Source organism: Protopterus annectens, chromosome 6.part1, assembly GCF_019279795.1.
Source record: "Protopterus annectens isolate FY-2018-M chromosome 6.part1, PAN1.0, whole genome shotgun sequence".
NCBI classification, from domain to species: Eukaryota; Metazoa; Chordata; order Ceratodontiformes; family Protopteridae; genus Protopterus; species Protopterus annectens.
The window spans coordinates 396,606,340-396,750,518 of NC_056738.1; positions in this window are offsets into that span (position 1 = coordinate 396,606,340).

Sequence of the window (144,179 nt, forward strand, 5' to 3'; positions counted from 1 at the left end):
TGGCAGCTAGATACTTTAACCATTTACTCTATATAGAGATGGAACTATTGCATGTCATGCAAAACAATGAGGAAATTTATATTTAAACTGAAAGGGTATAAGTGAGACAACAAAGAAAACAGCTGTACTCATAGTACTACATTTACTTGCTTACCTTAGCAGTCAACTAAATGCAGCCGTAGGTATGCAATATTGCATTTTAGCTTTGCACCCAGCATTCATATTTTTGAAAGAAAAAGTCTTAGTATACTGCAGGAATGCAGCAACACATTGTTTGTTTTCTTTCTTTCCCCTATTTGCAAGGACAGGGCAGCAATCTCCAAGGGCTGGCATTATGTATTATTTTAAAAATCGTGTAACATACTTGTCCTTACTTAGGAACAATACTAGGCAGGATCACGAGGACCATAAGATGCCTAACCATATTCACCTGTAAGTAGGCATACTTAACAATAAGTGCCTCCATTTCCAAGCAATTAATGGTGCTTACCCTCCAGAATGAACAGGGCTATACATCTCAATCCTGTTGTAAATGTGTGTCTACCCATCAAAACTGACCTTAAAGTTAGTCAAAGTACTACTTCATGTTTTCTTCTTAATTCCATAAGCTGGTAATATGCTGCATTAGGAACCTCTCTTTGGTATATAAAAAATATGATTTACATGTTTATAGCCGATACTAAATATGTTTATAATCAATACTAAACTGAGGATTCTAGATGTAACTTCTTTTTAACATTTATAAGTATATTATTGTACAGGCACATCGAATCCAGCTCCTGCATGAACCAAACAATACATTTTGATTTACCAAAATATAATATTGCTTTTAACTCTATAAATAAATTTTAAAACTCTTGGCCAATTAATACCTATACCTTCAGAACTACTGGAGCTGAACTCAGAAATGCAAGTTATATTAAGGAAAAGAATCAGTGGATTGGTTGAGACAGCATTTAGGCTAACTTTAAAGATAAAGTAAGTAAGTGCTGTTTCTTCCTTGAAGTTCTGGAGATCCAGATATGCTCTTCCATATACTATAATATGTTGAACTGGTTTAGGATTTGTGAATCTGATCCTTGAAAAACAGCTATGTCATTAGCAGGTTGATAAAAGGTCTCTGTAGCTAAATGGTTAAGGCTACAGATACTTTAGTATTCACAGAAATTAGCATGCTGTATCCTCTCAGAATTTTTTTATTTTTCAAATATAGTTGAATAAATACCATAGTATTTGTATATAACATCTTAAATAACTATGCACACTGTTTACATCAGCCTGACACTGTAACAGAGCTCAATATATACAATTACTTTATAGGTATAACAATCCAGTTATCAGAGTGCATCGGTTCAGTTATTGTTAAGTGTCAATTAATAATAAGAGTTTTTTCCATGAATTGTTAATAAATGGTTTAGGATGAATCCTTAATTCTTTAATTTTAATTTCCAACAATGCTGTGGTCTTCAGTAGGCTGCAGAAGTCTTCCAAAATCGATATCGTGTTTGTATTCCATCTTCTTGTTATACACTTCCTTGAGATTGCAAGTATTGTCCAAACTCGATACATATTTGACTCATTCAAATGAGGACCTTCATACACATTTAATAATATTAGAGCTTTAGATAAGTTAAACGATTCATTAAATAAAGCTTGTAAATATTTTTTAATACCATTCCAAAATGGCTTAATTTTAACACAGTCAAAAAATGTGATTCCAATCTGCATTGTGTATTTGCTCACACCTCCAACATATTTCCTTTGTGGAAGAATTAATTTTAATAATTCTATCTGGAGTTAAGAATGTTCTGTGCAAGCATTTCCAATTAAAAACTTTCCAGTATTGTGTAAAGGATGTATGTTATCAATATTTGATTTAATTTCTTCAGTTAGCTGTAATGAGTGTCCTTTTGTTATATAATTCCAATATGAGGATTCGGATGTTGTTTTATAATTTATCAATATCTTGTAAAATTTCAAAATACTGTTTCTCATGTCATCATTATATATGATTTCATATAGGTATTTCGTAAGTTTAGGTATTTCTTTAAATGAAGAATATCCGCAGTGGTGGTGCTGCCGTAGCGTTGTCGCCTCACAGTAAGACGCTGACCACTAGACCGTCTTCTGCGTGGAGACGTGTGAATGGGCATACCTTTGTTGAAGGTTGTGCATTAGGGCTGGCAACTCAGCACATAAAAATCAACTGCCAATCATTAGTGGGCTGGAGTTCCGCTGTGGCGACCCCTAACCGGGAAAAGCCGAAAGACGCAACAACTAATTATTCTGCATAAATCTTGCAAATACATCAGAATGCTTTGGAAAGTTAGCCAGTCTTGTTGTGGAATTTTGTACATTGTTTCTATTGTTGGCATATCCAGAACTTTTAGTTCTTTGATACATTGAAACCAACAAACAAATCTTTTCTGTTCCCATGAATTAATTATTTCTCTGTATATTTTATGTGGATAGCTCTTTGTAACTATGAATGGTGTTAAAAGATCAAACAAGATTTTTAAATCTGTATTTGCATTAATAATTTTCCTAAATCAGTCAATGTAATAATTAATCATATGAGTTTTAGTCGGTTTAGTTATGTTATATTGCATACTAATACATATGTGCCATGGAAAATTGTTTTTATCTATTTTATTTTTTTTTGTAAATCAAATTCATTTATTGATATTACAGTTAGTAATTCTTTCTAATTTGCAGAATAATTTGGACTTATCCAGTCTAAGATTGTTTTAGATATTGATGCTTTTATATGGAAAGTGTAATCTTCCCTGTTTCCATGGTCTGATATGATGTACTAAAGCTATTCTGTTTCTTTTGGGAAACCATAAAACTTTTATTAGGCATGAGTTTGTTTCTTTGAGTATATTCTTTTCTGGTAACATTTGTATTGCCAAAGCTATATATAGAATCTTGGGTAGTAAAACCATTTTTTTAACTGTAGTCTGTCTTCAAATGTTAATATTATTTTGTTCCACTTTTCCACAGAGATTTTAATTGTATTGATGATATTATTGTAGTTTTTTTGAGACTAATTCATTATTATCCTTGCATAACTCAGTTCCTAGATATTTTATGGTAGAGTCTTGTTTCCCTATAATGTGATTCCCCTTTGTCTGCAATTCTTTTTTGTATTTAAAAATAAAAATTTTGATTTTTATTTATTGAAATGGAGTCCTGAAGTCCTGTAAAATGTGTCAATTAAAAAATCTAATTCTTCTAATGTCTTTTTTGTATTGGATAATGTTAATATGTCATCAACAAAGAGAATTACTTTAGAATTGTATTGTTCATAAACATTTACTCCTTTAATTTTTATATTGTTATGTATTGAATCTGTCAGTATTTCAATAGCCAAAGCAAATAAAATCTGTGACATGGGACATCCTTGTTTGTACCCTTTGTTATATGTATAGATTCAGAGGTGAAAGGACTTAGGTTAACATACGCTAAATTATTTGTATATATATATATATATATATATATATATATATATATATATATTCTTTAGTAGATCGACAAAGGAAAGAGGAAATTCAAATAACATCAGAATTTTGAATAAATAGTCCCAATTTAGGGAATCAAAGGCTTTCTCTATACCTAAGTCAATTATGAGTGTTTATTTTCTTTATTCATATAATCTATAAGAGAAATTATCCTTTTCATTTTGTCATGTGTGTATCTATGATATATAAATCCAGTTTGACCATTATTTATTGTTTTGGATAGTTGTATTTTCATTCTGTTAGTTAATATTGTCATAAATATCTTATAGCCATCATTTAATAATCATATACATCTATATGAGGTACAGAGGTTTGGGATTTGTTTTCCTTTAGGATTGGTGTGATTCTCCAAGAGGTTGATATTAAAACTCGTGACTGAATTTCAAATAGAGTTTTATGGAAGAGGGATAGTATCTTTGAAGGAAAAAGTTAATATATTTCCATAATTATGCCATCTATCCCTGGAGCTTTATTATTTTTATCCTCTTTTATTGTATCTGTAATTTCTTTGTAGGATATGAGTACTTGCAGATATAGTTTTAAATTTTCAGTTTTTTTATACTAGAACATTTTTCATCTAGATTTAATTGATCGATATGTATATTTTCTTTTTGGAAATGTTCCATATAGTGATTTCTATAGGCATCAAGAATGTCACCTATATCCAAAACATTTTTCTGTTCTTTTCATGGAATATACTTTTAATGTTATTAGATTTTGATTGTATTTTGATTCTTGTGGATAAATTATGTAGATATATGGGGGAAGTGGCCAAGGTATTAATTTTTAGTTTTTCTAAAGCTAAACTAACTTTATGTGTTAGAATTTCATTGTATTTATCGTTTAATACTTCTACTTTCTTTTTCATCTCCAAATTATTTTGATTTTTTCAGCTTTTACTGACAAAAGTTTGGATTGTACATCTAATAATTCAGAATCCCATTCTCTGATTTTTTTTTGTATACCAAGTTAGGGTCGTACCATATATGTAAGCTTTCAATGAGTTCCATATCATTATTTTATTTATCTCTGTGGTGTAATTAATATCTAAGAAGAACTGTAATTCAGATAATAACCAGGGTTTGAACTCTTTAATTTTAGTTATATATGCAGGAATTCTGGAGTTAAAGATTAATGGTTTGTACCCATTTTGAAGTTTAGTATCAATGAATTGTGGTCTGAAAAGGGGCAGGGAGTGATTGAGAAATTAATAATTTTAGAGTGCATGTCATGGGCAGCAGATATTTTATCTATTCTAATTTGGGTACCAAATCTGTGATCTTGATGGGAAAACAACAAAGATTTATCTTCTTTAAATTTGAAAGTATCTACAAGATGAAATGATTCTACTCACTTGTTTAAAGCTTTTGATATAGCAGATGTATGAAGTGGTCTTGTATTTGTAGTTTCAGAAATATCAAATATACAGTTAAAATCTCCTCCTAATATTAAGTTGCCTTTATAATTATTGGAAATGAAATCCAAGTGTTTTTTAACAGTTCCTGATCCAATGCCTGGGAATCAGTATAAATTGGCTAGGGTCCATATTCTGTTATTATATTTAACTATTACTAATGCCATAAGGCCTTCTTTATCTTCATACTTGTAATTAACCCAGAAATCATTTATATTTGTTTTCCATAAAATTGTTACCCCTTTTGTCTTTATCTTATAAGTGGATTGAGCCAATATCATATATTCCTTAGGATTCCATTTGTAATTGTCATTTGTTTTGAAATGAGTTTCTTGAAGGAGGACAATTTGTGCTTTGTTCAGTTTTAAATATTTTAGTATATTTGATCTCTTGCTAGGATTGTTTAAGCCATTGGTATTTAAAGATAATGAAGTTAAATCCATCTTAGATTATTTAGACTATGTATTTTTTGTTTTATTGTGACTATTAAACATTTTCCTCTGATAACTATAAAGTATATGTTTAAGCTTTTAAAGGAAATTATCAGTTTTATACTTTGAGTGTTTACCAATAAAGTAATGTTTTGGTCAGGCATACTAAAAATGTTTTTGTGAAATAACACATTTAAGTTAATAAAGGTTAACAAAACTAAGATCCGCACTAGCCACGGAATGAAAATCGTTCCTAAGCTGATGGATAAACCTAAGTCCATCAGATTATCACTCATACCTTGACAATCCAGAACATCTGAGCTACATAAATTGCATTATCATGTGGAGAATATTTGTAATAGGAATAAGCAATATTTATATTATTTTGAACAGATATAGTAGTATTGTAGATTACACAGAATGCTAATACAATAGAAATGTCTGCTTATTGTATAAGCAATTAATATTTGCATGAAAGATAGATGACAAGCAACTCAATCATAGTAGAGTAGGATCTAGCATATATAAAACCTCAGTAAACGATTATAGCACAGAGCATGCTGTATCCAATGATGAGTGCTAGCACATACTGCTGGAGCTACTGCTGCTGCTAGGCATGGTATCACATCTGTCACATACACCATGAATCTGAGTATTCAATATGAGTGTGCGCTATCAAAAAGTGTACCCTTGTTATATGTTTCTGAATTGGCCTGTGATTTCAGAGGTTGTCATTTGCATTCTCCTTTTGGCTCATTTGCATAGGATTACTCAGTTCCATGGCATTATGTATTCAGTGGCATGTACTGCATACTGCACTATTTTGTTCCTTGAATGACCACACAACCTGTGTCTTAGAATCACCCTAACCATAACCATTGCTATTGCTTTTGCTCATTTGTACTGTGCAGTCTGTTAATCATCTATGTATCCTGCCTAATGATGACTTTTATCATTTCTATCATTAAGTATCAGTGGTCACCATAATGACCTGTAAAAAGTGAAATTATTTAAATATCTAAAAATTAATAAATCCTATGTGGTTTAAAAAAGGTGTGATTTTTTTTTTACAGGAAGCCCATTTGTAAAATAAAATATTGATAAGTTAAGTTGTTTTGACAATGAAATGTTACCTTATTCTGTTTTAAAAAGAAGACTAGCAGTTCTCTGGAAATGAGAATCTGTCATGACAAAACTCTTTTTACACATAATGACAACAATGGTGCAATTTCAGTGAATATTATAGAATTCCAGAATATAATATATACTATATGCATATAAATGGCCTTTTCTTTGTGTATATGTAACTTAAAATAATTATTTATTAATGAAACAAATCACTTTCTATTGCATAATGATAACTTTGGAACTAACAAACTATAGCTATTGGAATATTTAAATGTTATTTGTATTGTAGAATTTCTGTTTGGTGTAAGAATAAAAAGTAGAAGTGAAAAAAGAAAGGAACCAGCAGGCCAATATAAAACTTTTAATAAAATAATAAAATAAGCATTTTCGGGTCCAAGCCCTTCATCAGATAAAGTACAGTGCATTCAAACCAACATTTATACAGCATTTAAAAACATCATAGCCAATCCTGTCTTAGTATTTTACCCTCCGCCTCTTGAGGGCTGGTTTCAGAGGTATGACACTATTTAGGCCAGGTGATTTGTCAGCACTAAGCTCTATAATCCATTTTAATTCATTATATTCTGTAAATTTCACAGTGTATCCACTCCTGATGTCATTCTTAACAACTTGCAACATCATAAACGTAAAGTTATGATTCTGATATAGGGCTGTATGCTGATATAAAGCATTGTGGATATTTTTTAATCTGATGGCTATAAGATGTTTCAGTGTTCTGTCCTTTAATTTACAATTGGTTTTACCCACATAGAAGGACATACATAGTCTGTATTGAGCTAAATAAATGAAGTTATGTGTATTACAATCTGCATATTGGTGTAAAGAATAACTTTTATTTGTCAATGGATGTATAAATAAATTATTATTTTTAATATATGGACAGCTTTGCAACTTCTGCAGGCATATGTGATGTAATTCCACTTGCCTTATGTAAGCCATGTCCATGACAAAATAAATCTTTTAAATTCTTATTGCATCTAAAACTGGGTCTATCACCTACTATACCACCTGTTTTCTCATCACTTCATAATACTTTCCAGTTATGTTTTATAATCTCACATATGCCACCAATATTATTACTATATTTGAAAATCAGACGCAGCCTCATATTAGTCTGCCTATTCTTCACGTTAATCTTAGCCGTGTTACTGTTTGAAAACCATGGCTTAGCTTTACTTTGCCTATCTGATCTAATGTTATTAGTGGCCTGTTTTATGACAATATTCGTATATCCTCTCTTTATCAAATTAGATTTCAAGTTTGTAACCTCATATGTAGGTACTAGGCTATCTGCCCAAAGGCATTTAAAAGCCTAGCCAGAATGTGTTGGCTTTCGCTACCCCCTTAGATTAGTTCCCTGTGCCTCAGTCCAGCAGAGCCATTGAAGTGATCCCTGGGTTAAACTTCCTGTTTCCCATCCACTCATCAAGGTTTCTCTTGAAGAGGGTTAGCAAGGAGCTCTGCCTAATGTAGACTGGAATCTTGTTCCAGAGCATGGAAAGTCTCTGGGACAGGAATCTATCCCTCCAGCACATCCTATTTATTGCTGTGGTGAGGTTTAGATCCCTGGACCATGTGGCTCAAGGGGATATGGGTTTCTTTAGTTGGAGCATGTTCATCAATTCTAGGTTGGACATGGCCTTGTTTGTCAGGCAGAGATCATCTCTGAGTAGGCGTTATGCAACCGAGTATAGCTGGAGTTTCTTCAGTCGAGTTGCATAGGGCATCTGCTTGAGGCCAGTGATCCTCTTGGTGAGGTACTTCTGTGGTCTTTCCAGTTGTTGCAGGTGTCTTGTAAGGTACATTGTCATCTGTGCACAATTGAGAGGTCCTCTGTACTTGCCCTTTAATTATATTACTAAATGTATGCCTGGGATGCATACTATCAAAGGCCAATAAGTTATCCTTCCAACAACTCTTTCTATGCAGCGATATATTTGGATATTACTATCTACATCCTTGGAGAGTTTTACATGTAAAAAATCAATATCAGTGAAAGAACTCTTCACCATAAACCTCAGAAAATCTGTTGTAGTCTCCAGATATTTTATAAGCATACTTAGTTCATCACTAAGTACCTCTCCAAAGCAAAAAAAAAGATCATCCACAAATCTCACAAAATATAATAAATGATTTTTCCACATATGACTCATCTTAAAGATTACCATATCCTCCCAGTGGGCCAAGAACTAAATGTGCGTAAGAGTTGGCACATGGTGTGCCCATCTCGATGCCCTTTATCTGTCAATAATATTGACCTTGATATAAGAAAACATTATTTTCTAATACCAGCTTTAACAATTTACATATTAATATGTTCATGTGTGTGTGTATCAAAAATCCTTTTACTCATCATGTGTATATCAAAAATCCTTTTACCCAGGCATATATTTAGTAATATAATTAAATGGCAAGTACAGATGAATCTCAGTTGTGCACAGATGACAATGTATTTGAGTATGAGGTTACAAACTTGAAATCTAATTTGGTAAAGAGAGGATATACGAATATTGTCATAGAACAGGCCACTTAACATTAGATCAGATAAACAAAGTAAAGCTAAGCCATGGTTTTCAAACAGTAACACAGCTGAGCTTAACATGAAGACTAGGCAGGTTAATTTGAGGCAGCATCTGATTTTCAAATATAGTAATAATATTGGTGGCATGTGTGTGATTATAAAAAATAACTGGAAAGTATTATTAAGTGATGAGAAAATAGGTGGTATAGTAGGTGATAGACCTAGTTTTAGTTTTAGATGCAATAAGAATTTAAAGCATTTACTTTGTCATGGATATGGCTTACATAAGGCAACTAGAATTATATCACATATGCCTGCAGAAGTTGCAAAGCCTGTCCATATATTAAAAATAATAATTTATTTATACATCCATTGACAAAAGTTATTCTTTACACCAATATTAAGATTTTAATACACATAACCTCGTTTGTTTAGCTCAATGCAGACTGGGTATGTCCTTCTATGTGGGTAAAACCAATTGTAAATTAAAGGACAGAATACTGAAACATCTTCCAGCCATCAGATTAAAAAATACCCACAATGCTTTATATCAGCATACAGCCCTATATCAGAATCATACTTTTATGTTTATGGTTTTACAAGTTGTTAAGAATGACATCAGGGGTGGAGACATTGTGTATTTTACAGAATATAATGAATTAAAATGGATTATAGAGCCAGGTGCTGATAAAGCACCTGGCCTAAGTGATGTCATACCTCCGAAACCAGCCTTCAAGAGGCGGAGGGTAAAATATTAAGACAGAATTGGCTATGATGTTTTTAAATGTTGTATAAATGTTGGTTTGAATGCATTGTCTTTTATCTGATGAAGGGCTTGGACCTGAAAGCACTCATTTTATTATTTTATTAAAAGTTTTATTAAAAGTTTTATATTGGCCTGTTGGTTGCTTGCTTTTTTCACTTCTACGGTGTTTTGTTTTTGAAGCAGCAACCTTAAGTGAGAAAGTTTCTTTCTTATCTTTTAAGGATAAAAAGTATGGAAAACAATTTGGAGAAATGTAATATATAACAATAACAAAAGCTAAAGTATAGAAAATAAAGAATACTAAGCTTTTATATCATTAGTAATTACATAAAAATCACCAACATTTCTATTACAAAACTGCTGTAGCATTAGAAAAATAAAAACTTTACTTATTAAATAAAATCAACAAATTATTGAACACAAAATTGTTTAATTATTAAAAAAACTAAAACTTGATGTTTTTTTCCTTTATCAAAGTACTAAGAAGATTAGCAAGTAGATTCAAGTTGTTATAAACACAAACATATTTAGCTATAAAAATCTAACCAGTAACAATTTATAATGAGATACTGAAGTCATGTTAAATACCTTCATTTTGATATCTATAAAATGGAATCAAGAGATGCTGATGAAGATAACATTTATATTTTTACTAATAATGTCAATAAACATTTGAGAGAAAACAAAGCTATACAACAGACTACATATATTGAAGTATTTCAAATTAGAAAACAGATCCATCCATCCACAATCCCTTTTTCCTATTTTTGTACATGGGGTCAGGGTGTCACTTCACCAGTGACAATCATCTACAGCCCTGCTTCATGCCACCAGGTGGCTATCTAAAAGTTAATAAGGCACTTAGACTGGATGGGATGGATTACTTCTGGCCATATAAAAAGTATTTTTCACTTAATTGTTAATATTCTTCAAGAAATCATTCAAATTAATAAAATAAAATATTTCTCTTCTTGAAAATATTCTGTTACATTCTTCATCCGAAAACAGGATAAAGACCATGCAGAATGTTGCTTATGTAGTACATTTCATTATTAAAAACAGAACACAACTTTTTCTTATCATTTACAGCTACTAAAATCAAACCTCTAGTCCTGTTATAATTATCAAACAGGGTTTATATTAAAAAGGAGAAACCCAAGACAACGTATTAAAATTATTATGCTTTCATTAAGGAAAAAGGTCACTATTAACTTGACTCACAAAGAAAGTGTTTGATTCTGTTGATTGGACATATGTCTTTAAAGTGTTAGAAAAATATAACTTTCTAGATAAGAAAATATCTTTAAAGAAATATGTTATAATTTCAAAACAAATGTTAAAATTAATTCTGATTTATCTAAAAATATAAATGTTAGAAAAGATATTAAACAGGGTTGTCCTCTGTTCCTATAGCTCGACTGCAGTGATAGAAACATTAGCTAATAATTTGAGACTAAACCATAATATTAAGGACTTTAAATTTGGAAGCAAATTCCCTGCTTACAGATAACTTACTTTTACTATATTTAATAGAAACAATTTTATCAAACATGCAAATTATTTATTAGCAGACTTTAGTAAATTGTCTAATATAAAATTTAGCAGTTGTGAATACAATACTTATAATTAAATCAATATTTAAACCCTGATTTAAAAATAAATGTTATAAATGGAATTTGTAGACAGCTAAGATATTTAGGACTCATTTTCAAGTCAGACACGTAATCCAAAAATCATTGCTAATTATGAGACCTTATTACAAATGTTAACATTTTAATTTATAACTGGAATAAAACTTAATTTACATTTGAAGATTGACTGTTTCTCATTAAGATGATTCTATTGCCCAGATTATTATAGATCTAATAAAGTATCCCCCGGATTCATGAAGCTTGGCACAAGGCCGGTGTAAGGCCTGCGCCGGCCGTGTGGCGTATAAATGGTGTAGTAGCGCCATATGCATATTAATGAAGGCAAGCCGCTACCACATCCACGTGCATAGGACACGTGCGCGAGTGCATGGGACGTTACTAAGCTTCGCCCGGAGGCGTGTCAATGTCGGCTGGTGATGAGCAACCTAAACCGCTGAATATTATAGCCTGCCTGCAATAGTAATTGCACCTATCAGTGTCCGTGGATAATGAAACGTATGCAAAGCATGCAAGAGAGTTCCTGGCCACACAAAATGGAGAACCAAACAGAAATGCACGCAACATAATATGAGTTACCATCCATGGAACAAATGATATTTAAAATCGTGTGTTCGTAATGTACTGCACTGCCAGAAGTTATACCCAGTGGAAGTGAAGCGCATCATGTCAGCGCGCCACCAATACACACGTCTAGCCCCATGGGTATGGTCACCAGCAGTCCCACAGTGGTAGTGATAGTACACAGCTGGGCAGTTGTGGCTATATAACAACCGTAAAGAAACCTGACAGTCCAAATTGTATACCAAACACACACAAACATATGTATATTAAAATGTGCTATACACATGAACGTAACCGTCACATACACATAGGATGCTATATGCGGAACCGGGATATCCAAAAGTAGAACCCATGCATGCAAATGCAATACGCAACAACCAATGTATAGCACATAACCTGCACCCATGTCCGAATGTCCATCAAATCCAGCTACCAGCCTTGCGCATCCGTACACCTACACATAGCGGGTATTCCCCATATGTAGTAGGAAGTATCGTCCTAGGCAGTGTCCGGATTGCAAATATGTATCCCACGTTTGTAAACATCCCATCACAGGTACGTAAATCCAAATGCCCGCGCGTTAATGTTATGGCAAAATGTGTGTACATCCCGCGTGGGATAAGTAACCTGTTGAAACCTCAGAGTTGTTTACATGCCATGGTGTCCATTACTGTACACATTGTATGTGTAGTCACGGTACTGGTCAGTATCTACACAGACATGCAATTCATACTACGCAGGATGGAACAGCTGTCCACCATGCAGTTCACCCCACTAGGGTTGCCACCTGTTCAGATGGCCAAGGTGGGACATCCCTTGTAGAAATGTGAGAATTTGCAGGATAAAACATACCCCCGGCCTGTGCAAAGTACAGAATTACATGTGTATGCCAAGATAAAAGCTAATGCCATAGCATTTGAATAGCTTATGCTATCCCAAATAATAGTTATGTGTACCAGATACAAAATACCTGTATCATGCAACTAGTACAGAAATGAAGAAATATATTATTGTCTTAAAATCACAGGACATTTGCCATGTCTTAGGTGTCGCACAAGGACACAACTGTCCAAAGTGGGACCTTCCCTCGCAAAGAGGAACAAGTGGTAACCCTACTCCCCACTGAATTATCAACAGTATATATTCAACTCAATCACATACCGACACCACCTCTCAACCTATTACAGCAACAAAACCTGGACAAAGCCTAAAAGGATGGGTGGACAAATAGGGACAGATGTAATTACTGCTCTCACAAGCTTCGAAAGTTCAAGGAATAATAGTATGTACATAAGCAGGAAATGCTGTGAAGGATGTGGGGTAGTCCCCAGTATTACAGAGGTCCGTACATATATACTGTAACAAGCCGTCACATATGTTGACTGTACTACTGCATACCCGTAGTTAATTCATAGTTAAGTCATGTGCAAATTAATAACCCTCGTAAGAATGAATACAGGAAATAGTCAAATGTGAATGGGAACACCACACACCGTGGATTATGTATCATAACCGCCCCCACCCATATTATGTATTGCCAACATCATAAGCTGCTGACAGGTGCCCAAACACCTGTGTCTGTAAACACAGATTAAATGTTTAAAATGGACAAACCCTGTCCATGTGCTTTGTCTGACATTTGAACACGGTCAGGGCAGTTCCGTTCACCAGGCGTACAAGCCTAAACCCAGATCACCACATGAACACCCTGACAATTAAAGACCTGTATGTGTCAGGACTATAAGCCTTTGGGTTCTGAATATCCCTGCAGTGATGAAATATGCAGCGTGGGTCCAGAGCAGTAGGGAATAGGGAATGTGTAACATGTAGTACTGCATTTTTCCCAGCAGGAGAATGGATGCCTGTGATGTAAGTGAAGCAGTGAGGCATATGTTAATGTAGCTATGTACTATGGGTATACATATAAATGAGTCAGAACACCAAACGTATAGTGGTTACAGCATCCGGCCACCGTGAATGCAGTCCCGGTTGAACAACGACTACAGCACATATAATGTGAAAGTGTAATGAATGCATCTGTGCTGTACAGACAGTTAAATATGTAAAGGTGAACGTGTGTTTCGCAAACGTCCGTTAACCGTATTACAGATAATTACTGGTACTGTCACAAGTAATAAAGCCCACGTAAGCACAAAGACTTAGTAAACATAGGTAACCCACAATAAGGATATGCATGCGCTGGCGTAACCCACAATAAGGAAATGCAAGTGCGCCTGTGCGTGTGTGATCCGCTGACAGCATAGTAAATGAATGCTGTTACCCCCATGTTAGTTATACATGGCTCAAACCTGTTAACCTCGTAAAGTATGAAACCGGACAAAGCCATGCAAACTACCGGTACAAATAGGGACAAACCCCAGATATGTGCCAGAACAAACATAGAAAGTGGATAGAATAACGGGTGTGTCAGTAGCATGGATTCTCCAAAGGGTATGCAGTCGTAACCTGAACTGCTTGCCAGAAATCCCCACTGTAAGTCTCAAATGAAATGCCACGACATTGCCAGATAGACACAGGTGTATGTAAAACACAGCGAAGATAAAGGGGCAAGCAGCTGTACACTCTGTGACAATCTGTATAGTGGAAAGGAATGGTATGGATATAGATATATGTGTATACACATAATCCACAGACGTAAACCAAAGCAAGTTATGAAATGAGGATTGTACATGTATATATGTATACACAACAGACTTATGTCCCGTAGATATGACATATGTACATAAATAGGCGACGTTATATCTAATATGGGTAGACAAACAGACATGCAGGAAAGGTGAATAAACCGCAGCATTCCAAACCAATGGCCAGAAAGTGACAGTCCAGCAAGTTCTACACTTTAAACATGCAGATAGATGTCCATTGCAGGACTCCAAAAATTGAATCTTACGTAGTGTCAACTGACATTGACGCAAAACAAGTGACCGCAGCAAATACGAAATAGCTGTACATGCAACAGTATCAGGTGCAAGGGTGACGACACATGTGTCGATAGAATGTATGACGTACGAACTGATATCCAGAGAGTGGGGAGTGCATAAAAGTGTCTCCACACTTCAGTACTGCACACATTAAATAAACATGTGTAATGGGCACTGTAGAGGGTCGTCAGGTATGGGAATCATGGGTATGCAGAAATGGGCCTAGGTGTTGTTTGGCAGGGATTTCGTAGGCCCGCCCCGTGGGAGTGATGTGGGTATAGCACATGCCTATATTCTCAATAATGGGGCAAACCATCCACTGGATATTGCGGAAACCATTTTGGCAATATGTAGGGCCCTATATCAGTGTCATGTGGGTGAATATCATGGATGGACATGCATACGACCAAGATGGTCCCCATAACTGGCAAACTGTCAGAATAACACAGCTGCACTAAGGCATAGTACATGAAATACAGATAGGGACTATATTAGATATACCCCAGACAAAGTCAGAACATCGTGAGAATACTGGCGTAGCCATGAATATGGATGTTATGAGTGTTACTAATCATGTAATGGAAATGTCAGTCACTATTATCTACCGCACAGTCCGTAATGCCTTGCCAGCAATTTACCAGAAAGGCACATCACTATGACAAATGTAACAAGGTCAAACGTCAGGGCATTTACCCATAATGTGTACAGGTTAGGGGTATGAAGGTAACCTGTCCAAAATACATGTACAGAACTAGTGATACTAGGTGGACAGGTGAGAAGAAAGACATCAGGACAAATGAGAAAACATGTACAAGACACACGCATGTACTCCGACAAATGTGAATGACAACGTATGCCCTGTGAATGTCACTGTGGAAGGTTAATAGACACAAAAGTAATGTGTCCCTCAGGGTGTCATGCAGTGTCACCGTAACAATGTCCAGTCCCCCAGACACGTACGTGAGCTCTGCCACTGACGGAAAGCGCAAATACCGGCGCACATACGGTACATGATAGACCAATTAGTGTGGATAAGCAGCTGTTGGCCTGTGTGAGGAATACAACTGTCTGGGTGGGTGTGTCCTGCAATATAAATGTAATGGCATGTGGCCTGTGATGCCACCATACAGTGTGTGTATTGGTGTCAGAAAGTTGATATTTTGTTACAGACACATACTCCACAACTGTACAGATTTACACAGACTGTGCAGAGTTCTGCCTCATATGTTTGGTGTGTTCCACGTAACAACAGTAACATTCTGGCACTTTCATGATAACTGAAGACATGAAATAATGACAAACATGTGAGTAAGACACCAAATCCGACAGAAAAGCCATACTAATGCAAAACCTATTATTGTGTCAACTATCTACGTTTGTAAGAGCAACATGTCAATACTGCCCCTATGTGTCCCACTATCAGATAAGGCCTTGTCCAGCAACTTGCTCTACGAGGTGGAGTGGTATGAACAGAAACAGATCCATGTGTGAGGAAACAGCAATATCGACTGCAAGATAATGCAGAAGGTATGAAATGCGCTGCAGTAGGACGTGCAGTACTTTCCGCAGGTATGTGCTGACATGTCAAATGACACAGCAGTCTACATGAAGAACCTATAGGGCTGTCACCTTTACAAATGATGATAGTGGGACATACCCAGAGCCATGCACACAGCACAAATAGACATACACACATCAAAACTAGGCCATGATACATGAAGCCTCCAGCATGTACGAGTACAGTGAGAGTACAGCAAGGATAGATGTCTGCCAAAATATACAGCAAACGCCTGTAAGGCCGTGTAACACCGCCCGTAACACGGACGTTGCATGGACAATGTTGGGAGTTGCAACATACCTCATTGGTATGTGAAAGCTATGCAAATATGTGATACATGAAACAGTCAGTTGTCCATGCAAGAGCAGAGGTATGGGCAGAAAATAGATTTTATATATATATATATATATATATATATATATATACACACACACACACACACACACACACACACACACACACACACACACACGTGGCAGGGCTGGTAATCGAACCTACACATGACTACCCTATCACACAACAGCATGACGCATTTACAGAACACGCTACCGAGATTACTAAACACAGTAGACACACAGGCATTCTACTAGGTGCGTGTCAACATCCGCAAAGACAAAGACGTCAGCAGGATACATCTGTGTTGCGAAGCGTCTAAAAGCATAACCTGAGTCCCCAGGCGGACGAGAGCACACACACACACACACACACACACACACACACACCTGGCAGACCTGGGAATCGAACTTACACCTAACTATCCTATCACACTACAGCATGACGCATTTACAGAACAAGCTACCGAGAGTACTGAACACAGCACCAGAGGCATACTTCTAGGTGGGTGACATCATCCGCAAAGGCAAACACACCGATAGGGAATGTATGTGTTGTGAGGCATCTAAAAGCATTACTGTGTCCCCAGGCAGCTGGAAACACACACACACACACACACACTTGGAAGGGCCTGGAGTTGAACACACACCTACCTACTCTAACACACTACAGCATTACGCATTTACAGAACGCGCTACCGAGATTACTGAACACAGCACTCCCAGAGGCATACTTCTAGGTGGGTGACATCATCCGCAAAGGCAAAGTCGCCGATAGGGAATGTATGTCTTGTAAGGCATCTAAAAGCATTACTGTGTCCCCAGGCAGCTGGAAACACACACACACACACACACACACACACACACACAGACACACAGACACACACACACACTTGGAAAGGCCGGGAGTTGAACACACACCTACCTACTCTAACACACTACAGCATTACGCATTTACAGAACGCGCTACTGAGACTACTGAACACAGCACTCCCAGAGGCATACTTCTAGGTGGGTGACATCATCCGCAAAGGCAAAGACGCCGATAGGGAATGTATGTGTTGTGAGGCATCTAAAAGCTTTACTGTGTCCCCAGGCAGCTGGAAACACACACACACACAGACACACAGACACACACACACACACTTGGAAGGGCCGGGAGTTGAACACACACCTACCTACTCTAACACACTACAGCATTACGCATTTACAGAATGCGCTACCGAGATTACTGAACACAGCACTCCCAGAGGCATACTTCTAGGTGGGTGACATCATCCGCAAAGGCAAAGACGCCGATAGGGAATGTATGTGTTGTGAGGCATCTAAAAGCTTTACTGTGTCCCCAGGCAGCTGAAAACACACACACACACACACACACACACTTGGAAGGGCCGGGAGTTGAACACACACCTACCTACTCTAACACACTACAGCATTACGCATTTACAGAATGCGCTACTGATATTACTGAACAGAGCACTCCAAGAGGCATACTTCTAGGTGGGTGACATCATCCGCAAAGGCAAAGATGCCGATAGGGAATGTTTAGAGAGTGAGCGGTCTGAAAGCATATTACCGTCCCAAGGTAGACGTACACAAACACGCCAGTGCTGTCAACGGGCCAACTAAATATCTATGGAGCACAACAACACTGAATAGATACAGGATGCGCCACAGACAGTACACCCTTCAAGAGAGCAACAAGTGTGTTCAATGTAGGCATCCATCGTGACATTGAAATTGGACATCAGGTGCCTGGATGACCACCATGGCTATACAGAATGTCAATGGCCATGCCCACACGCTTAGTATCACATGTCTGTTTGGAATGTACTGTGTGTCCATCTACACAATGGTGTACTGGGCATGCTCACACACTTAGCTGTTGCAAAGGGCCAACTTGCATGCACACACAGTCTAATCACGGAAGGGTGCAGTGTGGAATGTACTGTGTGTCCATCTACACAACGGTATACTGGGCATGCTCACACACTTAGCAGTTGCAAAGGGCCATCTTGCATGCACACGGAGTCTAATCACGGAAGGGCGCAGTGTGGAATGTACTGTGTGTCCATCTACACAACGGCGTACTGGGCATGCTCACACACTTAGCAGTTGCAAAGGGCCATCTTGCATGCACATGTAGTCTAATCACGGAAGGGTGCAGTGTGGAATGTACTGTGTGTCCATCTACACAATGGCGTACTGGGCATGCTCACACACTTAGCAGTTGCAAAGGGCCATCTTGCATGCACACGGAGTCTAATCACTGAAGGGCACAGTGTGGAATGTACTGTGTGTCCATCTACACAACGGCGTACTGGGCATGCTCACACACTTAGCAGTTGCAAAGGGCCATCTTGCATGCACATGGAGTCTAATCACGGAAGGGCGCAGTGTGGAATGTACTGTGTGTCCATCTACACAACGGCGTACTGGGCATGCTCACACACTTAGCAGTTGCAAAGGGCCATCTTGCATGCACACAGAGTCTAATCACTGAAGGGCACAGTGTGGAATGTACTGTGTGTCCATCTACACAATGGCATACTGGGCATGCTCACACACTTAGCTGTTGCAAAGGGCAATCTTGCATGCAGATGGAGTGTACACACAGAAGGGCACAGTAAGGTATAACTGCCCTCACGCACAGGGCGGTCACACATGCAGTGATCTGTACACACACAGCTGCCATCACAGCTGTCACAGGTGCAGGTCACACACATACACACTGCAGTGTACACTGTAGCTGTCAAGTCAGCACCATGTAGTTGGTGCAGCACTACACAGCCATACGGTCCAACAACACCATGTGACACATGACCACTGGGCTGTACAGCGGTGTACACCAGCTGTGCAGAGTACACACGTACCAACAGGGATCCAACAGGTGTTATGCATTGCAATGATACCAATATACATGAACAGGTCGGCTCAAGACATACCATGACCCTTACACAGCTGTGACACCTGACTGTTGCTGTACACCAATGAACACACATCTGGGTATGTCATACATGTGATTGTGTGGATGTGTGCATGGACTGCACACACAACACATACATACATGGCCTTTGATGTACCTCATGCATAACACTGGCCTAATCAATGCTACACACACGAATTGAATGTGGGCCCATGTCTGTTGAATGCTCACACTACAGGGGGTAGCAGTGTTGACCGGGACACATACCCTTGTACTGGTCACCTGTGACACCCATGATATCATACCGCAGTCCATGTGTTATGTATGTCAACACACATGTCCAACAATAGCAATGCATACAAACATGGCAACAGGAGACACATGTGACATCTGTACTGTGCATGCAGCAAACATGCATGTGCAGTGGCCGATGTCCGTAACATAGTTGCACCTACCTACGACATGCAGACGCAATGCAGACCCATCATTGACATCTGTATACGGTGACATACAAACAGCACGTATGGAGGGATGTGTGTACATAACGTGGTGAACCACCTGTCTAGATGTATGTGTGCAGGGGTGGCTCACAGTTGTGTCACACACCATCCTATCATGCCATGTGCTAACTGTACGCTATGTCGCTGTTATGTGACGGTGCTGACATAATGCATACACAGCGGTCAGGTGTTAACAACTATATGTCATATGGCACCTGTAACACCTACAACCTCTCGTGTATATAGCAGCACATTTGCCAGATATAGCGTTGGTACACATAATGCAATCAATACCGCTGCATGTCCATCAAACGTGTCATCATATGGCTGGTGTATCATTCCCAGCACTGCCATGTGTGTCCGAATGTGTGACCAGGGATGCCACATATCACAGGGAATATGTCCCAGTTGCTACACATCCCTGTACACCATTGTAGAGAAGTGTACATACGTCAGTGTGGGAAGCATGACGTTCGCCGGTGAGGTGCATCACACACATCGGCTGTCTGTATACACATGTGTGGTCACCACAGTGTGTGTGTGTCTGTATGTATGTCTTGTGCTTGGTGTGAGTGTGTATGCTAATATACGGTGGGAAATTATCACTGGCCCCACATGTTGACTAACCCATAATGGTGATGCATTGCACAACCCTGTTGATGCCATAAGTCCCAGCCATACTGGCTACCTGTGCATGTCCCTTCTCTGTGACACGTCATGTGGATGCATAGTACTATGAGGGTGATGACCACAAAGGCAAGGGTCCCCAGCTGCACACTATGGGGCGTGTGTTATAGTGGTGTACACCCCATGACTGCGGCCATGTTCACGTACTGTTACACGGTCCTACTGCTGCACAGTGTGGCCTCCAGCTACCAAGTGACACCTCACATCATCATTGGCCAGGTCGCTGTGTACAACCCCTGCACCATGTCACCATACCTGTAATGTGTCCTGCTATGTATGTCACGTCTCTGTCCAGTGTAGCCTGTGGCACCGACCACATGCGTCAGGTGCAGTATACGTGCGGACATCTGTGTCATGTTTGTGTGTCCAACTGTCAGGATGAAGGTACATGTAGCATGCTGATATTGCCAGACGTGCCTGTGTGTACTCCACAGTTACACGTGGGGGACTGCAAACACTGCTACCTGTAGGCACATGCAAGTACGCCATAGGAGGGAACCAGGGTATCACAACCAACATGGTGCTACAGATGTAACCGAGACACATACCGTGAACACATCACAATGCATGCTGCACCTGCACTACATGGTGTGACCGGTGCATGTCGACAGTACACAACCTATGCCACATACACAACTCAGTATTCACACACAACCACTGCAACATACACATCCCTCACTATGCATACACAGGTATTACATACACCTCTCACTATGCTGTTCACCCTGTGCATCAGAATATTTGTGCATAACCCTGCACCGATGGTGTGGATGACAGTGATGCGGCACAGGCTTCATCATATGCACAGGGTGATATGTTTGCCAGGGGCATAGGCTGCACACAACCACTGCAACATACACATCCCTCACTATGCATACACAGGTATTACATACACCTCCCACTATGCTGTTCACCCTGTGCATCAGAATATATGTGCATAACCCTGCACCGATGGTGTGGATGACAGGGATGCAGCACAGGCTTCATCATATGCACAGGGTGATATGTTTGCCAGGGGCATAGGCTGCACCAATGGATAACATCATGTGTGTGTGTGTAAGGGACAGTGAGTTGACTGGACATGTCTATGCAGAATGCATGTGGATGTTGTGGAGTCCTACAGTTGTGTTTGCTGTGTGTGTGTATGTGTGTACACAGTTCTGCCATTTGTGATGCCTACACGGGGTATAATTGACAGCCCCAGATGGTACAGTGCAGGTTGTACAGCTCACTGTGTCCGTCCACGGCCATGTGACTTGTGCCTGCCTGGGGTTGCATGGGCACTACCAGGTGGAGGTACAGAGTAGCTACTGTCCGATGACACATGTTCGCTGGAAACGTGTCCCCGCTGACACCGTCCAGGGCCACGTCCACGTGGCCTGCTGTGTCCTGGTGTTGACAGCGCAGCAGCAGCTGCACTGCTACTGCTACCGGCACTATGGGAGTGGGCATGTGAGGTGGCATGCTCACGTCGACCTACACTAGGTGTTGTTGCTGGCCTACGTCCACGTGGCCTACGCCTCACTCATACCAGGTGTTCCAGCACAGACAGCTCCCGCTCGCGGATTGCCATGCCTCGGTCAAGGATTCCGGCCATTTCACCTAGTCGCCTATCCAGAACATTAGCAATCTGCTGTTGAGCATTTGCCAATGCCTGGATGTTGTCATTTAGGGTATGGATAGCAGCCCTCTGCAGCCTCTTCCCTTCTCTGTTCTGCCGTTCAGCACATGCCTGTGCCACCATTACAGTCTGGAACATGCGTCTGGTGATACCAGCTGCTGCGCTCTGTCCTGCAGGTGCATGTCTGCCAGAGGTCCTCCTACGAGCAGCACCGGCCACATACCTGTGTGGCACATCTGCAGTCATTACACTGACACTATGGTGTGTAGACACACCTTCTGTAGCCACCACACGTTCCTGTTCCATGCCAACAGATGCTGACTGTCCTTCCACTATGGCCACCGGTGATGCGGTATGTGTTGGCAGCAGAACTGTGCGGGGAAGAGGGGGACATAGCTGGGATGGTAACCATTGGCACAGATTCAGCCCCTGACAACCCTGCCTGTACCTCATGCATATGTTCATCACCACTAGTATCTGTGGGGACACTAACATCAGATGGACCGCAGGAGGGTAACGCACATACATCACCTGTGAATGCAAAGAAATACTGTAAAGTACAATAGACACAGACACACACACACACACACACACACACACACACACACACACACACACAGACACACACACAGACACACACAGACACACCATGCATGTGATTTGTCAGATGGCATGCAGCATGCCTGTGATAGAGCAGAGGGCATGCAGCTCAGACATTAGTAGTGTTAGTAAGCATACCTCCCTGGGGTGCACACTACAGCAAGCAGGTGTCATATCAGTAGGCATGCAGTTCACACAATCATGGTAGTATGCATGCATCCCCGTGATACACCATGTGGCCCAGAACAGGATAACAGAACACATGGCTGACGTGACCTTGACATGTAATTTGCTGACATGTGCATTAACATGCATACATGTTTGACACAATGGTGTCCTGACACATGTACAGCATCATAATGGGCTTCACATTGCAGTGTTGTGTGTATGCCCTACAGATAGAATGCATGTTTAGCAAATGTGCATGAGCACGGGAGGGTAGTGTGAGCCGTCTACATTGCTATACAGTGTGAAGTACAGACACTGTGCCATTGCATGGCAACATGAGGCATGTATGTTGCTGTAGAATGCATAATATGTACACATTGCATAGCCATAACTGCAACACAGTCGTGATGTTCAACAGATCGTATATGGTAGACTTCAGTGACACCTCCAGTAGCTGTGCACAGGCTTTTAGATTGTCCACTGTACCACATCAACTGTATACTCGGTCAACTAAGGCTATAATTGGACCATGTGTGGACAGTGTGCAACAGGGTGTATACACATCCCATGTACTGTGTGGCTACATGTCTCTGGCCATCCCCCGTGGCCATGTGTGCACATGTGGTGGCCAATTGTGTGTAATGGGCATCTTCTCCACATGTCTGTGTGGTCCCATATGACATACACCCATACATGTCAGATATGTCACATTCCACAGGTCTATGCAGACAACGGGTTGTATGTTTGGTATGTGGGGTATAGGTCATGTGATAGTGTGGCAATATTGCAGACAGAACACTACATGTCTGGGACATGTCAGGTGGCACATCACAATGTGTGCACCCGATGCAGGGGCATATGACACAATGGTGACACTTGTGGGCTGCCCATATCACAGCTCACTGTGTGGTACTGTGTGCGTACTACACATGTTGTTCCAATGCATACTACATATGCCTCCATTGTAGAACACCTCCACCGTTGTATGCACAGCTGACCACACATGTCACAGTGACAAGTACTGTGGTTTCAAGTCTGTGTATCATTACGTGTGAATATATTGCACATGGGTGATGTGTGTGAATGCACAGTGGTGCGACCTGCATATTGTGACTGGAACAAACTTCAGGTGTGCAAGTGTTAACTGGCCACATGGCAAATAGATCTACACTGTAACATGCCTGATACTGATGACAGTCTCACCTGCAATGGACCCATGTCTGTGCGGCACACCAGAGGTACCTGTATAGGGGTGACACACCAGTATGAACATTATCCATGACTGTATGACAGCCACAGGTTGCACTGTGCATGTGCACACATTCACCTGTGTAATAGCTTATAGTATGCACATGTGTGCATACACAATGTAGCATACTGTAGTATGCGGCATGTGTGTCCACATACCTGGCATATGTTGTTACTTTACATTATGTACAGTGACACATGCAACTACATGGGATATAATAGCCATATGTGCATTACTGACTTACCAGGCAACTCCAGGCTCATTGGTTAGGAGACACCCACCTCCACGATGGCAGCTAGTGTTTCTGGATGCTGTTCTCTTGGTGTCCGCAGACTGGCCAGTAGCTCCTCGGTGTGTGTGAGTGGGGGCTGGGTTGGTGGTCCACCACCTGCTCCACCTTGTTCCCTGGCGATTGCAGTGGCACGCTGTTTTGCATGTCATATCAGGTCCATGCAGTGTCTGCGCACCTGCTGGTAGGTGCGGTTATGGCCACCCACATCGTTCACTCTCCTGCGTAGATCCTGCCACAGGTCATCCCACTGCTGGGCATGCTGTGGCACATGGCTGAACAACAAGTCATAGTTGTCATGGAGCTGTTGGATGAGGACATCATCCTCCTGGCGGGTGTATGCTGGGAGGCGTGTACGGGGCATTATCTGTAAAACATAATGATGGTGACAGGTCACAGTTTCAGAGATGTACAGAGATACTGCTGCACATACATTTCTATGACATCTACTGCATCTGCACAGTTATCTTTGCAAAGCACCATGACACTGACACGACTGATATGTTTGTGTCACACATGTCACACCCATTATGCATTGGATATCATCACCATATATGTGTGCCACCTCATTACAGTGTTCATACTCCATGCAAATGCTGTCTTGCTGTGGGCATGTCTATTTGCCTGCACTTGTGTTCTTACCTATCTGCACATGCCTCGATGTGTCCACAGTACTACTGTTGACCTGGATGCTGTGTATATGTCACATAACACAGACACAGCCGGAATGGACTTGAGCAGTGACAATGCACACATACGCATGGACACCTGTACATGCATGTGTTTTGCCATATACATCTACACAGCACTGTACAACTGTTCAACATCCTGACACGGATCACCTGTATTACACATGTGATAGACATGGGACAATGGATAGTCAGACGACATTCGCAGGGATGGTCATCAACCATAGCATGTGCGGGCACGGTTTCCACACTGTTACAGACAGCCATTGTGCCACCGCAAGCTGCATCAGTGCCACATTACTGATCCAGTCAGTTGATAGTACATCTACCATGTGGCCATCACACCATGTATGACTGGGATGACATCTGCAGCTTTGATGGACAGGGTTGCATGGTATGGTGGGAGTATGTCACATATATGGCACAGGGATCTGTCCAGCCTGTGGCAATCCTAGTATTAGGACGGTGGCTGTCCATGACATATGTCATATAGATCAGGATATGGACATGTAGCATGTCCATCATCATGGTGTAGCAAATGTCCTTCTGCAAGGTAGACGGCATGCTGCATAGTGGAGGTGTGGATTGTGAAGGCTGTTATCGCACATCCATGCATAGCCATTACCCCTTACAGGTGGTATGTGATCCAATATTGGTCACCACAGTGCTGTATATGCCTGGCCACTGATCTCTGTGCTCATGGATGGCACCCTGACATGACGTGTACCTCAGATGACTACCTAAGGGGCCTGGAGACGTCACCATGTCGGGGGTGCACTGCACAGCACCATCCCTTACACAGTGTCCATAATGTTGACCACAGCCTAGGTAGCAGTTTATGGGTACAGGGATATTTACCTAGTGGTGACACTGCTGGTATCATCCATCAGACTGTGCACATATGTCACACACCTCACACACACAGCCCATTCTGTATGTTGTTCACAACACTGACACAGCTAAACTGATAGGTCATGGCCATTCACAGCCTTACATACACAGATGCCTAACATTTGTGTGTGTGGTATGGGCTACAATGAGGGTGGGGTACAACACATTAACCCTGTTCTACTGTATCTGGCATAGATGTGCTGTGCACATGTCACTCTTGCACCTTTTGTAGTTGTGGGTCTGTCAACAGGCCACTGGTGGAACACACCTGTGACATGCAAAGGTATTTGTAATCAAATATCCGTGCTATCTTGTACATCTGTACTGCTAACATCTACAGTGCTAATGGTTCATGGACATGCACACCATACTCAGCAGGGTTATAGTGCGGTGCCACCCTAAATGACTGTCATCACCACTTGTGGGTTGATATTATCCAGCACCCTATCTGTATTGTATGGTCATGCTAGGCACTTGTTCAGAACATGTGAGCATGTCATGAGCTAATGATTACTATAGTGCCCATTCCACACCATTTCCCACAGGTACACTGGCTGTCCTACACTTCTCAGCTTGCTTAAGGTACAACAGCTGTTGTACACACGTAACGCACATATCCTGTGGGACATGGTTGTATATGCAGGCATGTCCAACTGTCACGTACCAGTGCTACTGCCTGTCTATATGAGGGATATATCGTACATGTGGCAATAGAGCAATTGTCTCATGTACACATTCAATGCTCACTTCCCAACATGCGGCACTACAGCCTGTGGGGGATGCACGTCTGCAGCCGTGCTGGGCCCATAGCTCTCAGGTGTACCTCATTACGGGGAACGTACCTCATTTGGGGTTCTAAAAGGTGCATGTTCCTCAAGGTTCCACATTAGAAGGGTCTGTCACACATTCATTGTTGTACATAGTTTACCTGCTAGCCATGGCTAGATAGATGAGAATCATAGTAATTCATTGGAATATCTGTTTTATACATAAGACCAGCCTATTTTAGCCATCATATGCCCTTCCTAGTTGACGCTGTTAGTAAGCCAGTTGTAAGTGTTCCACGTTTCGCCCATTTGTCACACTGTATGAGGGCTAATGTTTTTCATTTTGGGGACAGGAGGCTGACAGCTATGGTTGGGGGTAATGCTGTCACCAACCCTGACTGCACCTGACAGTCATTTGGGGATGTGTAACATTTGCAACACACCCCACCCATCACATAGTCTCACATAATCTACACCACTGGCCACACCTACGGGGACAACCTGTACAGTACGTCTCCATACTCACTGTAGGCACCAGAGGTAGCCCCCATCATGGAAGACAACATCACCAGCTTATAGCCCACAGACTCATGTGTGCCCACCACATACAGCCAATAGTATGTTATAACATTCACAACACACCAGTCATAGCTGACTCTGTAGGGTGTCACACTGCAGTTCCGCACAGCAGGCTACACAAGGCATTAGTCGCTTACATCTTGCTGTCGGGTAACTGCTTCTGCAACATAACCTATGCACCCATGCCACACCTCACCAGGTACGATATGTCTGTCATTCGCCATGTTAGTGTGACTGCCCTGTGATGCCACTTCACAGACTAGGTGTGCAGGGACATGCAATAGCTCACCAGTCTTATAGCCCTGAGGGTGTGGGCCTAGCCCTGGGGAGCATTTTGCATTCATCCAGACACAATACCACTGTACAATGACCGACTGTGTCACTTCAACAGTTGCCTATGCTCCTATTGTCATTCCACAGGCATGTGGTATCTGTCCGCTATGACTGTCCTGGTCAAACACAATGCTGTGGCACAGATGACTTGCACCTGTCAGCCCTGGGAGTACAGCTCACATGCTAGGCTCTTGCTGCTGCTATACTGCCTGTCCTGCACAGTTTCCAATAACTGTCACCGGCAGGGCGGTAACTGGCATGCGCGACATGGGGTCATGTGACACATTGCTTGCATCTTCCCCTGTGATGCACGCAGGCAAGGCACACCTTATAATGCACCACTCCAACATCTCTGCAGTGACTGGGACCTGCCTGTAGGCTCTACAGAGCACACCTGCAATGACAGGTTATAGACGGACCATACTTTCCAGGCACATACCTGGACCGGCACACTCATAGCTGAGGGGTTTCCATATCCCACTATGATTTGCACACATCCTGGCAAGTTGCTTAGCACAATGCATCAAAGGTGCTCCACGTGCAACTAACTGTGTCCGGGACCACTATACACATTGTAACAAGCGACAGAGTCAACATCATACCCCACGGGTAACATACCTTCTATGGTGGTATAGTGGACAGTGGGCCTCAGCTACTACTGATGTGTGACTGACACTACCCCACACTTCACTGGGATAGCCACTCATGTACCAACACATCCATGAGTCATACCCTCCACTCTGCTGGATCAACACATACACACCACCTCCAAGACCTACATTACCCTTGTCATGAACACTACCACCATGTGACTGGTGTTACACACCTGGGGTTATCCCCTCATTGGTGGATTCCAAACATATGCTAATCTACCTTGTTAGCCACATCCCGGAAACACACCCATCACAGCATACACAGTACATGTGTACTACTACACCTACTACAGACGTCTGCTGACAGCGGTTGTTAACATCATGACACCCGTGCAGATGGACAATGCACATACAAATGCTGACACATATCCCAGTGCACTTAATTAGCATGTACACAACTGCATGGATCATGCTATTCCAAACAGAGCCATGATGGTACACACCAAATAACAGACGCCACTCTGGTGGTCATGTTCCACGGACATATGATGTACAACAACAGGTGTAGGCTGTTGCACAGTGGTGTACATTCCCATGTGTGGGGTGGCTCACTGGTCAGCCGTGGTGGGGCCACAGGGTCCCTCATCACATACTCCAAGACTAGCTACGTAAACATGACTGCCACACATTCCGGGGTGTACCACCAGGCATTATGGTGGTATGTCAGTATTCGATGGCAACACCCACATCTGCTGTCACATACAACAGTCACTCAGGAACATTGCAGACCCAGGTATTGTTGGCAACATGCTGGAGGATGGATTCAATGCTGACAGTACACCCTCTCACTCACTACAGGGCCGCAATCCATACATGAACATTGTGGTGTCCCTGTGGTCACACCTACACAGTACTGACCTACACTCTATGTGTCCTGGGACACTGGCCCCATGTCACCTTCCAACGTCCCAGGCTGTGATGTCCACCAACCTCTGAATTACTTGTCTCCCCACTAGGCCACCATATTCAGTAATAGCCTTGTTTCAGACATTGTAGACCCTGAATGGCACACAGCAGCATTTAACACACTACACACAGGTGGCACCACATTGCACAAGTGGGACTATAGTCCTACACACCTGACTGGACTGTTATGCGTGGCTATGGGGCACATCGTCAAGGACATCATTCTCAGAGACATTGTTGGTCTCCCGTCCTCTGCTGCCATCCGGGTTGGGCTTGTTAAGGCCAGAGCATGGCCCCTACACATGGTGGACTCCTTTCATACAGTTACCAGGGCAGTTGCTGATGGTACGGGAGTCCACACATCCTACATTGTCCTCTCATTGCCTTTCAGCACCATTCCCTATTCTGGTATTGACAACATACACATCCACCTGCACATCGTACCCTGTGTCTCAGGATGTTATGCTGTGTGGCTCATGGACAGGACACACAGTGAGGCCAGCATAACATAGTACCTACTACATGTCAGGTACTTTGGCATACCACAGTCCTCAGTCATAGGGCCCCTCATGTTAAGTATATGCTTCCCTGCGGAACAGGCTGGCACAGGGAACTTTCCCTGCCTAGCTTTAGAACCCCTACATACCAAGCACCATGATTGCTCCACCAGCTGATACTGACTCAAACCATACGGGTGTCGCTGTGACAGATACATAATATGATTATCATGGCATCAAGCTGCATGACACAAGGTGCATGCACATCACCTTTGCATTACACCATTCACCCACTAACTATCACATGGATGGTAGTCCCCTACATACATATCACATTGTACATGTTTGCAGTACACACATATGTCGCACCCACTCCTGTGGTTACCGTATTGCCACTGTCACGTGGATATCCTCCTACGTGGCCACACCTATCTGTACTGGGTGTGTAACTGGTACATAGGCACCCATTGTACCTCTGAACTCAAGACATCTACACACATTCAAGGGTACACCACCCCATTTAGGGTGTACCTTACACAACAGCTACAGCTTTACATGCCACAACATTAACACGCCATGATGTTTACTGAGCTCCGACAGTTTAAATATGCGGCTGCACTACGAACACCACATCTGTGCACATTTGCATACTACATACTCAGGAGTGACCTCTGCTGATCAGACAGGGCCCATGTCCACAACATTATTGATGGATATACTCCTCATACACAAGATAAGCAGAGGCCACTGTGAGCAACATGCTCATGGATATGTGCACACACGCCACAATGAGTGGGATGTGCTTCTGGGTTACATTCCCAAACAGGACACTCACCATGCTGTGGAACATAAGTCCTCTGTACATCATGCAGGGACACTCAGTAGCGCAGTTCATGTGATACCTCCCTTGGTGGTTGGGAGACACATGTAGGCCTGGGATCACTGCAGTGGCTGTACTGTGCAGTGGTGCAGGTGACACCTGGCTCTGCTCTTCACAGGACACTACCCTGGAGAGGTGCCACTAGTGTGAACACTGTAGTTGTGCTTACACATGGACTTGACAGACTGCATAGTACCCCACTATGCACCTGTGCAGCTATTACATGTCCTTTGTGCATGGTTACTTGGTAGCCCTTCCATTTAGATTAGCTATCATGCTATTACTATGTCCCATACCTACAGGCCATATGTATCCTGTTATTGTACATACCAATAGACGATACCTGTGGTATGCATGATATGCCTGTTATGCTGTGTAGAATATCTGTCATATCTACCTATAATATTATACATTACACATATTTCACATAGTATCCCATAATGCAAAGCATACTTGCTCAGCGGGACCACCTTACATATGTCATTAACGTTATTTACCCATACACATGTGTGCTGTGACAGTATATCAACATATACTATCCCCTGCTATGGCACGTCCTTGTTGGACATACCCTACCACTGACGGCAGGTTGTATGGCATTGTTCTGTTTAATGGCCTCATGTAGCATCCCTTCTGGTGTCTGTGCTGTGTACCTTGTGTCCCACTGCTGGACGCACAGATTCTACAAGCATTAGTATGCTCAGCAAGACATCACTACATCAATACCTTTCCCCACTTTATGCATTGTGGACACGTTTAATTAATGCAAACCAGGCTATACATACAGTAACACTAATTAATACAGATCATGCTATACATAACCTTACATATCGGGCGTTCTACATACCTTGTTGTCCTTACGGCATTTCGTTTCTATCTCTCTCACAGTGTTTCAACTGTTTTTCGGTATGAGCATACGGTTTGAATGTCTGGCAAGTCATCCTTATATACGTCGATACCTGAAACATGTGGATTCTTCCTGCCAATTGGTGTTCCTGAGTGACTAATTACTTGCATATCAGCTGTGCAGCTACTCCATTCACCAATTATGCGGCGACAGTGGGGTATAATTGGATTCTCCACTTGGGCGTTGCCTATTTGCCCTACCTTCGGGGAGACGGTCTCTATTGTGTTTTGTTATGAGTAACTGCAACTGCTATGCATGGAGACAAGTATAGTTTGGATTCATGCCCCCCGTGGATTGTGTGTGACAGGTAGAGTATTTGGTTCAACATGTGGGTGTACCTGTCATCCCGACGTCTGTTAACAGAGTATTGCAATCAATACCTGTAACATGGCTGTTTGTTCCATTATACAACGCCTGCAATTTTGCATGTCGCCTTTAATTGTGTCTCTCACACGGTATGTTGAGGGTTCTGCAGATGTAATTGACTGACTGGATGTTTGTGCTGCTATTACAGTTTGCATTGCTTCAGTTTCTAGTGTGGGGGATGTCGGTGGTTGTACGTAACATATACGGTTTGTGGGCCTTGCATTTCTACACAATCCGTATATATGTGTGTGGGCTCCGTCCCTGATTAGAGAGCTAACAGTTAGTAGACTTATGTTACGGGATTGTACATTGGGCCGTTGTTAATTGGTTTCTATATCGTCTGCAGGTGAGCTTGCTACTTGTATACCTCCGTAATTGCAGCGATATATCAGGGGATATGTGTAGGTGACAGCTATCCCTTGTATTTCTGTCCCAGATATTTGCAGTCATTGTGGTTGTGTTGTTAGAAGAGCCTGTTTGCCATGGGTTGCCACCTTATCATATGGTCATTGTTGGACACTTGCGGGACACAAAGCAGTGTTTACAGGCCAACATGTAGCCACGGTCAGTACACAGGTAGCACATACTTTTATCCTCACTACATACCTATTGTTGTGATTTTGGATACTTATCATATTGCATGTAACATTTAAGTTTCTTACATACAGGCATAACTATTAAATATGACTGTTACATTATATACGGGACATATTTATGTCCTACCTTCTCGGACATTTGCCCTTTGTACTGTTTTATGTCAGGACACGCCTGCCCAGGGTGGGGATGTCCCTCCTACTGTGGTACAGGCAGTAACCGTATGCCTACGGCTAGCTATACCCACACCTACCATACTGGTCTGCCTCTGACTTGGCACTAACATACACATGCTGCGGACACACACACATTAGTCACACAGAAATGCACACGGCACCCTCAACGCACACTTAAACAGACTACGGCACTCACAGACACAGTTGAACACTGTACCTACGTGGACCGCAACACCGTCAGCGGTGACTACTGTCCCTTCATATCATCATACTATTACTCGCGGATGTACTGTTCCGGTACTGTGTTCTATCGGTCTTTCAGCATCGTGGTTACGCATGTCGGTATGTTACACATTCCATGGTTGGCGGTATCCTATTTATTTGTACCTCCAAGATGTTATGAATGTCGTTGAACTATCTATCATATTTGCAGATATCGCTGAATCCATCTATATCACCATATATCCATCTATTGCCCTTTCTATCTGTCTTATATATATGCATATGTGTACATATATCTATATCTATATCTATATATATATATATATATATATATATATATATATATATATATATATCTATATATATATATCCATATCTGGCGAGGAACGTGACAGGCACACAGCACCACCATATGCTGTAAGACTCATGTACTGTTCAGGTGTTGGCATTCCGTGTTGCACTGGCTGTTGTGTTTACAATGTTTGAGGGCTGCCTATGTAGGAGTCACACATTGGGCCACCTATACATTACAATTTACAGGTGGTCATGTTTGTGTGCCATACATTTTACTGTGTGTGCAGGTGGAGAGGTGTCAGTCCGTAGGGGCCTACACGGTCAGTGTATGTGCTATACGTTCCCTCTTTGCCAAGGCGTAGGCATATTGGGCACGCCTCCGTCTGCCTACTGGGGCTGGCACAGTGTATTCATGGTCTGAATCCCTCTGTGCCTGTACTGGCCTTGGCAATTGCGGTGGGCTATGAGGGTCTTCACCATTTTGTCCCTGCTGCAGCTGCTTCTGCAGGATCATATTATGTAGCATGGCACATACTATGACGATGTGGGCACACATGCCTGGAGAGTACTGCAAGGCTCCACCAGATGTATCCAAGCACCGGAACTGTGATTTCAGCATCCTGAACACACGCTCTATGATGATTCTGGTTTGTGCGTGTGCCTCATTATGGCGTTCTTGCATGGGTGTGTGTGCATTTCTGATGGGAGTCATCATCCACGGCTCCAGTGCATAGCCAGCATCCCCCATGAGATGGCCATGTGGGATGTCCCCCCTGACAAATACCTGATACAGCTGTGAGGCATGCCAGATATGGGAGTCATGGTAGCTTCCAGGGCTGCCAGCACACACATCCATGATAATGCCCTGGGCATTGCACATGACTTGGCAGTTGATGGAGTGGAATCCCTTGTAGTTTATGTAGTGCATACCCTGCTCACCGGGTGGTGACTTGATTTGTATGTGCGTGCAGTCTATCGCACCCAGTACCTCCGGGTATTGTGCCACACGGTGGAAGTGATGCATATTGCTGGCCAACTCCTCCTGAGTTCTGGGGAAGTATATCTGCTCATTGGCATGTGGTAACAGGACATCCAGGAACTGGTGTAGTACCCTGGATGCTGATGCCTGTGAGATCCCCATTATATCTCCAGTTGGCCTTTGAAAGGTACCTGTGGCCAGTATTCGCAGGCTTACACATACCTTCGTGTCCACTGGTATGGATTCCCGTCTGTTGTTTCTGGTTCTCAGGCGTGGCCGGCACAGCTCCACTATTTGCTGTAAGATGTCCTTGTCCACCCTGTAACGCTCTACTATCTCCAGGTCATGTAGCCCCTGATAGGTTACCCTTGGTCTGAACACTGTCCTTCTCCTCCGAGGCCTGCGGTGGTTGTTGGCATCATCCTCCACAACACCGTCAGTCTCTAACACATGCTGATGAATCACAGCTATGGCAGCTCCCAACATGTACATTTTAAGAGTTCCCCATGTATTTACACCTATGGTGCGGTGTTTGGAAATACACAGGTGTGTGTTGGGTGCTTACACACTTTATACTATTGTGCTGTGAACACCGATGATGTCATGGGGTGTGTATGTGCATTTGTAGCTACAGGTTATGTTATGTGTTTTACTGCCGGAACTACTATTGTGGTGCCTTTGGTGTTGAATTACATTTGCCTGCCGTGGATTACCTCTTGACCTTCCCTTTACATTTCTGCGCATTGCACCTACCATTTTCTGGCGTGCATCCAGCAGCCTACTTTCATTTGTGCTTTCCTGGACCTGGCGTATCTTGCGTTATGTGTGCTACTGCCGGTCTGCTGATGGTTTGCTTTGCTCTGCTGTGTCAGGTCTCCTATCTTTGCAATCCAATACCTCCCCTCCTTTCTTTGCATTCACATGCCTCCCCTATCCTGTTTTGCAGGTTTCTGCAAGCGGACTTGTCAGCTGCCGTCGATTGGCCTTCGTGGGTTGATTGGTGTTGATTGCTCATTAGTACTCCAATTATCTTACTTCAACATTTTCTTTCCTTCCCCTGACCTTCCTGTTTCTGCTATTGTTTGCGGCACGTGCATCCGATTACTGGGTTTCGGGCACGCTTTCATCCTCGTACACATGCGCTTTTGGCCACCATGTGTGCTCTCAGCTAAACGATTCCTCCCCACCTCTATCCTGCAGCTTTGCTTAGCAACGGACAGGCCAGATTTGCAAAGCTCTAATGTGCTTAGTGCTACAGTGGCACACCCCTCTGCTGATGTCATGTATCTCCTCTGAGCCACTCCTCGGTGTTATACCGCTGCACCGTATGGTACAACCTTCCTCCGGTGGGACATTTGCAATTCAGTATTATCTGCCTCATTTGCATGGCATTGACTACTAATTCATAGTTACCGCACCAAACACTATCGCAAGCCCTTAGCAACTGTTGCACCTTGGTTGTGGTGTTCCATGCCTACCATTGTGTGTTATGCTGTAAACCTGATTTCTATTATGTTGCGATTTTATGACATTTTTATATTATTTCTTTATGTTACAGCTTCCGCACACATGCCCTGCGGTTCTGCTGTGCGTTACTGTGGACATGACATTAAATGTTGTTATTTACGTGTTGTGCATCTTTTCTTATGCCATTGGCTGTGTATTTCGCCATTGGCATATGTTCACATTGTGATACCTGGGTCTGGCCCTCTTCCATAGCTCCGATGTTATGTTTGGGAAAATGTAAACCGTGATTTTGGTTTACATTTCCGTGGGCTTATGCTATGCCTGCACCACTTCATGAATCACTATATGCCTTCATTTGCATGGTGCAACACTGCACATGGGGTGAATTGCATACCTACACCGGGGGCTGCGCAGATCTGGTGTACGCCGGTAGTGCACATGGAATTGGATTGTACCTGAATCGCTCGGCGGCCATATTTGGCGTTATAATGCCTACGCTATGCGTGCGCCTGGCGCAAGCTTCATGAATCCCGGGGTATATCTTTACTTTCCCCAAAGATTATAACAAAAACAAATTAATACAAATTTATTAACATTTAATGGTGTCCTTCTACACATACAATAGCTTTAGAAATCATATTGGGTCTTAGGATAATGGAGATATTAACTTCCCAGACAAGGCACATATATTAGCCTCTTCTTTTAAAGAAATTCTTTGCTGGTTAGACTTCTGTTATGAAGTAGTCTAGAAAGATATTCACTAAACATATTTAATGGCAAGAAGTTTAACATTCCACAGTCTTTGAATATTCAAAAATAATACTATAATAATATATATTAACACATGATACCCAATAATATATATTAACAAACTATACCCAATATTTCATTTATTCTTCCATGGAATCTAAATACATTAATGCAGTTGTTATTTTTAAAATAATGTTTACAAAGACATTTATTGTGGAAGTTTACAAAAACAGTTAAGGCTATGAACTGTGAATGAGCTGTTTCCTGTAGTCCAGGGTGTGAGTCTCTCAGCCTCCACATGTCCATTGTTTAAATCTGAACAAGGCAGAACATGTATCCAGGCTGAGTCTGAAAAAAGTCCTTGTGGACCAGTGCTGCACCTCAATGAACAAGTGAAAATAAAGTAAAACAGTAAAATAAAATATAATTTTTTCTATTTTCATGTTAATATTAAACATGGTTCTGTTCTAACCAAAAACAAGAAAGCTGGAATCAGATGAGCCTCCACTGTCCATATTGTCTGACAAAACTAGATGGCATGAATTTGGAAAATATTTATAAACATTTGATATAGTCAGTGAAGATTGGCTGAGTGAGCTACATCTGAGGCACATTTTAAGTCCATGATTCCATACTAATCCCTTATCAGGAAAAAAAATCATGAACTGATATTTATTTTATTAAATTCTGTTCTAAATAATAGCAATATAAATGAGCTCTAGCCTTTTATACTTTATATACATTTTTCAGATTAAAAAAAGGGTTATCATTGCACCTTGACTGTTATACTCAAATCATCTTTCCTTGATTTAACTCATAAATGCCTACCATCTGTTAATTAAGGTGGCTTACCTGACAGCTGCCAGAGTGGATTGCAACTGCCTAGAGCTGAAATTTTTTAGGAAAGTTAAATGTGAGAAGATCTTTTCAACTGAAGAAGAAAAACAGCTTTCTGCATTTCTTGTTCAACTAAAGTATTTTTCTCACATTTAATGTGCTTAATAGTGGCACTAAATGTGACAAATTCAGTACAACAATTAAGTTGCAGGAAAAACGTGCTTTGTGTAATCTGCCTTTCATGCATTATAAGCTTGAATGAGAAAAGGCAGACCAGACAGATAGCACTATTAGCATAATTAACACCACAGTATGATCAATGCTCTCATCTTTAAAGAGGTAAATCAAATTCAAAAACAGTGTGCTGAAGTCTCCTGCTAATATACTGAATTTCATATTTTGGAGCATCTTTTCATGGAAAATTTTGCACATATATTATCTTACCCACGTGGAATTGACAAAATAATTAAAATTGTAATAAGTCATGCTGGATATATGATACTCAAATGAAAGCAGATCAGGAACACATATTTTCTGTTATCTGGTAGTTGCCAAATTTTGGCATGATATCTAGAGTTTTCTACAGCACTTTGGCCCGATAACTTTGCTATACAACACTCATATTTCAAGTTGAAAGGATAGTAAGTTTCTGTAATTCCAGAGAAGCAATGACACAGAGTCACAATTCAGGTGTACAAAAGACTTTAACAACAGAAACCACAGATTTTCTTATAATAAAGCAGTAAATTTGTACATCAAATCCCATATTAGTTTTCCAAATACACAAGTTCATGTCCTTCATCAGGATGTGATGCACACAGATAACTGTGAACCTTAGTGAACAAACCAGCTATGTTATTTTATAAGTGCCCGAGAGTACATTTTGAAACCCAAAAGTGAAGGGTTCTTTCGGGTACTAGTAGTAATAATAATTAAGACAGACTGACTGACTCCTTAAGGCTATAAAATGAATTTAAGGAAGATGCCATTTGACAGTCATTTGTACACACTGACACCGGATGAAGGGTCTGCACTAATGTATTCTGGAAGCTAGAATGTTGTTTTATGTGCTTTTATGTTTCTATTGTAAGGAAATTTGTGGCATCTGTTATTAAAGTATTTTTTGTATATGAATTACAACTCTTTCTCTTTGATTTTTGGGATTAAAGCAACTTACTGCCCTTACTTTATGTTTGGTCATGTTTAATCCATTTTCAGAAAGGAACAGGATGTTGGTGTTTTACTATTCCAAGTTGCATAAATATATCCTAGGGGCCTCATCTGTGGTGTTTACTAACAATCACAAGAAAAAGTTATCACAAAGAATTGGAAAAAAGCAGTCTGCCCTTTTTCAATAATTTCTCAATCCCTTTTCAACAATGTATGACAAAGAACTTACTATCTGTTATAAGATTATTTGCTAACATGTTAGAATACAAATGATGGTTTAGTGTAAAATATGGATATTAGTCTAAATTAGGTCATCTTCCAAAAAAACATAATAACAGCATTCTGATAATACACGTATTTTGCACCTTTTGATATGTTGACATTACACATTTCTAGACACAATCATTAAATAAATATTCAAACATGTATATACATAATATGATTATAATAAGTTTAGATCAAACTGTAGCATTTCTTTTACATTTTTCTAATTATATATATTTATATTTTCTTTCTTTTCTACATTATTATATTGAGTATTCAGTTATTTTATTTGTAAGGCAACTGAAATTACATGAAATTGTTAATTGATACACAATATTTTGTTCAGCAAAAGTATTCATTTAAAGTCTGATAAAATGTTTAGGAAAAGATTATAACTTAGAATAAACTGTTCATTGTCTAATAAAGGGTAATGCAACACTTAATATTATAATAACACGTGTTGCTTCTTCTTCTCCTTCAGCAGCACACTTTGTTACTAAATAAGAGGCACGATACTGTTACATTTACTTTAATAACCGGCATTCACAAACTGAGGATACCTCTTCCTTTTTTGCTGCTGCTGCTAGTGGGAATAAACATACTCTTTACTGCTATAGACTAGGACACAATGCTGAATGATTACACAGTTACACTACAACAAGATTATAATAATTTTGATTATGTCATTAAATACTTCACCAAATATATACATCAGTGAGGCCTAAATTTACTGATTGTCTACACAATAAATCCTTATGATAGAACTACCAAATCAGTATATTATGCAGAAAAAATATCTATGTTTTTATTACTTTTGTTTACCAGGAAAGTCTGACTGTACTCATGACCTATTTTCAGCAGTGACTTGGGGAGAAAAGCTGTAGTACAGTACAATACGACCGAACATCGATAGTGACATCAAACATAGGTACTCTATACTTAAGCATGGTAAGTGATAGTTTTATACAGTATGTATATATATAGATATATATATATATATATATATCTATATATATATTACAGTATTCAGGCATATTGTCATTTGTAATTTTATGCAGTTACCCTGTTTTAGAAGGGATAAGGAGTTCGGCAAGGAGAGCAGTTAAAGGACAGACAAATGGTTTAACAGGTGCAGAGCATTTGCAGGGCTATGAGTTGAGTCGGTGTGTTTTTAGTTGAAGCTTAAAAGACTTTAGTGATGGTTCTTGTCTTGACTGTTGGGGGGGGGGGTTTCCAGGTTTTGGCCACTATTTGAGAGTAAATGGAGCAGCCAGCTGAGCTGTTAGGTTTGGATATAAGTAGTAGGGCTTTGTTGGAAGAGTCCTACTTGGGTGTTAATACTGTATTAGGTTTGCTAGGGATGGACAGTCATTTGGTTTATCTAGTTGCTTATGGACAGTGGACAGTTGAGAGTATATGAACTGGTGGGGCAGTTCAAGTCACTGAAGGTATCTGAGTGCTAGACAGTGATGTGTTCTATTGGGGAGATTGGCTGCCATTTTGCCAGCTTTGTTGTAGCACTGCTCGAGTTTGTTTAGATAAGTTTGTTGGATGTTGGTAAATACTGGTGAGCATAACAGAAGGGTGGGTGGGAGCTTGCAGTGATATGAGATCTAGCTGTGCTAGATAGATATGGTTTGGCTCGACAAAGAGCTTTTGGTGATTTTTTTATCTATGTGATCTATGTGGATATCCAGTTTTAGGGGCTCATTTATATAAACTCCTAAAAGTTTGGTATGGGTGATGAGTTGTATTTTGGTGTTGTTAGAGGAGGTAACAGAGAAGAATGACTTTTTTATTGCAAGGTGGTTTGGAGTGAAAGGAAGTAATTTTGATTTGTTGGAGTTGTGTGATAGCTGGTTGGTGGTTAGAGTTTTCTACTGAGGAGAAAGATTTTCAAGTCAGCTGTTGTAGGCAATCAAGGTATTTTGACGAGCAGATGATGGTTGAATCATCTGCATACTGTACTAGTGTGGCATTCTTGTTTGTCAGGTCAAGGTCATAATAAATAGGATAAGACCAAGTAAGGACCCTGTAGAACTCCAGCCAGTATAGGGAGAAACAGAGAAATGTCAGTCAGCCATTTCACTGCCTAGTGGTGATTAGCAAGGGGTTGAAAAAACAGGAGAGAGAGGAGTTATTGAGGCCTAGGTTAGAGAGTTTTTGTAAGGAGAATAGTGTAAGAGACAGTGTTGAAAGCTTTAAAGAGACCAAGAAAGAGGACTGATACTTGTTTGCCTTCATCTCTGTTTCTGTTGAGTATATTAATGAAGCTAAGGAGAACCATGGATGTGCTATATGGTGGGGATGGAAACTATGCTATGAAGGAGAGAGAGAACTGTTTTTTGGGTGATGTATTTAAATAAATGGGACTGAATGCATTTTCAAGAACTTGAATAAAGGAGAGAGAGTGGTGATGTGCCTGTAATTACTGAGCTCAGCTGTTTGATCACCTTTATGGATGTTGAGGACGTAGTATTTTTCCATAGGAGAGATATACAGGATTCATTGACCAGAGCAGCTAATCAATGTAGAGACAGGGTAGGCTATGGCTTCTGCTGCAAGTTTTAGATATTCAGCTGGGAGGCTGTCTGGTGCTAGGGAGGAAGGTTTTAGTTTGAGCAGAAGCTTTGTAATAGTGGAAGTATGGACTGATTGGAGGGATAGGAAGTGTAGAGATTTTAGCAGATGGAATTTGCTTTGGGTTTGTTTTGGTTGTCACTATTGAGTAAGGATAAAACTGAACTAATAAAGTTGGAGTTAAATGCATTGGTGATGTTTGTGGGGTTGTTTGAATTGATTGTTGGTGAGGATTGTGTTGAGAGGCCTGGGTTTAGGAGCTGATTTATGGAAGACCAGAATAATGTGAGGTTATCATGATTATTACTTTGGAGATTCATGTAGTAGTTTTTTGTCAGATTTAATTTGATATTTAATTCTGTTTCTGAGTTCTTTAAATGTTTGATCAGCTTGAGTTTTATTTGTTGCCCAGGATTTCCAGGGATCCCCTTGAAATTTCATCAGATGTTTGGTACTTCTGGTCAGCCAAGCAGGATTTGACTTAACTGTTTATTTCCTGAGTGGAGCTAGCTCATTTAGTATGCATATGAATATGTTATTAAAGTAGGATATAGCATCATCAAAAGGTAAATATTTTAGCATTGTACAGTTGTACTGATTGAAGTATGAAACGAATTTGAGAGGTTACGTGGCATTGTAATGATGATGTTTTTGGATGTTTGTTTTTCTTAAAGCAAATATGGGGAGATGGTCACTTAGAGTCTGGGAGAGTTTCTGAAGTCGAGGTTTTACGTGGTCTAGAGGAGAGTATCCAGTCTATGGAGGTTCCTCTGTTGATTTTATTATTATAGCAAATGGGAGAGGTGATCAGTTGAGTAAGTCCATACCGATTTGTGTTTTGAGATGAGTTGGTAGAAGGGAGTGAGAGACCGTCAATATTAAAATCACCTAGTATTAATTTTTCTTGAGGAATGTTAGATGTGAACCAGCAGAGGATGTTTTCTGTAGTGGAATGATTGTTACCATGAGGGATACAGACTCCTATAATGTGCATAGATTTGTGATGATTTAGTTATAGAGAGAGTTGTACCCTAGATTTCTGCTTTGTCAAATTGGGGAGGCCTAGAGATGGTAGAGAGAGAGAGAGCTGAAGGGTGTTTTTACAGAATATTGCAACTCCCCCAGCTCTCTTATGGTTTGTGTCAGCTCTATAGATATTATAGTCTGGATGAAGTATCATTAGTTTAATTTTTCAACCAGGTCTCAGTACCACAATGTCAGGTGAGTGTTGGACAAGTCATGCATGAAATTCATGTATCTTGTTATAGATACTTCTTATGGTCATGTGGACTGTGAGTAGAAAAGAGGGTCTTGAGGAGTATTGTGTAATAAAGGTGGGGTTTGTAGAGGGGGTGGGGGTGGGGAGGATATATGGGGGAAGTTGGGCCTAGGTTAGGATGGATAGTCCCCCAAAATTTTAAGGGTTAGAGATTACAGAGTATAGATCAAACATTTTCATTTAGATCATAGGCTCATAGGTAAATACTAGGCTGTTAGTCTTTAGACTATTACAAGCCTAACCATTACCCAGTGGTCGGAATCAAACCCTATACCTTGTATCTGTGAGGCTAAGACCTTAACCATTATGCCAACCCTCACCTTTATAAGTTAGTGCTAGGCTAACAATCCTTGTGAGTCATTTTAAGCCTAGCCAATTACCTTGTTTGAGAATCAAATCCTGCACTTTGTGTTTATAAGTCTTAACCATTATGCCTAACCCCCAACTCAGTCCTATTTAAACAGATATGTAGATCTGAGAGTCAAAAAGGTTGGAGTTGTGTCAGTGAACTTCTGGCGAGAGTTGGAAGATAAAGTTTGTGAGGTAGAAGATGAAGGGATTGAGAGATAAGACAGGGGCAGGAGTGATAGGAGGTTAGATGGGAGAGGAGCAAGAGAGAGAGTAAGTGCTAGTGAGCAGAAAGTGTTAGTAGAGTGAGTGAGTGGGTTGGTTGGGAGTAAAAGTTTAGGAGTTGATATTTGTGAGCTGGGATGTTTTATGGTGGTGTATGGAGTTTAGCAGGCTGTACACATGTTTCTCTGATGTATTTGCATCTGAGTGAATTGTAGTGGTGTGAGTGATATTAGGGTTAGGGGAAATGTTTAGCTGTATGAATGATTGTGGCTTTCTGTAGGTAGAGGAAGATTTGTTAGTTTGAGTGGAAAGGGAGAATAGTGTGTGAGATATGATGTATGAGCTGTGGGTTGTGGGTGAATAAAGACTGAGGAAAAAGGGGGAAATGAGAAAGATGATATTTAGGTGTAGATGGAGTTGGGAGGAGTGTGGATGGGTATAAAGATAATTGTAGTTATTTTAGGTGTGAATTGGGGGTAGGGTTAGGGGAGGAAATTAAGCTTGAGTGTAGTAAGGGAGAACAGAGAGGGGTCACCCAGGAGGAAAGAAATAAGAATTAATAACAAAAACAATCAGCAGGTTAGCATCAAGTTTGGTTACTGAAAGACCAGCCAGGTAAACAGTATGCAAGCAGACGTGAACTAAAGTAGTGCTGCTCAGTCTGGTAGTACATTTGTCTGCACCCATAGCTAGTAGCTAGTATATCCCCAGCAGTAACAAATTATACATGAGGTAGTCAGGCTCTCCAGGACAAATTCTTTGACCAGCTAGAGGGCTGCAAAACATAGTTTGTATTTCACTGTTTTTCTAGAGTAAGTTACTTGCTAATGTATGGGGGGATGCTGTCTGAAATAAGCTAGCCTTTTTAGTTAAGGTCATTTTTTTTATTTTTATATGTTTTATTCTTTAGTCTAAGACTGGGTTGAATTACATGAGACTATGCCCTAAGCTTTTCAGTGTGCATGCCTTTACAAGAAGATGGTTACTTTTTTTTTTTACTGGGTCTTGTCTAGTAAACAGGTAAAGACATTCAGTATTGTCATTGCTACTGGCTAGCCATCACTTTTAGTTGAGAAATAACATACTCAAGCAAAAGGGTACTCTGTTCTATAAGGTTTCTTTTTGGATCACTGATGTACTACTGAAGCTGCTTGTTGCTGATTAGATCACAAGGATGTTTGGGAAGATCGATTTGATGACTAGGGCTGGCTCCTGCTTCAGGGGAAAGTGTCAGAACAGGATGTAAGAGGTAAGGGTTGAGAGAGTGACTGAGCGAGTGATAGAAGAGGTACAGCAGGAGCTAGAACAGTTAGATTACAAGTACTATACAATGCAGGCAGAAGAAACAGAGATTTACTTGGAGCATGTTATCTTAGTCCCACTGAATCAGCTTTGGTGAGGTATCCTTGTTACACCAGAATCTGAGCTCCAATGTGAGATAGTGGGGAGGGGGTAGTGTGCCACGTGCAGTATAATACAGTCTATATGCAGAAGTTGACCTTGTGTGAATTTATAGAACTGTTTCTAATCTGTACTAGCTATGGTTTTCTAAATGGCAAATGTTAATGTAAAAACATTTCTTGCTGCATCATGCTAAACTAAACAGCTCGGTACAGATTATGGCTTACAGATAGGGCAGTACCAACTGACAAAGGCAATGTGTCATGCACATGAATGGCTAAACAAAAACGTCTAAAATAATCAAGTAAGAACACTTATAACCACACAGGGGTGACTAGGAAGTTACTATATATTTTGTATCCAGCCTTGAACTGTTTTACAAAATAACATAATTTCACTCAAAAGCTCATGTATAGAAATGATAATTTTCCACCTAAGCTTACAGACTGTTACCTATATTGCACCACTTTGAGAAACTAAGCCATCTTAATTCAGTAAATAATTCCTGCGTAAATTACAGGACAATATAAGTAAACTGATACAAAAATATTGTTAAATTGATCAAATTGGCAAGATCAGACTATCATTTAGTTCAGAAAACTGAAGGAATAAATTAGTAAATGTAATAGCTTTTAAATAACTGTCAAAACAGTAACATTTAAATAAATAATGTAGCTAATGATCTGACAGACAAAGTTTGAACCAAATTCAAAAAAACTGCAGCCAATATTATCCTCTTGCCCACTAAAGATGATTCCAGAATAGAACAGATGAAGTGACAGCAACGGCATCACAAAAGAAAAAAAAAATGTCATCAGCTTTAAAGGACAGGAAAATATATCCATCACATGAATATGTACTATATCAATTAACGTATTAAACCCCCTGGATTGTTGTTAAATTTATTACAACTGGATGTGTTCTAGAAGTCTGGAATCAAGCTGTACTGGTCCACATACATAAGGAAAGTATTATATCAGGCCCAAAGAAGTGCAGACCAAGACCAATTAGCCTCACTTGTATTTTCTATAAACTCAAAGAGTAGGTAATAACTGTGGTCATCCTCAAAAACACTGGTGACATTATATTAATAGACATAGGACAGTACTTTTTGAAGTAAAAACCCTCCCTACTTAATCTGGTGGCATTTATTATCACCCTGAGGCTATCCCCAGGGTAGGAAAGAGGTTTTTGACTAATTTGTTGCTGTCTAGGAAGTCCTATTCACCAATATATCCCCCCAACTGTGACAGTTATGTAGTATGGAGCAGGGCAGATAGTTGACCTCTTTGAGTGGCCTACTCTGAGGCTGCCTACTGACTTGCAATGGCTGACTGGTCAGGGAAGGCAGTGCACATGCTCAGACAAACACCTCCTATTTAGTGACTTAGCAGGGAAATCTTTAACTCTTGCAGAACAAGCCAACAAGGCCACAGCTAGCAGGTAATACACATAGCCACCACTTGGTGTCACCAATGCCTTGGGACTAGCTGCCCTGTGAGGTTAAGTGAGCTTGTATGGCTACTCAAGTTCATCCTCTCCTACCTGGTCTCTCAGACACCAGTGCCAGTAGTCAAGCATGAGTCATCTGGGCTGTATTCAGGGCTCCCATTGTATTATAGGGCTGGGTAATCAAATGGTATTTTTTGAAAAACAATAACCTCAACAGTGAGGGAAGAACTAGCCTCACATAAAACCCACTCAAATCTTGTAAAAACCTTGGAAACAATCCCCTTAAAAATATTATAGATCAGTTCATTCAACTTAACATTAACAGTTATGTAGATTAGTGGGTAAATAATTAGCTGAAGGGGAAAACTCAGAAAATAAGTATAACAGTTTTCCCATCTACAAATACTGAAGTGTACTGTGGTTCTGGCCACAGTGATTTGTGTGGCCATTGTAGATCCAGAATTACTCACAATAAGCTCAACACAGGCATATGTATCTATAGAGAACAAAACTTATAGCCACCATTTTCTTCCATCTGCTAAGTGGAGAAACAGAACTATGAGCAGGGTGAAAGACAAACACACACACACACACACACACACACACACACACACACACACACACACACACACACACACACACACACACACACACACACACACACAACCCAAAATTGCCAATTGGATGTCAGGAGCTCAAGGCTTCCTCCAGTAAACAGAAGGATGTATGCACACTGAGTTCTTAAAAAAAATAATACAGAAACTGCATTTACCATAGTGCACTGCACAAGTGTCAGCATATACATTTCTCATATATGCACAGTGCATTAGGAAGCTGCCCCCTGATATGGAAGATGATGACTAAACACTATAAGACCAAGAAGTTCATGGATATAATGCTGTTATTTGGAAAGGTAGACATTTTCTTTTTTAAATAACGGCATTGTATAATAGTGGTAATCAACTCCTGTATGTAGGTGATCCTGATTACAAATGGGTAGTATACTAGGATGATCAGTCAGGCTTCACCCTCTTGATTAAATCTTACCAGTCATGGCTAAATCCAGCATTACCCGTGTCCACTCACTGATTATTGCTAAGTATGATATGTTTAGGATATGCCTAACAAATGTTATTCTTCAACAAATATGTGTACAAATATGCCAATCATATGGGCAAGTCATGAGAGGCATAGAGAAAAGAACATCACAGAATGGACAGCAAGCATGCCACATCTGTAACCAACAAACAAAAACAAAAAAAACAAAACATTGAAATGTACCAAACACAGAACAGAATCAATATCCATACAGATATTGCTAAACATTGACAGACAATGATGCAGTGGCAAGGGATCCACCTGCAACATTAACAACAGAGTCTCAGAAGAAAGCCAAAGAATAAACAAAAGACCTAACTGTCAATACTGCAATTTGGGCAAGCACTTTTCACTGCATGTGTTACAGTGCAGCAGAGTGAGTGTATGTGTGTGTGTGTGTGTCTGTGCAGTTTAAACCAAATAAAAAGTGATACTTTTTCATGTTTGGAGCTGGTGTGTCATGCAGAGTGACTGAGGTAGTGTGTGGCTGTGTGTATGCATGTGGTGTGTGTGTGTGTGTGTGTGTGTGTGTGTGTGTGTGTGTGTGTGTGTGTGTGTGTGTGTGTGTGTGTGTGTAAATAAAAAGTCATATATTTTCATGCTTGGAGCTGGTGTGTCATTGTCATGCAGAGTGATTGAGGTAGCATGTGGCTTTGTGTAACACTGGCCAATACTGATTCATAAGGGAAGGTGCTTGGTTAATGTGTGAAATGTTTGCCATCATTGACTTTCTGATGATGGTCCTGAGTACATACAAAAAAGATATATAATGCTAGAGAACCCAGGCCTGCAGGAAAAAAGGTCTTCATGCGGGGCTAATGTAAGTGCAAAGGTACTGCCACTAACTGGGAAGATTCATAGGTTCATAGGTTGGTACTAGGCTATCAGCCCTAGGGCCTATACAAGCCTAGCCATAACAATTCCCTGGCTATTTCTTCCCACATTATTTACTTTCCTGGACCCCTGTCTAGCAGGGCGACTGACGTGATCCCTGGGGTGAATTTCCTTTCTCCCATCCAATCGTCAAGGTTCCTCTTGAAGAGGTCCAAAGAGACACTCTGCTTGACATGTATGGGCAATCTATTCCAGAGTCTGGGGAGTCACTGGGTCAGGAACCTATCCCTCCAGCATGTTTTGTTTATTGTGATGACAAGGTTTAGATCCCTGGAGCGTGTAGCTCTGAGGGATTAGGATTTCTTTAAGTGTAGCATGTCCAGCAGCTCTGGGTTTGACATGGCCTTGTATGTTAAGCAGAGATCGCCTCTGAGTAGACGATATGTGACAGAGTATAGCTGGAGTTTTTTAAGGCGGTCAGCGTAGGGCATCTGCTTTAGGCCTGTGATTCTTTTAGTGAGGTATTTCTGAGGCCTTTCCAGTTGTTGCAGATGTCTTGAGAGGTACATACCAAATGGGGCGTTGTATTCTATAATGGGTCTAATGAGGGATGAGTACAGTGGGACAATGACCTCCTTTTTTCTGGATGAAAAGTCCTTCATGATGAGGTGTGCCACATAGAAGGATTTCCTGACTGTTGTGGCGATGTGGTTATCAAAGGTGAGACCACTGTCCACCTGTGTCCCTAAGTCTCTTATCACACTTTTGGTGTTTAGTGTACTGCCACCTATATGGTAATTCATGGATACATGTTTTTTCCCAAAGGGGATAACAATACATTTCTTGGCATTGAGCTTGAGCCCATGGCTCTGGCACCAAGCATCTGTTTCTGTAAGGCCCTTTTGTAGAGTATCCACATCATTTGGGGATTCAATAATGGCTTCCAGTTTGCAGTCATCTGCAAACTTTGTTAGCCAGAGTCCCTTAGTGTTGACCTGTACTTCAGAGAAGTAGATGCCAAACAAGAGCGGCCCCAGGACTGAACCCTGAGGTACTCCACTTGTTACTTGTCTGGAGCTGGATTTGGAGTCGGCTACTTTTACAGTGTGGGTTCTATCAGTAAGCCATTTAGCAACCCATTGGGTGACATAGGGATTAATGCCCAACTTAGTAAGTTTATCTATGATTCCAGAGTGGGGGATGGTGTCAAAGGCCTTGGCAAGGTCTAGATAGGCTGTGTGGACCACCTTACCCTTGTCCATGGCTCTGGAGACTGATTCAAAGAAGTCAGTCAGGTTCAGGAGACATGTTCGGCCCTTCACAAACCCAAACTGGGTGGGGTCCAGTGTTTGAAGGTTGCCAATGTCTTTGTTTATAAGTTCCATGATAATACGCTCCATGGCCTTGCAGATAAGGCTTGTCAGACTGATGGGACGGTAGTTTCCGGGATCCAAGGTGGATCCCCCCTTGTGGATTGGGATAACTGTAGCTCTGCGCCACTCAGTGGGCACGAAACCTGAGGTGAGGCTATGATTAAACATGACACTTAGGTGAGGTGCCAGTTCATATTGTAGTTCATGTAGTACACAGCCCGGGATGTCATCTGGTCCCATGGATGCTGTATTCTTGGCTTTAGAGAGTGCGTTTTGTACCTGTGTGGCTCTGACATCTGAAAATTGAAAGACTTCACTGGCTTTTAGTGGAAGGCCAGACCTTGTGTGACTCTATATTGTATACCAGATGTCTGCAACTTGTGGCTCAGGGACCACAAGCTGCTCTTTGGCTTCGCTTTGTTGAGTTAAAATATGTCTGTCTAGCAGCAACATCATTAAAACACATCAGCATTGTTAACATGTTTATATGTAAATTGTTGACATCAGTAAACCTAATTTTTGTAATTAGAAATCAGCATATGTATTGCTCTTCCATTATTTAGTTTCTTAACCAGGAATCCACATCCATAGACAAGTCTTGCAATATTTGGTTACTAAATACATTTTCTAAAGTGCCTCTTGTCTCTTAGGTTATGGATCTCTGCAGACCGTTAAGGAAGGAAGTTAAATATCTCCATTATCAATAGTAGAGCATTTATGTACTTATCCTACTAATTATTAATCTAGGAATTTTATGGTTTAGAAATGTGGTTGTTTTATGTTTTATTTTATTTAGTTTTCTTGCTTTATTTATGCATTACTTATCTTGGTACCCAGATGGGCAAGAATATTTTCTGATGAAGTATAGGAAGAAATGTTTCATGTTTAATCACAAAACATGCTATGCATACAAAATATGTGTTATACAAGCAAGTTTATGAGTGGAATTAAACATAGACTGTATAAGCAGCAATATTATTTTATAATACAAGCGGTGCAGTAAATAAGAGATTTCACAGGTCCATACATAAGTACTGCCATATTTAGCTTAAATATGATAGCATTATATGATTAATAAAATTCATCTTAAAAAATATTCACTTTGCCAAAGACCAATTATTCAATGCTAGTGTGGTGTAAGATACTGAGTGTGATTATTTTTAATTAAACCCACTTTCACATATTTTACTAATTGGAAACCATGACCTAATGTTCAAGATAAAGGTAACTTTTCCTGCTCTCTACTTCTGGACACTTGGAGTGAGTTCCAGAGTGTAGCAAGGTAACTGTTTAACTTGCCCATCCCAGACTTGTCACTGTGATGAGACAACAGTACACAAAAGGCCACCAAATAATGAAAATTGCTTCATTAAACAGGTGCAAAAAAATATAGTAATTTTCATCTCTACTCAGTAAACAAGAAAGCCTTAGTTTTATCCTATTGACAATGGCTCCTTGGTGCAAGATGCTTAGAGTAAGGCTAAACCAAACCATGTTAAGATTATTAGAGCAATCATGCTAGCCCACACACTAGTTCATGGAATCATTGATAGCAGACGTTTAAGCAGATTGTATTTTATGGACTTAATGACGAACTTGACTACATGATGGCAGGTTATTTCTAGAGTACTGGTAATGGTGGTGGAGAATTTAATAATGACCGAGTCATATAACAACTTAGAAATGAGGAAACTACTAGTGACTACTGCTTTCAGCAGAGAGAAAGTAGCTTGCATGATAAACACAACCAAGCATTTACATCTGCAACAAAATTAACTTTTGTCATTGCTAATTATTTTCCTTGTGAATACTTGCCTTCAGGGAAGGAGCTGAGGCTCTTAATAATATCTTCACTTAAAGACAGAGCTTCTGTTTTGTTTCTGTAAGTAGTACATGCAGTCTCCTGCAGGGCAAGAAACCCGGAGTACTCACAGCTTGCCAAATCCAGTGGCAATGCTGGATGTAATATTGACACTGTGGTTACATTTTGTTCCAGCAGCTAAGGATTTATGGTCAGTGCAGTGAAGTCAAATACTAAACCTTGTTGAAGGTGTGGTAGGCCTACCAGAGTTCAGCCATTCCTTTACTTGTACAAGGTGAGATATTTTAGGCAGGTGAACTCAAGGAAGTGTTTTATATGCCTGAAGCTGCCATGTAGAGTTAACTCTATGTGCTGTTAAGTATGCACAGCCTATTTGCACCACATCTGTAATTTGTACAACAAAATGGGAAAATAATAATGCTAGTGCCAACACAAGTTGTAGAGTTTTTTCTAGCGTAGTGGTAAAAGAGTCATATGGATGATAAAGGTATTTACATAATTGAGCTTATTTTATATGTAATTATGTACGTACATATTTACTGATGTAGTACTTGTTAAATGTGCGATATTACACTCTCCCCACAGGAGACCTAGGAATCCATTGATTCCAACAAGACAATAAAGGAATGTACAGAAATTATAACTAACTTAAATTCAGACTGAGTTTTTTTTACTTCCCTTTGAAACTTAATGACAGATTAATACAGATGACGGATTAAAGGGGATTAAAGAGGTAAAGAAGCAGAAATGCTTTCATTTGATATGCTAGCAAAAGGGGGGGGGGGTACTTGGAGCAGAATTAGTTTGAAGTTCTAAGGGTGAGCACCAATTGAAAAGATCCAGAAGAAAGTATGTGTTCGTGTGTGTGTGTGTGTGTGTGTGTGTGTGAGAGAGGTCATGTTGAAAAGTGAGGACTGTGTTCACACTCCTCAGAGCAGCAAACTAATTGTGTTACAAGGGGAACATACACATACTAAGTCCAAAACTGAAATACATCAAAGTATTCCTCTCACTCCAAGGTAGGTACAGTGATCTCAGAACTAGTATACATAAATAAAAAGGGTATGATATTGAAGCTGTCCACATCAAGAGTATGCTGGGGAGGGAAAAAAATGTCCCTACAAAAATGCTTCAATGGCACTACAGCAAGTTTTTGAGATTTAATGTTTTTATTTGTATTTGTTTACTAGGATAGTCCGGATTGGCCAACACATCTCTTCAGTGGCTTTCTGGAGGGTGATGCTCCATAATTAAATTTTTAAGACAATAGCAAGTCAATAAGCATGTAAAGCAGTTGTAAAAAATGAAATTTCATAGTAAGATTAAAAAAATAAAGCAGGAGCAAAGTAAAAAAAAAAATATATATATATATATATATATATATATATATATATATAAATAAATAAATATAAATATATATATATATATATATATATATATATATATATATATATATAATATATATATATATATATATATATATATCTCTCTCTCTCTCTCTCTATATATATATATATATATATATATATAAATATATATATATATATGAGTCCACTTCAGAATTTCAAAGTCTAAAACTTCGAATCTCATATGATCGAAGATCATATGTTCGAAGTTTTAAAACTTCGAAATCCTGAACGGAGATCGGCATACAGCATGGAGAGAGAGATTTCCCTTGTCCTCACTCTAGTGCGATCTCAGAGTTGGTATATTTAAGTTGGGGGGTGTGAGGGGTGCTTTTTTTTATGTGTTTATTGGTGTTTTGGGGGGAGGGTTCACAATTTTGGGATTCCAAGATCTTGAGACTCTGAACTCGATGTTCTGAAACTGGAGATTTTGGGATTTCAAAATTTAGAAGTGAACCTGAGTCACAAAGGAAGGAGCCAGGCACCAGGATATTTTTAACGCTTTTGTTCAATTTACTACTCTATGAACTTCTTCAGAAAATGGATACCTTGTATAAACCACCCATCTTATACAAAAAACTAAGAACCACATGACAAAATCAACCAATAAAATTAAATAAATAATCAAATGAAGAAATATCCACTGTAAAGAAAATGTAAAAATGAGATATAATACATCCTTACAAACAAATATACATATACATTTAAAATTATATAGTTTTTATATTGTATGATTATAAATTAACCTATGACCTTTCTAAAGGTAATAATAACTACTTTACACACTAAGCACAAATTATAATTTCTGCATTTGTAAAAAAGATTTAACATTTATGGTCTCATTGAGAACTGGCAACTGATCAGCGCACAATAAAATTTGCCATTTACTCTCCCTACCCTCCAGCAGTGACTTAAAATCACCACAAAATCCACCTGAAATCACTGTATCAACTACAAAAAATGAAAACTTTTTAAAGTCATCACAAACTGTAGCATGTCATACTAAAGCATTAGAATCACAAGTGTAACGATTTTTGGCCCAAATGATTTTACTAAGATGTTTAATTTCAGTAGAGGCAGAGTTAACTATAAATCTGCATTACCAACAGTGGCCATAAGAAAATGTTTCAACTGATGCTTACCTATTGTTGGAATAATTAAATACGTCTCTCTCTAGAATGGTTTTAATGTTGACTGTTTTTTTATAAGTGAACAAATGTTTATCACTTAAAATTTGAAATAAATCTGAATGTCCCTCAAAACTTCCCAATTATCTGTAATGATGTGTCTGATGGCACACATTTCATTGGAAATAGGAATAGGAAAGGCTAACCTATATAAATCAATACTTTTGTGAAAAGTAGAGTCCAAACTTCTACATGCTGTCAAAAGAGGACTAGCTGTGTTATCACGTAACTTCAAAACCTCACAAACAATTCTATGAAGCCAATAGGAATCATATCCCCTCTGGATGAAAAAGTTGACCAACTTGTCCAGTTCTAACATTAAGGTGGGTTAGTCACTGGTCAGTTGACTCAGTCGTATCAACTAAGCCTTGACCACCCATCCTTGTGTAAATAATGGTTGACGAAGGTAGACTTTCTGAAAAAATTTACTGGAAAACAAATTGTTGGAATCAAATTCCAAATGGATATCCAAAAAGTCTATGTTTTTTTCCAAAACCCCGAAGGTAAACTTAAGAAAATCAGTGGTATTATTTAAATCAGTAACAAAAGATGAATATGTCTCAAAAGCTCCTCTCCATAACAAAAAAAAAAAACCCCAAATCATCTATGTAACATTTATACAACAAAATGTTACCTGCTAAGGGGAGCTGGACTAAATATTTAATCTCCCACTTTGCCATAACAAAATTAGCAAAAGATGGAGCAACCCTAGAACCCACAGCAATCCCTGAAATGTGCTGGAACAAAAGATCATCAAACTTAAAAAAATTATTGTTAAACACAATTTCCATTAGAGCATAAATGGTGTTGATTTTGTCCCTACTGAATGTAGTATACTTGCTTAAATATTCCCTTAATAATTCTAACCCAATGTCCTGATCAATACATGTATATAAGGATGTTACATCAAGAGAATCAAATGCAAATGGTATACTAATGTTGTAAAGCTTCCCTATTAAATAAACAAAAAGTGGAAACATCGAACGGCCAAATAAACGAAAAGGCCGTTCCCCGAAATTAATACTATGAGGTCTGCACCCACCACTAATTATATATACCAACTCCGAGATCACACTACAGTGAAGAAAAGGCAAAATTCCCAGCCTTCACTGTACCGCAATCTTACAATAGTGATATTGAGGAATGGCCTTTTCATTTATTTGGCCATTCGACATTTCCACTTTTCGTTTATTTAATAGGGACCCTGTTGTTGAAACTACCTAATAACTGTAACAAATGCCAAGCATCACATAGGTAGAACTTTGTACTTTGAACAACAGGATTTAAAATTTTGTCCATCCAATTGAAATGTGTTCAGTCTTAGAAAATGCTGTAGATACTATTGGACTAAAAGGAGGATTTGTCCTACTTTTATGTATTTTAGGTATGCCAAACAGTACAGACAACTTAGGGTGTTCAACCTGCAAATGTCTAGAAATTAAATGAATTATATTGCCCTGACAAAACAGGCCAAACAGAACAGTCACCCTTTTGAAACAATTTGTGATATACTCTGATGTAACACGTTTGTAACTTTTCACATTACCCAAAAGCTCCAAAATGGCACTCTTGTAATCATTGGAATTCATGATAACAATGGACCCACCTTTGTTGGCCTTCATGACATGTAAATCATTGTTGGAGGCCAAACTATACAAAGCTTTTCTTTCACTATCTGAAAGACTGAATGTCTGTTTTTTACCATAATTCAAATTACTAAGCTGATAGTCAGACAGTCCACCAAACACTTGTAAAGTGGGACATAAAGATGGATTGTAAGTATTTCTCCCTTTAAACCCATCAACAGGTACATAAAATATATTTTAAATGTAACTTTCTTAAATATAATTTAAAATCCACAATCAAAGTAGTGTTGTCAATCATATTGACATGAGAAGGCTTCTGCCATTACCATGGCGGCCATATTGGGCGATGTAACAGCAGTGGAGATAGTGTTCCAATGCTAGTACAGCATTTGTTAGTACAACTGGCTCATACAAGCGATGGAGACAATAGTTCTGATTTGAACGGTGGTTCTCCAAGTAATTTACCTTCTTCTGAGCACAGTGATGTGGTTTTGCATGTTTTCAAGGATACCAGCAATCCCTTTTATGTAGAAGGTATTTCTATACAACAAGTAAGTGCGATAAACGAGAATGGCATTCACAATGACTTTGAGATTTGTAAGGCTGACATTTTTTCTTTAGAAAAGCTATCTTTAAAAAGTGTTGCCTTACAGTTAGAAATTGCTTATTTCCAGGAGAATGTTAGAAGAGGCTGTGTGCCATATGGCCTGAGAGTATATAAGTTTCCAAATTGCATTAAACAAGGTGACACACTGTATCAGAGACTCATTGAATTATTTAATAATACAGGCCTTGCTGTTATGAATATGCTTATTGAACACTATAAAAATGAGTTGGTCAGTCTTAGAGCTGAAATAGAGGGTTTTGAAGCTAAAATTAAAGCTTCTAAGTGTTTTTCTTCATTAAAGTCACTTTATTGCAGTATATCAACAAACATTGATAGATATAAGGCCTCCATTATTTTTAGAAAGCAAGGCAAGTTAAAGAGAGACCTTGCTTCTTATACCAGCAATACTGCAGATTTGATCCAGTGAAGGAGTGTAAATGTTACAACTGACAAGTCTGATTCTACTGTTGATCGTAATGTCAACAAAACTGTACCTAATACTGGTTCAATTAATACTGAGCCTGTTCAATGTAGTAATACAGCAGCCAGATTGAACAATTCATCTATTTCACACACTTTGGCTCCTTCATCTAATAACATTGGGCCTTTTTTTTTTGGACAAGTTGGGGAATCAGAAGACTCCGAAGTGGTTGAACAGTCTTCAGACCAAAACAAAAGGTCGGGGGAAAAACAAGAAAAATAATCAGACTTTCACATTGACATTGTAAACCTAAGTAGTGAGATACTTTTAGAGGACACAGTAATAGTCCTCCAACCTGTTTTTTCTTTCATTCCATCAAATAAGATTGACATCACTAGTTTGATTGTGGACTTTAACTTATATTTAAGAAAGCTAAATTTAAAATATATTTTAATGGTTTGTCTGTTAACAATGTACCTGTTGATGGGTTTAGGGGAGAAATACTTACAATCCGTCTTTATGTCACACTTTACAGGTGTTTGGTGGACTGTGTGAAAATCAATTTAGGAGTTTGAATTATGGTAAGAAACACACATTCAATTTTTCAGGTAGTGAAATAAAAGCTTTGTATAGTTTGGCCTCCAACAACGATTTAAGTGTTATGAAGGCCAGCAGAGGTGGGTCCATTGTTATTATGAATTCCAATGATTACAAGAGTGCCATTTTGGAGCTTTTGGGTGATGTGAAAAGTTACAAACGTGTTACATCAGAGTACATCACAAATTGCTTCAAAAGGGTGGACTGTTTTCTGTTTGACCTGTTTTGTCAGGGCAGTGTAAGTCATTTAACTAAATGATATTTGGAGGCAGAGCGCCCTAAGTTAGCTGTACTGTTTGGCATACCTAAAGTACATAAAAGTAGGACAAATCCCCCTTTTATACCAATAATATCTGCAGCATTTGTAAAACTGAACCCATTTCATTTTGGCTGGACACAATTTTAAATCCTGTTGTTCAAAGTACAAAGTTCTACCTACGTGACTCTTGGCATTTTTTAGAGTCACTAGGTAGTTTTAACAACATTAGTATACTATTTGCATTTGCATCTCTTGATGATCAGGACATTGGGTTAGAATTATTAAGGGAATATTTAAGCAAGTATACTACATTCAGTAGGGACAAAATCAACACTGTTTGTGCTCTAATGGAAATTGTGTTGAAGAACATTTTTTTAAAGTTTGATGATCTTTTGTTCCAGCAAATTTCAAGGATTGCTATGGGTTCTAGTGTTGCGCCATCTTTTGCCAAACTTGTTATGGCAATGTGGGTGATTAAATATTTAATCCAGCACATCTTAGCAGTTAACATTTTGTTGTATAAACATTACATAGATGATTTTTTTTTTATGGAGATGAGATTTTGAGACCTTTACATCTTTTGTTACTGATTTAAATAATACCACTGATTTTCTTAAGTTTACCTGGGGGGAGGGGGGGGGTTGGAAATACCATAGACTTTTTGGATATCCATTTAGAATTTGATTCAAACAATTTGGTGTTTTCAAGTAAGATTTTCAGAAAGTCTACCTTTGTCAACCAGTATTTATTCAAGGATAGCCTGCATCCCCAACACATGAAGAGGGGGATGGTCAAGGGTCAGTTGATATGACTGAGTCAGCTGACCAGTGACCAACCCATCTTCATGTTAGAACTGGACAAGTTGGTCAACCTTTTCATACAGAGGGGATATGATTCCTATTGGTTGAAGAGAATTGTTTGTGAGGTTTTGAAGTTATGTGATAACACAGCTAGTACTATTTTGACAGCACGTAGAAATTTGGACTCTACTTTTAACAAAAGTATTGATTTATATAGGTTAGCCTTTTCTATTCCTATTCCCAATGAAATGTGTGTCATCAGACACATCATTACAGATAACTGGAAAGTTTTGATGGGACATTCAGATGTTGTTCGAATTTTAGGTGATAAACCTTTGTTCACTTATAAGAAAACAGTCACCATTAAAATCATTCTACAGAGAGAGACATTTAATTATTCCAACAATAGGCAAGTGTCAGTTGGAACATTTTTGTGTGGTCATTGTAGGCAATGCAGATGTATAGTTAACTCTGCTTCTATTGTAATTAAACATCTTAGTAAGATTATTTGGGCGAAAGATCATTACAATTGTGATTCTACCTGTGTTGTTTATGTTGCCCTGTGTAACTCTTGCACATGCTTTTACATTGGTAAGACCATCAGGACTTTGAATAGAAGAATATATAAACATGTTCTGGCCATTAGAAACAAAGATATGACTAATACTTTGGCACGACATGCTACAGTTTGTGATGACTTTAAAAAGTTTTCATTTTTTGTAGTTGATACAGTGATTTCAGATGGATTTTGTGGTGATTTTAAGTCTCTGTTGGAGTGTAGGGAGAGTAAATGGCACATTTTATTGTGCGCTGATCAGTTTCCAGGTCTCAATGAGACCATAAACATTGTGTTTTTTACAAATGCAGAAATTATAATTTGTGTTTAGTGTGTAAAGTAGTTATTATTACCTTTAGAAAGGTCGTAGGTTAATGTATAATCATACAATGTAAGAAATATATACAATATAACATTTTAAATGTATATGTATATTTGTTTGTAGGTATGCATTACATATCATTTTTACATTTTCTTTACAGTGGATATTTCTTTAATTGAGCAATTTGATTATTCATTTAGTTATTTATTTATTTTTTGGTTGATTTTGTCATGTGGTTCTGAGTTTTTTGTATAAGATGGGTGGTTTGTTACAAGGTATACATTTTCTGAAGATGTTTGTAGAGTATTAAATCAAACAAAAGTGCTAAAAGTATCCTGGTAACTCAGTTGTGCAGTTTTCGAAGCTTAATCTTTATTAACATCACATAATAGTGACATGTGTATACATTCATTTATAAAAGAGAAATCAACCCATTACAAAGATTTTTCCATGCATTATACAAAAACGATTTCTATCTTAAGAGTTAATATTCAATTTAACATTATATAGACTGTGGAAGTCCTGCCTTTTCTGGAGTATCATTCCTCCACCTGAATATTATTCTGTATGTATTGTTCCCACAGATTCCATTTATTTCTCTGTACTTTGCTCCTTCACTTTTCTAAAGATCCCACCTTCAATTCTTTTATCTCTTTTACAATATGCACTTGTTTGTTGTTCTTGATTTCCATTTGCTAGTAATTGCTGTTTTTAGCACCCAACAGCATTTAACTTAATAGGGTCTTACTGTGACTTAAAACAATTCGATTTCTATATCCCAGCTCAAAAAGAATAATTTCCTTAGTTAAAATAATTTGCCATACCAACATGTCTGCCAATGTACTCTGTAGGGAATTTCTAAAATCTATCAACTCATTGCATTCTAAAAAAACATGTTCCAAGGTGCCCCTCTCTTTTCTGTCACACCTCTAGCAATTGCTGTATATCTATGGAAAATTTATCTGAAGTCTATTTGGGGTATAAAAATACCTATGCAAACACTTTCATGCAACAATTCTAAACCTTCTAAACGTTGTTGCATACATGGGAGCCTTACAAACATCCTACTATTGTTTCTTTGTATAATGCCATTCCAGTCTCATTTCCAAGTCTTTTTTTAACTTTTCCTGATGATTCTTATAATTATTTTGCATTATTTCGTATGTTGTACAAACAGGCATAAAGTATATTTTGCAGAAAAGCTAAGGCATATTAACAAGAAAACAGTATTTATAATATTTTTAGAAACAGTAAGATGTATATTTAGTGCTAAGTGAGTATAGAAGCAGAATAACAAGCTAGCTGCAGCATTTGTTTCAAGTTAGAACAGAACATTTAAAAAAATGATGGAGAACAAGTATTTAGAAATTTATAAAAAATTACAGACCGTGAAGGAGAGGATAGATTAATAAGGTTTTTTTTGCACAGTACATTACAAGTTATTAAAAACTGACATCCACAAATAATGAAGTTATGAGTATACAATGTTCATGTTAATATAGTTGCTAGATTGCACCTGAGGGTGAAAGGAAGGATAGAATACTTACATTTATTTTATACAAAGCAATTGTCATTGGTTGAGAATATACTGTTTAAATCTGCTTGTGAATTCTTTGTTTTTTTGCAGTGCAGAGTATGCCAGCTGGAATAAAATTCCAGGGTTTTGTAACAGTGCTGGGCTATAGGGAGCTTCTGTAATAGATAATGGCTTACATGTAACTATTTGATTTTAATTAAATGAATGTAATGTCCTGGTTGGGTTATACATTTGTGTTAATTATTGTAATAATAGACATTTGTGTGACTTGTTGAGGATATTATGTATTTCTTTGAGTTGGCTTAGAATTAGTATATTTTGAGAGTCTAGCCATTTACAATGTTTGACAAAGATAACTTTTATGTACCTGACTTGCTGCAAATCTGTCTGTTGTTATATAATTTTTCAAGTTTATTTAGCTATGATTTCTTAATGTTGGTTGAAGAGTTTGAGGCATGTAGTAAGTGTAGGAGTGGCAGTGTGTTTGTAGTGGGAGGGTGAGCGTGTTGTGCTGACTATAGTTTTGAGCTATATGGTGTACCTAATTTGTGATTGTTTTTGGATACTACATAACCTATGCATTTATCAAATTTTAAGTTTTAATCAGTAGGTTGCATTGGTGAATTGCAAATAGCATCATCAGAGTACTACACTGCAGTACCCAGTCTTGTACCTATCCTTGGTGAAGATGAGAAAAAAAAGCAGAAGCTCTAAAATAGAGCCTTATGGGACCAGTAGGGTGGCTGAATCCATGGCAGATACTGTGTTTAGCCATCTTACTGCTTGGATCCTGTGGCTGAGATATCTTGTGAACCATTCTTCTATATTTTTACTATGCTTACTCTTCTAACCTATGTAGTAGAAGGGAATATGAGGTGGTGTTGAATGCCTTTGATATGGCCAAGAAAAGAGTTGCCACACATAGCTTAGATCTTTAAAGGCATTTAAATAAACACCTAGTATCAGATAAAGCAGTTGCAGTCTTTTAACATATTATTTCCTGGATATATTTACCTACAAAAGGAGACATTGCTGATAGTCTGGCATCTCTTACAGAGCAAAAAAAAGTGTTGATTGATTAATGTAACCAAATATGTCATTGCTGACATTTGGGCACAACTGTTGTAGATAGTCCATCTGTCATGGTAAGTAACCCAGGAAACAACAGCTAAAGACAGTATCCCAATCAATCTGTCAATCAATACACAGCAATCAAATGCATACATGATAAATAAATGAACAATCCAAGCAAATGAATAAATGAAAGTTTGTTGTAAGTTATCCCAAAAGAGAACACAAATCTCAGTAAAGGGATAACAATAACCTCTTTTATAGATCTCCCAAATGAAAAACAAAATTCATAAAGTAGAATAATTAAGACTTTCTTCTTAATATCAGCTTTCTATGCTGAATACACACACACACACACACACACACACACACACACACACACACACACGGAAAGTTCAGTTCCATGAATTTAGTTCCTATTCGTCACTGAAGCAAAGGGTCAGTTCCACAAATACAAATGTCTTCCAAAATCAAATTTCCATTGCAAAGTGCCTTAGAGGAAATACACACACACACACACACACACACACACACACACACACACACACACGGAAAGTTCAGTTCCATGAATTTAGTTCCTATTCGTCACTGAAGCAAAGGGTCAGTTCCACAAATACAAATGTCTTCCAAAATCAAATTTCCATTGCAAAGTGCCTTAGAGGAAATACACCGGTTCTCATGAATGTAGAGGTGTAGATTTGTTCTGCATACCAAAATCTATGGAGACTATCCAAAGCACATAAAGACAAATATCAATGTGTTGCACCTTACTATGACAAAGACATTGGCAGCTTTGGAAATGTGGCTAGAGAAGGCATGTATTTGTGTAATTTAAAGAATCTTCTTTAAGGGACCAAAAACTTTCTTAAGAATTTCATGAGAGAGTGATTCAATCATTATTTGTATATGCAGCAAACTAAATTATAAAGATGTAGCCGCATTGAACTAGGAATGTTACCAATACAATCTTGGAGACACAAAGGAGATAGTTATTACTTCAAAATATAATCCAAAGAAAAACATTCTTCCTCTGAGCCACAAATAGTAATCTAAATTGCTGTGAAAGTGAGAACAAAAAAGACTGCAGAAACTAAATAAGGGTTAGGTATAATGAATGCTAAGAAAGTTACAAACCCCTTGCCAGCTTTCTTCCCTTTACCACTATATAGTGTAAGTAATGACATACATACTTCACATGTAGACTTCTCCATTTCCTGACAAAGTCCTCCACCTACTGGATGAAAACCTCATGGTAAAAGATATCTGTCTCTTTCTACCCCCTGTTTAGTCTTAGATTTCAGAATCTTCCAAGCTACTCCTGTTGCATTCTGATCCCCATGAATATCACCCTCATCTCTCACCTCCATTATATTATTCTCAGTCTCAGTTTTTCCTTCTCCTCCTCCCTTGACATGTTCAGGGACTCCTACATTGCAGCAGTGCTCCTCCTCCCTTGACATGTTCAGGGACTCCTACATTGCAGCAATGCTCCAGCACTTCAATTGCTTTGGCTACCATGGATGTTGTCCTAAGTGATGACATTATGCACTGTCCTGCCCCTGTCAAGAGACAGTGTTTCTTCTCTCTGAACCTATATTTAATGTCATCCCATACATGGATGGCTGTCTTCCTCCATCCCTTCTATCACTGACATTCTGACATTCTGAAACAGCCTATAACCTGACACCTCCATGTCCCACCTCTTCTTGTCAATGTCTGATGCTTTTGTGATGATAGCAATGTCACTCATCCTTTGTGCATCACTTTATGCAGCTCTCCCATCTTCCTTCCTTCCTTCCTAGAGTCCTTGCATTTTGTATTGATACTGCCAGTTATGCTCTGAGTCATTGTTTTTTTTTTGTTTTTCTGCTGTTTTGTCTGTTTTTCTTCTTTAGCCTAATACCAGAATACCTGCATACATTTCTGCTTTGGCAATACCTGTTTTCATCATTTAAGTTATGCTTATGGATATTTACATTGTCAATCCAGTTTTGAACACTATTGCTTCTTCTGGGCTAAGATAATGTCTTTCCAGACCACAGAGCTGGATACCACTCTCAAGACTTTCTCCCTCTTCCACTGTTACAGCCACTCATTATAAACCCTTATTCTGTCTTTTCTCAAAGAGCTGCTGCCAGTAATACTTCTGAGAATACAGTCTGTAACTCCTTACGTGGCTGCCTTCTGATACCTCTCCTGTCCCATTTGATGCCACCTCTGCAGCATTCTCTGGTAAGCTGTTATTGTCTAGTTTCAGGACAACATGCAGTCACCTCTTCCCTTCAGTGATCCCCTTAGCCACATTGTTCCATGCCTTACTAATTCTAGGCCCTGAAACGAGTTTCAGTGTAACATGTTTTCTCTTGCATCCTTCTCCAAGATCCTTTATCTCACTGGAGTCTGAATTTACAGCCACCAAAACTCTCTTCCTTGTCCTCACACTAGTTTTCCTTTCCACTTCTACCCTATGTGACTACCCTTCATTGTTGCAACATTTCCCCTTGAAATGTCCACTTCTAGTCCTCCTAATTAGTCCTGCTAATTGCTCTTATCCCATTGATGCAGCTAATCCTTTCCCATCCATCCTCTACTCTTCCTGCAAGGCTGCCACAGTGTTGTCCACTGTCAGCTTTCCTCTACTCTGATTCTCTCAATCTCTTCCACCTCCTCAAGGTGCTTTCCCCTCCTCGCCTCTCTTCCATATCTTCCTGTTGAATCCTCTCCTGCTCCATTCCGATAGTGGGACCACTTTCTTGTTTTGTCACACTGTACATACCCCTTACCTGCCTCTTGACCTACTTCCTACGTGTCCTATCATCCTATATTCTGCCTGTCTCTCACTCATCTGGTCCTTGTTGTGCTTCTATACTTGCCTTCTATTTGGCACCCCCTACCTATTCTGCTCCTTTCTCTCACTTGTTCCTCATCTGACTGTCTCAGCTGAAGTCTTCATCTTTACTGTCTGCCTCCATAATTATCCCCAGCCCAAGTTCCTTATCAACTTTCTGTGCCCCTCACCTGCAACTCCAGTTTTCTAGTTCCACATTCAGGTTCCAGCAGCAGTTATCCCATCAACACCCTATGGCGTATGTAGAGCAACGTATCTTCCTCTTCTAATCTCCTCTCCTCCAGGATTTGACCCCTGTTGTCCAAACTGCTCCTTGTTGGCACAATGCATTAATAATAGCTTATTACCCGATAACATACAGTCATCTAAATGACCATCAGGGAGCAGCATATTTACTTGCACCCTGACTACTGGGCTGCTTCTTAAGCAGTAACCTTCCACCTAGTACAATGTTTAATATTTCTTTAAAGCTCAACGATAAATCAAAATAATTATTTGTGTATAAAATAAACAGCCAACTGTTGTGCACTTTGCAGTGAACAGTTAGTAGGCTTGTACAAGGCAGGGATGGAAGGTTAACTGAAGTGCATTTACCATACATGATGAACACACCAAGAGTCACTGACTTCAAAACACAGCAGGTATAGAGTTGGAGGGTGGGGTAATAGACTGAACATTAAATGAGTATCTGGATCCCTTAATTTAAGGCCAAGCTATAGTGTTCATCTCCAGAAACATAAGGTAATTAAGTAACAGGCTAACATTTTTTTTTATCCAGAGTACTCAAAAATAATTCAAACAAAATAAGCTTTGATTTTCTGTTTTAACCTGCACCCTTAAAAGTGAAAAATGTGACTGAATTTAAGAACTCAAGTTTTATAAAATCAAAGCATGCTGTTACTGTACACTCACCAGATAGATTTAGTTAATCAGATGACCACAGTAACAGGTCTGTCTTCAGAATTTATTTTATTGGAACACGGCCAAGGTGGAGAGCAGATAACAACCCTGTGTTTTTAGCTCTGGTTTATTTTAACATCTCTGATGGGATTTTTACTAAAAAAATCGAGTAGAACATTTCAAAACTTGGATTTATAGCTGAACATCTGTTGAAAGATTTACTACAAAAATAACAAGTCTGAAACTCTTTTAATTGCTTTTTCCTGTTAAGAAACTAGAAAGAACTAATTGTCTCAGAATGAGCCACTCTACACTCAATGTACAGGACAGTACAATGAAAAAAGACATACAGGTTACAATAAGTAACATCAATGGGTTATCTGTAAAGACCGATAACATTAGAAAGCAAAATGGATAATTTTAAAGAGGAAAGTGGAAAACAAGTTGAACTGCTAATCGAATCTTTTTAAACAATAATCATCACAAATCTCAAGTACAGAAGAGGTAATGCCTGATTTTGATGGAAGATTACTTGAAAATGAGAATAACACTGAATTTCTTCTGAAACAAAACAACTTATTGAGGGAAAAAATAGACTACAGAACAGATATAGAAGGAATGACATCACAATTTATATGGTTCCTGAGAAAGGAGAGGAAGACAGTATGATTCAGTTCCTTAATAACTGGCTGCCTAAAACTTTGAACCAGCCTGAAACTTTTTCCTCTGGCATCAAAAGGGCACATAGATCACTTTCCAACTCATCTTTAAAAAAAAAAAAACAAGGTCAGTGATCGTAAGATTTTTTTTTTTTTAAGTCAAGATAAGGATTCAGTCTTAAAAGCTGCATGGACTAATTATCCAGTTAAAATTAAAGAAAATGATATAAGATATGACAATGACTATTCAACATTAATGATGTCAAAGAGTAAAGCATGTGTGCCACTTGTTAAAATCTTAAAGAAAAACAATATTAAAGCATAAATTCCAGCAAAAATAAGGATTCACCTTCCAGAAGGAAAGAAGATTTTTAACACCTTGGAAGATGCAATGGACTTAATACAGAAAAATAAAATACTAGGAAAAAAAACATAAGAAATGGGACTGGAATCTATCAATTTCTTTGAAGAGCAAGAGATGGTTGGTTAATAAAAGATAAAACGGTAAAAACACTGAAGGACAAATGAAAATCAATGTATTTCATGGTTATGAATTCTTATTAAAGAAGTGCTTGAATACGTATGAAGAGCTGCTAAATATGTTTTTGCAAGGTAAATAATTTCTTTCTTTCTTTCCCTATTTCAAATGGTTGCTAGTTGCCTTTTTAAAATGTTAGAATTTGATTCTTTTAGCTATATATGAAATTAAAGCCACTTATTTTCATTTAAAGTTTAAAGGGTTAAACTATTCATTTTATTAAAAGTTAATCATTATTATGATGAAACTTAGGTAGCACATTTCTGATATCTGGACGTAGATGAGTAATGTACTATTGAATATAATACAAGATACATCAAATGACACTAAAGAGGCATGTTAAGTTGCATTCTCGGTTCTTAAAATGGTCCAGCAGTGTACTACTGATAGTATACTTGACTTGGAATAGTACCCAGGAAAGACATGCTATGTTATAAACAAAGTATAAAAATATAGTTTTTTACATATATAAAGGTTATTATTGGAGTGATGTCAAATAATTAGAGTAACATTCACACTTTTACAAGTTAAACGTGGATCACACATAACTGTCATTCTTTTAATGCAAGCTGATACACTATGTCTCCTTTAAAAATGACAGTGCTTTATATTAAAGATCTCATAAATGCAATAGATATTTACTGGTTAAAATGCTTTGAAATGTTTTTTATTTTTTTAGTGATTTGGAGGGGTTTGAGGGATTGATGTGTAATGTAGAGGTGGCTTGGATTCACTTGCAACCATTTTTATGTGAATTGTAACTGATGGACTATTAATTTTCAAGTCCTTATCATGAAAACCAGCTTGAAACAACTTAGAGTCATGAGCACTTTTGTGATGCTGCTGGAGTTCTGAAAATTCTTAGAACTCTCCAGGTTACTTCTTCCTGGCTAAAAGTAAATAATCATAATATTTTGAATCATATACTAAGGTGTCAAATAATAAAAATTAGATAATAAGCAAAAGACAGTGAATCGTATTCTAAACCACTGTCAGTTATTATATAGTTCTGAGTGCTTGCAACTGATGGTATACCTGACATAGCACCCAGAAAAGTTATGCTGTGTTACAAAGTATAAAAATATAACTGTTTACATATTTAAAAGTTATTGGAATGATATCAAATAATTAGAGTAACATTCACACTTTACTTTAAACCTGGAACACACATAACTGTGATTCTTTTAATGCAATTTTATATGCTATGTCTCCTTTAAAAAATGACAGTCTACTTTATATTAAACCTCTCATACAAATAGTGCTTACTGAATCCATAAATGTTATTTTGTTAAATACAATAGTTTTTTTAATGGTTAACATACTTTAAAATATTTTTTATTGTTTTTTAGTTGTTTGGAATGGTTTGAGGGATTGATGTGTAATGTAGAGGTGGCTTGGATTCACTCGTGAACATTTTTGTGTGAATTGTAGCTGATAAACTGTTTATTTGCAAGCCCTTATCATGAAGACCAAATTGAAGCAGCTTGATTAGAGTTATGAGCACTTTTTGTGATCTTGCGTGAGTTCTGACATTTCTACAAACTGTCCAGGTTACTTCTTCCTGTCTAAAAGTAAATAATCATAATATTTTGAATCATATGCTAAGATTAAATGAATACAAGTTAGACGGTAAGCAAAAGATAGTGAATTGCATTCTACACCACTGGCAGTTATTAAATAGCACTGAATGCTTGCAGTATACCAGAAGGATAGTTTATAAACTACCCTATAGAAGGACATGTCTGCCAAAAAAATTTAGGATTGTGTTTTTCTGTTATTATCTTTTTAATGATGACAAAACTTTAATATCTTTGAACAATTTATTATGGAACATTTGAATCTTAAAAGGGAAGATTTTTCAAATGTTTGTTCAGATACTATTAAGCATATAATTTCAGGAAAAAATAGGACTGATTCTAACAGTAGTACTAGATTAAAGAGTATCAAATATATAAGGATAAATATAAATGTTCTATTATATGATATTCTACACTAGGATTATAGCTAAAATATAAAACCTAGGAATATAGTAATATTATAAGACATAGTATGCAAATAGAAATAGAAAAAGTAAATATGTATATAGTTAGAGTATAAATATGTCTGCAAGGATGGGAGGTTGGCATGCTGGTTACGGTGTTCACCTTATAGGCACAAGGTGCAGGGTTTGATTCTCACGTGGGGCAATTGGCTGGGCTTGGAAAGTTCCATAAGGGCAGTTAGCCTGGTACTAACGTATGATCCTATGAACAACTTTACACATAGTAAATAAAATAGAAAAAATATAAAATCATCTTATTTGCCGTATTTCTCCATAAATAAGACCTAACCAGAGAATAAGGCCTAGCATGGTTTTCCAGGGGGGTCATGATATAAGCCCTAACCCAAAAATAAGCCCCAGTTAAGATTGTCAACAACACATGACGGACATGTTGAATTATAAAATAATAATATTATTGACACCTGAGAACTGAGGTTATCATACTCTGCTTGCCATTTTCAGACCATTCAGACACCCAACTTCTCTTTGCAGAAAGTCATAAGATTCTTTCCCCAGGAGTCCTCCACAATTCTTACTGTAACCCTAATCCTCATTCACACTTGACGTTTGAGATCCTTGGCCCATAAACATTGGCAAGTGTACTTTGATTGGTCAAAGTGCAGACAACGCATGTAAAACATGCGCACTTGATAATGAACAGATGTGGTTGTGTCTTCTGAACTGTCACCATTTTTGTTGCCACTCCTGTCTCATAGGTCTTCAGGTAACCCCCAGATAAGATGAGTGCAAAAAAAAGAACTATTCTGTTGAGTACAAGAAAGGAATTGTGGAGGGCTACCGGGGAAAAAATCTGATGGCTTTCTGCAAAGAGAAGAAGTTGGATCTCTGAATAGTCCGAAAATGGTGAGCAGAGTATGATAATCTCAGTCAACAGGTGGATGAGGGAAGTGCTAAGAAGCGTAAGTGTGGATCAGGTTGGCAACCATTATTTCCTGTGCTGGAAGACATCATTTGTGAATGGATTGCTAACAGGAGAGCAAAGGCTTTGGTTGTACGCAGGGCTGATATTCAAGCATTTGCCCTTGCAATGGCACCACAGTTAGAAATATCCCCAGAAGAATTCAAAGCATCACAACATTGGCTGGATGGCTTCCTTCAGTGATATGAATGGTCTCTAAGAAGATCGACAACACTGTTCAAGCTGGAAAATACTGAAGTTATTAAATGTGCACTTGCATTCAAGTCCTTTGTTGATGGCATCAACTTTTCTAAATACCAACTCTCCAACATGATCGCTGTGGATGAAACTGCAGTGTTTATGGGCCAAGGATCTCAAACAACAATTGATCAGAGGGGTGCCTCGTCAATCTACATTCCCTTCACTGGTTACGAAAGTGCACGTATTACCTGTATTTTGTCAATTCATCTGGATGGAAAGAAAATCCCACCTCTAATCATTAGTAAGGGCAAGAAAGATAAGAGTGAACATGTTTCAGGTATTTACATTCTTGAAACCAAAAAAGCCTGGTGCACACAAGCAGTTATAAGGAAGTGGGTTTGATGTAATGCTGCCACTTATTTGCAAGGTGGTGAAAGAGGTCTGCTAGTCTGGGATTCAGCCAGCACTCACTGCACTAAAGACATGAAGAACTTCCTTGCAAAGAGAAGACTAGATCAAATAATGGTTCCTGCACGAATGACTGCCTATCTCCAGACTCTCTTGATATTGCAATAAACAAGCTATTCAAGGACCATTTGTGCATGGAACTCAATGACTACATTGAAAATAGAATGGAGAGAAATCAGTGTGGAAACTTTGTGAAGCCTAGCCTGCAAGAGGTTGTGACTTGGGTGAAGAATTCATTGGATAAAATCACTGACAGCTGTGTTGCCAATGCACTATGAGCAGGCTACTTGGACAAGCAGTGCTCATTTAAGGAGAGCTCTATAGCTGGGCATGACAGATTAGGGTCAATGGTTCTACAGGAAATGGAGTTGCAAGAAATTCAGGCCAGAATTCAGGGGTTGAAGACTTATGACAATGTTCCAGAAGAAGATAACATGACTGTATTTGAATAACTTTTCCATTATCGGGGCAACAGAATGGATTGCTTCTGCTTTTAGCTGTTCTTGTCAGTTTTTTGACTTTATTGTATTAAGGTAACATTTCATTATCAAAGAGTAATTACAAAGTAAGGCCACTAGTTCCCAGACTTCATTTTTATGACTTTCCATCATTCTTCTCTTACAGTTTGGGTAAGGAATAAAGAAAACATCACCACTCAGAAAGTAGCAGTTATTCACCTATATTATTCCCCTCCTCCAATACACATGTATTGAGATTTTTCTGCACTTTCTGTTAAGCATGAAATATTGCACTGTGAAAGCCAAGGTGTAGATATTCTGAAATTGAAATGTTTGTTGCACTGTTTATGTAGAATTCTCACGCAACTGTTAACATGTTACCTAGAACTGTTGCCCAATAATGGAAAAGTACCAAATGTCAATTTGTGTACATGAATAAATGTCGATTTGTGTACATGAATAAATGTCGATTTTTGTACATGAATAAATGTCGATTTGTGTACATGAATAAATGTTGATTTTTGTACATGAATGAATAAATGTAGATTGTTGTACAGGGGGGTAAATAAGGCATCCCCTGATAATAAGCCCTAATGAGTATTTTGGTGGGGGAAAAGTATAAGACCCGGTCTTATTTTCGGGAAAATACGGTATAAATTAATAAATATGAAAATAACAACTGACTTCCTATAGTAGTCCAGAGGGATAATGTGAGGTACAGGGAAGGATGATTGTTGAGATATTCAGTTTGGTCAACTTATAATAAGGATTCTGAACACCTGTTTAACTTTCCTAATTCTTAATAACTCACTGACGGGCTTTTTTAAGATGATACATACCAAAAATACAAGACTCATTAATATGAATCAGAAGCATGAGCTAAGCATTGTTAGTCTAATGGAGAGTTTGAAAGGTAGTTTGTTTCTCTTTTTCAACAAACTAGGAATACGTTATTCCATGATAGACTGTTTTAGGGCTATATCATTAGGTAATTTTGTATTTGTTTCAAAGGTTTTGTCCATAGCTGAATATTTCGTACTGTTATATATAAAGTATATAATATGTTCTGTACATAGATGTGATTTCATTATACTTGTGTTTTTTTATTTTTCTCTCTTATATAAATGTCTGATTTTAAATGCATATCTATTAATATTAATGGATTGAATAATCCAGTAAAGAGGGGGAGTTTGTTCAAGTACTTGCATTTGCATAAAGCTCAAATAGTATTTCTACAGGAAGTACATTTACTTAATAAAGATGTAATAAAACTTTCATTAAAGAATAATTTTGTTTTAGCTGGTTCTGGCTTTCAAGCTAAAAGAAGAGGCATCCTCATTTTATGGAAGAACTCACCAGTAATGCCTAAAGTAAAAGATACCTATGTTGATAAAAATGTTACATTAAACATTGTTATAACTGAGTGGAATGGAAACTATATACATTGGTAAACTCTTACTAGATTCCAGGGATTGGAGATAAAGATGCAAAAAATTAATTTGACATTATAGTGTATTACATGAAAGGTGAAGTCATAATGGCTGGTGATTCTAATTGTATTTTATCAAAGATTCCACTGCAGATAGAAAGCTGAGAATCATATTTTCAGCTAAACACTTAACAAATTTTGTAAATCTAATAAATTTAAAGGATATATATGAGGTGAGGAAAACAAACTCACTTCAATTTTCCTATCAGACCATAATGCTATAACCTTTAATATTATTTTAAAAACTGACAGTTTTAGTGCATCACAGGAGATTACCAGTGTATGTTATTAAAATAAAAGGATTCAAGGGTTGGTATGTTAAAGAGATACATTTTTTTAGAAATAAATGTGACTGGTGAAGTATCTGACATTGTCTTATAGGATTAACTAAAGGCTTATTTAAATGGAAAAGTTACAAGCTGGTATATTAGCAAAACAAGAGAATGGGACAAATAATTGAATACACTACAGGCCAAAATAGACACACTAAAGTTAAATCTAAAACCAAATGAGATCATCAGTCAGTCTGAACTTAAAAACTTAAATACAAAATATATTGAAATTCTAAATCATAAAGTTTCAATAAACCTGGAAAAACTTAGACTTCAGGCATATTCAGTAAACCTTTTAAGCTTCCATAAACTTGCTCTTAGATCAAAGAAAATGAATACATTAGACCATATCAAAGAAATTATAACACATATAAATATTAAAAGAAAAAAGAACAGATATTAAAGGTATTCTTGAAGAATATGATATAGTTGAAACTTTTGTAAGGGAAAATATAAATAATAAAATAACAAGTGAACAGAAATAAAAGATCAAATAAAAAAGTAAAAAAATAATAAGGAGCCTGGCTTAGATGATCTTATACCAGAACTATGTAAAATAATACTTAATGATGCAGTTAAAATATTAGATAAGGTGTAAGGAGAAATAAAAACAACTGCTGAAGCCCCCCCATCATGGAAACATTCTCTTATATCACCTATTTTAAAACAAGATAAGGAGCCTACAAAGTGCTCTTCATTCAGACCCATTTCATTTTTAAATGTGGACTGTAAGATATTCATGTCCATTTTAACTAACAGAATTAATGTACTTATACCCAAACTAATTAACAATGATCAAACATAGTTTATTTTAAATAGACATGTACAGGATAATATAATAAGAATACACACAATAGTAGACTATGCAATTAAAAATAAAAAAGAACTTTCTATTATTAGTCTTTATTTAGATAAGACGTTTGACTCAGTTAATTGGTTGTACTTGTTTAAAACACTTAAAGTGTACAATTTCTCACCTGAGCTAATTGCATTTATTTATTTATTTTATTTTTGTTAACTGGGAAAGTCCGACTGGACACAGGTCCATTTTCAGCGGAGGCCCGGGGAGAAAAGCTCCATGATACAATACAATATTAGATTAAAACAGTACAAAGCAATTCTTAACATTTATAAGTAGTACAGATGACCATTTACATGGCATGTGATAACTCTAGTAGAATATACAGTCAGTACTCTAGTAGAATATACAATTAGTACAAATAATACAAATATATATAAATTTTTTTTCTCCCTTCGAAATATTAGTAAATATAAAGTTGTAATACATTTATGCTTTAGTATAACCGAGAAGTAAATAAATGCCCATAGTGGCATAAAATAGGGTAAAGGTATAGGTAGGATGAGAGTAAGATAAGCTCTGTTAGGTATTGTGTTAGTCTAGAAACAGGTTAGAGTGTTTTTCAGGTAAGGGATATGGTACAGAACAGTACAAGTGTTGGAATGTTTACTGCTTATAGATTGATGAAATGTTAGGATGAATCTGTGGGATAGCAGTAGAGCTCAGTAAAGGAAAATGTTGTAGTGTAGCATAGTCCTTGCAACTGAGCATAGATGTTGCTACCCTGGGGTATAGCAAGAGCAGAGCCAGATGTTAGAATAGTAGGATTTCAAGAGGTGTTTTAGGTGCACTAAAGATTCATATATTTGCTGATTATATTTTACTAGCAATAGGAAATATAGAAAATAGCATTAATTTCTAAGTTATACAGTAACTGTTGTGCTTATGTTAAAATAGGTTATTTTCTTTCTAATTCCTTTAAACTACAAAAAGGCACAAAACAAGGCTATCTATTATCACCTTTACTTTTTGCATTAGCTATGGAACCCTTTGCTAATAGTATTAGATCCAATAAGAACATTAATGGTATCAAAATAAAAGAAGATTTCGCACTAAAGATTCATATCTTTGCTGATTATATTTTACTAGCAATAGGAAATATAGAAAATTCATTATAACATATAATTAATTCTGTGAGTTAGTTTGACGAATTATGGAACTTAAGATTTAATCATAATAAAACAAGTACTTTATTAATTAATAAAAATTTTAAAAATCATGCAAAAATATTCTAACTTCAATTGGAATAACAATTAAATGAAATACCTTGGTATAACCATCATGTCTAATGGTAAAGAAATGATACATACAAACTTTCAACAGGTTGTTAATAAAATTTTAAGTTTAGTCACAAATTGGAACAAATTCTTCTTTACGATGGAAGAACAATTAATGTTTATTAAGATGGTAATTCTCCCTAAAATATTGTTTGTGGTACAATCTTTAGTACTATCTCCACCAAAAAAAATTGATGAAGGAGATATATAATATTTTACTTAACTTTTCGGCATCCTAATAAACTAAGATTTTCCTTTGATTGGCATAAAAAAGATTGGGTCAATGGTGGAATAGGATTCCCTGAAATTCATTTATATGCAACTTCAACAACTGTAAAAGTTGTAGCATTGTGGATAAGTTCATCTTATGATTCTAAATGGAAATAAATACACCAAGAAATATTATTAGGAAATAATAAATATATCACAACCAGTCATAAACAAATAGTTCCTAATAGTTTTATCTGGTTATTAAAAGATTTTTTGCATAAATGGAATTATGCCCTCTTCTCAAATTCCCTATTTAAATAGCATAATTTTCTCTTTCCAAAAGCTCACATATTCTAATCATTGTATTAAAGACTTAATATTTTCTGTTTCCAATTGCATGTACAAATGACTGCTAAGAAACTCATAAGAATTGGTTAATTTTACAAATATTTAGAGACTTTGTGAATAAAGAGATTAATAAGATATTTAACCTATATAAGAAATTGTTCCTCAAATTATTGGAATTCTTAATAAATAATAATAAGGCAATAAACAATAAATCATATTTGTCACAAATTTGTAAAATTCTTAACCTAGATTTCACATATTTAGACAATTCTTATTGGAAATACTCAAAATTAATTATGATGACTTATCTGAAGAATACAAGACAATAATATTAAAATCTACAGTTAAAACCGTATCTTCATTATATTAGAAATTTTTCACTTGGAAATTCTTATACAGAGCTTTTGTTATTCCTAACAAAATTGCAATTATGTATAAGTCAAATAGAATTAAATGCTGGAGATGTGATTGTGAAATAATAGTTGATTTAGATGCATATGGTACATGAATGTGAAGTCATATCTCCTTTTTGGAAAGAAATTAATAACTTCATTCATGCTCTATGGTCAGATAGATGTAATATTTCTAAATGTTTAGTTTTATTTAATGCTCCAATTCTTGAGATAATTCCAAAAACCCAAGTTCCTCTTCATTGGTCTATTCTTGGTATAGCTAGAAAAGTAATTAATAAAAATTGGAAAAGTAAACTTGCCCCCTCTAGTGATGAGAGCCACATTTGTTTCACACAAATGTTTGTTGCTTTTGTGATACCAGCTTGGTCTGTCTTTATTTTGTTTTCATACTTTTTAATGTAGTCTCTTACATTTTGGTTACTACCTTTGCACTGTCTCCATCATTTTAAGTAATTAGGAATGGGAGGATACTAAAACTGCACACATTTGTCACATATGGATTTTCATTAACTGTACAGTTTTGTAAGAACTTCCTTAGCTTTGATAGTCTGTTGTTTCTCTAGACATTTCTGTCATTCCTTCATCCTTGTTTTATGTCACCTTACATTTCTTGCTAACGTTAAATTTATCTGCTGTGACTGCACAACAGCCCTATCTTTAGTTATTCCACTAAGTCTGTCAATTATTTTCTCATCATTTTTCACTCCATCTCACATTTTAGCCATTTTGCATATTTTTGTATGAATACAAGCTATGGTAACTAGCTAGTGAACCCAGTTAATGTTGCACTATTGGAATACAGTAATTTAAGTGCAGCCATGATTAATTTTGTAGTACAAATGATGGAGTGGGTATTAAAAAACAGCTGTTTTGTATTTGAAGAAGACTATTACAGGCAATTAAAGGGAGTAGCAATGGGGTCAAGTTGTGCCCCAATTTTTGCTAATTTAGTTTTTTGTATGTGGGAGAAGAAATACATATTTGATACTGAATTTTCCAAAGATTGGATGTTATATACTTGTTATTTGGACTATGTGTTTATTTTATGGAAAGTGGATTTTGAGAAAGTATCAATATTCAAGGGATTTATTGATAACATTTGTGAATAGTTTCAATTTACACATACTTATAATTCACATGTTATAGACTACTTGGATGTAAGGTTGATTAAAAACATTAACCAGAACTGCTTTGAAGCATTAGTTCACAGGAAACCACATATTCTAACAGTTTCTTGAGATTTGATAGTCAACACCCATTTTATATTAAGAGAAACCTTGTAAGAGGCCAGATGATTAGAGGGGCAAGAATGTGTTCAACATCTGAAGGGTTAACAAAATAATTGATGTTGTTGACTGATATGTTTAGGAATAGTGGATACCCCACGGAATTGGTGCAGAAATTTAAAGAAGAGATTACAATAGGATGGGGTAACAAATTAATTCCCTTATTAGGACAAAAACAAGTTATTAAGGAAGCACAAATTAACCAGACTGATAGATACACACATTCTATGGTTATAGAATTTAGTTCATTTGGCAGGGAGGTACAAAAGATTCTCACCAAAAATTGGGTGATTTTGGAAGGAAATGAAGAGCACACCCATTGGTTAGGTACGGGCCCACTCTTTACTAATAGAGTGGGGCTAACTATGAAATATTTATTGGAACATACAAAACAGTTAAGTACAGTTAGATCTACTAATAAATGTGGTAGGTGTAACCAATGTTCACTGATTTTGGAAAGCAGTGAATACAAGGTAGGAGACAAGACACCCACTATTAGGATGGTTGGTGGCAATTGTCAAACAAGAGGGGTCATATACATTGCCATTTGTCAAAGCTGTTCAAATTTCTATGTGGGGAAAACAAAGACCATTAAGGCAAAGAATTTATGAACATACATATGCTATGGAAACAAAGAATAAAAATAATGCTCTTTTTAAACATTTGGAAACATGTCCTAATTTTACCAGATTCACGTTTGGTATATTGGAGATAGTTAAAAGGAATATTAGAGGTGATTGGGGAAATGAGTTAGAAACTAGGGAACTGCATTGGCAGTTGACATTAAACGCAACAGAATCCCCTGGTATTAACGAACATTTATCCCTATGGCCAGTGTTAAAACAGAAAGCTACGAAATTGTAATTTAAAATGACAATTATTACATTAATTCCTATGTTTTCAGTTTACACACTCAGTATTTTTCTGGGTATTAACCTTAGATGTATTGTTGTCCTGCTAATACACTTCTTAAGTATGTATATTTTTAATATATTTTAGTGAACTGCATTTTTAAATGTTAATTGGATACTAATTAAGTACACATTTGTTTATAAGTGTAAAAAGGAGGGAAACAACAGTTTGATAAAGTCTGTTATGGTTACAGACGAAAGCGCTTACTTCACTGTTGATTTTTGGAGGTCATTATATTTGCTGTGGAATTCAGTTAAAGAATGGTGGAATAACTTCTTTATGTTTGGATTACATCCTTGTGCTTGGAATATTGTATGGTGCTTTTACTCAAGGTGAGCAGACAGACACTTCCTGGGATTGTGTTTTTTTAGTTTGGTTTTTATCTACAGTCCTGGTGCTCGAGTTTCTTGCAGTGTTGTTTCACACAAATGTTTGTTACTTTTGTGATACCAGCTTGGTCTGTCTTTATTTTGTTTTCGTACTTTTTAATGTAGTCTCTTACATTTTGGCCGCTACATTTGCACTGTCTCCATCATTTCAAGTAATTAGGAATGGGAGGATACTAAAACTGCACACATTTGTCACATATGGATTTTCATTAACTGTACAGTTTTGTAAGAACTTCCTTATCTTTGATAGTCTGTTGTTTCTCTAGACATTTCTGACATTCCTTCATCCTTGTTTTATGTCACCTTACATTTCTTGCTAACGTTAAATTTATCTGCTGTGACTGCACAACAGCCCTATCTTTAGTTATTCCACTAAGTCTGTCAATTATTTTTTCATCATTTTTCACTCCATCTCACATTTTAGCCATTTTGCATATTTTTATATGAATACAAGCTATGGTAACTAGCTAGTGAACCCAGTTATTTTAGAGACCTCATTTACTGTAATCCAAATGATTATCCAATCTATTGTGTGAATTACCTGTTTGGAACTCATCTCTTGGCTGGCACATTGTTTCAGTATGCCATTGTGACATATTCCTTGTTAAACTGTAGGTAAGACAAATTTGAGGGTCTTCCATCCATTTTGCTGCTTTTGGTCTCACAGTCAAAGGAATCTTCTACGTTTTTTATGACATGAATAGGCTGCTCAGAGTCTGAAGAGGAACAGGCAGTACAGACCAGAAAGAAGAAAATGCTGATGTAGCTAAAGGAAAGAGGAGGGCAGCACTGAGGACCATGGAAAGGGTTAATAAAATATAACAATAAAATAAAATAAAAAATGGGACAAGACAGGACTGGAAAAAGAACTATCAAAAAGGATTAAAATGTTGAAGGAAATGCTCCTTATTTATTTGGGGAAAGGAGAACAGATAGGACAGGATATAAATTAATTAAAAGAAGATGTTAAAGAGTTCACAGGTGCAGAGGAGCAGGTGGGAATTAAATTAACTCTTTGTTTCAGTGTGTTGTAAGGAAATGAGGGACAGGATGCCAGCACAGAGGGAAAAATGGTTTGGAAAAATGGTGAAATGCAGACTGAAGGAAACTGAAGGAGTGACAAACATGATTAAGTGAGACTGAGGGGCTGAATGAAAAACATAGTATGTTGGAAGGTAAGGATTACCACATAGGGCACTTAACCATCTGCTAGAACCCTGACAGACACCCTCACTCATCAACAAAATAGATACTGAAAGAAGAGGCAGCTCCAAAAGAATGGAGGTGCACTACAGTAGTATGCTTGCATAAGGCAGTATCAAGGAGGACCCCAGTGAATTTTACACTGTGTAAAAATTGAAAAACTCTTACTTCTAAAACTTTGGTGGTGGAAAAGGTCTTGAAAAAAAATGTTGAGGAAAATGAGTAGCTCCTTGTTAGACCAACGACTTTCCTTCTGACAATGTATAAATATTATACTGGAACTGATGCCAACAAAGTTTATAGTCATTTAGAAGAAAATTCAATCATGGCAATAGAACAAAAGGGTAACAAAAGAAAGTCATATGGAACAAAAGATCATTTGTTGTTAAATAAAGTCATAATGGAGAATTGTAAAAAGAGGGAGAATCTAAGTATGGCATGAATACGCTACAAAAAAGCATTTGACAGCATCCCGCATTCATTGATAAAATAGTGCTTACAAATATATAAGATGCACCCTACATTGATTGATTACATTACAGTGACCATGAAACAGTGGCAAACCACTTTACAGCTAAGTCATGATAAAGGACAAATTTTTATCCCAGGGATAAAAATTCAGAGGGGGATATTCCAGGGTGACTTTGTCACCACTACTGTTTTGTCTTAGCTGTCGACTTAACAAATTAAGTCATAGCTGCAACTGACTGCCAGAAAACAACAAAGTGTAGACATCTCATCTTCTTTTTGTTGAAGATTTAAAACTGTATAATTCATCAGATGAGGAACTGAAAGCACAAGTGCAAGTGGTCAAAGCTTTCTCAGATGATATAAAAATGTCATTTGGTCTTGATAAATGTGCAAAAGCAACCTCTAAAGCAGGAAAGCTGCAGCACCAAGAAGTGAACCTCTCAACTGTCCAGATTTTTGCAGAATGTCTAGATTTTTACCTCATGTTTTTGATCTCTTCTCTGTAAAATTTGTGGTTTTCTGGCAAATCACTGAGGATTAAAGTCACTAAATAATGATGTATATTTGAGTGTCAGACTTCATATCCTTCAGAAAATGCATGCAAACACAAATGCTATTATAGCAACTTTCCAGGTTTATAAGAGCAGTATTTAAAATCTGTCCCTATTTTGGGACCTTTGTCCCCCAATTATTTTAGGGTCTATTCAGATTTCTTGTACTCAAAGGTTGAGAGGTATGCCAAGAAGATATTAGTCTGGGACAGGAAAGTGATATAAAAGTACTTGGGCAGGAGGGAGTATGTAAATATTTGGAAAGTGATGAAGAATCAGCAATAAAATATGAACAAATAAAATAAAACTAATTAAGGAATATTTTAGAAGTGTAAAATTAATACTGAAAACAGCCCTGCCAACTAGGCACAAAGTCCAAGCTATAAACCAATTTGCTCTTCCTGTTCTAACTTACAGTTTTGAGGTGATATTGGATCAGTTGGACAGGAAAACATGAAAAAATGCTTCATGCTTATCAAATGATTTATAAAAATCAGTGTATACCAAGATTATATATTCCCCATTCTGAAGTCAGTATGGGCTTCCTTGAAATTGATTACATGTATAGTACTGTAATCACAGGACTAAATACATATATGCTGACCTCACAAGATCCAAACATAGTGAAAGCTTTAAAACATGAGGAGAGCAAGTCTAAGATGACTTCCCCATTTAGTTTAGCAGAAGCATATTGGTGTCAAGTGGGAATAGAAATCAGACCAGAAGTCAATAAAAATCAGGCAGCAAAAGAAAGAATATAAGGTGAAGGATCAGATGAGAATCAAGAAACGTGAAAAACACATAAATATAGTTGTAAGTAGAGAAAACTCCAGGAACACTTTATGTTGATCAGGATCAAGTGCAGGAATGTTTAAGGAAAGATGATTTTAAATCAAAAGGCAAAAGGTTAATATTGGTGGCCCAGGACAGTGGACTATGTACATGTTGGTTTACAAAGTCCATTGAACATGTTGGAGAAACAGACAAATGCAGGTTTTGTAAAACAGAATTGGAAAGAGTTGTACATCTTGTTGCTGGGTGTGATACACTAATGGCAAAAGGCCTCTATGCTGAAAATACCAGGATTTGCGGCAGAAATGAGGACAATGTGGAAGAAATGTGGAAGAAGGATACCCAGACAGTTCCAATAGTAGTAGGAGCAATGGGTCTCATAAAAAAGAATTTACAGTCATATTTAGATATGTTACCAATACATGTAACTGGGGCAGCCGCAGTGGTGCAGTGGTTAGTATTGCCACCTCATAGCAAGAGGTTCTCTGGTTTGATCCTTGGCTGTGGTGCCTTCTGTGCAGAGTCTGCATGTCCTCCCTGTGGTCGCATGGTTTTCCTCTGGGTGCTCCAGTTTCCTCCCACATCCCAAAGACATGCTGTAGGTGGATTGGGCACTCTAAATTGGCCCTAGGCGTGAGTGCGTGCATGTGTGTGCCTTCTGTGGAAGGTTTGGCACTGGGCTGGCAACTCAACACTGTAAAATTCCATTGCCAATCATGAGTGGACAGGTGATCCGCTGTGGCAACCCCTAACCAGGAAAAGCCAAAAGAAGAAGAATGATACATGTAACTCTGTATGAGTTGCAGAAGGAATCAGTTCTGGGCATGTTGCGGGTGCTGCAAAGAGCAATTTTGGCTAACATCAAAGATTGAAACAATATTTATTTCATGATCTTTAATCATACTTTTAATTAGGAATGGGGTTCATTCCCGTCGTGGTATTAGAAACCCAAAAGACTTGGAGAAATTAAAAATACAATAAACTCATAAGTATGTGTTTAAATACCTACATAGTTTATCCTGTTTGACCAGCCTGATCCATTTCTATGAGTGGAAGACAATGAAGGTGGGTGGGGTTAGCTGTATGAGATATAGATATAACTCTCAGTATACTAATTTCTGCTAAAATGACTGATGGAGGAGATATGTTTTTAGTTTCAGTGAAACAGATGCCAGGTTTATTTTGATGTATAATGTGTTGTGACCAGATGGATTAAATAAAGAACTTGAATATAAATACGTTATGCAAGATGTTTGTCTAATGGTATATTAGTGTACTGATTTATTGAAAATGATTTTAATATTAAAGAACAAATTTTCATATATGTTAGATGTTACATACATAAAGTTTTTCCAGGGTTTGACTGGATTCACATGAAAGTGATAATGAGTAACTAAATTAATATATACACGTTTCTTTTCATAGTGTCCTTATTCTTCTGAAAGCAGTGTTTTAATGCCAGTGGTTTGTGTGTTTGTTTGTAACAATAAAACTCAAGTTAAGCTACACTAGTTTTGATTTGTTTGTTATTTTGATATGCTTCAACATATCCATTGTATGGTAAGAATAAACTGGTTTGCTTTTGATTGGAGTATAAATCAGAAATACAGCATAAGTGGTCTGCCACCTGCCTCTGGCTGTACTGCTGCTGTAGTATATACATTCTGCCTGGCTACTAACTAGATTTATCTACCTCCAAGGTATGGCCACTCCCAGAACCTGTGTCCCCTCTTCCTGGTATGGTAGCTATAACTTTATTATGTGAGGCAGGGACACTAGGATCTCATCTCCTCTTCAGTTAGGCTAGCAGTGGGAGCTGGCCCTCTCCACTGGCTGATCGTTCTGCTGCTATGCTGCATACCTTCTTGGAGGTCTGCCTCATCTTGCCAGTGACATGCCTGTAATACTGCTGAGTCATGTGATTGGGCCTACCAACAAAGTTGACATCAATGAACAGTGCAGTGTCTCCTATACATGGTCCTGTAGAGGCTGGTGAACACTTTTTCCCCAACAGCTGCTGCTTATGGGACCTGACTGGCTATAAAACATCATTCTAAGCTGGGCAGAAGTTGCCTAACCTCTGCCATCCACCCCCTCTTAAGGACATGATAACACATGGAGGGGGGGAGAACTGACATAGCTTTAGAATTCCAACTCCTGGTGATAGTAACCTACCAGTTACAAACAGTGGGTTGCCATAGGAATGCACAACAGTGCAGGTTTGGACAGGGATAGGTGCACAGTAAGTGCTGCCAATATGCTATGCAATGGCAGAGGGGGTACTCCAGGGCAGTGGTAGGGACAGACGTGTGTTTGTTTGCATATACAGCTGAGGCATGTTAAGGTGAAAGGTAGCTTTCACAGACAGCTTGGGTATGATGTGCCTAGGGGGTCACAGGTGGGAAAAAACTTCTGCACTATGGGTGTTTCCACAGGATATGCACAAAGCACATCTATATTGGAAATACAGGATGATATTGAGATAGGCAGTCATAAAAAATACTGGGTTGCTTTTCAATGGCTATTGTGTATGTGAACATATATGTTCCACAAAGGTTATATGTGCATGTAGAAACTGCAGTTAACCATAGTCCATGATAGTTTATGTACCTGCACTGTGTTCCGAGGCAAGGGTTTTCATGTACAGCCAAACACAGATATAAATCTCACCACAGTGCTAAAGAGTACTGTATACCTTCAGTGGGTTGTGAGTTCTTAAGAGCTGTTTCTCTTGCTAGAACCTTGCTTTAGACTGCTGAATAGGTGCTGCTACTGCTATAGATGCTGTTACTGCTCCTCTTCTGATGTGCAGTTTGGCATTTAAAATGGCAGCATGCCCATTATAGCTACAAATCTATAGGAATTAGTACAATCTGTATTCAAAAGAGATAGTCTTCAACCCCCCCTCCCATTTTCTACATGGGCATTGGGTTGTTGTGTCAACTTTCACCATCTCTATCTGTTCAATGCTACTGTCCTATATTTAACAATGAAAACTTATTCAGAGGAGACACATTCTGCATACATCCATGAATTTCTATATTTTGGTGAAGCTCATGACTAACATGAATCACTGGTAGGTTCCACAGCACATCACCAATATTCCGTACCCAGAGGCCTGTATGTACAATGCCTGCACATATAGTTGTGTCATGGCAGTGCACCGCTGTGATGATCCCAATTCAGAATTTTTTTCTGGAGTGAAACAAAGACTATCATTTTGTTTTTTTTTGTGAAGGTGCATTCATTTTCACTAGTTATTCATGGTAATGGCTGCCAGTGTTAGTGCAACATGTGGAGTGTCCACTTGGTAAACTAATGAGAGCTAAATTTTGCTCTTTCTCTTGTGCAGCCAGTTCAAGGAGCAGCAGCAGCTGTTGGAACCTTGTGTGGGTCCATTTAGGAAGGTGGATACCTGACTAAACCAATCTAAGCTAATGACTATTATAATAGCTAATTATTACAATTATTAAAATGACTGGCATCTCCATGACTGGTGAGCAATGCAAGCACTTGTGTGATCCCCTTGGATATCTCTGACAGTAAGATACAGAGGTTAGGCAGGAATGCTCTGAATGGTATATTAAACAATTAACCTTATTACCGTTTTTCACACTATACTTTTTTATTTTTATTCAGAGCTGTGTTTGCAATAAAACCTTACTTTTTATTTTTAGTTATGTTTGTAATCTGTAAAGAACAATGCAGCAATGCACTGAGCTGATTATGAATGATTTTACCTACACCGAGGCAGAAGATATATCAAATCTGCTGACTGATAAAGTTAGCTTTAACCTTACCCCTCTCTCCCCCTCCATCTATCCCTCAAAATATACCTGAATCTGGCTCACCTCCAGCTATTACACAATACCAAGTCCTAAAGGTGCCTGCTATCAGAAGATAAAAATACTGCATTGATGGGTCTAGACAATATACCTGGACTGCATCTTAAATAGCATGACGCATGATTTAGCCACAGACCTAACAACACTGTACAGTCTCAGCCTCCATACAGATTTAGTACCATGTGAATGGAGAACAGCTACAGTCAATTCCCTGCATAACAGACCACCTTCCACAGACCCAGGCAAAAGTGGACCCATTTAGTCTGACCATCCTCAAAGGTAAAACCATGGCAAGACTTATCATGGAATTAATCAATCAGGACAGAAGGAACCTCCAAACACTTAGTTTGGATACGTCAAGGGCAGGCCATGCTTGCTCAAGTTTGATGGATTTTTTTTTGGAAAGGACACCAAAGCAGTGCATGAAGGCAAACAGTACACACTGCATACCTCAACCTGTCCAAATCTTCTGACACAATTTCCCACTCAGGCATAGTAGAAATGCTAAGTAAACTGGGACTAAGCCCCTATGTTACCTACTGGATTGCCATCTGGCTAACAGATAGGATTCAAGGAATTAGAGTATAGGAAGTTATTTCCACAAAGAGACCATTTCCAAGTGTAGTTCCCCCACCCCCGGCTTCTGTGCTGGGATCTTTCCTGTTTGGCATCTACTTTTCTGAAGTTAAAGCCAATACCAAAAGGTTGGGCTGACTAAATTTGCAGATGACTACAAGCTAGAAGCTGTCATTGAATCTTCATATGACTTAGCCATACTGCCAGAAGGTTTGCCCCAAATAAATAACAGATGTCAAAATCATCGACTGAAACTCAATGCCAAAAATGCATTATTGTCTCCTTTGAGAAGTCATCTGTCCCAGAGAACTACCATGTTAACAATACACCTTACCCAGTTGTTTGGGGTTTGAGAACTTATGTGGATAGCGACCCAACATTTGACCAACATGAGTCCATTGTTGTAAGAAAGTCCTTCTGTATTGTACAGCTTATAAACAAAGAGATTATGTTCAGATCTAGAGATGTCATTGTCCCCTCTTTACTCAGCCTTCCTTAAGCCAGTCATTGAATTTGATGCCCCCTTTGGCGTGTATTTGTCCAGGTACATGCAATGACTAAAAACCTCACAGAAATGCCTTACTAAAAAGATGCAAGACCTAAATAGCATGCCCTACATGGAATAACTCAAAGCCTTGTCACTATACTCTGTAGCCTACAGACTGCTAAGAGGTGACATGTGTCTGGAGTGCAAGGCATGCTCTGACCCAATACTGATTGATTTACTACACATCAGCAAGTCGAATTACATCAGAAATACTCAGTCTAGGGCTCTAAATCTCTTCTTTAACATTAACAGTATGGCTTGGAGGCACAGACACATCTTGCAGAGGATGCCACTGCTCTGAGACAGATTCCCCATCCACATAAAACAAAGTTCACCCCTGTCCATATTCCAGCACAACTTGGATATATGGATGGGAAACAGAAATTTTACACCAGGACTGCCCCCTGTACTATTAATGGAGTTCCTAAATGCTTTATCCCATGCATGGGTCCCCTCAAATTATCTATGGTATGATCCCAGCTTTTCTCATTAGGGGTATTATATAATTATTGACCATGGGATGGGTAAGGCCAGTCTCTAACCAAATGGAGTAGGTTAATTCATATACAAAAAGGGAAACTGGCTAGACTTAAACAGCCCACAAGGACAGTTAATCTAGTACTTCCCTGTGAACTAATCCACATGGACCTTATTCAGACTCAGCCTAGGATCACTGAATAAGTGGCTTGCACATTCACACTGGCAAATGGAGGATGATGGAATTAACTCCTAGACCACATGCAGTAGGCCTTTACCAGCTTACAGCCTTAATTTTATAGGCTAACTGCCAGACTAGACATCAGACAGTTGGAGGCTACAATGTGCTCTAAATTATTAATTTGTGGAGGTTGCTAATAGCCATACCTCATCTGTGCTATCTGCTGGAGGCTGAGAGAATCAAACTCTGGACTAGTTGCTAATTACTTATGTAATAATTTATTGAAATAGTTTTAATATTAAAGAAGAAAATATGTATGTATTTGTAAAAAGCTGTTAAAATAAATATAGTGAGCTGCTTCAGTTTTGATTCATGTAAGGAGTATTAGTGACCAGATACATGTATATGTGATATACTCACACACATACACACACACAAATATTAGATAACTCACAGACAAATATACAGACTTATGGTAAACTTTTTTGTTGAAGGCAAATACAGAAAAACCTAATGGGGACGGGTCTCATATTCAAGCTGTCTGTGTCTTACTGAGCATTCTAATAGACACAGAATAAGTATTGCATGGTGTCAGAAGCTTTAGAACTGACCAAATTTGTTTTGACATTATCATCATTTCATACTGTAAAAGTATAACTTAAAGTTTGGAATTATTTTTTAAGTAATGTTGTCTTTTACATTTTTTTACTGTTATTGATTCATGAGAAGACATCTGAGTATTTTGTTCTTTTTAAATAAAGTTGGTCCAACTGCAAATCTCCAGCAATGTTCTCACTTTAAGGCAATTTAGCAGAACATTAGAAGCTGTGGATCTAGAAATGTTATTTTTTCCTCACCAGAGATGAGTAATAAAGTCAAAAAGGTGTAGTGTGCCATGTTTCTGCATGCTGCTGTGTTAGAAGGAAACATTTTGTAAAGATGTCTAAAAGAAAAAAAAATAGAGCATTTCAAAGAATTTGCGGGTTATAGAGATAAAGACATGAAGTCACTACTTAATCACTGTTAAAATGGAAATACCTGAGTCAATGGAATCAAAGAATAAAGAAACAACACAACAAGGTAATCAGCCAAACTCACAAGAAAAGCATAGATTAACAATGTTGAATAGATATGGGTGCAGAATGTAATATTTTGTCAGAAAATCATGTCATATCTGGGTTTATGAACCTGGAAAGAAAGCAGTCTGCATATTACTAACATATTCTGTACCCCAGATAAATACAGATAATTGCTAAGGGCCTGCCAATGTAAAAAAAGAGTACTGGATCAGGAGGGTAATTTGCCTAAACCTTTGGGTCAGTTTTGACTTGTGAGAGATTGGACACTGTGAAATATATTCACAGTACACAACCACTGTGGAAATGTGTACAGGAATGGTTCCAGAGTCACACAACATTCTAAATACAGTACAGAGTCACAGGAAAGATATTTTGCAAAAATATGCCGATTTATTTACAGGTTTGCTTTGTTAACCTAGATGTCATACTCAAAACAAATTGAGATGCTATGCCAATAATGCATGCTCAAAGGAAAGTGCTAATAGGTTTTAGAAGTAGAACTGATCAGGAATTAAAGTGAATGCCTCCAACCCTTGGATTTGTTAAAAGCAAGTTATGCCTACTCAGTCTGGTTGAGTTTTTTTTTAACAAGGTCACAGAAGCTTTAGACAAGGATCTGACTGTTTACACTGCATAAATTGATTTTGATAAGGTTTTTAACACAATTTCCCATATCGGCACCATAGACAACCTTGTCAGTTTCATTGTTACTTGCTATACATTGCCAATGAATAGCAAATTGTCTTACTGACATAACTCACATTATCATAGCTGGGAATAGCTCCTCTAGTTGCATAGATGTTACTATGAGGTAGAGCTTAGTCTCGGGTCCTGTTCTATTTTTCTTCTTCTCTGATGTGAAATGGGTATACAAAGTCACTGACTTCTCCAGTTTGTGAATGGCTACAAGCTAGATTATGTTGCCATTTGCCCATGATTCCTATATTCTCCAGCAAGGCCTGGCTCATCCCATCATCTTTTCTGTTAAGCACAGAGTTCCCCTAAATGTCAAGAAGTGCAACATACTTACCTTGAGTAAATACACTATTTTCTCATGTTATCATATCAGTGGTACTTCCCCTAAATACACTCTGTTGTTAGAGACCAAGGTGCCTGTGTAGACAATGACCACTCTTGTGGCAACCACATTTTGGCTGTAGTTAGGGCAGTCATCTGTCTCACACAGCTTATCTTTCAAGGTATGTCCACTAGATTAAAAGATGTCTTTGTTCCACTGCATTTTTTCTTTATCACACCCATCATTAAATACAATACTCCCTTTGGAATCTACCACATAGACTCATTTTGTACCCCAAAGACTCATAAATCAAATAAAAGCTCTGGTTTAAGCCACTTAAGCTACACCTATAGATTAAAATTTTCCTCCTTATATACCATTTACGCAGTCTCTTTTTTATTGCAAGATTTAATTTATTTTTAATATTATTTTTTTAAACAAAAACATCTTTATTAAATTATCACATATGACACAGGCAGTCTTACATTTATATAAATGTCTGTGGAAATGTGTAGAGGAATAGTTCCAGAGTCACACATGGCTGGTTATGTGTGGCTAAGAAAATAAACTAAAACAATAATGAAAGACAGAGACAAGGCCTGGATTCAATATCAGAAAAACAAAATCACTAGTTTGAGACAAAACTATCTAGAACTCCATAACAAAGCCAAAAAGCAAATCAAACTTAATACTAATTACTATAAAAACATGCAAGAAAAATATGCTCACAATCCCCTTTAAATCCACTTTAAATGGCATACTCTACCCAGGAAAATCCACTACTCCTTTCCCAGAGCTAGGAAATAATCTTAAAAATACTCCCACACAATTTAACAAATTCTTTACCGACACTGTCCAGACCCTCGCCAATGCCCAAAACACTACTAGTAGCCCCACACCAATAAATACCCCACCCCACCCCACCCCAATCTGCAAAACAATACATCCAATTTCAACCTTCACCCCATGTCCACCAAGGTAATTTCCAAACTCCTTAAAAAATTTAAACCAACCACACTAGCAGTGGACAATCTACCAGAAGATTTCCTTCAGATAACAGCTGTTGCTATAGTCTCTCCTGTCTCTATTCTCATAAATAGGTCTCTATCAGAATGTAAGATACCCACCTCTTGGAAAACATCACATATTATTGCACTGCACAAAGGAGGTAACTCCTTAGAGCTCACAAATTATCATCCAATAGCAATCCTATCACCTTTATCCAAAATATTCGAAAGAGTTCTACACACTCAACTAGTACAGTATCTCCAAAATTACAACCTTCTCTCTATATCCCAGCATGGATTTAGACCTTCCCGCAGCACCACGACAACAGTACTATTAATCACTAATGTAGTTAACCACCACAGAAACAAGGGTCTATTTGTATCTTCAATATTCTTAGACTTATCAAAAGCCTTTGATATGGTAAATCACAGTATACTTCTTAATACTCTATCTACCCTAAAAATAAATCACTCCTCTATATCTTGGTTCAACAGCTACTTAACAGGCCATCAGCAAGCAGTTCTCTAGAAAGACCAACTGTACCCCTGTTACCACTAACCATAGGTGTCCGTCAAGGGTCTATTCTTGGCCCCTTGCTGTTCTATGCATTTACTAACCAGATCTCTTCATACTTACCCTCTGCATCAATAGTTTAATACGCAGATGACACCACCCTTATTTGTGCCACCCCTACCCGAAGCAAACTGCAATCCCTAACTTAAAATATCTTCACCCTAGTTGAAACTTGGTTCACTAACATCAAACTTCTTCTCAGTCCCCAAAAAACAAACTAATTATTTTTGGCCCAGGCAGACCACCTCCCCTAAATAATAATTTTTGCATCAAATCCAGCGATAACATTCAAATCAGCCCAACCACACACACCAAATTGCTAGGTGTAGAAATGGACACTAACCTGAAATCCAATGTCCACATAGCACAAACCATCAAGAAGTACACTAAAAACTTGGACTCCTTTACAGGAACAAACTCTTTGTCTCTAAATCTATGAAAGCAACCATTGCAAGGACTCATCTTCTATCCATCCGCTTATATGCCTCTCCCATCTTAACTAATCTCCGTCAAAGTAAGTAAGTAAAACGGAATCTTGCCTTAACAAGATCGCCAAGCTTGCTACCGAATCCTCATATAGGTCCCACCACTGTCTAACCCTTAAGCAGCTCAACTAGCTAGAGTTGCCCTATATACTACTACTCAATCAACTATCCATTGCACACAAACTATCCTGAGACAATCCCAGCAGTACAGTAACTTATACAGCCCCATATTCCCTCTAGAACCTTACGGTCTAGTAACCAGAATCTCATAACTGTCATCAAGCACAAAAATGATGCTGGTAAATCCCTTATTGCCAGCACCACTGCCAAAACCTGGAACTCACTACCAAGCCATATAACTTCTACCACCGCCAACTCCCATTTCAAAAAACTTTTGAAAACCCACTATCTAAATAACTTGCTATGCTCATGTCAATCCCCAGGCTAAAGTACACCATGACATTGTTACAGAACCTCAGCTATGTATAGATAGTTTTCTCCTGAAAGCTTGCCAATCCCGTTGATATTTACTTGCTAAATCTTCATATTTTATACTCTCTCTGTACCTTGAGGATTGTCTACTGTGTGAGTTCTTAATCTCTGCCATATTATGTATGTGAGCTTTATGTAAAATCTTTTAATTCTCTCTCACAAACTGTAATGTATTATATGGTATTGTTTTTTTTTTTTCATGAGGCTTTTCTCGCCGGGCCTCTGCTGAAAATGGACCTGTGTCCAGTCAGACTTTCCCAGTAAACAAATGTAAAATAAAATAAAAATTAAAAATGAAAATAAACCATCCCAACACAGTTTCATTTGCAAACATTATACTTTACAAAACATGCTGACAACTGTATCTGCAAACATTATACATCACTTATATCCAGTCATTGTCAGTCAAATATTACATAGCTCATTCAAATCATGCCCCCTTTTAAACCTTATTCCTCCTCTGCATGTATTTTTTTAAAGAAAAATCTTTATAAATTAGAATGTGTAACACAGACAATCTTACATTTATATAAATGAAAATAAATCATAGTGGCACAATCTCAGTTGCAAACATTATACCTTACAAACCATGCCAACACAACTTTAGCTGCAATCATTATACATCACTTTTAATATATCCAGTCATTGTCAGTCTAACATTACATAGCTCATTCAGATCCTGCCCTCTTTTAAACATCATTCCTCTTCTGCATGTAGTGGTCCCACGTTTCCCCATTTTTTTCTCTAGAGGAATTACCTTTACTTTGAATTTCACACCATGAAAGACCCTGTGATTTCTGATTTGTTCCAATGTCATAGAACAAACAGTCTAATAAATACTCATTCAAAGAAAATAGACCTCAATTGTAAGATCAACAGCAGCTGTAGGCCTGATATGTTTCATACCCAGTTTATTCCTTACCTTTGGAATAGACACCCTCTGACATTAACTCTTCAAAGCCTTCTTTGATTATTGGAAGGGTAACTGCAGATTTATGCCTGGCATTAATATGCATGAGCATTTTCCTAGAGGGACCTAGTGGCTAAACATATTGATGGCTTTTCAGAGATACACTTAGTATGAACTTATGAATCTATGAACAGAAAGCTTAGGTTGAGCCCTCAGAATGGGCAAACACTTTTACAAACAAGATCACAATTAAGTGATTAAAACAAAATAGTATCTGCTGCTTGTGCATTTAATCTTAAGGAAGTGGTCCAAGTATGCCAAACATTAATCTCATTTCTCTGTCAGATACAGATCCTGGATTCTGACAGATAAAGCTAGATGAAAAAAAAGTCCATATTGTGCAGCTTTAATGAATCTTTAGAAAAATTTAGATTAGTGCAATTTCTGTTTGGTATCTCTTCTGTACCCGAAGTATTTCAAAGAGCAGTTGTACAAGTAACTGAAGTCTTAGAAAGTGCTGTCTACATAACTGATGATCTAATCTCACAAACAATTGTTGAACAAATGACAGAGTATAATCTTCAATAGAATAAAAGCAAGCAAAAAATAGCATGGAAAATGTCTGAAATATATGGGCCACACTTTAAAAAAAAAGGACTGAAACTCTGAACAATGTGGAAATGCTAAATGCAGAAAACAGTAGGCATTAATGAAATGCTTGGGAATAATGGAGTAGCTTTTCAAAATTTCTACTTTATATGTATGAAATAACCATGACTCTTTAAACTATTGGAACAGGATGTAGCCTGGTAATGGAGCTGTTAAAATAAAAACACTTTTGACAAAATGAAGAAAATGCAGTAGAAGCACCTACACAGAAATATCATGATATAATAAAGCAGTTGTGTTGCAAATGGATGGAAATCTAAATGGTAGAAAAGCAATGATCTTACAGGGAAATATATTATTTACCTAAGTCTCAATATCCTTTACAAATGGGAACATATGATAAATAAAGAAACAGTTGTTAGCAATGGTATGCAGATGTGAGAAATTCCAAGATATATCTATTGAAAAGAAGTACAAGTAGAAACAGATTTTAAACCTTGCAAAGCATATTGGGAAATTCTTTGTACAAGGCACTTCTGAGATCACAGAGGACGTTGCTTAATCTGCAAAAGTATGACCTGGCTATGAGATATACTAGATCAGATAAAGACGTACATATAGTAGATATGTTGAGTACAACATATTTATCAAAGCAGACAAAAGATATACTAAAATTATAATTTTTTTGGTCATACTGTAGTTGCCAATGGCAGAAGGAACTCATAGAAGAATTTCAGAGATGTACTGACACTGATTTATAAATCCATCTAGTGAAAGAAGTGATAATGAGAGGATAGCCAGAGTGAAAGACTTTAATCAGAAAGGAAATCCAATGTTGCTCTTTCTTTGAGGGTGGGAATGTATTGTGTTCAAGGCTCAATATTCAGAGCTGACAATTCTGTGGTACTTTAGCAGCTAATAAAAAAGAAAATGCCTAAAAGCTGACATGCATCACATCTTGATGGAGTAAATTACAAGGAAAGAGGAAGAAGCGGAATGTATTGGCCAGGAATTTCAGCTCAGGGAAAGGTTTGTCAGAGATTTAATGTGTGTAATAGTCAGAGTAACAACAACCCAAGTGAAGAATTACTTACTAATATACTCTATGCTCATCCTGTTAGTGCAGAAAACCTTTGTTCATAGAGTTGTGTGTGCACATAATTATTTAACTTGAAGCAATGCACTTTATTTGAGTAGATTATTACTGTAAATGATTAAACTGATGGACACAAGTGGCAGTGTGGTACATGCATAGACATCTACTTCCTCAAGGCAAGGCATTCCTGATGATCTCATAATGCATAGAGGTCTATCTTCTCAAAGCAAGGCATTCCTGATGATCTCATATGAGACAATGATCCACAATTCAGTACTGAATGTTAGAGAGCTGAGCAGCAGTGACATTCAGGTATGTAGCTGCAAGTCGACTTGATATGGTGACTGTGACATACTGTATAGGTGGCGAAAGCAATCCAAAGAGCGCAAAATCCTTGATGAAAAAGAGGACTAATAGTAGATATGTGGACTGTCATCTTGCAGCTGTGGAATATAGGAACATTGTAGTGTAGAGCCTCATTCCATCATCCTCATCTCCTTTACGCATGAGAAGAAGATAAAAAAGCAAATTGCTGATATTTATAATGTTGATAATGACAGAGAATCATGGCAAGCTAAAATAGATACTAGAATTAAATCAAATAAGGGAGAAGTACTTTTAATTGTTTGGCAAGCAATCCAGAAAGCTTTCAACATTGAATAGAGGAGGCAGAGCAAAAATTCAGCCAAGATTCAGGACCAACAGCCTGAAGCTATAGGCAATATTTGAGTAACCAATCATCAAAGAAGGCATTTCTTCAATACAGAATGTCTAATCCAGAAAGAAAAGTTACAAGCTGAGGAAACACTGAAGTGCAAAGATGTACTAGAGTATTGTGAAAGTGTCATCTCATATGAAGTAGGCATCTCTGCCATATTCTCACTAGTAACTTGACAAGCAGAACTTCATCAAAAGGATGTTCAGAAGTTCAGAGAAAGCAATTGTATTAAATATTCCAGAACTGATAGACTATTAAAGAAAACAGCCAGATATGTGGCCATAATACTAAAGACTGAAAAACTGCATTCATTGAAATGCACATTGAATGAGAATAAAGATCTGATTTGATTTTAAAAAGCCAATGACATACTTATTGCACAGTTAAAGATAGTTTATAAATGATAAAGTTGCACTAATATTTAATGCCACATAAAATATTTATAAAATATTGTGTTTAATAATTAGAAAAACAAGTGGCGTTTTGTACTGGACTATGTACCTTTTAATTATCAGAGTGTTCACAGACATTACAGCATTATATAAACTGTTATTTTCATTGTGTGCATATATATATATATATATATATATATATATATATATATATATATATATATATATATATGGTACTTTTCCGTTAAACCCCTACCACTCGCGGTGCAGTGTTTTCCTGTTATTTCATTAGCGTGCACAAGTGTTTGTGTAAGAAATAAATTTGTACAGCTAACAAACAAGTTTTAATTATGTTACGTGTAAAGGAAGGTATTATCATTGCACAAATAGCTGAAGTCCACAGTGAGACCCCTTCCAATTGCCGGAGGTTTTCTTTACACATTTGTCACCTACAAACAAGTTACCTTTCTTAGTTACACAAACTAGCGTTCTGTCAGTACAGAAGTAGCTGTAGTCCACTGTTAAGGTTTTCTGCAGGCATATTTATTTCATCTGTAACACTCCGTTAAGGTTTTCTGCATGCATATTTATTTCAGCCGTAGCACTCGCATACATGTAACATCCATCGAAGTCGTAACAACTTCCTGCTGTTTCTTTAGGTTCCTTGTATTTCATTCTGTTTGCAACCATGAAGCACATCAGAAACTGTCTTTTATTAATCCAACAGCTTTGGTTTCACTTACAGGTTCACAGGTTAATACTAACTAGGCAGGCAATTTGAACAACCACGAATAGCCTAGCAATGCACTGTAACAAGTATTGGTAATAGATTTACCTGATTTCTTGATAAGAGCCACCGTACTTGGTGCTGCTGTGTTTTGCCGGTATTTCCTCACTAGTGCTGTGATCCATCTTCAATTCATTTAATGTTTTTCTGATTCCTCTTCAATGAATTACATATCTTACATAAATGAAATACAGAGCAATACCTGACCAGCAAAACACAGCAGCGCAAAGTACTGGTAGGGGTTTAATGGAAAAGTACCATATATATATATATATATATATAAATATATATCTATATATATATATATATATATATATATATATATATGGATCTAGGACTATTGAAGGAAAGTTCAATAGTCCGAATCTACAATAACCGAATGCACTTTAACGAAAGCGCTTTCGTTAAAGTGCGTTTAAAAAAAAACAATAAATCTTCTTTTATTAAGGGGGGCAAGCCCCCCTGCACACCCCTCTACTTTTATATTCTCACTCCAAGTTCGCACTACAGTGGGGAAAAGGGAATTCTCCCTTAACCCCACCGTAGTGTGACCGGCACAAGCAGCATACTTAACTGAAAGTGCTGCTTCGGTGAACAGCACTTTCAGTTATCTATGTTCGGTGATTTCTGCTTCGGCAGAAAGTGCTGTCAGGGATCTGTACAGATTTTATATATATATATATATATATATATATATATATATATATATATATATATAAATGTAACCAAATGACTGAACAAAATGTCCTTTCAACTGTATTGTTTATTGCAAAACACTGTGCTCCTTATAGAATATTTACTTTTTGCTCCTTCCTTGGCCTTGAAACTGCACCTTATTAACTTTTTGACTCTGTACTGTACTTTATTAACATGTGCATTGTACTTACTGTATTTGCTGTACTAATCTTTGTGGAGCTTTTCTCCCCTGGGCCTCTGCTGAAAATGGGATCCATGCCCAGTCGGACTTTCCCATAGACAAATATAAAATAAAATAAAATAAATAATAAATAAATAAATAATTTTGGGGGCCTCCAGCAAGTGCTATGTTGGAGCACCATGACACCCCTCCTAGGCAACCTTTTTAGCTCATGCCCAAAAGTTTTAGGAGTACTACAGACAGTCTGAACTGTGTTTGTAATGGTTTTACATTGTGACTGGTCTGAGTACCACTTCAGCTAGGCCCATTCCACAGAGAGGGCAATCACACTGATTAGGATTTACTTGCAATGATGTTATATAATAATAACCACATGTGTAGGACTGGCCTTAAGTGAAATGGTGCCTTAGGTAATGGGTTCCATGTCCCTCCATTCCTCCTACACATATCCATCAGCACTTCCTTTCTATTTTACTCTGGTTTTGGCCTACTTTTTTTTCTTTTATCACAAATTGCCTTACTATTCACCTTTTACAAAATGCCATGTTTTTTTTTTCTATATTTTCTGAGGTGCATTTCAGAGCTTATCTCTTTTTATAAATAATCCTTTTCATCCAATGATGACTTGAAAAAAAATCATGAGTAAAGAATGACATTCAGTGCCCGTGCTCGAGTTTACTTTTCCTTACAGCCCTTCAGTGCATTCTAACTGATTGGGTCTGCACAATGATTGTGTAGGAAATAATTGAATTAAGATGGGGGTCTGGGGGTCTGTGGCACCCATAAGCCATGGGATTATAGCTACTCTGAGTTGCATATTAGAGCATTTTCCTACCTTTTGATTCAGTAATGGTCTAATCAAAAATCATGATTAAGGAAGGAAATTTAGTCTTACCCCGGGATTCATGAAGTTTGCACCAGGCGCAGGCATAGCGTAGGCAGTATAACGCCAAATATGGCCGCCGAGCGATTCAGGTACGATCCAATTCCACGTGCTCTACCAGCATACGCCATATCTGCACAGCCCTCGGCACAGGTATGCTAATCACCCCATGCGCAGTACTGCACCATGCAAATGAAGGTACATAGCGATTCATGAAGTGGTGTAAGCCCACAGAAATGTAAACCAAACAAACGGTTTACATTTTGCCAAACAGAACATCGGAGCTATGAAAGCAGACCAGACTCATGTATTACTAAGTTAACATATGCCAATGGCTAAATATACAGCCAATGGCATAAGAAACGATGCACAACACCTAAAAAACAACATTTAATGTCATGTCCACAGTAACGCAAAGTACAACTGCAGGGCATGTGTACGCAAATGTAAACACAAGGAAAATATACACAAATGTCATAAAATCGCAATGTAATACAAATCATGATTTCACCATAATACTCAATGGTATGCATGGTACACCACAACCAAGCTACAAGGGTTGCTAAGGGTCTGTGACAGTGCTCAGTGGGGTAACTATGAATTAGTAGTCAATGCAATGCAAATGAGGCAAATAATAGTGAATCGCAAACGTCTCGCCGGACTAAGGATGTACCATACAGCGCAGCGCTACAACACCGAGGAGAGGTTTGGAGGTATACATGACATCAGCAGTGGGGTGTGCCACCATAGCTGTAAGCACATTGGAGCAATGCAAATCCGGCCTGCCCATTGCTAAGCAAAGCCACAGGATAGGGGTGGGGATGTAGGTATAGCATTGTTTAGCTGAGAGCACATATGGTGCCCGAAAGCGCATGTGTACGTGGATGAAAACGTGCCCAAAACCCAGTAAGCGGACGCACGTGCCGCGCACCATAGCTCAAACAGGAAGGTTAGGGGAAGAAAATAAGGAAATGCCGCAGTAGGGTAATTGGAGTACAACTGAGCAATTAACACCTATTAACTCACAGTGGGCAATCGATGGCAGCTAACAAGTCTGCTCGCAGCAACCTGCAGAACAGGATAGGGGAGGTGTCGGATTGCAAAGAAAAGAGAACTGTCATAGCAGAGCAAAGCAAACCTGCAGTAGATCGGCCATAGAACACACGTCGCAAGATAAGCCAGGTTTTGGAAAGTACAAATGAAAGCAAGCTGCTGGATGCATGCCAGAAAATGGGAGGGGAAATGTTAAGAAATGTTAAGGGACAGGCAAGAGGTAATCCATGGCAGCCAAATGTAATTCAACACCAAAGGCACCACAATAGCAGTACCTGTGGTAAAACACATAAGATACCCTGTAGCTCCGATGGTACATACACACCCTATGGCATCATCAGTGTTCACAGCACAATAGTATAAAGTGTGAAGGCACCTCACACACACCTGTGTATTCCCAAACACTGCACCATCGGTGTAAACAGACGGGGAACTTTTACAATGTACATGTTGGGAGCTGCCATAGCTGTGATTCATCACCATGTGTTAGAGACTGAAGGTGTTGTGGAGGATGATGCTGACAACTACCGCAGGCTCCAGAGGAGGAGAAGAGTATTCAGACCAAGGGTAACCTACCAGGGGTTACATGATCTGGAGATAGAGTGTTACAGGGTGGACAGGGATGTCTTACAGCAAATAGTTGAGCTGTGCCGGCCACGCCTGAGATCCAGAAACAACAGAGGGGAACCCATCCCAGTGGACACGAAGGTATGTGTAAGCTTGCAAATACTAGCCACAGGTACCTTTCAAAGGCCAACTGGAGATATAATGGGGATCTCACAGGCATCAGCATCCAGGGTACTACATCAGTTCCTGGATGCTATGTTACCACATGCCAATGAGCAGATCTACTTCCCCCGAACTCAGGAGGAGTTGGCCAGCAATATGCGTCTCTTCCACCAGGTGGCACACTACCCAGAGGTACTGGGTGCGATGGACTGCATGCACATACATATCAAGTCACCACCCAGTGAGCATGGTAGGCGCTACATAAACCGCAAGGGATACCACTCCATCAACTGCCAGGTCATGTGCAATGCTCAGGGCATTATTATGGATGTGTGTGCCGGCAGCCCTGGAAGCTACCATGACTCCCACATCTGGCATGCCTCACAGCTGTATCAGGTATTTGTCAGGGGGGACATCCCACATGGCCACCTTGTGCGGGATGCTGACTATGCACTGGAGCCATGGATGATGACTCCCATCAGAAATGCACACACACTCATGCAAGAATGCCATAATGAGGCACACGCACAAACCAGAATCATCATAGAGCATGTGTTTGGGATGCTGAAATCACGGTTCCGTTGCTTGGACATATCTGGTGGAGCCTTGCAGTACTCTCCAGGCATGTGTGCCCACATCTTCATAGTATGTTCCATGCTACATAATATGATCATGCGGAAACAGCTGCAGCAGGGACATAATGGTGAAGGCCCTCACAGCCCACCACAATTGCCAAGGCCATCACAGGCACAGAGGGATTCAGACCACGAACACCCTGTGCCAGCCCCAGTAGGCAGACGGAGGTGTGCCCAATATGCCCATGCCTTGGCAAAGAGGGAACGTATAGCACATACACTGACAGTGTAGGCCCCTATGGACTGACACACTTCTCCACCTGCACACACAGTAAACTGGATGGCACACACACGCGACCACCTGTAAAGTGTAATGTATAGGTGGCCTGCTGTGTGAGTCCTACATAGGCAGCCCTCAACCATTGCACACACAACAGCTATTGGAACAAGGAATGTCAACACCTGAACAGTACACGCACCTAACAGCATATGTTGATACTGTATGTATAGGTTCCTAGGTACATCGGTAGGTACACGCCCGATTGTCAGAGGCCATTCATCAGCTGAGGCAAACAGTGTCTGCTGTTGCCACCACATCGATTAACCAACTGTCCCTCAGTGGAGCGGAGGCAATTGCGGGATCCATGTGTGTAATCACTGTTCCCCACATACTCTGCATGGCTTACCTGGTGTGTTAATGAGGGGCTCCATATAATGTAATCAGGGATGTAGTGGCAAAGCATGGGGAGTACCCATGACAGGTATCTGTCACCCCTGCATGCTCCACCTATGGTTGTGTGAAGGTGTAGCACATTATAGTGTGTGGCTCACTGTGACATACATTACCAATGTTGGAGCACATCCATTAAACATCACTTGGACATACCATTAATAGGTCTCATCCATATGTAAACTAACTGAGTTACACATTTAATTACAGTATGGAGTAACAGCCATAGTACAGTCCACATACAAAACACCATAACACGTGTACAAATCCCAGATGTCCAAGTGGTAAATGCACTGAATGTCGTGCATGTTCCCGGTCCCACGTCCTGCAAGGGACGTTACGTAATCCCGAAGGCACGAATAATGGTTGTTGGATGCAGGTCATCAGATCAGGTTTAGCACATGTCAGTGGGATTATGCGTCGGCAAGTGCTGGTAAGCGTTGTTTAAACATGAATATACAGATATGCGCGAAACAGGGCTAAGCTTTTCTGAATATCGCGCAGATCATGGTCAGCGATGTCCAGAACAGGTGAAACTAGCATTATTCACCCCTGTACTAATAGTGCCTGCTCTGAAGGGTAGAACGACCACTGCCAGGAGTAGAACACGCAATCATGTACACAATCACCTAACACTAAGCTACCCGAGATGTACCAATGGCAGGCGTGTATTGTGACAGGTTAAAACACAAACGTGCGGAGTCCAGGAAACAGTATACACCGACATGTACACAACGAAAGGTGTGTTCTCCCTCTCACTCTCTCTCTCTCTATATATATATATATATATATATATATATATATATATATATATATATATATATATATAGGGTGATAGAGAGATATAAGTTGATATATACTTATTCACCTATATCTGCAAATATATAGATAGGTCAACGACATGTGCACAACCATGGAGGTACAAATAAATAGGATACTGCCAACTATCAAATGTGTCACATACCGACACGCATAATCACGAGGCTGAAAGACTGAAAGACCACAGTACCAGAACACTAGAACCGAGAGTAATATTATCACAATGTTAAGGGACATTTAGTTATCGCTGCCTGTGCTGCGGTCCAGGTAGGTACTGTGTTCAACTGTGTATGTGATTGCTGTAGTCTGTGTATGTGTGTGTTGAAGGTGCCATGTGCGTTTCTGTGGGACTGTAATGTGTGTGTGTGTGTGTGTTTGCATCATGTGTCTGTTAGTGCTAACTCAGAGGTAGATCAGTACGATAGGTGTGGTCATAGCTGGCCGTAGGTATACGGTTACCACCTGCCCCACTTTAAGAAGGACAGACCCTCACTGGGCAGTTGTGTCCTGACAAAAAATATTAAAAAGGGCAAATGTCCGAGATTGTAGGACATAATTATGTCCCATATATTATGTAATAGTTGCATTAAATAGTCATGCCTGTATCTAAAATACTTAAATGTTACATGAAACATGATAAGTAGCTAAAGTGCTTCAAGAATAAGTATGTATTCAGGATAAAAGTATGTTCTATCCTGTGTACTGACCATGGGTATGTGTTGGCTTGGAAACACCGATGTGTGTCCTGCAAATGTCCCACTATGGCCATTTGAAAAGGTGGCAACCCATGCCAAAGAGGTTCAGTCACCAACACAACTGCAATGAGTGCAAATATCTGTGACAGAAATACATGAAACAGCTGTCATTTAGTAACATTCCCTTACATATCAATGTATTTCTGGACGTATTGAAGTATCAACCTCACCTGCATGCTATATAGAAACCAATTAACAATGGCTCACTGTATAAGCCCGTAACAACCATAGTTTCTCAGTCTACTAAATGATAGGTCTTCAATTAGAGAAGGAGCCCACACACATATATGGAATATGTAGAAATGCAGTCCCCACAAACCTGTATATGCTATGTACACCCACCTACATCTTCCCCACATCCGAAACAATTGCAATACAGACTGTAATAACATCACAAACATCCACTCACTCAATTACATCTGCAGAACCGTTAACATACCTTGTGAGAGACACATTTGTAATGGCGCCATGTGAAATCGTAGCTGTTGTATAATGGAACAGATGGCGATGTTACAGGTTTTGCTTGCAGTAGTCCCTTATCAGACGGTTGAGATGACAGGTACACTCATATGTAGAACCACATACTCTAATCATCACACACAATCCACGGGGGACATGAATTCAAAATATCTGTGTCTCTCCAAATAGCATTTGCAATTCCTCACAACAAAACACATACAGGCCGTCTCCCCGAAGGTAGGGCAAACGGGCAACGCCCAAGTGGAGAATTCAATTATACCCCACTGTTGCCATGTAATTTACGAATGGAGTAGTGGCACAGCTGATGTGCATGTAATAATTTACTCAAGAACACCAATTGGCGGCAGGATACCACATGTTACAGGTATTGACGTATATAAGGATGCCTTGCCATACATTCAAACCGTAAGCTCATACCATAGAACCGTTTAAACAGTAAAGGTGTAAGACAGATATTTTATGAAGACTCGGAAACAAGATATGTAGAACACTCAGTATGTCAGTGTATGTAGAGCCTGTTTTGTAGTAATTAAAGTGTACGCAATGCATAAAGTGGGAAAAGGTATTATGTAGTGATGTCTTGTTGAGCATAGTAATGCTTGTAGAAATTGTGTGTCCTGCTGTGGACCACAAGGTAAACATCTCATACACCACAAGGGATGCTACATGAGGGCTTTAAACACAACAATTCTACACCTTCCGTCAGTGGTAGGGTTTGTCCAACATGTACGTGCCATAGCAGGGGATAGTATATGTTGATATACTGTCACAGTAGGCATGTGTAAGGGCATATAATGAGAATAACATGCCTGGGGTGGTCCTGCTGTGCAAGTATGCTTTGCGTTATGGGATAATGTTTAAAATATGTGTAATGTACAGTATTGTAGGTAGATATGTCAGATATTTTACACAGCATAACTGTTATATCATGCAAACAAAAGGTATCGTTTCTTGGCATGTAGAATACACAATAACAGGATACATATGGCTTGTAGTCATGGGACACTGTAACAGCATGCTAGCTAACTGAAATGGAAGAGCTACTCAATTATCCATGCACAAAGGACATGTAATAGCTTCACAGGTTCATAGTGAGGTACTATGCTGTCTGGCCAAGTCCATGTGTAAGCCCAATGACAGTGTTTTCACCAGTGGCACCTCCCTAGGGTAGTGTCCTGTCTGTGAACAGCAGAGCCATGTGTTACCTGCACCTGTGTACAGTATGGCCACTGCAGTCATCCCTGGCGTACATGTGTGTCTCCCATCCACCCATCGAGGTATCTCATGAAGAGTGCTAGTGAGTGTCCCTGCTTGATGTACATAGGAATCATGTTCCAAAGCATGGTGAGTGTCTGGTTCAGGAATGTATCCCTCAAGCATGTCCTACTCATCATTGCGTTTGTGCACATATCCATGAGCATGTTGCTCTCATTGCTTATGTTGCTTATGTGGAGTATATCCATAAATATTGTTGTGGACATGGGCCCTGTATGTTCAGCAGAGGTCACCCCTGAGTATGCAGTATGCAAATGTGTACAGTCATGGTGTCCGTAGTTGTGCCGCATATGTCATCCTTCGGAGGTCAATAATCCTCATGGTGTGTTAATGTTGTGGTATGTAAAGGCGTTGCTGTTCCATAAGGTTCACCCCAAAAGGGGTGTTGTACCCCTGAATTTGTGTCATACGTCAGGAGTATAGAGGTACAATGGGTGCCTTTGTTCCAGCTACAAACCCATTACAGATAAGGATGGCCACGTAGAAGGATATCCACGCCACATTGGCAATATGGTTATCAAAGGAGTGGGTGCTATATATGTGTGTACTAAGATCCTGTATAATGTCACATGTATGTAGGGGACTACCACCTATGTGACAGTCAGTGGGTGATTGGTGTAATCCAAAGGGGATGTCTATGCATCTTGTGTTATGCAGCTTGAGGCCATGTTATTGACATTAGGTATCCATCACAGTGACACCCATATGGAGGGTGTCTGTATCAGCTGGTGGATCAATCATGGCTCCTTGTTTGCAGTCGTCTGGAAACCTATTCCGAGAAAGTCCCTCTGTGCTAGCCTGTACCTCAGGGAAGCATATACCGAACATGAGGGGCCCTATGACTGAGGACTGAGGTACGCCAAGTGTAACTGAATTACTGTAGGTATCACGGTATGCTACTCTCATTGTGCGGGTCCTGTCTGTGAGCCACTTTGCATAACAACCCAAGACGTAGGGGTGGATGTGCAGGTGGATGTGTATGTTGTCAATACCAGAATGGAGAACGGTGCTGAAAGACAATGAGAGGACAATGTAGGCTGTGTGGACCCCCTTACCCTCATCAACTACCCTGGTAACTGTATCAAAGGAGTCAACCAGGTATAGGAGCCATGGTCTGGCCCTAACAAATCCAACCCAGGTGGCATCAAAGGTCTGGAGGCCATCAATGTCTCTGTGAATGACTTCCATTATGATGTGCCCCATAGCCTTGCAGAACAGTCCAGTCAGGCATATAGGGCAATAGTCCCTGTGGTTCATTGTGGTGCCACCTGTGTGGAGTGTGTTGACTGTTGCTGTGCGCCATTCAGGGGCCACAATGTCTGATACAAGGCTATTACTGAATCTGGTGGCCAAGTGGGGAGCCATGTCGTTCTGAGGTTTGTGTAAATCACAGCCTGGGATGTTGGATGGTCACATGGAGTCTGTGTTCCAGGCCTTAGAGGGTGCAGGTTGGAACTGCGTAGTTGTGACTGCAGGGACTCTGCATTGTTCCTGTATGGATTTTGGCCCTGTAGGGAGTGAGAGGGTGTAAAGTTAGCATTGAACCTATCTGCCAGGATGTTGCCAATAGCAGTCGGTCTGTAATGTTCCTGCCTAACCGTCATATGTCAGAGCAGATGTGGGTACTGCCATTGAGTACTGACATACCTCCATAATGCTTTGTGGTAGTCCTTGGAATGTGTTGCAGTAATGTTTACGTAGCTATCTTTGGAGGATGTGATAAGGGATCCCGGATTCCTACTGAGGCTGACCAGTGAGCTACCCCACCCATGGGATTGTACTCCACTTTGCAACAGCCACCACCTTCTGTTGTACATTATGTGCATGGAACCGCACCCCCAGAGTGGTGTCCATTATCTGGTGGGTACCATCATGGCTCTGTTTGGGATAGCATGATCCATGCAGTCGTGTAAGTGCTACTGAAGTGCGCTGGTGTATATTTCAGTGTTTGTAAGTGCATTGTCCATCTGCACGGGTGTCATGACGTTTACTACTGCTGTCATAAGATGTCTGATGTAGGCGTTGTAGAAATCTTCTACTGTGTATTCTGTGAAGGGTGTGGTGCCGGGATGTGGATAACAAGGGTGATTAGCATATGTTCGGAAACTACCAACAAGGGGATAACCCCAGGTGTGGAACACCAGTCACATGTTGGTAATGTCCATGTCTAGGATATTGTTGGTCTTGGTGGTGGTGTGTATGGGTTGATCCAGCCGAGTGGAGGTTATGAATCCCAGAAAGCGTTGGCCTAATGTCTCGGTACATGAGTAGGCATCCCAGTTAAGTGTGGGGTAGTGTCAGTCTTACATCAGTAGTACCTGTCTGAACCCTACTGTCCATTACACCAAGAAATGAGGGCCAGTAACCGTGGGGTATGTTGTTGAATCCATAGAAAGTTACAATGTGTATAGCAGTTCTGGCCACAGTTAGTTGCACGTGGATCACCTCTGATGCATTGTGCTAAGGAACCAGCCTGGAGGTGTGTACATCCTTGTGAAATATGGACACACCTCCGCCGTGGGTGTTCCAGTCCTGGTTACATGACTGAAAGGTGTGGTCTGCATGTAACCTGTCAGTGCAGGTGTGCTCTCCAGAGCCTAGAGGCAGGTCCCAGTCACTGCAGAGATATCGAAGTGGTCCATTATAAGGAGTGCCTCACCTGAGTGCATTAGAAATGAAGATGTCAAGCATTGAGTAACAGTACCCCAGGTATTGCTTGCCTGTTCCTGTTCTGGTGGTGAATGTTATTGGAAACTGTCCAAGACAGGCAGTATAGGAGCAGCAAGAGCCTTACATATTATCTGTACTCCCAGGGCTGACAGGTGCAGGTTATCTGTGCCAAAGCATCGTGTTTTGTTGACCATGTCATTCAAAGCAAGACAGATACTGGATGCCTGTGGAATGACAGCAGATGCATAGGCAACTGTTGAAGTGAAACATTCAGTCATTGTACAGTGGTATCAGTCTGGATGAATGCAGAATGCTTCTCAGGGCTTGGGTGATACCTTCTGGGCTACAAGACTGCAGAGCTATTGCATGTCCCTGTACATGTAGTCCAGGAAGTTACATTTCAGGGCAGTCACACTAACATGGAGAATGACAGTCAAATCGTACCTGGTGAGGTGTGACATGGATGCATAGGTTATGTTGCGGATCCTGTAACCCGACAGCCAGATGTAAGCGATTATCGCCTTGTGTAGCCTGCTGAGTGGGACATCAGTGTGACCGCCTACAGAGTCACCTATGACTGCTGTGTTGTGTAGGTTATGACACCCTATTGGCTGTAGTTGATGTGCACACATGAGTCTGTGGGCTATAAGTAATTGGTGTTGTGTTTGGTGATGTCTCTGTTGCCTACAGAGAGTATGGAGAGGTTCTGCAAATGTTGTAGTCATACTATGTTTGGCCTGTGGTGGTGGAGATCTAGTGAGACTATGTGATGAGTGGGGTGTGTTGCAAATGTTAAATGTCCCCACATGAATGTCAGGTTCATTCTGGGTTGGTGAGAGCATTACCCCCAGCATGGCTACATATGTGCATCTCCCACAGGCTGTAGTGTCATATGTTGGGAGGTGAGCATTGACTGTGTACATGAGACAATTGCTCTATTGCCTCATGTTTGCCATATTCATCATATAGACATGCAATAACACTGGTAAGTGACACTTGGACATGCCTGTATATTCAACTATGTCTCACAAGATATGTGAGTTACGTGTGTACAACATCTGTTGTACTGTAAGCAAGCTGGAAATGTAAGGACAGACAGTGTACCTGTAAGACATGAGTTGGAATGTGTGCTATAGTAATAAGTACCTCATGAAGTGCTTACATGTTCTGAACAAGTGCTGAGCATGAATATGCAATACAGATAGGGTGTTAGATAATACAAACCCACTGCAACCCACAAGCAGAGACACCAGTCATAATTGGAGGCACTGCACTATTACCCTGCTGAGTTTGGTCTGCAGGTCTATGAACCTTTATCAACGTAGATGTTAGCAGTAGAGATGTAGATGACAGTACGGATGATTTCACACTGCATAGCATACCTGTGACAGGTCATAGGACATCACCCATACTGTGTTCCAGCTACTCTGAGTATACTAAATGTACTTTGTATGTCACAGGAGTGGCCATCCAGTGGCCTGTTGACAGAAGCAACACTACAAAAGGTGTCTGAGTGACATGTGCATATCACACCAGTAGCAGCTACAGTAAAACAGGGTTAATGTTTTGTACTCCCCCCTCATTGTAGCCCATACCACACAGACAAATGGGAGGCATCTGCGTATGTAAGGATGTGAATGGCCATGACCTAGGAGCAATAGCTGTCTCAGTGTTGTGGACAACATACAGAATGGGCTTTGTGGGTGAGGTGCGTGACATATGTGCACAATCTGACAGCTGATAATAGCATTGTTACCGCTAGGTGAATAACCCTGTACCCATTAACTACCATCTAGGCAGTGGTCAACATTATGGACACTGTGTGTAAGGGATGGTGCTGTGCAGTTCACCTCCCTGAGCTGGTGACGTCTCCAGGCCTATTAGGTAGTCATACAAGGCACCCATGTCATGACAGGGTGCCATCGATGAGCATGGAGATCATTGGACAGGCATACTCAGCACTCGGGTGACCAATATCGGATCACATATCACCTTTCAGGGGTATTGGCCATGTGTGGATGGGCGATACCAGCCTTCACAATCCTCACCTCCACTATGCAGCATGCCGGCCACCTTGCATAAAGACATGTGCTACACTGTGATGTTGGACATGCTACACATACATATCCTGATCTGAAAGACATACATCATGGACAGCCACCGTCCTACTACAATGATCACCACATGCTGGACAGATCCATGTGCCATACATGTTACATACTCCTACCATACCATGCAACCCTGTCCATCAAAGCTGCACATGTCATCTCTGTCAAACATGGTGCGATGACCACATGGTAGATGTATTATTAACTGTCTGGATCAGTAATGTGGCACTGATGCACCTGGCGGTGGCAAAATGGCTGTTGGATACAGCTAGAAAACCTTGCCTGTACATGCCATGGTTGATAACCATCCCTGCGAATAACGTCCGGCTAGCCATTGTCCCATGTGTATCACATGTGCAACATAGGCGATACGTGGCAGGATGTTGAACTTCTGTACAGTGCCGTGTAGATGTATATGGCAAAACACATGCATGTAATGGTTTCCGTGCGCATGTGTGCATTGTCACTGCTCATGTCCGTTAAGGCAGTGTATGTGTTGATATGTGACATATACACAGGATCAAGGTCAACAGCATTACTGTGGACACATCCAGGCATCTGCTGATAGGTAAGAACAGCAGTACAAGCAAACAGACATGCCCACATCAAGACAGCATTCACATCGAGTATGAGCAATGTAATGAGGTGACGCACATATATGGTGATGATATCCAATGCACAACGGGTGTTACATGTGTGTGACACAAACATGTCAGTCGTGTCAGTGTCATGATGATTTGCAAAGATAACTGTTCATATGTACTAGATTTAATACAAATGTATGTGCAGCTGTATCTCTGTACATCTCTGTGATACTGTGACCTGTCTCCATCGTTATGTCTTCCAGATAATGCCTCGTTCATGCCTGCCAGTGTATAGCCGCCAGGAGGATGATGCCCTCATCCCGTACCTCCATGATAACTATGAGGTGTTGTTCAGCCATGTGCCACAGCATGCCCAGCAGCGTGACGACCTGTGGCAGGAACTACGCAGGAGGGTTAATGATGTGGGTGACCATAACCGCACTTACCAGCAGGTGTGCAGACACTGCATGGACCTGATACGACATGCAAAACAGCGTGCCAATGCAATCGCCAGGGAACAAGGTGGAACAGGTGGTGGGCCACCAACCCAGTCCCCACTCACACACACCGAGGAGCTACTGGCCAGCCTGGGGACACCCTCAGAACAGCATCCACAAACAGTAGCTGCCATCATGGAGGTGTGTGTCTCCCAACCACTGAGCCTGTAGTTGGCTGGTAAGTCACTAATGCACATATGACTATCATATCCTATTTAGTTGCATGTGTCACTGTACTATATGTAATGTAACATCATATGCAAGGTATGTTTACACACATGCTGCATACTATAGTTTGGTACCCTGTGTATGCACACATGTGCATACTATATGCTATTGTACAGGCAAATGTGTTAACATGCACAGTGCACCCTGTAGCTGTCATACAGTCATGGATAATGTTCAAACCGCTGTGTCACCCCTATACAGGTACCTCTGGCGTGCCGCACAGACATCAGTCCATTGCAGGTGAGACAGTTATCAGTATCAGGCATGTTAATGCATATATCTATTGACCATGTGGTCAGTTAACACATGTACACATAATGTATGGTCCAATCATTATATACAGGTCGCATCTGTCATCAAGCACACTGGCTACCCATGTGCAATATATTCAGACTAAATGAAACACTGACATGAAACCACAGTAGCTGTCATTGCTAGATGTGTGGACAGCTGTGCATACAATGGTGGAGGTGTTGTTCAATGTAGGCATATGTACTATACATTGGGACAACACGTGTGGTACGCAAACAGTACCACACAGTGAGCTGGGATGTGGGCAGCCCACAGGATTCACCATTGTGTAATATGCCCCTGCAATGGGTGCACACATTGTGATGTGCCATTTGAGAAGTCCCAGACATGTAGTGTTCCGGCTGCAATATTGTCTCACTATCCCATAATACATACCAAACATACAACCCTTTGTCTGCATAACCCTGTGGACAGTGACGTATCTGACATCTATGGGTGTATGTCATATGGGACAACACAGACATGTGAGATGGCCATCACAAACATTTGGCCAACATATGTTCACACATGGCCATGGAGGATGGCCAGAGACATGTAGCCACACAGTAAATGTGATGTGTATACACCCTGTTGCACATTGTCCACACATGGTCCAACTATAGCCTTTGTTGAATGGTTATATAGTTGATGTGGAACACTGGACATCCTAAAAGCCTGTGCACAGCTTGTGGAGGTGTCAATTAATTCAACCATATAAGATGTGTTGAACATCATGACTGTGTCATAGCATGACAGTATTCACCTGTACAGCTTCCACAGACATAGACACTACATCAGGCCACAGATACCGTACATTTCCCTTGCTGCTGTTGGACATCACTGTCAGCCGTGCACCTCATGTGTGTGGTACATAACTGTCATGTGGGACATGGTGTATTGACAAGTCTGCCATGTGTGGACATGGTTGCCAGGCAGCTAAGACATGTTAGTAGTTGTGCAGGGGTGTCATCCATAGGTCTTCCAGTGACCTGTCACATGACACAGTATGGTTTAGTGTGTATACACCTCAGCGACGTGGTTCACAATCCACAGTAGTTATGTCATGTGTTTGCACGCAGTCATGGCTATGCACTGTGTGTGTATTACACACTGTATAGCAATATAGGCGCCTCATGATGCCATGCAATGGCACAGTGTCTGTATTTCACATTGTATAGCAATGTAGATGCCTCATACTACCCATCAGTGCTCATGCACATCTGCTAAAAGTGTTTTCTATCTGTAGGGCATATAGACAACCCTGCAATGTGATACCCAGTACACCGCTGTACATGTGTCAGGACACCATTGTGTCAGACATGTATGCATGTCAATGCACACATCCGCAGATTACATGTCATACTACATGTCAATGTCAAGATCACATCAGCCATGTGTACTGTTAACCTGTGCTGGTCCACATGGTGTATCACAGGGTTGCATGCTTACTACCATGATTGTGTGAACTGCATGGCTTCTGATATGACACCTGCTTGCTGTTGTGTGCAACCCAGGGAGGTATGCTAACTGCCACTATTAATGTCTGAGCTGCATGCCGTCTGCTGTATCACATGCATGCTGCATGCCATCTGTCAAATCACATGCATGGTGAGTGTGTGTGTCTGTGTGTTTGTGTGTGTGTGTGCCTGTGTGTGTGTGCCTGTGTGTGTGTCTGTGTGTAATGTAGAGTCTTTCTTTGCATTTACAGGTGATGTAGGTGCGTTACCCTCCTGCGGTCCATCTGATGTTAGTGTCCCCACAGATACTAGCAGTGATGAACATATGCATGAGGTACAGGCAGGGTTGTCAGGGGCTGAATCTGTGCCAATGTTTGCCATCCCAGCTATGTCCCCCTCTTCCCCGCACACAGTACTCATGCCAACACATACCCCATCACCAGTGGCCATAGAGGAAGGACAGTCAGCGTGTGTTAGCTCGGAACAGGAATGTGTGGTGGCTACAGAAGGTGTGTCTCCACACCATGGTGTCAGTGTAATGACTGCAGGTGTGCCACACAGGCATGTGGCCAATGCTGCTCGTAGGAGGACCTCTGGCAGACATGCACCTGCAGGACAGAGCGTAGCAGCTGTTGTCACCAGATGCATATTCCAGACTGTAATGGCAGCACAGGCACATGCTAAATGGCAGAACACAGAAGGGCAGAGGCTTCAAAGGGCTGCTATCCGTTCATTAAACAACATCCAGGCATTGGCAAGTGCTCAACAGCAGATCGCTGATGTTCTGGACAGGCGATTTGCTGACAATGGCTGGAATCCTTGACCGTGGCATGGCAATCCACGAGCGTGAGCTGTCTGTGCTGGAACATCTGGTAGGAGTGAGGCATAGGCCACATGGACGTAGGCCAGTTACACCACCTGGTGCAGGTCAATGTGAATGAGCCACCTCACATGCCCGCTCCCACAGTGCCGGTAACAGTAGCAGTGCAGCTGGTGCTATGCTGTCCACACCAGGACACAGCAGGCCACGTGGATGTGGCCCTGGACATTCCCAGTGGGGACACGGTTCCAGTGGACATGTGTCATCGGACAATAGCCAATCTGTACCTCTGCCTGGTAGTGCCCATGCAACCCCTGGCAGGCACAGGTCACGTGGCCATGGCCGGACACAGTGAGCTATACATCCTGGTGTGTACAATCTGGAGCTGTCAATAATACCCCTGTGTTGGCTGGACACATGGCAGAACTGTGTGCACACACACATGCACACAGCAGAAACATCTGTAGGGCACCGCAACACCCACATGCATAATGACCACACATGTCCAATCAGATCACCGGCCCTAACCCACACACATGATGTCATCCACTGGTGCAGCCTATGCCCCTGGCAAACATTATCACCCTGTGCATATGATGATGCCTGTGCCACATCCCTGTCATCCACACCATCGGTGCAGGGACATGCTCATATGGGTGAACAGAATAGTGAGTAGTGTATATTACATTTGTTGTGTACTGTTGACACGCACCAGACATACCATGTAGTACAGGTTTAGAATGCATTGTTATATGTTCACAGTATGTGTCTTGGTAACAACAGTAACAGCATGTTGGTAATGATGCCCTGCTTCCCTCCTTAAGGTCTGATTGCATGCACCATTACGATACAGTGTTTGCAACTAGAGTGCATTGTTGTATGTTCACAGTCTGTGTCTTGGTAACAACAGTTACAGCATGTTGGTAATGATGACCTGCTTCCCTCCTTAAGGTCTACTTGCATGTGCCAATAAGTAGCAGTGTTTGCAGTTTCCCATGTGTAAATGTGGAGTACTCACAGGCATGTATGGCAATACCAGCATGCTATACGTAGCCTCAACTTCACTGTTAGAAAGGCTACCATTCCACAGATGTCCACACATCCACTGATCTAGAAGCATGTGAGCTGTTCAATAGGCTTCAGTGGCTAGAGACGTGACATCCATACCGGGTCACATCACAGGTATGGTGACATGGTGCGGGGGGTTTACACAGCGGTCTGGCTGATGTCAACGTTAGAGGCCAGTTGATAGCATGAGGCCTCACTGTGTAGCAGTAATACACTGTCACACTACAGGATGAGAACATGCACATACATGCACAGAAACACACAGTAACATGACCACACTCACGGGGTCAACAACACTATAACGCACACTTGATAGTGTTGAGGTGAGGACCCCTGCCTATGTGGTAATCACCTTCACAGTACTGTGCACCCACATGACATGACACAGAGAATGAACATGTACAGGTAGCCAGTAAGGCTGAGACTGATGGCATCAACAGGGTAGTAGACTGCATCACCATGAGGGGTTAGCGATCCTGTCTGTTCTGTATGGTAGCATACACCCTCACTCCATGCACCAGACAGCCACACACACACACACACACACACACACACACACACACACACACACACACACACACACACACAGACACACACACACACTGTGGAATCCACAAATGTCATTCACATACAGATAGTTGACATGTGTGTGATACACACACCACCCCTGCCTACATCTTGCTTTCTACACTGCAGTATGTACAGATCTCTACAACAGTGTACAGGGGTGTGTAACAATTGGGATGTATTCCCCACCATATGTGGCATATATGGTCATACAAGCAAACACACATGGCAGTACTGTGAATCATACACCTGCTATATGATGATACGTCTGACAGACATGCAGCTGTATTGGCCGCATTATGTGTACCGATGCTACCTTTGGCAATTATGCTGGTATATGCACACGGGAGGATGTAAGTGTTACAGGTGTCAAGTGATGTACAGTCAGTAACACCCTGACCGCTGTGTAGGTTGTATGTCTTCACCTTCAGGTAACAGTAACATAGCGTACTGTTTGCACATGTAATGGTAGGACGGCTTGTGACACACCTGTGAGCTGCCCTCAGCAAACATCCATCTGCAAAGGTGGACCACCACTTTATGTACACACATCCATCCATACCTGATGTACATCCTACCGTACTGTCAGTATTTCACCATATACAGGTGTCATTGATGGGGCTGCTTTGCAACTGCATGTTGTAGTTAGACACAGATGAACGACGTACATCAGCTATTGCACATGCATGGTAGCTGCATGCACAACACTACATGTACATGTGTGTTGGTTTTACATTCCTGTCATGCAGCCATGTTTGTATGCATTGCAATTGGCGGACATGTGTGATGACATACATGACACATGGACTGTTGTATGATATGTTGGTTGTCATGGGTAACTGTTACAGAGGGAATGTTACCTCAGTCAACATTGCTACCTTATGTACTGTTAGCATTTAACAGCCATGGACCTACCTTCCATGTGCATGCGTGTGATTGCTGTAGCCACTTGTCTGCACAGAGGACAGCAAATGCTTTGCTATGTACATATGTATTGTGTGTGTGTGGGCCATGTACATATCCACTGCGATTACATGTATGTCATATCCAAACATGAGTGTTTTCTGGTGTACAGCAACAGTCATCTGTTACAGCTGTGTAAGACCCAGGGCCCCTGTTATGTGCAGAGCCGACCTGGTTATGAACTGTGGTATCATTGCATTGAATACCACATGATGGAACCCTGTCAGTACATGTGTAGCCTGCACAGTTGCTGTGGACCCATGTACAGTCCACTGGTCATGAGTAACATGGTGGTGTGGTAATGTATGGATGTGTGTTGCTGGTCCAGGGACATGGTGATGTCCGAGGGCTACATAGTAGACTGTGGCATTTACTTCTGTGATCTGCACCTGAGACATCTGTGAAGGCTCTTGAGTGTGTACTGGTCAGTGCATGTGAGTGGCCTTCATGTACGTGGGGACAGTAACACCTGGAGCAGTCTGTCACCGTCTTATGGCCCACATGTCTGTATCTGAGGTATACGGTGGTAGTGCTATTGTGCACAACTGTGCCATATGCCAGGTGTTCCTCACTGCAGAGATGTCCATATTCCCCATTGTTGGATCTGGATTGTCAGCTGTGATCACGAACGCTACACAGCTAACACTGATGACTGGTGTCAGATGTGTGTAGTGCTGCGTTCGTGCTAACAGTGTTCACTGTCGACACACTGTGCTCTTCTGTGTTTAGAATCCATGTGCATACAAGACAGCCCTTCACTACTACTAAGTGTGTGAGCATGCTCAGTACGCCGTTGTGTAGATGGACACACAGTACATTCCAAACTGTGCCCTTCCGTGTTTAGAATCCATGTGCATACAAGACAGACCTTCGCTACTACTAAGTGTGTGAGCATGCCCAGTATGCCATTGTGTAGATGGACACACAGTACATTCCAAACTGTGCCCTTCCATGTTTAGAATCCATGTGCATACAAGACAGCCCCTCGCTACTACTAAGTGTGTGAGCATGCCCAGTACGCCGTTGTGTAGATGGACACACAGTACATTCCAAACTGTGCCTTTCCGTGGTTAGAATCCATGTGCATACAAGACAGCCCTTCGCTACTACTAAGTGTGTGAGCATGCCCAGTACGCCGTTGTGTAGATGGACACACAGTACATTCCAAACTGTGCCCTTCCATGTTTAGAATCCATGTGCATACAAGACAGCCCTTCGCTACTACTAAGTGTGTGAGCATGCCCAGTATGCCGTTGCGTAGATGGACACACAGTACATTCCAAACGGATGTGTGCAACTAAGTGTGTGAGCATGCCCAGTGACACCTTGTGTCGGTTATGTGCCTCTGTGTATGGGCATGACCATTGAAATCCTGTATAGCGATAGTGGTCATCCAGGCAACAGATGTCCATACCCCACGTCAGGATGGATTCCTACATTGAACACACTGGGACTGTCTTGAAGGGTGTACTGTCTGTGGCGCGTCTCATATTCATGTAGTGTTGTAATAGTGCTCCGTAGATAGGCAGTTGTCTCGCTCACACCACTGCCGTGTGTTTGTCTACGTCTACCTTGGGACAATAATATGCTTTTAGACTGCTCCCTCTCCATACATTCCCTATCGGCATCTTTGCCTTTGCTGATGATGTCATCCACCTAGAAGTATGCCTCTGGGAGTGCTGTGTTCCAGTAATCTCGGCAGCACATGCTGTAACTGCGTAATGCTGTAGTGTGATAATGTAGTTAGGTGTATGTTCGAATCCCGGCCCTGCCAAGTGTGTGTGTGTGTGTGTGTGTGTGTGTGTGTGTTTCCAGCTGCCTGGGGACAGAGTAATGCTTTTAGATGGCTCACTCTCCATACATTCCCTGTCAGCGTCTTTGCCTTTGCTGATGATGTCATCCACCTAGAAGTATGCCTCTGGGAGTGCTGTGTTCCAGTAATCTCAGTAGCGCATTCTGTAACTGCATAATGCTGTAGTGTGATAAGGTAGTTAGATGTATGTTCAACTCTCGGCCCTGCCAAGTGTGTGTGTGTGTGTGTGTGTGTGTGTGTGTGTGTGTGTGTGTGTGTGTGTGTGTGTGTGTTTCCAGCTGTCTGGGGACAGAGTAATGCTTTTAGTCGGCTCACTCTCCATACATTCCCTATTGGCGTCTTTGCCTTTGCTGATGATATCATCCACCTAGAAGTATGCTTCTGGGAGTGCTGTGCTCCAGTAATCTCGGTAGCGCGTTCTGTAACTGTGTAATGCTGTAGTGTGATAAGGTAGTTAGGTGTATGTTCGACTCCTGGCCCTGCCAAGTGTGTGTGTGTGTGTGTGTGTGTGTGTGTGTGTGTGTGTGTGTGTGTGTGTGTGTGTTTCCAGCTGCCTGGGGACAGAGTAATGCTTTTAGATGGCTCACTCTCCATACATTCCCTATCGGCGTCTTTGCCTTTGCAGATGATGTCATCCACCTAGAAGTATGCCTCTGGGAGTGCGGTGATGCTGAAACTCGGTAGCACATTCTGTTACTGCGTAATGCTGTAGTGTGGTAGACTAGACAGGTAGGTGCTCGATTCCACGGCATGGCAGGTGTGTGTGTTTGGCAGTTATACCCTATGTGATATCTGTGGGTGGCCAGCTACGGGATGTGTTCAGTGTGTTTTGTTGCTGACCTATATAGTGTCCACAGCCCGCATATTCTGCCAAGACACTGGGTTGTCAACACATACATTCGCCAACAGGTCTGGTGAGTAAATGTCTGCAGCCCTACACTTACCCTTAATACAGTCTGACCCATGTGACACAACAGAACACACATGTCTTGATAGTAACAACTCTACATGATGCAGGTGGCACATGTAGTTTCCTTTTCATGCCTGTCTAAGTCTTTGCTGTCATGTGGACCGCTGTTGTGATATAAATGCAATATCTACATATGTGTGTACATGTATATGTGTGTATTTATATCTATGTATACAAATAATATATATGATATATGTGGATATAGAGCGATAGACATAGATATAAACATATATGTCTGGGGACATCAGCACTATTGAATGTATGTGCCGGATGATCGGTACGTGATAACCTGGTATGTATGTATATCTGCCATGGCATAGTGGTAATGCACATCGTCTGTTGTGTGCAGGGTCCTGGGTTGTAGTTGTGTGGACACCGGTTATTTTGTTGCGGGGAAGACCATGGGACATTGAATATGGTGACAGTAAGGCACCTGTTACCAGTTGTGTATGGATCTGAGCGACACTAAGCAGTGGTTATTAATTTGGAGGTTCGGTATGGGTCATATAACTATTCATTAGAAGACTATACTATGCAGATGAGGTTGACAATAGTGTATCCCATTCATCCCCAGGGTGTGATGCAGATACCTGCAGTGTATGTGTGTAGTTAGCCGGGTGCAGGGCTTGAATATAGTTGACAGCATCGGAGGGGGGTCAGGCATACTGTACGTACATTGCAGAACTGTGCCTCGGGAGTGTTCCTGCCTAAGCACGCCTAAGCTAGGGGTGTGTCTATTCTTGCCTGGTGACATTGGGAGGGCCAACAGCAGTGGTGGGGTTGTCAGCATGTACAGGCTGCACAAACAGGTGATGACCAGCACAATCAGCAGATGACATGGCCAGCCCACACCTGAACAGTACGGTAATGTGAGCAAGCATCATACACACAGGTTTCTTCCACACTCTACACCACCGGTGTATACCTGCGGGAACATTTCATGACACAATCCATCCAAATGAGAAGGGCTGCAGCAGGCAACATAGACCAACATGTGCAGGAGGCTGAGGGCAGTGAGGATGTGTATGCTGCCGAACATCCCTTACTGGGGTGACATAAGACTTTATAGACCCAGGGTGACTTACCAGGGGCTACATGAGCTGGGGATGGTGGCGCACTGTGGGGTGGACAGAGACCTCCTACAGCGGCTTGTTGACCTGTGCCTGCCACACCTGACACCCATCACAGTGGATACCTTGGTATGTGTTGGCTTGGGTATACTAGCCACAGGTACCTCACACATCACAACTGAGGATATCGTGGGGATCCCACAGGCATCTGCATCCAGAGTATTGCGCTAGTTCACAGACGCCATGTCAACACATGTTAGTGAGCACGTACATGTCCTCAACACACGTGATTAGTAGACCAGCAGTATGCATCTCTTCAACCACATGGATGACTACCCTGGGGTACTGGGTGCTATACCTGCACACACATACACATCAAAGCACCACCCGGTGAGCGGGATATGGCCTACAGTCACTGCAGGGGCATACCCTTAAACAGCTAGGCCATATGCGATGGCCAGGGCATTACATTGAATGTGTGTGATGTCTGCCCTGGAAGCTATGATGATTCTGATATATGGCTTCTAATACAGCTGTACCACACCTTTGCCAATATGGACATCCCCTACAGTGTCCTAGTGGGGGATGCTGGGTAACCACTAGTGTCGTGGCTGATGACACCCAGCAGCAATGCACACACACCTGAACACTCACACCATAATGAGGCGGATGCACAGGCAGGACATGTAATTGAGCATGTGTTTGGGATGCTCAGTTCACGGTTCTGGTATCCGGACACATCCGGTGGAGCCCTGGAGTATTCACTAGCTACATGCACACAATTTGTTATGGTATTTGCTATGCTACACATTCTGATCCTGCAGTAACGGTTGCTGCAGGAACAGCATAGGGCAAGGCCACATGGCCCAACACCACTGCCAAGGCCTGTACAGGCACAGTGTGACTTGGCAAAGGAACTACCTGAGCAGGGCCCAGTCGGCGAAAGGCCGTGCACAGTATGACCTTCCCTTGACAAAGAGGCAACACAAGGCATATGCACTGACACAGTAGGTACCCACGGATGTCCCCTCTCTGACCCGCACACAGTACAATGGATGAAAAACATGACACTACCTGTGCTTGGCCATCTATAGGAGGAGCACTGTGTGCATCCAACATAGGCAGCCCTCCAGCACCATCCTTAGGTCCAGAACACCCCCAGGGTATGCCTATTGACCTAAAAATTGGCAATTGTATTAGAATGTGTATTTACCCATTGCTATAGTATGTATGTGAGCATACAAGAGACTTTGGTGGCCGACTGTTAGGGCAGCAGACAGTACACATCCATAGTGGCACCATGACATCTGTAGCACATACAGGGGTCACAATGGTAGCCAGTAGTACACGGGGTGTCCTAACCCACTGCAGATTGTGGGATGAACATCATGTGTGTCCATACAGCCCACACACGTTCCATGCAGCTGGACAGGTGCGGACTACTACAGACAAATGATATACAATGGCCTATGGATATGCCCAATGAATGACCCCAACCCCCAAAGATACACACAGACTACAGCAGGCCAGGCGGTTTGATGTAGGTTGTGAAAGCTAGGACGTCCAACACCACTGTGCTGGTATTTCACGCTGGGATCTGACGTACACTGGTATCCCTCCAACCGGCAATTTAGGTAGGTCCACACACTGACATGGAGTACCTGGCATACCAGTACAGTAGCAGCAGATGTGTACAACTGTCAGCTGTGCCCCCTGTCCAACCTACACATGTGAGAGTCATGTGCACCACCCACGGTGCTGTGTAGGACTGTGGATGTGGTTGGATGTCCCCCCATGCTATGCAGACATGTAGCAACTGTCAATGCCGCATGACCATTAGCTACCCTGCAGACACAGCATGACACCTGTCTGTGTAGAACAGAGGGGTCGGCAACACAGTACTGACGATCTGGACATGTGACACATGCGATACAGTTGTCCATACTTGGCATGCTCGCACACATGATGGTATGATGGTAATGTTGGTCGACAACATGTGTAACAGTCCTACTGGGCATGCTCACACACTGACACACAGGACGGCCAGGCATGCATACACCAGTGGTCCGGACATATCTGTCAGTACATTGCTATACTGTTGGATGACTGCGCTGCATGGTGTGTGTGTGGTCTGTTGTCTGTAGATATGCCCATGGTCTATTGTTAATTCACATGAGCTATGTGCTGTGCACAGGGTACTGCTACCAACACGTGAATAAGGCGGTTCTTTGTTTGCGGACAGACCGACGCCTTTGGATACAGACTGGGTAAGGCACATTCCAGCAGGTGGGATCAGTTGTGCGTGGGTTTGTACAGTGTTAAGCACTGCTGATCTCTCGTTACAGCACCTTTTACCCGTTTAGACTCCACATTTCTTTGACAGTGCACTACTGGCCTACTGCTAGACAAACACGCTTACAGCCGCTCGCTCACCAACATTTCTGCTTACATTTGTCACTCACGCTGGGTGTGTACGATCCCTTGTGATGCATATTGCATCGGACTACATGACTACAGTATCGGGTATGTCTAACCATTTGCCGAAGGCAGGCATTCGACTGTATGGACTCGGTGGCCTGTCCAGTGATGTAATCATATTATATGCATGTTTCTCATACGATCTGCTCCCATCTGCCTGATACATGGGAACCGATACTCTGCAATGTTGACATGTGAATATGATTTTGTTAACGCAGCTGTCCGGCGGGTCATGCTACCGCATACCTACTGTACGTTTTACACCTTTCAGATTGCACGACGGGAGACTGTAGGAATCACACCTTTCCCACTTTGCATGGGACAGTCCCTCATTAGGCATATGTCATGTGACGATACTCTAGCCATTGCAACTGTCCTGATTAGGGGACATTCTCATATTCTACGTGTCTGTAGTGGTTGCTTGTTACAGGTCTTGTATACCTGACACGTCGATATGTTATATGTAGTAGCATAAGCAACTTTACAGCTGCTAGACTACGCTTTGATTTGTGCAGATATGTATATTTCTGTACTATGCATGACTTTAGGTATGTTCTGCCCTGGTACATCTGACATTTCTACAGAGCAGGTCCCACTTTGGCCATTCAGAATGGTGGCGGCCCTATAGATCCTATATGCAGAGCTATCACATGTGTCAAGGCAACACATACCCACAGCCAGTTGTAAACTGACTACTTCCACAGTTTGCATACGTTAAGGTTGTTATTGTAGCATTATAATTGCTAATACTGTTTCCTATTACATGTAGCTGTTTCTGATACAACAAATTAATTTCTGACACCACTACCCACAATATATGGCCTCCTTTCTCGAACTCACCATTGCCATGTGCCATAACATTAATTTTGGAGGACACAACTGCCCAGACGGGTGTGTCACTCACAGGCGTACGGGTGTGGAACCATCTATTATGCTATCATCTACCTGAGGTGGTCATCAAATTATGCACATTCTGTCACTCGCAGACCTCACATACCAATGGGGCAGAATGAACACTGTATCAGGAACACTGCGTAACACCCTGTGGGACACATTTAGATGATTGGTTCTATTAACCAGACACATTGACAGTCACAGAGCATATGTATTCATTCACGTTTGTCGAGGTACATGCCGTTTATGACTCGTACATGTCATCTGTCATTACCTGTATTCCACCACCTGTCCACCTAATATCACTAGTTCTGGAAATGTTTATTTGGACTTTGTTACATTCTGATTCATAACTATGGACGTCCATGCTAATCGGGTACACGGCACTGATTTGGTCTCTATGTATTCCCCCGATGGTTTACAGTATATCTGGTAGATGTGCTCTTCAGGTTTGGGAAGTATAGGCGTCTGCTATGCCCACATAGGAATATTAATGACTTCCACTGGGGGGGCCTACTACATCTCTGCCAACCAGCACCTGCACACTTAAGCCCATTATTGCATACCCATGGTCCACCTACCTGGCACCCCTCTACAGCACTCATGACATACACTTACTGTGAGCGCAGCTGGGGTATGAGCACACCCCTACACATTGCCCACTCTCCTCGTCTCGGGACACATGTTGTATGTTTTGTCAACCCATGTATTATCACACTTGCACAACCTACTGTTCCATGTACACCTACATCCTGCTCGCATCGATGATACCAGGTTGACACATACACTGAATTTTTGGGGTCCCACAAGGGACACCGTTATCCATGTTTAAAGTGTAGACCTTGCAGATCTCTCCCACTGCTATTTTCCTGCTGGTGTTTTGGACAGCAGCAGTGTAGTAATCTTTATTGCCTGTCTGTATATCTGACCGGCCTAGCTGGGCGGTGTGGGGGGGTACAACGTTTATTTATTGGACCTCCCAGTCACATATGCTCGGGCTGTATATATGTTACCCCTAATTGCTGTATAGTAACCTAGTTATGTACATGTGTATATCTACAATGACATATTTGTTTTGTGTGTATGTATATATCAATACCTGTTGTTTGTGTATATATATCTATCTATATATATCTGTAGTATATTTTTGTGTGTGTGTGTATATATATATATATATATATATATATATATATATATATATATATCTGTATAAATATATATGTGTACATATATATATATATATATATATATATATATATATATATATATATATATACATATATATATATATATATATATATATATACATTTTTATCTATATATACATCTGTGTGTCTGTTAACCTATATATTTCCCGGACATAGACACTTACACATGTGTATTGGGTTTTATCTCTGCTTCAACAGCATACTATTGCCTTAGTCATTATGACACCGACACTTCACTCTGGTGAACTTGTGATCAGTATACTGCACGTTATACAGCGGACAGATGTCGCACGTTTTTCATGTCTGAGGTGCCTGTGATAAGTGTGATGTGATAGTGTCATTCAACCTATTACTCGTATGCACAGCCTGTTATTCCTGCTACTGTGTTTGTTTCTGTGCACATTCATATTATTAATGTTAATAGAATAAATGTTTGTGTTACTGAGATTGTACGTCAACATATTGATGTCTGCATGTAGTTGTGTCTTTCTGCTTTTCCCGGTTTGGGGTTGTCACAGCAGAACTCCGTTCCGCTCATGGGTGGCATTTAGGTTTTACGTGCCGGGCTGCCAGCCCTGACGCACAACGTCCGACAACGATACGCCCATTCATGCATGTCTCCACGCACACTCTATCTGGGAATACGAACTACGTACTAGCTGACCTCCACGGGCCGCTCCATTGCAACCGGTGCAAAATACCCTAGCACTCCTGTGTCCATAATCGCATATCCATAGTTTCTCCAGCACACCCGTGTTGAGTTTCCATGCATACCAGCCATTATACACCTGTTTTTGCAGCCATGACACACCTTTACACATTGCCCTCTCCAGAGCATTGGGGCCCTACAAACATTTTGTACCGCCTTGTGTATTCACAGGCTCACCATGCATTCATATTTGCACTTACGTGCCTTTCCTGGATTACGAATGATTTGCGGGTTACAAGTGTAGGTGGTCGCAACATGTTCTGTCTGTTTACAATGTTGACATAGCACTTCAACGATGTTTTGGCCACTGGTATAACCCGGCCTCTGCTGTGAATAGTGGTGCTCTACTCACACTTGTACAACTTTATCTGACATACACTGTGAGCACTTTATAATTCCTTACTTGCTCTAGATTCCCTTCACAACCCTTATGTTTGCTTTCATCTTTCGGCGTTCCTTATATATATATATATATATATATATATATATATATATATATATATATATATATATATATCTATATATATGTATATATAGATATATATATAGTTATACAATTGCATATTTCTGTTATGTCTGTGGATATTTATCTATACACACATCTATCTATCTATCTATCTATCTATCTATCTATCTATCTATCTATCTATCTGTCTGTCTATATATCTATATAAAAGTTACAGCTGTACAAGACAACATACATTTGCTAAAAGCTGCGTACACCCGCGCAGGCGCACTTGCATCTACTTATTCTGAGTTACATATGTTTACTGGCACTTCTTTGGGATTACATGTGCCTTATTCATTATGAAAGTGCCACTTTCATTGATGGAATCCAGTTAACGGCCCCATGTGAGACACGCGGTCACCTTTACATGTATAAATGTTGGCTTTACAGCACAGAGGCATTCATTACACAATTAATATGTGCTATAGTCGTACTTGAACCGGGAATGCCTTTACGTTAGGCGGATGCTCTAACCACTAAACTATTGTTGTTCTGCCACATTTATATGTATATCCATGGTTCATAGCTACTCTGACATACACCTCACCACTTCCCTTACACAGCAGGCATCCATTCTCCTGCTGAGAAAACCACAGTACTACACTTATAACATTCCCTGTTTCCTACTGCTCTGGACCCATGCTGCATGTCTACTCACTCCAAGGATATTCAGAACTCCTATGTTTATAGTCCTCGCACATACGTGTGTTTGATTGTCAGGCTGTTCATGTGCTGGTCTGGGTTTAGGCTCGTCCGACTGGTGACTAGAACTGCCCTGGCATTGTTCAAATATCAGATGTACCACATGGACAGAGTTAGTCCAGATTTTAACATTCTACCTGTGTTTACAGACACAGGTGTTTGGGTACCTCTGACCACATTATTAGATTGGTGCTACATAATTTAGGGCGGGGAATGGTTCCACTACATAATGCAGGGTGGGGGGGGGGGGGTTCATGTGTTTCCCTTCCCATTTGACTATTTCATTCATTTATAGATACAATGAATATTATTCTGGACATCAGTTATACATTCACTACAGGTATGCAATAGTCCTGTCAACAGATGTGACAGTTGGTTGGTGTACATATGTGTATGGACCTCTGTGATACTCGGGGACTCGATTCTACAGGGACAAGGCTATGACAACTCAGGGACAATCACGGACACTTCTACCATATTAGTACTATTAACTTGGAAAGTGTTGACAGATTCGTAATACTACTAATTTTCTGCAGTTAAATGTGTCTATTACTCTTCATTGTTGTAAGTAGTCATTCTCATTCAACACCTTTCCTCCAAAGGTCACTGGCTTTGTGAGTGGTTAAGAGGCTGGCCAGTTATTGTGCAAATGCTCTGACCATTGTTAGGGTTGACATTGTCATATGTACAGGTTGGGATATATTCAGGGGACACCAGATTGTTTAGGCCAACACATGCCCACGGTCAGTGCAGGTTTAGAACATTCATTAGTTTCCTAGCTGTGAGCCTATACCTTTAGCACTTTAGTTGTTAGCCTGTTTCTTGTACGAATTACGTTTTTTCTATCCTGACATGACCGCTTTAGGCAACTGTTACATGCAGTATGGTACATAGTTATTTCCTACAATCACAGGACATTTGGCATTGTATCATTGTTGGTCAGGTCACACCTACCCACACAGTAATTGTCCCTCACACAGTGGATCAGGAGGTATCCTGTTTATGTCAGTGCCTTCATCACCCTTTTTCCATGTGCCACTATGCGAATCTGTGCAATATATTCTCTTGCTTATTCGTGTCAGGACACGTGAGTCACTGGCAGGTGTTTGATCCTGGGTAGTAGGTTCTGCATGACCATCTAGGGCTGAACAGTCTCGTGCACCACTACTGCACATTCCAACTTGTGTCCAGATGTCTACAGAACTGGACATCTTGTCTTGATACCCATTCTAATGTTTACACAGGTTACTTATCCCATGAGGGATATCCAAAAATTTAACGAGACCGATACCGACCATTCTTCTGGCATTTCGAAAATGTGCTGGGGGTTTTACATGCAAGGTATACATAGTTTGCAATCCTGAAACTGCCTAGGGTGACACTACCTACTACATATACGTAGTGGTCACTATGTGTAGATGTGGCTGCGCTAAACTAGTGGGCCAAGTATGGCTGGATTTGGTGGACGTTCAGGTATGGGGGCGGGTTGTGTGCTGTGGAGGGGATGCTGGGTAGTCCATTATGCATCCAGGTGTGTTGCATTTGATATGGCCAGTCCATCAGGACCAATCTGTGGGTATGTGCCGGTGACATTTCTGTACATTTGTATCGCATATTTTAATATTCATATGTTTGTGGGATTGTGTTCTACAGTATGGCCTGTCTGGTTGTATTGCAGATGTGTATACATGTTGTTTGTGTTTCTTTCTGCTTCACCCGCTGCTCCCTCATACACATCCAGTTCACCTATTCTGCATACGACACAGTCTCACCTTTGAGGATTATACCATTACCCATCCCCCCCCCCCCACACATATTCCTGACACTCCATCCATCACTGCTTTGGTTGATGGCCCATGACACAGTCAAGGTAACACATTGCATACCTTACATATGTCAGGTACCTGTATGGTTGTCTGGACTACCCTGGCATGTTTCACCTTCCACATGCTATACCTCACGCACATAGCTACACGCCCATACTTAACTTTCATGACATGGTTGGTATACCCGGGTAATACCCGTTCAACTGTGACACATCTTGACAAGTACAGCTTGGACCGCAGATGTGCGGATTTTGGCCGACTGTTCTAATCATTGGTAGGATGCCACCTTTTCCTATGTCCAGGATGGGATATATTCCGGACACATATCCGATTGTACTGGACAACACGTACCCACAGTCAACGCTATGGATAATACTGTTCCTTTCAGCCTACATGTTGCCTTATTGTTGTAGCAGTTTATATGCTCCTTCTGTTTCGTTTACATGCTTATTCTATTTCCTGTCACATATGGTATGTTAAATACGGACATACCTATTGTATGTGACTATTACATGCGTTGTGGGATATAATTCTGTCATACAGTCGCTAGATATTTACATTTATCGTGTTTTTTGTTATGGACACATCTTCCCAGCTGTGTACTCTCCCTCAAAATATGAGTCATCTGGTGACCCTGACCATTGGGCTGGACGTACCTATTGGTGGCGCGCTAACATATGATGTGTTTCACTTCCACTTGGTATAACTAGCTACACTGCGTTGGACTACGGGCACACGGTTTTCAATGTCATTTGTTCAAGGGATAGGGACCCGTTATTCCCTACCGGGCATTTGTGTTTGCTTCTTCATTTTGTGTTCGCAGGAACTGTCTTGCATGCTTTGCATACATTTCAGTATCCACGGACACTGACAGATGTGATTACTATTGCTTGCAAATTGTTATATGCAAGCATTTTAGGTTGCATGTCGACAGCTGACATTTCCACGCCTCCGTGCGGCACTTCGACACGCCCTATGCACTTGCGCTCCTTTCCTATGCACGTGGCTGTGGCGGCAGCACGCCTTCATTAATATGCATTTGGAGCTACTGCGCCATATTCACGCCACACGGTCGGTGCAAGCCTAATGCCGGCCTTGCGCCGAGCTTCATGAATCCCGGCCTTATTTTTTCTTTCAAAGAAGAAATAAATTCAACTCCAACAAAATAGTAGCTCACAAAATACTAACCCATGTTTGTGAGGATATATATATAAACACTTTATAAGAATGCTACCAGCCTCCCTAACCCCCTAAATAAAAAGGCAGTCACCTTCTATGCATCCCTCTAGTGCTAGATTGGGATGAAAGCAAAGAAACAGGATCACAGTTGTATATTTCAAGTTAAATCTTTCACACATATGCGCAGCATGTCTGTTCATCCCTACCCCAAAATGTCAGCTATTTTTTCTTTTCTCCTCTGATGTAAGGCTGGGACAAAATAAGAATAAACAAATAGAACAGAGTAATGTATCTCAATATATTGCTGTCACCTATATTTCATATATATATATATATATATATATATATATATATATATATATATATATAGATATAGCTATATATATGTAAATGGGTTACATAAACTTAATTTAACCCTCATTTTATTGATAGTCAAAAGACTGACTGCATACTATTTAAGCTAGTGTTGAACTGCAAAATATCGACACACAGAATACTAACAAGATGGAAGTTATATTTGGGAAGTATTTATATCCTTTCCACACCATTGCGTGACCTTGGAGTTGGTATATATATAAAAAAAAAAAAAAAAAAAATATATATATATATATATATATATATATATATATATATATATGTATATATGTGTGTGTGTGAGTGTGTATACATATTTGCATATATAATTAGTAGGAGTGTGGGGGTGCAGGCGGGCCTTTCAAAAACAAAGAAAAATGTGTCAAAATTTAACCTGATATATACATATATAATTAGCAGGGGTATGGGGTACAGGGAGCCTTGCAAAAACATTGAAAAATGTGTCAAAATGTAACCTCGCAGAAAACAATCGAAATATTACAGTGCTACAGTGCTAGGATGACATTTTCCCCATTCCCTCTTGTTACCAGTTTTCTACACACACACACACACACACACACACACACACACACACACACACACACACACATTTTATATATATATGTATATATATATAATCATCAGCGTCATCATCAACCCTCTTTTTTCTACATGGTGTCAGGGTGTTGTGTCAACTGTCTCCATCTTTCGTAATTCAGTCCACTTTATTACCTTCTGCCACGGTCATGCCTGACTGTCTCAGTTCTTCTCTCATACAATCCATCCATCTCTTTGCTGGACATCCTTTTTTACTTTTGCCTTCTTCCTATCGCTCCCAAATCTTCTTCACCAGATTGCAGTGTGCTTTCCTGCTCATGTGTCCAAACCACTGTAATCTGTTCTCTTTGACCTTCTCTGCAATTGCAGCTACTTTGGCATCTGCTTTGATGTCCTTATTTCTTAATCTGTTCCACAGTGTGCATCCTATCACCCACTGCAGACACTTCATCTCCATCACCTCTAGATTCCTCAACTGCTCTGCCTTCACTGTCCAGGTTTTTCTAACCTACAACAGTACTGTTTTCACCACTGTTTTGTACATCTTACTTTTCAGCATTGACATTTTTCTGTAGCATTTTACCCCAATACTCTGTGCTGGTTGGCAGCAGTCCTGCTGATTCTAGCTTTGTCCTCATAATTCAGACTTCTATTCTCCTCTAACATCCCTCTCAGATACTTAAAGCTGTTCACCTGTTTTGTTATTTTCCCTTCTATCTCAATTTTCAAATTTGTTTGTACTCAGTTTCATCCCATATGCTTTCGGTTGTCTATTCCATTCCCCAATTGTTTGCTAAAGTTCTTGTTCAGAGTCTGCCTGTAATGCCACAGCATCTGCATTTAGCAGCTTTGTTAATCTGTCGACTCCAGACTGAATGGTAATTTAGTCCAACATCAGTATGCAGAGCAGTGGACTGAGAGATGACTCCTGATGTACATTCATTCCCACCGAGGACTCTTATGTGGGTTGGAACACCATTCATACTTGAGTCATACGTCCTTGTACATAGTGCAGGCTATCAGTTTTTCTGGGACTGCCCAAATCAGCTCTATAGGGACCTTGTCATATGCTTTTTCCTAGTCTAGGAATGCCCAGATGAACATATTCCTCATCCCTGGCTTCTTCTCAAATATCTGTTTCACTGCAAACATTGGGTTGGTTTGCTCCATCCTGATCTAAATTTGAACTGCTCATCTCCCATCTTACTTTCTACTACTTTGCATGTTCATATATAAATCACATTCTTCAGTATTTTCATACAATGTGACATGAGTTTGATACAGCTATACTGCCCGCAGCTGTGAATGTCCTCTTTGTTCTTGAAAACTGGCAATAGAATTGACATTTTTCAGTCATCTCAGATACACCTTTCTCTACATACTGCCATTAATAACCCCTGGAGCCATTTTATATATATATATATATATATATATATATATATATATATATATATATATATATATACACATCTATACATACATTTATATATATATATTTATATATATATATATATATATATATATATATATATATCTATATATATATATATATATATGTGTGTGTGTGTGTGTGTGTATGTATACATCTATATGTATATATATATATATATATATATATATATATATATATATACATATGTGTGTGTGTGTGTGTATGTATAAAATATGTACTAGCACTTTTGTAAGAAAACACACAGTTAAATACAGAACTCAGAATGTCTTTTTTCTCCTGGGACAAAGTATTCTACAGCCCACATGTAGTGGTGATATCCATTCAGTCTTTTACATAATGTAATCAGCTGTAAGGTAACTGCACATTTGGGAAGGAATACCTACCCCTGCAGCAACTTTTGTTCAATATATGTGCAGTTCAGTGCTGCCTTCCACAGAACACATAAAATCAATTAACAAACACAGGAGGGTTATGGCTGACAAAGTTTGCAGATGACTGCAAACTGGGCGCCATAGTAGAAAACACATCTGACACAGATATCCTTCAGAAGGGTCTCACAGAAACGGATAACTGGTGCCAGAGCCATGGCCTAAAGTTAAATGCCAAAAAATGCATAGTCATACCCTTCGGGAAAAACAAGGTTACCCCTAGCTACCAAATAGGTGGCAATCCACTGAGCACAGAAGAAGTTATCAGGGACCTGGGGACCCAGGTTGATAGTAGTCTGTCATTCGACACCCATGTAGCTAAAGTAGTTAGGAAGACCTTTTCATTGCCCACCTTATCATGAAGGGATTCTCATCTAGATCAAGGGAGGTCATAGTCTCCCTATACTCATCACTCATCAGACCAATGATAGAGTACAATGCCCCATTCGAATGTATCTGACCCGACACTTGCAGCAGCTGGAGAGGCCACAAAGTTCCTCACCAAAAGGATAAAGGGTCTCAAACATCTGTCCTATGCTGCCCGACTGAAAGAACTCCAGCTCTATTCAGTCGCCACCGCTTGCTCAGAGGTGACCTTTGCCTAACATACAAGGCCATGTCAAATCCAGATTTGATGAATATGCTTCACCTCAAAAAATCTAGATCCGTCAGAGCCACAAGGGCGGAGACTTAAACCTCGACACGGCTATTAATAGGACGTGCTGGAGGGATAGATTCATCACCCAAAGACTCCCTATGCTGTGGAACAAAATCCCGGTATATGTGAGGCAGAGCACCTCGCTGGCCTTGTTCAAGAGAAATCTTGACCAATGGATGGGAGATCGCAGATATACCCCAGGGATTACCTCAGTGTCACTGCTCGACAGAGGCACAGCAAAATAATGGGTATAGTTCCCCATACTAAAGGGGTGGCGTAAGCCACAAAACTATGGGCTAGGCTTGTAAATGCCCTCGGGCAGATAGCCTAGTATGAACCTATGAACCTATGAACCTATGAACAGTTTTGTTTTCCAAAGTCTTTGCTACTGGATGTTATACTTAAATTGTAATTATGCATTTTGTGTATCTTTATAGAAATTATGAAATATAACTAAGCTAATTTGTTTGTTTTGTAGACTTTTCTCCCAGAGCCTCCACTGAAAAAGGGCAGTAGCCCAGTCGGACTTTCCCAGTCAACAAATGTCGAATAAATAAATAAATACTGAATCTTTTTTTTTTCATTATTTGTATCAAAAGAAAGTTGAATCCTTCCTTGTACTGAAGAGAGCTTTATCACCTCACCCTCCTCCCCTGTGTCCGAGTCTAGCACACCTCCTATGGTACAGCAAAATAGGCACAGGGCACTAAAAGATATACAGGAAGAGCAGTTGTCCCAAAGCTAGACGTCATTATTTTACATGATGGTATTAATACAAATGTAATAGAATGGCCATCTTTAGTATAATGACAAGAGGTGTGACTTCTTTCTGCCTTACTTTTGATACTATTAAAAAGCCGTTGGTCTTTTTGTATATTGTGTACCTTGGTTCATAGGTTCATAGGTTCATACTAGGCTATCTGCACTAGGGCATTTATAAGCCTAGCCAGAGTGTGTTTGGCTTTCGCCACCCATTTTAAATTAATTTTGCTATGCCCTTTTTCGAGGTTAGTATACTGTGCCTCTGTCTAACAGTGACACAGATGTGATACCTGGGGTAAACCTATGATCTCCCATCCACTCATCAAGATTCCTCTTGAAGAGAGTCAATGAGGGACTCTGCCTAACCTGGACTGGGATTTTATTCCAGAGTGAAGGGAGCCTCTGGGTTATGAATCTGTTCCTCCAGCATGTCCTATTTATTTCAGTGCTGAGGTTCAAGTCTCTCGAGCGCATAGCTCAATGGGATTTGGATTTTCTGAGGTGCAGCATGTCCATTAATTCCGGGTTGGACATGGCTTTATACGTCAGGCACAGATTGCCTCTGAGCAGGCGGTATGCCACTGAGTAGAGCTGGAGTTTCTTTAACCGGGCAGCATATGGCATCTGTTTGAGCCCTTTGATCCTCTTGGTGAGGTACTTTTGGGGTCTTTCCAGTTGCTGCAGGTGTCTGGTAAGGTACATCCCAAAAGGGGCATTGTACTCAATTATGGGCCTGATGAGGGATGAGTAAAGAGGCACGATGACCTCCCCTGATCTAGATGTGAATCCCTTCATGATTAGGTGGGCTATATAAAATGTTTTTCTAACCACTTTGGCCATGTGGTTTTCAAATGAGAGATTGCTATCAACTTGGGTCCCCAGGTCCCTAATTACTACTTCTGTACTTAATGGATTACCACCTATGTTGTAATTTGTGGGCACTTTGTTTTTGCCAAAGGGGATGACTATATACTTTTTGGCGTTTAGCTTGAGGCCATGGCTCTGGCACCAGTTGTCTGTTTCTATGAGGCCCTTTTGGAGGATGCTTGTGTCGGCTGGAGAGTCGATTATGGTGCCCAGTTTGCAGTCATCTGCGAACTTGGTCAGCCACAGTCCTTCCGTGTTGGCCTGTACCTCCGAGAAATATATACCAAACAAGAGAAGTCCCAGGACTGAGCCTTGTGGGATGCCACTTGTAACTGGTTTGGAGTCTGACATGGCTCCAGCAATTCTAACCATGTGGGTTCTGTCCTTGAGCCAGTTTGCAACCCATCTAGTGACATAGGAGTTTATATTTAAGCTGGTGAGCTTATCTATAATGCCCGAGTGGGGTATTGTATCGAAGGCTTTTGCGAGGTCCAGGTAGGCTGTGTGGACCACCTTCCCCTCGTCAATGGCCTTGGTGACTGTTTCAAAGAAATCAACCAGGTTTAAGAGGCAGGATCTGCCCTTAACAAAGCTGAACTGGGTAGGATCCAGTGTCTGTAGGTCCCCAATATCTTTATTTATGAGGTCCATGATGATCCTTTCCATAGCTTTGCAGACCAAGCTAATCAGGCTTATGGGACAATAGTTTCCAGGATCCGTTGAGGCACCACCTTTGTGGAGAGGGACCACTGTTGCTGTATGCCACTCTTTGGGTATATATCCTGTAGTAAGGCTGAGATTGAACAGTAGTTTTATGTTTGGATTTAGCTCTTCTTGGAGTTTATGTAGGACGCAGCCCGGGACACCGTCTGGTCCCATTGATGCTGTGTTTTTTGCTTTGGAGAGGGCGGCTCTTAACTGAGCATCTGAGATGTCAGGGGGGCAGCACTCTGCTGGGATAGATATTTGCCCTTTTGGTGGAGAGGGGGGGGGTTGCTCTGAACCTGTCAGCTAGGATGTTGGCAATGTCTGTGGGTTTGGTGTATTTTTTGTCATTTTGGACTAATTTTAAGCATATCTGGGAATTCCCACCCAGGTTCCTAGCATAACTAAAGAAAGCCTTGTGATTATCCTTAGTATCCTGTGCAATTTTTATCTCGAAGCTGGCCTTAGACGATTTTATGAGTGCCCGTAGTTTTTTGCTAATACTGATCAGAGATGCCTTCTCTTTTTGGGATTTTGCTCTATCATGTAGTAGCTTCCTCCTTCTATTGCATAGTTTGTTTATGGCTGGGGTCCACCAGACAGGACGTCTGCCTTTGGAGGATTGGGTCTTGGTTTTATTTGGGATTGCATGATCCATGCATTCCTGAAGGTGTTCATAGAATGTGTTTATAAAGGATTCTGCGGTCTGGGCCATATTTTCCACAGGCCCAGGGGCTTTGAAGGATTCCACCTCAGTTTTGAGGAGTGTGAAACTTGCTTTAGAGAAGTTTTTCACTGTGGTTTTCTGGGCTGGGGGTGGGGTTGGGATGTGAATATCCAGTGAGATTAGTTTATGGTCTGATCTTACCAGTGAGGGATACACTTCTGGTTTGGAGCATAGAGTCCCCATGTTGGTGATGATCAGGTCCAGTATGTTTTCCCCTTTTGTGGGAGTGGTAACAAGTTGTTCCATAGCATTTGAGTTTATAAATTCTAGGAACCTTTGGGCTAGGGTGTTGGAGCTAGAGTAATGCTCCCAGTCTATGTCTGGGTAGTTGAAGTCACCCAATATAATGGTGTTTGGAGAGACCTTCATATTTTCCAGTGTTCTCAGGAAGGCCGAGTGGGGTTCCTGGGTTTGGGAGGGTGGTCTGTAGCAGGCTATAAACTGGAAGGCAGTTTTACCCACTGTTAGTTGCACATGGATAGTCTTTGATGCTTCGTGCTGTGCCACCAACCTGGAGGTGTGGGTATCTTTGACGAATATTGATACTCTCCCTCCTTTTGTGGTTCGGCCCAAGTTTTGGGGCCAAAAAGCATGGTATGAGGTATAACCTGGTAGTGCTGGGGTGCTCTCAGGAGCCTTGAACCAGGTTTCTGTTACTGCACAGATATCGATGTTCTCCATGCTAAGGAGAGTTTCAAGTGCGTGCATCTTGAGGTTTAGACTTCTGGCGTTGAGTAGCATTACTCTTAGTTTCTTATCCCTTGTGATACCTATGGAGGTGGGTTTGTCTTTTGAGCCTTGCCTAAAAAAGGCACTATGGGGTAGCAAGAGCCTTTGCCAATATCCGAAAGCCCAGGGGTGACAGGTGCAAGCCATCCCTAGCGAAGCATCGTGGCTTGTCGAGCATGTCATCCCAGGCTGACAGGCATTGGATGCCCTTTGAATGACACCAATACTTAAGCCAATTGTTGAAATTGATCATCTTGTCTTCATATTGTGGCATCATTCTTGGTGAGGGTAAGATGCTACTCAAGGTCAGGGTCATACCAGCCTGGGCTACATGCTCAGAGAGCTTCTTTATGTCTCTTTTCATGTAGTCCAGGGAGGTACATCTCAGGTCATTCACACCAGCATGGACAATGACTGAGTCATATTTGTACTTGCCTTGGAGTGACCTGAGTGCTTGTGTTATGTGGCGGATCCTAGCGCCCGACAGGCAGCTCACCGTGACCTTCTCCTTGTTCAGCCTGGTGAGCGGGATGTCAGTGTGCCTGATGATAGAGTCACCTATTACAAGTGTATCAGGTGTGTTGTTTAACCTTAAGGGCTGTGACTGTTCGGCGCACTGGCTTTGTGAGCTATGTGTTGCACGTGTTTTGTTTTGGGGTAGCGGTTGCTTGGGTGTCTGCTTTGGAGGTCTCTGCTGCTTAGGCAGATTTGTATTTAGAGCCTCAGAGAATGTTTTTGTGTGTTTATGTGTTTGGTTTGCTGTCATGGTAGGTCTATATGAGACTGGAATTGTAGTGAGTGTGGTTTCCTTCTCTTCCTGACTGGTTATGCCAGTAGTGAGTTGAGAGAGCTTAGCCTCCAGTTCGGCTTTATGGTTGCATCTCTCACATGTGTTGGAATTTGTTGGGAGGAGGAGAAGGTTGTCTGTGTACATGAGGCAGTTGTAACATTGCCTCAAGATTCCCAGATTCACCGGAGAGGAGATTGACAATTGACCTTTGGGCATGCTAGAATAGTATTGGGAATTCCTTTATAATTGAAAAAAGGGCCAATGGGGAACAAGGTATCAAGGGGAGTTTGTGAGGGTGTAGTGCTTTTAAATTTTTTAGTGCTGACTTAGTGAGCAAGTGCCAGGTAACTTAAATGCAATGTGGTACAGGTAACTTAAATGCAAAAATGACAAACAGTAACTGTCTTTCAAGTGAAACAAGGAAATAAGTACAATACGCAATGCAGATATCACTAGGGATCCACAGAAGTGCTGAAAAGCCGCGTTTTAGGTGGAATTAGCGTTTCAGGGAAATAACAAGCAAACAAACAACAAGCATACAAACAAAGCTAGATTCAGCAGGCCTGGAACTAGTCTATGCTACAGCAAACAAGGTGTACCAATTTCAGTAAGAGACAGTTAAAATATGCAGGCACTATAAGCCTTTAACCAGAATTTCCCAGCTCAGAAGGGCAGAGTCCAGCCTCTCCTCCCACAAGAGTGCAGACCACGAACCTTCTTAATGTAAAATAACTGGCCTAAAGCCCAAGCTTAAACCAGAACTAATACACTTTTAGAATAACGGACACTGAGCCCTCAATCAGCAGTTCCAAACTTAGAAGGATGTAAGCTACCTGTCCTGCCACCACAGTGCAGGCCACAAATCTTCCTAATGTAAAACAACTGGTCTGAAGCCCAAGTGCTTAATCCAAAAGACTTAGAATGATAGCTACACTTTAATCAAGTTATTACCAAGCAGTAATAAATACAATTGAATACTTTAAAGAATGCCTGGATTTGTGCTCAAATTATACAAACAAAGATAGATTCAGCAGGCCTGGATCTAGTCTATGCTACAGCAAACAAGGTGTACCAATTTCAGTAAGAAGCAGTTCAGATATGCAGGCACTTTAAGCCTTTAACCAGAAATTCCCAGCTCAGAAGGGCAAAGTCCAGCCTCTCCTCCCACAAGAGTGCAGACCACGAACCCTCTTAATGTAAAATAACTGGCCTGAAGCCCAAGTGCTTAAACCAGAACTAATACACTTTTAGAATAACAGACACTGAGCCCTCAATCAGCAATTCCCAACTTAGAAGGATGTAAGCTACCTGTCCTGCCACCACAGTGCAGGCCACAAACCTTCCTAATGTAAAACAACTGGTCTGAAGCCCAAGTGCTTAATCCAAAAGACTTAGAATGATAGCTACACTTTAATCAAGTTATTACCAAGCAGTAATAAATACAGTTGAATACTTTAAAGAATGCCTGGATTAGTGCTCAAGTTATACAAACAAAGCTAGATTCAGCAGGCCTGAATCTAGTCTATGCTACAGCAAACAAGGTGTACCACTTTCAGTAAGTAGCAGTTCAAATATGCAGGCACTATAAGCCTTTAACCAAAAATTCCCAGCTCAGAAGGGCAGAGTTCAGCCTCTCCTCCCACAAGAGTGCAGACCACGAACCCTCTTAATGTAAAATAGCTGGTCTGAAGCCCAAGTGCTTAAACCAGAATTAATACACTTTTAGAATAACAGACACTGAGTCCTCAATCAACAGTTCCCAACTTAGAAGGATGTAAGCTACCTGTTCTGCCACTACAGTGCAGACCACAAACCTTCTTAATGTAAAACAACTGGTCTGAAGCCCAAGTGCTTAAACTAAAAGGCTTAGAATGAGTTACACCAAGCAGTAATAAATACAATTGAGTACTTTTAAGATGACGCAAAAGCAAAATAAAGTAGGAAGAAACACAAATACAGTAAAAGCAGATATATATTTTTTTTTCAGTGGAAAGAGAGAAAGGAAAGAGAGAAAGGAGTAGCAGAAACTAAGCTGATTGGCCTTCTCATATGTTCTCCCTGTACTGGGTAGAATGAGGTAATGACACTAGACTGGGAGGAGGGTCCCAGATCAAATTTACACTAGGTGCGGGCAACTGCAAAGCCACCAACTATAAATACACTATACCAACAGGGACGGAGGGTGGGAAACAAACTGCAGAAATGTTTCTCACAGCTGAAAAGCAGCAGTGAGCCTTTAAATGAAAGTTTTAAACAGCTAAAGGAGCCTCTAGAAAAAAGAGTTTAACTGCAACAAGTTATCAGAAACAAACAACCCAACAGATGCTTAATAAAAGTTGACAATTTCCAGTTAATACCTCATACACAGTGAAACTAGCTAGAAAAATACACAGTACACAAAGTGCTATAAATAACAAAGAAATAAAGAACAAAATAAACAAAAAACAGGATACTTAATGTTATATATTATAGCTCCGAGTTTCCTCAGTGTCTTTCCTTCGATCAGCTCAGTGTGAAATGGCAGAACACTCACAACTGAACTTTTTAGGTAACAGAAAGTTGAAACCTGAGACAGCTTTTAAGAAAGAAATCTCAAAAGAACCAATGAGGTGCTTAGTCTAAGCTGTAGTCCAGGTGACCTCAGTCAGCCAATGACCTCAAACAATTCTCTCAGTGAAATGCCTGATGGCTTTGGCTAAACCAAGATGTCCCTGAATATGTGCTCTGACACACATCCTCCACAAACACTAGGCCCAAATACAAGCCTGAATATGGAAATGCTACAAATATCCCCACTACTTAGAACAAACTGCAGAAATGTTTCTCACAGCTGAAAAGCAGCAGTGAGCCTTTAAATGAAACTTTTAAACAGCTAAAGGAGCCTGTAGAAAAAAAGAGTATAACTGCAACAAGTTATCAGAAACAAACAACCCAACAGATGCTTAATAAAAGTGGACAATTTCCAGTTAATACCTCACACACAGTGAAATTAGCTAGAAAAATACACAGTACACAAAGTGCTATAAATAACAAAGAAATAAAGAACAAAATAAACAAAAAACAGGATACTTAATGTTATATATTATAGCTCTGAGTTTCCTCAGTGTCTTTCCTTCGATCAGCTCAGTGATAATTAGTATACCCTTTTATGTCCGAATACTTGGTATTGGATAAATATAAATAATTAGTTTTTATATATTTCTATTTGTTTTACACTTAAAAGCCTGTCAGTTATACTACTATAATACCAGCATGTAGTTACCTAATCAAAATTACAGTCAGACTTGAACACTTTAAAAACAAAAAACAACTATGAACATTTCATCACATTTCCAAAATGTGACATTATCTAATGTTTAGCTTTACTAAAGGACTGTAATACTCAGTAAATTACCAGAAAATCAGAAATTTTATGAGGGACAGGGCAAAAATATGAAGAAAAACAAGCCATTAAAAATTGGAAGTGAAAGTTTGTGAAATGCTGCCACCATCAGGTCCTGCTTTTTCAAGATGTAGACCTGAAAGATTGCAGCTTTCAGATTATGTCTGCTGCATTCATTTGTTACTTTGCAAGGAGTGGGGGGGCACAAAAAATGCTGCAACCAATCAGGTCCCTTTTGCACAAAGAGGACCTGAAAGACTGTAGCTTCACTGTTACATCCCGTTTTGTTCCCTGCTGCTGTCCATTTCCCAGCGAGGAGGGAATAAAAAAAAGTGGATACTGGAATCTGACAACTACTGACTACAAGTAGTCACACAAGGACACCCACACATTCCCTTCGCCATGGTTGATCGCAACAGTGGCACCCCATGGCCATGGGATTCATGTCTGCATAATGCTAGCTGTGACTGTATTATACAGTGTATATGTGTCAAACATGAAAGTGGGAGTGGGAAACAGAATAAACCTCTTTGTTGATGGCATGGTAATAAAGAGGTGAGCAGTGGATGTTGGGAAAAAATTTAAGGTGGTATTGGGAAAGTATGAGCTGACAGCAGTTTAGGTTTACTCTAGACAAGTGCATGATGATCATACATCTAGAAAAGAACACCCAAGTTTTACAATTAAGTTCAAGTGTAAATTCTAGTCATCCCAACAGGAAAAATGCTAGAAATGATAACAGCAGAGATGAAATGTTGGGTTGAGCTCTCCTAGCTGGTGTATATGTCCAATTTTGGATGTCTTGCAGAGATCATGATACACACACACAACATATTGTTTGTGTATTTATATATATATATATATATATATATATATATATATATATATATATCTATATATAAAGATATATGTATAGACACGCACAGACTCATACATGTACATGGAAAAATGCATGAGTGTATGTATGTATGCTTTTATATATATATATACACACACACATACACACACACACACACACACACACACACACACACACACACACACACACACACACACACACACACACACATTCCTAACTGAGAGAGTTCATAAAACTGTGATAATGATGATCTGAGGACTGGAGAGAGGGATACCTGAGGTAAGATGTTTGGCAGTTTTAAGCACCTTAATTTTAAATTTTTCTGAACAAGAAAGCAACTGTAAAATGGTTGATAGCCTCTAAGTTTGTGCAGTAAGCCTCAGGTGACTATATCACTGAATGAATAAAAGTAAAACCACAGCTGGGATGAACTAACAGGATATGAATGACCTCCACAAGGAAGCCAGGAAACATATAGAGGAAGAGACTGACAGTTTAGTGGCTCAATAAAGTTTCCTGTTAGTTCATTTGAACTGTGATTTTATTTATATTTTTTCCTGAACAGCAATTTATGACTACTGTGTATTTCTCAGAAAGCTGCATTTGAAAGAATGACCAGAACATGTTTGATATGAGCAGAGGCATTCAATTGATTGAGACTGTATACTTAGGAGTCCAGAAGGGACTGGGGAGGTCACGATTTTAGTGTATAAAGGAATTAGGAATTATGGATTGATAGATCTAAAAAGACAGGAAAATAGATGAAAGAGCAGACATGATTTCTAACTTAAAGCGATCACTTTCGTCATAGATATGCTGGTGTACTACTTCACAGATAGTGTGGTAGATGAGTAGAATGAGTTCCCAGAGTGGACAGTGCACAGCAGATCAATTGATGCGTGGAGTTAACAGGTTTTCCTTTTATGAGAGATTCCTTCATTTTTCCTGTCATTGTGTTCTAGCATACATGCTATTATCTTGAATAAATTCTGACTTGTGTTCTCATCTGAGAGTTGCTTTCTACCTTTTATTGCTGTCAGCAGTGACTGAATCTTTAGAAATGAACAGATTCTAAAATTAATCACATCTTTTCAGTGATGCCTGTAATGAATTCTTACATCGGTCTCTTTCTATTTTTCATTTTTCTTGTCCTTTTCATTCCATGAACCAGAATGAGAATATATTACATATATGGGCAGAACAATTAAACAGTAATAAGTAAGGAAATAAATAAATGCTCTTGTAGTATGATGCAGAACAAAATTTGTTCTACTGCGATCCAGAGTTACTGATTTCTGTCTGTGGAACTTGAAGAATTGTAGTGAGACCTTTCTATATCATCAGCTATATTACGTCGATATTGTTCATGTTTTTTGCCTGTGATTATAAATATTCTGATATGTTTGTTGTAAACTATCAGAAGCTTGTAAACTATCAGAAGCTTTCTAGTATAGAACGTCTCACTTGTGCAGCCAGTTCTGTAATCAGTGCCACTTACTTTATACTTAATGAACTATTTAGACCTGTAATAACAGGCTTTTCATGACAGCCCCAGTACTTTTCATCTGCAATAAATTTAGACCAGAATTATTTTATGCTTGTAGCTCAAACCAAAGAACTGTTTTAAAGTTTGATTGGAGCAAAACGTGCACACATTTAGAATGATTTAAATACAGGCTGGAGATATAATACAGGAAATGTTCAGGACTTTGAAGTACACTGCATAGAAAGAAACGTAGATCAGTTGAGGCCAGTTCTGCAGCTGTCTCCAGAGTATTTCTCACATTCTTAAATATACAAATGAATGTAGTTGTACCTCATTTGCAGTTCTATGTATGGCATCAGAATGAAGAACTCCTCTGAGACCTGCTTATTGACTTAATCAATGCTTGGGCTCCAAAACCGTAATACAGCCTTGAAACTTTACAGGAGCTCTTATGAGTGCTAATGACTGCTTATCTATGGTCTCTTTTCTTTTTAAATTCAAGCTATTTTGGCAATAGATGCCGAACTTTTAATATACTGATATCACACACTCATTGCATTCAGTTTGGCAGGAGCCTTTGAATCTACAGCACAGTTTATAATCCACTGAGTACTCAGTAAGCACTTTGCAGGTAAGATACTTCATATAACTGTATTTCTGAAGCATCTCAGCTTACTCTCACAGGCAGACAGACAGGCAGATTGCTGACATACACACACGCGCGCACACACACATGCACATATGCACACCAGATGGGCCCCACTTCTCATTTTCCTCTATATTTGTTGAAACTGAAGTTGCTATGGAACTTTTCACACTGCATAATTTCTACTGGTGCTACAACACTATATTGAGTTGCCATTACTACCAACATGTGCTACAGAACCTACCAACATGTGCTAAAGACCATATTATTTAATTAGGTCATGTTGTGTTTTTAATGTACCTTATCTTTCTTATTTTTAGAACCATTTTTTTTTACAAAAACTCTCTTCATTAGTACGTACCACTCTACAATCTGACAAAGAAATACACAGACAGTGAAATGCCCAATTTCTCAGTGACTTTATCTTGTTTCGTTTCACTATCATTCTTTTGTACTTATTAGCTTCGCCACTTAGCTCTCATTCACTGCAGACACATTTTTCCTTGGAGTAAAATAGTAGCATTGCAAAACCAGAACACTCATGTTTACAGTTAGGATATGCAATCTTACTTTTAGATAAGAATGTTCTAATAGTATCTTCTGCTACATCTGTATACTGTACCTGAAAATGAAGCACAGTCTTTGCATTGAGGACCAGTTGTGCTATAATGCAAAAGAGGCTGGTGGATTTTCAGTGATTGAGGTTGCTGCATATTTGTGTGTGTGTGTGTGTGTGTGTGTGTGTGTGTGTGTGTGTGTG